Here is a 111,698-nt window from a genome sequence, read left to right on the forward strand (position 1 = left end):
TCCATATTTATACCAGTTGATTTTAATCCTGTCAATTTCTATTACAAAGGTTAGGGCGTTTCTTATCTCCATTCCAGGGAGTAAAGATTATGTAGCTTAAGCATGATTGTTTGTAGTTAAAGTGATTAACTACCCGCCTGGCACTTAGTTAAGGAGTTTCATCCCCTCCCTAACTTCAGGGAAAAATCCCTACCTGGGGAAACAACCTTTCTCGGAGAGGTGACCTTGGTTAAAACACACAGCGCTAAGGGGAGCAAACATATTAAGAACAGCATGCTATATACGCCAGGTCCCTTGAAACATATGCTGTGCAGATGTTTCTATCCTGCAGCGACTGTGTCAAGCAGCAAGGATGGACCGGCTTCCGGCACTCAGCAAGTAAGAAGGATATGAATTTGGGGGTGGGAGTGCAGACTCTAACAGTGGTTCTCAACCTTCCTAATGCCACGACCCTTTACTACAGATCCTCATGTTGTGGTGAACCCCCAAGCATAAAATTATTTTCGTTGCTACTTCATAACTGTAATTTTGCTACAGTTATAAATCATAATCTAAATATCTGATATGCGGGATGTATTTTCATTGTTTGCAACTCACAAGTGGAGAACCGCTGTGCTAGAATATTATAGATTGAATTGTGTCTCCCCCAATTCATGTGTTGAAGACCTAACTCCTAACGTGGCTATGTTTAGAAATCATGGCTTTACTTGGGTTATTAGGATTAAATGAAGTCAAAAGGTGGGGCCCTTATCTAATAGTACTTTAATCCATATTAGAAACAAAGAGACACCAGGGGTTCTGCACATGGAGCAAAGGTCATGTGAAGACACAGTGAGAAGATAGTTGTCTACAAGCCAAAGAGAGAGGCCTTAAGACAAACCAGCCCTGCCAACACCCGGAACTGTGAGAACATTAATATATTTATTTTTTTAGCATATTTTTATTGATTTCAGAGAGGAAGGGAAAGGGAGAGAGAGATAGAAACATCAGTGATGAGAGAGAATCACTGAGTGGCTGCCTCCTGCACGCCCCACACTGGGGATCCAGCCCACAACCCGGGCATGTGCCCTAACTGCAATTGAACCATGACCTCCTGGTTCATAGGTAGATGGGCAAACACTGAGCCATGCCGGCGGGGCAGAACATTAATTTCTGGTGATAAAATCACCCATTATTTGCTATTTTGTTTTGGCAGCCTTAGTAGATTAATATATTCACTAATGTTGGCTGACTGGGGCTACAGGTGTTCCCTTCACTAGTGAACAAAATAGACATTATTTTACTAATAAGAGATGGGAGGTGTGTGTGTGTGTGTGTGTGTGTGTGTGTATGGTCTAGATCCAGATAGTGTGAGGTCATCTAGGAGCAACATGAACCAACAGAAAAAAAATCATTACTGTTCAATTCAATAGTTCCATGATTGGAACTATTTACTCTTAGTCATTCAAAGAAAATAGAGTTGAACCAAAACATAATATTCCTGCATGTGCTCACTTCCTTTTCCCAGGAGAAATGGAATAACTCCTGCTAGACACACGATCAAAATGCAAATGTCACTGTGCACACAGGGGCATGACCACAGCAGGGACTGCATCAAAAACCGAAAACAAGAAGATAAGTAAGGAGCTGGAGTGTAAAGGCATCATCACATTAGTGAGGCAGAAGCAGACAGACAAATGGCTAGAGCTAGTGCAGCCAGATCTGGACCATGGATTTTAAAACTGTCACCAGAAGGCCTCACCTGCAGGGTGTTGAATGGAGTCTCTGCTGGATGCCAGGAAGGAAGGAGGCTGGTGGTTGGGGGTGGGCTGGTGCAGCAATTAGGAGATAAAAACCTAAATACATAGGGGAATTCCAACCTCTTGCCACTCACCCCAAATCAGCCTTATTCATCATTCATACAAGTTAGTGTCCAAGAATACTAATTTTTAATTGGAGAACTCGAAGCAGCCACCTAGGCTAATCTCACTAGATGTTTGGGAAGCAGGAAGCACAACATGGAGAAGGGACTGTCACACATTGCACCTCTGATAGATGACGGTGAGGGGACAGGGAAGGAACCCTTGTCTCCTGACTCTCAAACATCCCCTGTCCCCATCCCTCTCTCCAGATGATACTCACCCATGAAAATGCCACACACTCTGACCCACTGCTCAACTCCCTCTGGCTCATTGGAAACATCAGCTGTCCTTCCTGACTGCTCTGATTCTGCCAGGTCCACTCCTGTCATCCCAATGTTCAATGTGTCTCCAAATCTATCTCTAAAGTTAAATGTGAAGACAATACATCAGAGTTACTAAAAGCATTGGCTCTTAACTTTAAACTAGCCTCTTCTCTAAGCCACTGCTGCCTTTAAATAACAGAACAAACACCACCTCTATTTTATAAGATTATTGGAAGCCTTAAATGAGATCATGCACACAGCAGGTGTAGTAGAGATCTGCCCCAGAGTAAGTGCTTATTACATGGTTCATTTTCATATTGTTACTTTCATCACCTACAGCAGCCATTATTCTGTACTTGGATTACTGCCCAGCTGTGGTGCTGTTTTCCCTCCAGCTAAGTAACCCCAGAACTCTTCATTCAAGCCATGCTCCAATTAATTCTCTCACACGTGTCTAACCCTCTAATGGGCCACCTTTCTCTTCCCTGGGCACCCCAAGTGCACCTGGAAAGAAACGAAGGATTCAACACTCTCAAAATGTCTTCTTGTTTCATACCTTTATTTTTATTTTCATGTTTTTCATTCTGTCCTGCCTTCTCTAGAGTGGAAACACTGTTATAGTGGTCCTCTGACAAGGCCTCCAGTTTTGGCCCCTTGCAGGAATATGAGGAGGAATAAATAAACTTTCCTTGGCAAAAAATGGAGAGTGTTTGTTTGTTTGTTTTTCTTCACAGGCTTATCTTTCACTCCCAAAGGACCCTCTACACTTTGTGTCTCAATGTGCAGTTTGAAAATGTTCTCTCCCTGTGAATAGCTGCCAAACTACAAAGCAGCTCACACTTGATCATTTGACCTCACGTTCCCTCACCTTTTAAAACCCAAAGACCTTTATCTCCACCCATTCTTCATCTGATTTTTCTTGAGATACACCCTGAGGATCATTATCTTAGCCCCACCCCTGAGAAATTCATCTGAAAGTTGGCCTATTAGCCACTGCCTCCATACACAATTGTTCAAGTTCATATTGCCCACACCTACTTAAGTTCACACAAAGCCCAAACCTTGACCTCTCAACCCTTAACTGCTCACACCTTGCATAATCTATCAGGATCTTCTTGAACACTTAACTCTCTTCCAAGCCGACCACAGACTTTATGGCTCCCCCTCAAGTTTCTGATGTACACACTCTCTGTCCACAAAATCCCTTTTTTCCATTTCTGACTCAGTACCATACAGAAGTATTCAGCATGGTACTGCCAGGACCTGCTAATATCTAGTGCCGATTTTGTCTAGTGGCTGTTCATTTTTATAGCCCAGTTGACTCTCTGACAGCTCCCATTGATGTCTGTGCCAAGCCTTCTCCATCCTTCTCCAGCTTCCAGACCAACCCAAATCTTGCACTGACAGAGTCACCATCAGAACTTAAAAGCTGGACCCAACCTTACCATGGGTTTCCCCACATCCTTCTCCCTCAACCTTCCAAAATATCTTCTTTAGATTCATCTAGTCTTCTCTGTCCCTGTATCAGAGGGAATGGTGCTTCAATCCGTGCTGTTCATCTTATTTTCTGCTTTTCTAATTCCTCTAATTAACCACCCTCCAGCATGTATTTTAAAGTTCTTCCCTTTGGCTTTAAGGCATGCATAGTCTAGCTTAGACCTTTCTGAAGCATTTGCCTCTTCCATTCTCCTCCTCCCCTTTACTGTCAAATATCTAAAAAACAAACAAAAAAAACCAACAACATTGTAAGCTTATCTTTCCAGTTTACCCTGGACATCCATTGATTCCATTCCCATCCCTCTTTGTTAAAATTGCATTCTCAAACTGCAGTGAAGACTCCTCTTCTTGAGAAATAATGGCTTTTCTTCCAGTATTCATTCTCTTCACAAGTTCATAGAAATAATAAGACTTACGAAATCCCTTTATTAGGAAAATTTCTTTGCTTCTTTTCCATGACTGAACTCAAAACAGTCTTCTCCATTAATTCGTATCTTGGTCTTGGGTGAGATTACTTAAACCCTCTGAGCCTCAACTTACTCACTGATAAAATAAGGGTCATACAAATTCCTTCCTCATGAGTTATCATGAAGCTCACATTCCCTATAATTAAGTACCATATATCAAGCTCTAATTATGATCTTGGCACACGCTCACACACACACACACACACACACACACACACTTATTTATATATATAATCTCATTTAACTCTCAAACCACTCTGTGAGGTAAAACATTATTTCTCTGTCACAGATGAGAAACTAAAATATCCAGAGCTTAACCTATATACTCAATGTCACAGAGTCAACTTATATTTAGAATAAGATCACAAATAAAATCCACTGGGCTTCATGCCCACATTATCTTTTAAAATTATATGTTTTTTAATTGACTTCAGAGTGAGGGAGGGAGAGGGAGAGATAGTTAGAAACATGATTGATGGGAGAGAATCATAGATCAGCGGCTTCCTGCATGCCCCTTACTGGAGATTGAGCCTGCAACTCCGGCTGATGGATCCACACTCAACCACTGAGCCACACCAGCTGGGCCATGGCTATATTCTTACTGCTAGATTATATTGATCCCCAAACATATGTAAGATTCAAAAATTTATAGAGTCATTCAACTTAATTTATTAGCTTATAATCTTTTGCAGATATTGTGTTTCAGAATGTACTAAAATTAACCTACCCGGCAGAGCATTGCGGGAGAAGAGTAAACTGACTTCCCCAGGTTTTCATTCATTCATATTCACTTAAACTCAGTAGACGAACAAAGGCCTTTTGGCCCAATGCAGTTTATAAGCTAATGTCAGGAATCTGTAGCAGAAACTCTTGTCTCATCAGTAATCATCGTCATCATCACAATTACAATTACATGCACTGCACTTTGGATTGTCACGTACATGACACCAATTATGTGAACTCTACTGTGGCAAGTAATAGTTCCCAATTGAGATGAAATGCAGCTAAAGTTCTGGGATAGTTTCTGTGTCATTTGCAAATTATTTTCAGTTCTCCCCCATCTGGTTGTCCAAGGACAAGGTAATAACACACTCCACATCCTCTATGATTGGGGCAGCTCACAGAAAGGTGAGGGAAAGTGGCAGTGGTGTCACCTCTGGACTGAAATATTTAATTTCTGAAAAGGGAGAGCCTCAAGAACACATCTACACTTAACCTTGACAATGAACAACATTCCAAATAGTGATAACTCTGCCCACCTGGGACCCGTTGAAGATAATGCAGGACCATTAGCTGACCACCTTACATGTTCAGCTTAATTAAAAAATATAATTTGTTCTGAGCCACGTACACCTTGGGTTATATGTTACAACAACATAACCCGGTGTTCCTGGTAGCTTCATGAATGACATACCCAAGATCACACAGCTAGAAAATGTCAACACTCTTCTCCAAACTTCATAAATGCTAAAATCACTGTTCCTTCCACTAGGTCCCAGCTTGCTTCATAGGTTTATTGCCTCAAAAATAAAACTATAGTTTCCCAGAAGCCAAAATATAAACATAAGTATGATCTTTCAGATCTGGGTGTTTGTGAACTAAAGAAACTTTGATATTTGCACTGATTTCATAACTAGGCCAAGTCAAGTTCTTCTAATACAAGAGGTTTAGAATTCTACCAGTCCCCACCTTTAGGACAGACAGAAAAATAGTTCTCACCTCAAATAACTAATGTGTTGGTCAGATAGGAAGTAGCAATTAAGTGACATGGACTGCCACACCACCCAGGGTGTGACATTGTGCTTTGAGAGCCTCTCAAAGGCAGCATTGACTCTGGATCACCTCAGAGGGGAGGCGGGGAAGCCAGGCATTGCCATATAAATATGGCCCCTATCCTACCTCATCGCTGATACAGCAGCTGTGACAGCCTGAGCAGCCTTTGCATAGCAGCCACCTCCACCATGAAGATCATTGGGGGCCTCCTCCTGCTGTGCTCGGTGAACTACTTCTGCAGCAGCTCAGGTGAGGGAAGGGTAGAGAGTGAACAACCATTAAGCTTGTTTGTCCAAGGAGGTGAGCATCTGAGAGAAGTGTCTGGTTGTGTGGCTTTTAACTATATGGGTTTAGAATCAAAAGCATACTGGTTTAGAAAACAAACAGCCCTGGCCTGGGAAGGGAGAATCTCATGTCCCTAATAGAATTGGGAGGGCAGGAGAAGGTTAGGTCTAGTAGTGTCTTTGCATTCAAGGATTTTTGGGAAAAACTCCATGGAACAAAGAAATGAACTCTTTTCTTCATAAGAACATTGGAAGTTGTTATGCAATATGGATACTATTCCTGTTATTGGATACTATTCCTCTGAGCAAAGAACAATTTGGATGCCTCCCCAAATCAATTCGGAAGGTTTAAATAAAGTACAATTCTCCAGAGGCCAGGAGTCAACAATTAGACTTTCCATATGGTTAAAAAAATAAAATAAGATGTAAACACCTTAAAATGTTATTGCAACCCTTCATATCAATTAGAAGGGGAAGGATATCCAAGATGGTGCTTCAGTTCTTGGCAATGGTGGCTACAATACTGCCTGTTGCGACCTGACTTTAAACCACTACCAGTGTCACAATGAGCTCCAGAAGTGTCCCATGGTAAGGAAGGGAGGAGATTTGGGTAATTCCCTTGCCTGAACCAAGGGTTTACCTAATGACTGTTTGCAAACAGCCAAAATTTTTGCATAAGAATGGGATGTGTGCTGAGACTTATTGCCAGAGAAAACACAGAGTCTTAATCTCTGGGATCAAAATGACATTAATTAATGAGACTTCAAGACTTCGCTTTATTATTAACATTTCTATCTCTATTTCTCTTTCAGAAGCTGCTAGTCTGTCTTTAAGAACCATGAGTATATTGAATTACATTTTCATTACTGTTGACTCTCACTGAGTCAACAAATAATTACCAAATATATACGGAGCATTAAGTCAGTATGCTTAGGGTGGTAAAAAGTGGAGGCAGACACAGATAAAGAAATCTCCCCTGCTGTTTGAAGAAGGATGACATAAATAACCATAGAATTAAAATTATTCCCTAGTTTGAAAAGAGAGAGATAACTTCCAGTTGAGAGACTGGTGAAGTCTTGATGGAATGGACAACATTTCAGAGGCATGATCTTGCTTAATTGCACAGGCTCTGGATTCAGATCTCAACCTCACCACTTCCTAGCTTTTATGTGATACAAATTCTCTCTTCCAAGCCTTCATCTCCCCCAATCCTGTCAATAGGGGTAATAGTAGAACTTACTCTATTCAGTTGTTCTGAAGATTAAAGAAAATTCCTGTAAGATTTAAGTTTAATGCCTGGCCTGGAAATGCTCAGGAATTGCTAACTGCGTGCACAAGTCATAATAGAAGTGGTGCCAGTGTGACTGGTATTTGTCATAGTGACATTAGTGCCTAACATAGCGGCACCAGCATCAGAGTATCTGAGCTGGAAATTCTAGGTTGGTATTTTGCTTCCTGTACAATAGAGGCCAGGCTAGCCTAGCTTGGGATCCAGGAGCAACGCAGAACATTCCCCTTGTGTCTGTCACAGGTGGACTGCAGCATTTACAAGAAGTACCCAGTGGTGGCTATCCCTTGCCCCATCACATACCTGCCTGTTTGTGGTTCTGACTACATCACCTATGGGAATGAATGCCACTTGTGCATTGAGAACTTGTGAGTACCTCATGGGGCATGGAGGGGGAAGAACCTGGGGCCAGAGCCCTCCACTGCAAACCTCTCTTCTTTCCATGAGTCTGCTTAGCTCTCCGTGAGCTGTACTTAGTCCCAACTGGAAGCAGCAGGTGTGGATAGAAAACTGACCACCTCATAGTCAGGCCAAAATTGGGCCACCATTATTTGCTCAACCATTCATTACAGAATCTCCAACTCCTATCTCTTAGTTGAAGTCCAACAATAGCATGAGTTATCAAATTGCTGCCCCAGGGTCCAGAGAGGCAATCAGAAGTCACCTAAAGTGTTAAAGTGATAACTGGGGTGGTCTCCAACTCCAAGTTCAGCTTTTGACCATTTCCAGTTGTGGAGTTCCATAAAATATCTTGCTTGCAGAAAGGGTCCTAAGCCCAACACTAAAAATCAATTGTGCCTGGTTTGAGTGGCTCAGTTGGTTGAGCATTGTCCCATGCACCGAGATCACCAGTTCAATTCCCAGTCAGGGTACATGCCCAGGTTTTGGGCTCAATCCCCAGTAGGGGAGCATGCAGGAGGCAGCCAGTCAATCAATCTCTGTCACCATTGATGTTTCTATCTCTCTCTTTGTCTACCTTTTTCTCTCACTCAAATCAATAAAGACAGAAAAATTGAAAATTATTATCCTACATGACTTCTATAAGGCCATAACACAGCTTCTTCCTTAGACAAACTGTGGCTAGAGGGCCTTTATCCTCTTCAGTTTCCTAGTGGCTCTAAATATCTGTAGTCTTAAGAGGGATAGAGGGAATATGGCTACCACAAATATATTTTCTTTTATCTAAAATAGGGGGATGGGTCAGTGGGTAGAGTGTTTGCCTGCAGACTGAAGATTCCTGGGTTTGATTCCAGTCAAGGGCACATGCCAAGGTTGCCAACTCGATCCCCAGTAGGGGGCGTGTAGGAGGCAGCCAATCAATGATTCTCTGTCATTGTTGATGTTTCAATCTCTGGCTCCTTCTCCCTTCCTCTCTGGAATCAAAGTATATTTAAAATAGGGGGATGCAAGCTGTCAGCACTTGGACCTGCATCCCATGGGCATGATTTCCTTACATATTTTGTGTGGCCTGCACAGTGTTCTTGAAGGCAAACAACTGGAAAGATGTCCCTTCTTTGGTGTAGAACAGGCAACTTAGCATTTACTGTTTGTACAGCAAGTGCACTTTGCTCATTGACAATTCTCTTTTAGACCACTGTACTCTGGCCTCTTATTTTAGATCTTGTCTTTTTCATCTTTGTGATTATCTTAACAAGTTAAAATAGCAAGTTCAGCCCTAAGCCCCAAGCCCAGAAGGATATGTCTTCTTATTTACTCCTATGCAGGAAAGTTTGCTTCACCAAAGCGGCATCTCTCTAACCTGCACACATTGGGCCTTTGGCCTAGAGACTAGCTTGTATTCAAGGACACTGAGGGAACGTGTGGTGGAAGCTGTCCTCCTAAAGCAGGACCCAGCTCCATCGCAGGTCCTGCTGACCAGGAAAGGCTAAAGGGCAGGCACTTCAACTTCCTGTGGGAGAATCGCTCCTTGGATGTTTGAAGACATTGGGTGACCAGCCTGGGCCCTGGGATCAGTGGAAGCAGCAGGTGGGGTGGAGGATTCACCAGTCTGGGGAAATTCTGCTTCTGCCTCTGAAAAGGACAGTCCTTTTCAGAGACTCCATTGCCTCACCTGCAAAATGAGGTTCTGCCTCAAGGTCTCTTTGGTTCCTTTCAGCTCTATTATTATGCAAAATTTCCTGTTGTGCTAATGAATTGTTAACTGTGTCTTCCTGTAGGAAAAGTTCTGGGAAGGTTCAGTTTCTTCATGAAGGAAGATGTTAACTTCTCCATAGACGTGTGTGGGGAGCAATGATATCCTGTGTCATCGTCATCATCCTGGGTCTCTGATGACCATCTTCCTCACCATGGCAGAGGTTCTGGGGGATGGGCCGGGGAGGATGTGGGGCAGGGGCAGATGTGGAGTCATCTTTGTTGAGTGGGGAAAGTTGTTGTGCTTTCCTTCAAACTCATGCCCAACTGACTTACTGGCTTCTTTTTGTACCTCATTAAAAGAATCTCCCCAGAGAGTTTATCTTTACTTCTGTCTGTATTTGTGTCTTAGATCGGGGTATAATATCTCAGTTTTCAAAGAAAACTGAGGAACATATATATTTGATTGTTCAGGAGAAAGTTTTGTACAATGAACCCCAAGTGGCTGCCAAGAAATAAATGCGCACACACACAAACACACACACACACAAATATACACGTGATCACATACACACGGAATGAAATGGAGTTCAGTTCAATTAAAGCTCAAATTCTAGAGGGGGAGATAAACAAGAATTAAAAAATAATTATACACTCTTATAAATGCTGCGATATAAGTCATTACTAGGTACCATATTGGAATAATCTTTCTATAGTGTAAATCTGATGCTATTATTTCTCTGTTCAATACCCTTCATCTATTACCCATTGTCTATGGTATTGAATCCAGACTCCTAAGCATGGTGTTACCCACCCAGCTTCTTCTTCTCCCATTATCTCGGAAGAACACTGACTCTAACACTCCTCTTCCCTGGCGCTGTGTCTGTACATGCACAGTTTCCTTTGCTGGAAATGGCTGTTACTTTTCTGGTTTCAGCTCAAATGTAGCCCTCCTGTGAAACCTTCTCTGAAATTGGTTTGGCAGAGAAGTGGCTGAGGAGTCAGGAGTTAGTTTGTAAACTAGTTCTGTCACATGCAAGCTGTGTAACTTTGAGTGGGTACCTAAACCCTGTGCTTGGCATATGCAGTTATTGTTGTGATGATTAAGTGAAATAACATAAAGCATCCTACAAGATATACACAATAAATATTAGAGTCTTTCCCAGACTACTCATCATTCGCTCATCTGTTGTTTCCTTGCATCTTGTATTACATTGTATTTAAATTGTCCTGAATAGTTGGTGGTAGTGTTCTTCTATACTTATCAGATTGTAAACTCCTTGAGGGCAGGACTATATATGCATTTTTATACACCTAGTAATTAGTATAATGCTTGATTCATGGTTAGTATTTCATAAACATTACCAAACCGCTCTGGGAATATAGAGGAAGTTGAGTCTAATTCTGCCTAGGGTGTTGAAGTAGCCTCCCCTTTGAGTTGTAATTCAACTGAGTAAGTGTGGGTTGGGTAGGAGATAGGTAATTCCAGGGAAACAAAAAGCAAGTACAAAGTCACAGAACTTAAAAAATGCATACGAATTAGTTACTGAACACAATTTCTCAATTTGTAAAAATGAATATTGAACACCTACCATGCTCATATCTCTAATCAAACTCAATCTTACCTGCCTGACTTGTTCCCCCATCCGCTTTACCATCTCAGGAAACAGTAGTTGTACCAGATCCCCAAATGTGGGATACTTGGAAAAATTATCTCCCTGCTAAAGGGTATGAGTCATTGCTTGTTTATGCTTAATCAAGAATTGGCAGTTGATACCTTATCTCTGTGCCCATTCTGGTGTCTCAGTTGGCAACATCTTCCATTGACACTAGAGAGGAAAGAGGAGATCCTGGGAATATTTCAACACCTATAAACTGCTATGCTGATGACAGTTCTTGCAAAAGTAGTACAAGTACATGCAGTAAAACTAGTGAAATCACAATACCTCCTTGTAACTTCACTTCCTCATCTGTAGAACAAAAAACAATGGTAATAACTATGTGACAGATTTGTTATGAAGATCAAATTGTGTACCAGATGTGAAAGCACTCACACTTTTAAGGACATAAAGAGACAAGGAAATAATGCCAGCTTTATCAGGTCCTATTATCTATTAAATGGTCATGTAAATTCATCTGTCTTTCACAATAAAAGAACTTCCATACCCAGCAGATGTTTCTGACCTCCCAGGATTCTGGTCCTGCAAATAGGTGTTTCACAATCGAGGCAGGAACTCTTGACAATATAAAAGCAGCACGCAAGTGGCTGGGCAGACACCAGAAAGGCACTTCTTTTGCCTCCATCTGAATGCCCTTCACCTCTTCAGCAGCATGAGAGTGACAGCCTTTGTCCTGCTCTTGGCCCTGGCACTAATCTGTGAGTATCTCCCTCATAACACTGCCCCTCCCTTGATACCAATAGCTCCTGTCATCTTCTGCCCACATAATTCTGGGGTATACACTTCACATAGATAATAAGGGAAGTTTTTGAAATGGCACATTTTTTTGGTCTCTACCAATACATCACTAAATCATATCATCTCAGGCCCTGTATTGGACCTAACTGGTCAACTAAGACCAAGTCCATTTTGTGTCACCACTTTGGAAAGTGTTCATCCAGACTCTACTCTGACTTGATATCATTATTTATAGGGACTGATTTCTTCATGAAGCAGTCCAACCCATAGTTGGGCAGCATGAACTGTTACTTTCCTTCCACTATTGAGTTAAGGTCTGACTCCCTAGAATTCTCAATCCCTGCCATCTCTGCCTGCTAGGAAAGAGCAGACACTTCCTAAAAAAAGAAAACTCCATTGTTTTCTCTTACTATTTCCTAAACTCTGATTATGATAGGAAGAAATAAGACTCATTATTATAGCAGCTTTTCCATGCTTTTGACTGCACTCTAATTCTGCTCTAAAACAAAAATCTGTTTTGTGTTTCAACTTTTGATATGCTGATACGAAAGTTCTGAAGAGAATCTTATACTTTTCATGACAGGTTGAGAAAGCTGAAACATAAATCAAATATTATTTTTCTAATGAGATTAGATTCTTTCAGAGATTAATTTTTTCTTGTACTTGTTTTTCTTACAGATGTAGAATGTGCCCTACCTAGAAAACCGGTCAGTACATCCGTCTTGCTTTGAAAGTGCTACTTTTACGTAATTTTAATGCCTGTATCAGTAAGGAAAGATTGACATTGTACAGGATAACGTTGCTATCCATTTGAACAGTTATTTTTTAAAGTTTCAAAACTGCTTTTATTCAAAAACTGTACACAGACCTTTCTGAAATGGAGGTGATGGGGAAAAAAATGGTTAGATACCAGCATCTGGGTTTCAGTCCCAAGTCTTTGATCAGGTGACACTTAAAGCCCTAGTGCTTGGAAAGATTTAGCACAGTACCCAGGCATAGGAAAGCTCAGTAAGGACAAGTCCTGATTCTTACCATTTTTAAGTGGTCCACACGTTTCTTTGTTCTCTGACTTAGAAAATGAAGATTTTGGCTCATGTGAAGCTTTCCTTCATGGCTCATGTTAAATAATGACTGTTATTAAGAAAATGTAGGTGTGACTACAAAAACTTTAAACCAGCAGCCAGGCACTATGGGTTCTAGTCTAAGCTCTACAGCTTTTTAGCGGTGTGACCCTGTGGCCTAGGCAGCTCCTTTCACGTCTTTGAGTCTTTTTATTTAAGCAATTAAAAAAAAATAATGTTAAGAACATAAGTTTGGAGTCAGGCAGGCCTGAATTCAAGCCATCCTTCACGACTCAGTAGCTGTGTGAGAATGACAGGGATTAATGAGCATTAAGCCTTGGTCGTTTCCTGGTCACTTTTTGACCATCACACCATTCTGGCACTGGGAGTTGAGCAGGCAAGGAGAGGAAGTGAAATCATGCTTGTGTGTCCTCAGCATGGGGCGCTACACTTTCTGTTCTGCTCCACTACACTTGAGGTTCCTCTGCTGTCATGGCGTGCTTACTATTTGTATTTCCAGCACTCAGCTCAGCTCTAAGACTAGGGCTCAGTGACTAGAGGAATGACTAAGTTCACTCCTAGAACATATCTGAAGGGGAGGAGGAATTCAACTTTAACTTTGAGCATATTTCAGGTTATCCAAGTAAAAACATTAAACAATTAGTAAAATAACATATCTGGAACTCGTGGGCAGAAAGAGCTGGGAATGCAGTCTTCTATACAGAACTGGAGTTTGTGCAGACCTGGAAGGGACACCTAGGGAGAGAAATTATAGCTGTTATTTATTCAGTGTTTTCCATGTTGTGTATTGCTAAGCATTTGACACACATTTGCTCAGGTATGCATTTGATACTTTAATCTGAAAATGTGGGTATATCACCATCATTTTACAGATAAAGAAACTAAGGCTTACAGAGGCGAAATAATTGTCCCAGGTTCGGAGAGTCAGGATTTGAATTCCAATGTGTTTGATTTTTCTGTCCACACTTTTCAATTTGCTCATAGATGAAAAACCCAGGAAATTCTTGCTTAGTAATTGTGTACTTGCTCCTACAAGTGGCTCATCCCCTTGGCTTTGCTCCAGGAATTTCACAGTGGTTATCAACTACAATCTATAATAATAAAAGTGTAATATGCTAATTAGACTGGACAACCTTCTAGACGAAGCTGGGGCTGCGAGGGAAGCCCGGGTCTCAGGTGCCAGAGGGAAGCCGATGGCAGCAGCTGGGGGAAGGAAGACCTTCTCTTGCATGAATTTCGTGAATCGGGACTCTAGTGTTAACATAAATCTGTCTATGTGCTGATGATGTGTATAGCAAGTCATTTGTTACCAATAGTTAAAGTTGTCAATGGTGTACTAGTTGTTAAAATGTAAGTATTTCTATAATACATCTCACACTTGCATTCCTTTAGAACTTTTTAAGTGAAAGAGAGACAGCAGGAAACAAAACGTACCATAAGCATTAAGAGCTGACACATCAGCCAGTACTGACTACAGTGGGTGGATTCTACGTTTAAATAAATGGTGATTTATTTACCAGCTACCACTCATGATTTTATATCTTATATAAAACATCTCTGTACTTGATAGATTTCAAAGAAGTTAGATGAGGACAGACAACTAGAATACAAAATGAATGCATCCAGAGCCTTCTAAACTTACTTAGAAAATTCTAAATCCTGGGAATAAAAATTTGGTAGAAGGAATTGAAGATTTTTAATATCTATTTTCAGGTTGATTGTAGTAAGTTTAAAAAGTTACCACCAGGAGAAGAGAGACAGTGTTATGAATTATATGGACCAATTTGTGGATCTGATGGCAAAACTTATGCCAATGATTGCTTCTTTTGTGATGAAGTTCAGTAAGTATTGAAACATTTTTCTATTCCATATTTAAAGTATAATAATTGTGTTAAGACAAATGTATCACATTTCAAAGAAGTGGTTTAAGGCATAAGGAATATGTGGATCATCTCATATTGAGTGTGATGAATGGGATTCTCACAATTCATAGGATTTGGAGTCCCTGGTACCATTGTACCCCTACATATTCTGGTAGTAATAGTCAACCAGAGAAGCCTAGCATCTCTGAATTGGAAGGAAACTTAAGGGTAATCTAATTCCACTTCCAACTACTAATTTATTGCTTACACTCCCTCTACAAAAAACATCAGCAAGCCATCTCACAGTCTATGCTTGATTATTTCCAGGGACAAGGAACATTCCTCCTCCTAGGCATGCCAGTCTGCATCTGGTAGAATGTTTATTGTTCAGCTTCGACAGTTTAAATACATTAGAGTCCCCTAATGACTGATACAAAAGGGGGACAATACCTGCAAAACCTAAAGAACTTGCTCTGTTTCAGAGTATGATTTCTCCACAAAATGTGTATGTTGGAGTGCTAACAAAAATTAAATAGCCAACAGTACTTTAAAGGTTAAAGAGTAATTGTCTGCAAGATATAGTAGCATCAGCTCACAAAAAGTTAAATGATAAGTTATGTACTAGAATATATAGAAACATATAGTTCCTTTTAACTATTTGCAAAATGTACATGGATAAAAACAAACATCTAATATATATGGTATATTATATATGGAATTTTTTTATAAGCAACAAGTTACAATGTTATGACAGGAGGCATCTAAATATGCATCACCTTTAAATAAAATAATCCATTAAAATATGTTTTCAGGGACATAAACTGTGTTGTATTTGGAGCATTGTTCCTTATGTTAAATATTTCTAAATTGCAACCACTCCTCTTAAATATGTCAGTAAAGGAGGTAACCTGGTACAATTTGGGGGTTCATTAGTAAAGTTTGGTTGCTAATAAAATGCTTATGGCTTTAATATCTCATTTGTTACTCTTTTATCTCCACAGGAAAACTGATAACAAACTTCAATTTGTACGTTATGGGGAATGTTGAATCTATCCTGTGACTCCATTCACAAGAGGCACATGTCTTCTCCCATATGATCTTGCCACCATTGTCTTGATTTCTTTGTAGAATAAAGTAGACCTGAGTGAAATAAACATCCCTGACTTTTTTTATTTAAGAGCAAAATCTTCTAGATTTGTTTCACTTTGGGGTATTGTCTAAAGACCATCTTATGGTCACATTCTGTGGGGGAAAGCCAATTAAGACCGGTATGGGAATCAGAAAATCAAAGGACCTAAAGCTGATGCCTTCCTCTTTCTCAAGCTAGGAAAACACCGTCCGTGCATGACTTCGTTCTAAAAAACAATCGAACAGATAAAGAGGGTGTTCAACTAATGCCTTATAAATACACTAAATTAAGATGAAGTGGATTTTACTTCTGTCACAAGCAAGGAAATTATAGTGTTTTATCTCAGATAATCCTAAAAGCAGATATCAACTCCTGATCCAGCCACAGAATTTGTAAGTATAGTAGCATCCTAATGCATAGCATTCTGTTTGCTTTCAAACTCTGAATTCCTTCTTCTAGTTCCCATAAAAAAATCCACCCACAAAAAGAAATGCTTTTCTAGAGAGCGTGTGAGAGTGACTGAGACAGACGGGAGTTACCTTGCACAGCCACAGCCTAAAGCTCCGCATTATATTCCAACCTCTACTCTCAGCTCTTGCCACACCACTGTGCAAATCCTTGTCATTTGTAAGATGAAAAGAACATTGCCATAAAATTTTAAAGATGCAGGAATAAAATAACACAAAACACAATTAAATACATTGCCAAAATGTGTCTCTAGAAGTGAAGCCTACTCCAATGATAAGAAATCTCACTCTGTTTCCTTTGTATTTAGTTCTTCCTCATATGTAAGCATAGAGGCATTACTACATCCGATAAACAGGTCCTTCTGGAACAGGTAACTCCTGTTGGTCTCAGAACAAATGCTGAAACATTGGCTTTGGAATTTCCATGAACAATAAGAGTACAGATCAAGGAAATGAAAATCAGGTCTATAAATACATGTCTTAACAAAATGCATCCAGCTGGATGTACCCTGAACACTTTTCAGAATTGCTTAAGGAAAAAAAAGAAAACACTGAGTCAAAAAAAAAAAAAATTCGGTTTTTTTGAGTGCCTGCTTACAACTGGAAAAAGCTGCTGGAGTTCTGAAAGATGCTCTGGAGGGTGCAGGAAACTATCATTCCCAGTTGCTTCTTTCCTGGGACAGGAGGCATTTAGCGCTCAAAATAGGATTAGGGTGTGGAACTAAGGCCAGGCTCAGGGATGCCCCCTGTGACTCAACAAGAGGAAGCCTGGGTTGGGTGTTTCATTCACCAAGAGCCCAGCCCCCCCCCCCGCCCCCCCGCCCCCCCCCTCCGAATCTCCTTGCGCATGCGCAGCCCCTCTGTTCTGACCTTGGCCGGGGCTGCCTCTCTCTAACCTGCCCTGTACCCAGACCCTCTAGTTCTCTACACGTCTGGGTTGTGCTCCTAGCCTCCCTCCTCCTCTCCACTTCACCTCTCCTAGAAATGGAGCCCAGTGGCAGACACCCAAAAATACTGGCAAACTTCTGTTGGGGCGCTCACCTCCCTGGTCGCCCTGTCTCTGTCTCCGCTGCCTGTCTGTTTGAGTTCCAGTTTTCCTTCTTTCTTTTTGAGGCCAACAGGTTGTCTGAACCACCATCTGTTTGCTGCCACACCCTATAGATATTAAAGCGTTCAACCTGCCAGACTGAAATTATTTGGTTATAATAGAAATGATTAAAATGTATAACTATTGGTTAAGGTGGTGATCATTTTGCAATATATACAACTATCCAATCATTATGCTGCACATATGAATCTAATATAATGTTATATATTAATTACACTTGAATTTTTATAAAGTGCACTAAGAAATAAAACAACAACAACAAAAAACACACAAAAAACACAATGGGGCTTTGGAAACAGAGAACCCTGGGGTCAAATCTAGATTTGCTACTTCTGAGTAACCTTGAGTTAGTGATTTAACCTCTGAGTTTCAGTTCCTGCATTTCCCACTGGGGGCAATAGCAGTTCCTATGAAATGGCATGAACCTAGGTACATACAGTACATAATATTGGGCCTGGCACATAATTAGCAAATAATCAATGAGTGGTTTAAAAAAGAATCACAGCAAAATTCTGTGGTTGTCCAGTTTGTCCCTTAAGCACAATGATGGTTCTACTTTAGGTTCTGGCCCTTCTTGATCTCCTCCCCACCCCATCATGCCTGCCTGACCCCTGCCTGACCCTGTGCTGAGAGACAGCACCATGAGCCTTCTGTTACAGCACATGGGCACTGAAGTCTGCCATATGAAATTTCCCATGAAGAGTAAGGCAAAATAAAAATCAGGGGCATCTAGAATATTCATGGTAGGGTACATAAGAAGCACTCAATACATACTATTCTTGTTGTTTAAAAGTATAAAACACTGATGGCTACAATCCTCACACTCAGTGAGGGACTGCCTTTATGGGATTCCTAAAAGATAACATGCAGCTTCTGTTGGATTCCGAGTGAGAAGGAGCTCACTCCTTTCTGAGGCAGTCATTAATGGGAACTCTTACTGTCAAAACTTCCCATCAAGCTTAGATTTGCCCCATAGTATTTACTCCCTCATTTGTCCTATATATAGCTTTTGAGCCACAAACTTGAGGCTCCTCTGAGAAGCCTCTCTGATTACTCTATCTAATTTGTCCCCTATCTCCATGTCATTCTCTAGCCTCATACCATGATATATTTTCTTTTGAATACTTATCAACATATGAAATCATTTATTACATCTTTTAATTATGTTTTCTTTTCATTCTACAGGAAAGTAAGTTCCAAGAAGTAGAGTCCTTGTCTGTCTTGTTCACCTGTGAACCTGCAGTGAGGAAAACTGGGACAGAGAAGAGAAGTGATGAGCTTGATTGTTACTGTGTCTGACTGTCGCTAAGTAATGGTATGTTAATATGTCAGGGCAGGAGGACATACAGGGTTACATGCTATAAAGGAAATATTAAAGTGGCTGATTTGCTCACTCTGGAGAAAAAAGGCCTTTCTAGGCTCTCTAGAGCTGCCTTTACTTATCTGAAGGGATCTTCTTAGAAAGAGAGAGCAGATTCATTCTGTTGGGCTCCATTGTGGAGAACTAGAATGTCTGGAAGCCATATAGACATGGAGTTCTTTTGAATTTGAAAAATTTCTGAACAATCTAAGCAGACCAAAAATGCAGTCATCTTACTTGGTAACAAGTCTATATATTAGATATCATGACATTAGGGAAAATTGTAGTAAATCCTTTCTTAATGTCCAAGAAAACACTATCATCTCTTTAGATGTTATTAAATGTTCTGTAAAATAACAAACTGTGGCAAATTAAGTTTGGGGAAAATTGAGTTTTAAAAAAGTAGGGGGAAAAATCGGTATTGCAAAAAAAATAATAATAAAGGAGCCTTTAATAAGTAATTCCCCAAGTGAAATTGAGTATTCACGGTTTCCCAAATCTGGTTGACCAGAGAATCCTTTAGTCAGGAAATACTAGTTAACTTTTCATGGGATACCAGTGTCTTAAAGATTAAAGGTCTATGATTCTCCACAAGTAAGAAGGATATGAATTTGGGGGTGGGAGTGCAGACGCTAACAGTGGTTCTCAACCTTCCTAATGCCGTGACCCTTTAATACAGATCCTCATGTTGTGGTGACCCCCAACCATAAAATTATTTTCGTTGCTACTTCATAACTGTAATTTTGCTACTGTTATGAATCGTAATCTAAATATCTGATATGCAGGATGTATTTTCATTGTTTGCGACTCACAAGTGGAGAACCGCTGTGCTAGAATGTTATAGATTGAATTGTGTCTCCCCCAATTCATGTGTTGAAGACCTAACTCCTAGTGTGACTATGTTTAGAAAGCATGGCTTTACTTGGGTAATTAGGGTTAAATGAAGTCAAAAGGTGGGGCCCTTATCTAATAGTACTTTAATCCTTATTAGAAACAGAGAGACACCAGGGGTTCTGCACATGGAGCAAAGGTCATGTGAAGACACAGTGAGAAGATAGTTGTCTACAAGCCAAAGAGAGAGGCATTAAGACAAACCAGCCCTGCCAACACCCGGAACTGTGAGAACATTAATATATTTATTTTTTAACATATTTTTATTGATTTCAGAGAGGAAGGGAAAGGGAGAGAGAGATTGAAACATCAGTGATGAGAGAGAATCACTGAGTGGCTGCCTCCTGCACGCCCCACACTGGGGATCCAGCCCACAACCCGGGCATGTGCCCTAACTGCAATCAAACCATGACCTCCTGGTTCATAGGTATATGCACAAACACTGAGCCATGCCGGCGGGGCAGAACATTAATTTCTGGTGATAAAATCACCCATTATTTGGTATTTTGTTTTGGCGGCCTTAGCAGACTAATATATTCACTAATGTTGGCTGACTGGGGCTACAGGTGTTCCCTTCACTAGTGAACAAAATAGATATTATTTTACTAATAAGAGATGGGAGGTGTGTGTGTGTGTGTGTATGTGTGTGTGTATGTGTATTCAATTCAATAGTTCCATGATTGGAACTATTTACTCTTAATCATTCAAAGAAAATAGAGTTGAACCAAAACGTAATATTCCTGCATGTGCTCACTTCCTTTTCCCAGGAGAAATGGAATGACTCCTGCTAGACACACGATCAAAATGCAAATGTGACTGTGCCTCAGTGCACACAGAGGCATGACCACAGTAGGGACTGCATCAAAAACCGAAAACAAGAAGATAAGAAAGGAGCTGGAGTGTAAAGGCATCATCACATTAGTGAGGCGGAAGCGGACAGACAAATGGCTAGAGCTACTGCAGCCAAATCTGGACCATGGATTTTAAAACTGTCACCAGAAGGCCTCGCCTGCAGGGTGTTGAATGGAGTCTCTGCTGGATGCCAGGAAGGAAGGAGGCTGGTGGTTGGGGGTGGGCTGGTGCAGCAATTAGGAGATAAAAACCTGAATACATAGGGGAATTCCAACCTCTTGCCACTCACCCCAAATCAGCCTTATTCATCATTCGTACAAGTTAGTGTCCAAGAATACTAATTTTTAATTGGAAAACTCGAAGCAGCCACCTAGGCTAATCTCACTAGATGTTTGGGAAGCAGGAAGCACAACATGGAGAAGGGACTGTCACACATTGCACCTCTGATAGATGACGGTGAGGGGACAGGGAAGGAACCCTTGTCTCCTGACTCTCAATCATCCCCTGTCCCCATCCCTCTCTCCAGATGATACTCACCCATGAAAATGCCACACACTCTGACCCACTGCTCAACTCCCTCTGGCTCATTGGAAGCATCAGCTGTCCTTCCTGACTGCTCTGATTCTGCCAGGTCCACTCCTGTCATTCCAATGTTCAATGTGTCTCCAAATCTATCTCTAATGTTAAATGTGAAGACAATACATCAGAGTTACTAAAAGCATTGGCTCTTAACTTTAAACTAGCCACTTCTCTAAGCCACTGCTGCCTTTAAATAACAGGACAAACACCACCTCTATTTTATAAGATTATTGGAAGCCTTAAATGAGATCATGCACACAGCAGGTGTAGCAGAGCTCTGTCACATTGTAAGTGCTTGTCACATGGTTGATTTTCATATTATTACTTCCATTTCCTACAACAGCCATTATTCTGTACTTGGATTACTGCCCAGCTGTGGTGCTGTTTTCCCTCCAGCTAAGTAACCCCAGAACTCTTCATTCAAGCCATGCTCCAATTAATTCTCTCACACGTGTCTAACCCTCTAATGGGCCACCTTTCTCTTCCCTGTGGCACCCCAAGTCCACCTGGAAAGAAATGAAGGATTCAACACTCTCAAACTGTCTTCTTATTTGATACTTTTGTTTATATTTTTATGTTTTTCATTCTGTCCTGCCTTCTCTAGAGTGGAAACACTGTTGTAGTGGTCCTCTCTGACAAGGCCTCCAGTTTTGGCCCCTTGCAGGAATATGAGGAGAAATAAATAAACTTTCCTTGGCATAAAATGGAGAGTGTTTGTTTGTTTGTTTGTTTGTTTCTTTGTTTTTCTTCACAGACTTATCTTTCACTCCCAAAGGACCCTCTACACTTTGTGGCTCAATGTGCAGCTTGAAAATGTTCTCTCCCTGTGAATCGCTGCCAAACTACAAAGCAGTTCACACTTGATCATTTGACCTCACGTTCCCTCACCTTTTAAAACCCAAAGACCTTTATCTCCACCCATTCTTCATCTGTTTTGTCTTGAGATACACCCTGAGGATCATTATCTTAGCCCCGCCCCTGAGAAATTCATCAGAACTTGGCCTACTAGCCACTGCCTCCATACACAATTGTTCAAGTTCATATTTCCCACACCTACTTAAGTTCACACAAAGCCCAAACCTTACCTCTCAACCCTTAACTGCTCACACCTTGCATAATCCATCAGAATCTTCTTGAACACTTAACTCTCTTCCAAGCCGACCACAGTCTTTGTGGCTCCCCCTCAAGTCTCTGATGTACACACCCCCTGTCCACAAAATCCCTCTTTTCCATTTCTCGCTCAAAACCATACAGAAGTATTCAGCATGGTACTGCCAGGACCTGCTAATATCTAGTGCCGATTTTGTCTAGTGGCCGTTCATTTTTATAGCCCAGTTGACTCTCTGACAGCTCCCATTGATGTCTGTGCCAAGCCTTCTCCATCCTTCTCCAGCTTCCAGACCAACCCAAATCTTGCACTGACAGCGTCACCATCAGAACTTAAAAGCTGGACCCAACTTTACCATGGGTTTCCCCACATCCTTCTCCCTCAACCTTTCAAAGTATCTTCTTTAGATTCATCTAGTCTTCTCTGTCCCTGTATCAGAGGGAATGGTGCTTCAATCTGTGCTGTTCATCTTATTTCCTGCTTTTCTAATTCCTCTAATTAACCACCCTCCAGCATGTATTTTATAGTTCTTCTTCCCTTTGGCTTTAAGGCATGCACAGTCTAGCTTAGACCTTTCTGAAGCATTTGCTTCTTCCATTCTCCTCCTCCCCTTTACTATCACACATCTAAAAAAAAAATATTGTAGCCTTATCTTTCCACTTTACCCTGGTCATCCATTGATTCCATTCCCACCCCTCTTTGTTAAAATTGCATTTTCAAACTGCAGTGATGACTCCTCTTCTTGAAATATAATGGCTTTTTTTCAGTATTCATTCTCTTCACAAGTTCATAGAAATAATAAAACTTACAAAAATCTCTTTATTAGGATAATTTCTTTGCTTCTTTTCCATGACTGAACTCAAAGCAGTCTTCTCCATTAATTCATATCTTGGTCTTGGGTGAGATTACTTAAATCCTCTGAGCCTCAACTTACTCACTGATAAAATAAGGGTCACACAAATTCCTTCCTCATGAGTTATCATGAAGCTCACATTCCCTATAATTAAGTACCATATCTCAAGCTCTAATTATGATCTTAGCGCATGCTCACACACAGACACACACACAGACACACACACACATTATTTATATATATAATCTCATTTAACCCTCAAACCACTCTGTGAGGTAAAACATTATATCTCTGTCATAGATGAGAAACTAAAATATCCAGAGCTTAACCTATATACTCAAAGTCACAGAATCAACTTATATTTAGAATAAGATCACAAATAAAATCCACTGGACTTCATGCCCACATTATCTTTTAAAATTATATGTTTTTTAATTGACTTCAGAGTGAGGGAAGGAGAGGGAGAGATAGATAGAAACATCATTGATGGGAGAGAATCATATATCACCTGCCTCCTGCATGCCCCCTACTGGGGATTGAGCCTGCAACCTGGGCTTATGGATCGACACTCAACCACTGACCCACACCAGCTGGGCCATAGCTATATTCTTACTGCTAGATTATATTGATCCCCAAACAGATGTAAGATTCAAAAAATTATAGAGTCATTCAACGTAATTTATTAGCTTATAATCTTTTGCAGATATTGTGTTTCAGAATGTACTAAAATAAACCTTCCCGGCAGAGCACTGCGGGAGAAGAGTAAACTGACTTCCCCAGGTTTCATTCATTCATATGCCCTTAAACTCAGTAGACAAACAACAGCCATTTGGCCCAATGCTGTTTATAAGCTAATGTCAGGAATCTGTAGCAGAAACTCTTGTCTCATCAGTAATCATCGTCATCATCACAATTACAATTACATGCACTGCACTTTGGATTGTCACATACATGACACCAATTATGTGAACTCTACTGTGGCAAGTAATAGTTCCCAATAGAGATGGAATGCAGCTAAAGTTCTGGGATAGTTTCTGTGTCATTTGCAAACTATTTTCAGTTCTTCCCCATCTGGTTGTCCAAGGACAAGGTAACAACACACTCCACATCCTCTTTGATTGGGACAGCTCACCGGATGGTGAGGGAAAGTGGCAGTGGACTGAAATATTTAATTTCTGAAAAGGGAGAGCCTCAAGAACACATCTACACTTAACCTTGACAATGAACAACATTCCAAATAGTGATAACTCTGCCCACCTGGGACCAGTTGAAGATAATGCAGAACCATTAGCTGACCACCTTACATGTTCAGCTTAATTAAAAAATATAATTTGTTCTGAGCCACGTATACCTTGGGTTATATGTTACAACAACATAACCCGGTGTTCCTGGTAGCTTCATGAATGACTTATCCAAGATCACACAGCTAGAATATGTCAACACTCTTCTCCAAACTTCATAAATGCTAAAATCACTGTTCCTTCCACTAGGTCCCAGCTTGCTTCATAGGTTTATTGCCTCAAAAATAAAACTATAGTTTCCCAGAAGCCAAAATATAAACGTAAGTATGATCTTTCAGATCTGGGTGTTTGTGAACTAAAGAAACTTTGATATTTGCACTGATTTCATAACTAGGCCAAGTCAAGTTCTTCTAATACAAGAGGTTTAGAATTCTACCAGTCCCCACCTTTAGGACAGACAGAAAAATAGTTCTCACCTCAAATAACTAATGTGTTGGTCAGATAGGAAGTAGCAATTAAGTGACATGGACTGCCACACCACCCAGGGTGTGACATTGTGCTTTGAGAGCCTTTCAAAGGCAGCATTGACTCTGAATCACCTCAGAGCAGAGGCGGGGAAGCCAGGCATTGCCATATAAATATGGCCCCTATCCTACCTCATGGCTGATACAGCTGATGTAACAGCCTGAGCAGCCTTTGCATAGCAGCCACCTCCACCATGAAGATCATTGGGGGCCTCCTCCTGCTGTGCTTGGTGAACTACTTCTGCAGCAGCTCAGGTGAGGGAAGGGTAGAGAGTGAACAACCATTAAGCTTGTTTGTCCAAGGAGGTGAGCATCTGAGAGAAGTGTCTGGTTGTGTGGCTTTTAACTATATGGGTTTAGAATCAAAAGCATACTGGTTTAGACAAGAAACAGCCCTGTCCTGGGAAAGGAGAATCTTATGTCCCTAACAGAATAGGGAGGGCAGGAGGAGGTTAGGTCTAGTAGTGTCTTCGCATTCAAGGATTTTTGGAAAAAACTCCATGGAACAAAGGAATGAACTCTTTTCTTCATAAGAACATTGGATGTTGTTATGCAATATGGATACTATTCCTGTTATTGGATACTATTCCTCTGAGCAAAGATGCAGAACAACTTGGATGCCTCTCTAAATCAATTCAGAAGGTTTGAAATAAAGTACAATTCTCCGGAGGCCAGGAGTCAACAATTAGACTTTTTATATGGTTAAAGAAATAAAATAAGATGTAAACACCTTAAAATGTTATTGCAACCCTTCATATCAATTAGAAGGGGAAGAATATCCGAGATGGTGCTTCAGTTCATGGCAATGGTGGCTACAATACTGCCTGTTGCAACCTGACTTTAAACCACTACCAATGTCACAATGAGCTCCAGAAGTGTCCCATGGTAAGGAAGGGAGGAGATTGGGGTAATTCCCTTGCCTGAACCAAGGGTTTACCTAATGACTGTATGCAAACAGCCAAAATTGTTGCATAAGAATGGGGTGTGTGCTGAGACTTATTGCCAGAGAAAACACAGAGTCTTAATCTCTGGGATCAAAATGACATTAATTAATGAGACTTCAAGACTTCGCTTTATTATTAACATTTCTATCTCTATTTCTCTTTCAGAAGCTGCTAGTCTGTCTTTAAGAACCATGAGTATATTGAATTACATTTTCATTACTGTTGACTGTCACTGAGTCAACAAATAATGACCAAATATATACGGAGCATTAAGTCAGTATGCTTAGGGTGGTAAAAAGTGGAGGCAGACACAGATAAAGAAATCTCCCCTGCTGTTTGAAGAAGGATGACATGAATAACCATAGACTTAAAATTATTCCCGAGTTAGAAAGGAGAGAGATGACTTCCAGTTGAGAGACTGGTGAAGTCTTGATGGAAAGGACAACATTTCAGAGGCAGGATCTTGCTTAATTGCACAGGCTCTGGATTCAGATCTCAACCTCACCACTTCCTAGCTTTAATGTGATACAAATTCTCTCTTCCAAGCCTTCATCTCCCCCAATCCTGTCAATAGGGGTAATAGTAGAACCTACTCTATTCAGTTGTTCTGAAGATTAAACAAAATTCCTGTAAGATTTAAGTTTAATGCCTGGCCTGGAAATGCTCAGGAATTGCTAACTGTGTGCACAAGTCATAATAGAAGTTGTGCCAGTGAGACTGGTATTTGTCATTGTGACATTAGTGCTTAACGTAGCGGCACCAGCATCAGAATATCTGAGCTGGAACTTCTAGGTTGGTATTTTGCTTCCTGTACAATAGAGGCCAGGCTAGCCTAGCCTGGGATCCAGGAGCAATGCAGAACATTCCCCTTGTGTCTGTCACAGGTGGACTGCAGCATTTACAAGAAGTACCCAGTGGTGGCTATCCCTTGCCCCATCACATACCTGCCTGTTTGTGGTTCTGACTACATCACCTATTTGAATGAATGCCACTTGTGCATTGAGAACTTGTGAGTACTTCATGGGGGCAGGGCGGGGGAAGAACCTGGGGCCAGTGCCCTCAACTGCAAACCTCTCTTCTTCCCATGAGTCTGCTTAGCTCTCCTGAGCTGTACTTAGTCCCAACTGGAAGCAGCAGGTGTGGATAGAAAACTGAGCACCTCATAGTCAGGCCAAAATTGGGCCACCATTATTTGCTCAACCATTCATTACAGAATCTCCAACTCCTATCTCTTAGTTGAAGTCCAACAATAGCATGAGTTATCAAATTGCTGCCCCAGGGTCCAGAGAGGCAATCAGAAGTCACCTCAAGTGTTAAAGCGATAACTGGGGTGGTCTCCAACTCCAAGTTCAGCTTTTGACCATTTCCAGTTGTGGAGTTCCATATAATACCTTGCTTGCAGAAAGGGTCCTAAGCCCAACACTAAAAAACAATTGTGCCTGGTTTGAGTGGCTCAGTTGGTTGAGCATTGTCCCATGCACCGAGATCACCAGTTCAATTCCCAGTCAGGGTACATGCCCAGGTTTTGGGCTCAATCCCCAGTAGGGGAGCATGCAGGAGGCAGCCAGTCAATCAATCTCTGTCACCATTGATGTTTCTATCTTTCTCTTTGTCTACCTTTTTCTCTCACTCAATTCAATAAAGACAGAAAAATTGAAAATTATTATCCTACATGACTTCTAAAAGGCCATAACACAGCTTGTTCCTTAGACAAACTGTGGCTAGAGGGCCTTTATCCTCCTCAGTTTCCTAGTGGCTCTAAATATCTGTATTCTTAAGAGGGATAGAGGGAATATGGCTACCACAAATATATTTTCTTTTATCTAAAATAGGGGGATGGGTCAGTGGGTAGAGTGTTTGCCTGCAGACTGAAGATTCCTGGGTTTGATTCCAGTCACGGGCACATGCCAAGGTTGCCAACTCGATCCCCAGTAGGGGGCGTGTAGGAGGCAGCCAATCAATGATTCTTTGTCATTGTTGATGTTTCAAACTCTAGCTCCTTCTCCCTTCCTCTCTGGAATCAAAGTATATTTAAAATAGGGGGATGCAAGCTGTCAGCACTTGGACCTGCATCCCATGGGCATGATTTCTTTACATATTTTGTGTGACCTGCACAGTGTTCTTGAAGGCAAACAACTGGAAAGATGTCCCTTCTTTGCTGTAGAACAGGAAACTTAGCATTTACTGTTTGTACAGCAAGTGCACTTTGCTCATTGTTAATTCTCTTTTAGTCCACTGTACTCTGGCCACTTATTTTAGATCTTGTCTTTTTCATCTTTGTGATTATCTTAACAAGTTAAAAAAGCAAGTTAAGCCCTAAGCCCCAAGCCCAGAAGGATATGTGTTCTTATTTACTCCTATGCAGGAATGTTTGCTTCACCAAAGTGGCACCTCTCTAACCTGCACACACTGGGCCTTTGGCCTAGAGACTAGCTTGTATTCAAGGACACGGAGGGAACGTGTGGTGGAAGCTGTCCTCCTAAAGCAGGACCCAGCTCCATCACAGGTCCTGCTGACCAGGAAAGGCTAAAGGGCAGGGACTTAAACTTCCTATGGCAGAATTGCTTCTTGGATGTTTTAAGACATTGGGTGACCAGCCTGGGCCCTGGGATCAGTGGAAGCAGCAGGTGGGGTGGAGGATTCACCAGCCTGGGGAAATTCTGCTTCTGCCTCTGAAAAGGACAGTCCTTTTCAGAGAATCCATTGCCTCACCTGCAAAATGAGGTTCTGCCTCAAGATCTCTTTGGTTCCTTTCAGCTCTATTATTATGCAAAATTTCCTGTTGTGCTAATGTGTTGTTAACTGTGTCTTCCTGTAGGAAAAGTTCTGGGAAGGTTCAGTTTCTTCATGAAGGAAGATGTTAACTTCTCCATAGACGTGTGTGGGGAGCAATGATATCCTGTGTCATCCTCATCGACCCTGGGCTCCGATGACCTTCTTCCTCACCATGGCAGAGGTTCTGGGGGATGGGCCGGGGAGGATGTGGGGCAGGGGCAGATGTGGAGTCATTTTGTTGAGTGGGGAAAGTTGTTGTGCTTTCCTTCAAACTCATGCCCAACTGACATACTGGCTTCTTTTTGTACCTCATTAAAGAATCTCCCCAGAGAGTTTATCTTTACTTCTGTCTGTATTTGTGTCTTAGATCGGGGTATAATATCTCAGTTTTCAAAGAAAACTGAGGAACATATATATTTGATTGTTCAGGAGAAAGTTTTGTACAATGAACCCCAAGTGGCTGCCAAGAAATAAATGCGCGCACACACACACACACACACACAAATATACACGTGATCACATACACACGGAATGAAATGGAGTTCAGTTCAATTGAAGCTCAAACTCTAGAGGGGGAGATAAACAAGAATGAAAAAATAATTATACACTCTTATAAATGCTGGGATATAAGTCATTACTAGGTACCATATTGGAATAATCTCTCTATAGTGTAAATCTGATTCTATTATTTCTCTGTTCAATACCCTTCATCTGTTACCCATTGTCTATGGTCTAGAATTCAGACTCCTCAGCATGGTGTTACCCACCCAGATTCTTCTTCTCCCATTATCTCGGAAGGACACTGTCTCTAACACTCCTCTTCCCTGGCCCTGTGTCTGTACATGCACAGTTTCCTTTGCTGGAAATGGCTGTTACTTTTCTGGTTTCAGCTCAAATGTAGCCCTCCTGTGAAACCTTCTCTGAATTTGGTTTGGCAGAGAAGCGGCTGAAGAGTCAGGAGTTGTTTGTAAACTAGTTCTGTCACATGCAAGCTGTGTAACTTCCTTGTAACTTCACTTCCTCATCTGTAGAACAAAAAACAATGGTAATAACTATGTGACAGATTTGTTAGGAAAACATGTGAAAGCACTCAAACTTTTAAGGACATAAAGAGACAAGGAAATAATGCCAGCTTTATTGGTCCTATTTTCTATTCAACAGTCATGTAAATTCATCTGTCTTTCACAATAAAAGAACTTCCATACCCAGCAGATGTTTCTGACCTCCCAGGATTCTGATCCTGCAAATAGGTATTTCACAATCGAGGCAGGAACTCTTGACAATATAAAGCAGCACGCAAGTGGCTGGGCAGACACCAGAAAGGCACTTCTTTTGCCTCCATCTGACTGCCCTTCGCCTCTTCAGCAGCATGAGAGTGACAGCCTTTGTCCTGCTCTTGGCCCTGGCACTAATCTGTGAGTATCTCCCTCATAACACTGCCCCTCCCTTGATACCAATAGCTCCTGTCATCTTCTGCCCACATAATTCTGGGGTATACACTTCACATAGATAATAAGGGAAGTTTTTGAAATGGCACATTTTTTTGGTCTCTACCAATACATCACTAAATCATATCATCTCAGGCCCTGAGTTGGACCTAATTGGTCAACTAAGACCAAGTCCATTTTGTGTCACTTCTTTGGAAAGTGTTCATCCAGACTCTACTCTGACTTGATATATTTATAGGGACTGATTTCTTCATGAAGCAGTCCAACCCACTGTTGGGCCTCATGAACTGTTACTTCCCTTCCACTATTGAGTTAAGATCTGACTCCATAAAATTCTCAATCTCTGCCATCTCTGCCTGCTATGAAAGAGCAGACACTGCCTAAAAAGAAAACTCCATTGTTTTCTCTTACTATTTCCTAAACTCTGATTATGATAGGAAGAAATAAGACTCGTTATTATAGCAGCTTTTCCATGCTTTTGACTGCACTCTAATTCTGCTCTAAAACAAAAATCTGTTTTGTGCGTCAACTTTTGACATGCTGATACAAAAGTTCTGAAGAGAATCTTATACTTTTCATGACAGGTTGAGAATGCTGAAACATAAATCAAATATTTTTCTAATGAGATTAGATTCTTCCAGAGATTAATTTTTTCTTGTACTTGTTTTTCTTACAGATGTAGAATGTGCCCCACCTGGAAAACAGGTCAGTACATCCGTCTTGCTTTGAAAGTGCTACTTTTACGTAATTTTAATGCCTGTATCAGTAAGGAAAGATTGACATTGTATAGAATTACGTTGGTATTCATTTGAACAGTTATTTTTTAAAGTTTCAAAACTGCTTTTATTCAAAAACTGTACATAGACCTTTCTGAAATGGAGGTGATGGGGAAAAAAAATGGTTAGATACCAGCATCTGGGTTTCAGTCCCAAGTCTTTGATCAGGTGACACTTAAAGCCCTAGTGCTTGGAAAGATTTAGCACAGTACCCAGGCATAGGAAAGCTCAGTAAGGACAAGTCCTGATTCTTACCATTTTTAAGTGGCCCACACTTTTCTTTGTTCTCTGACTTAGAAAATGAAGATTTTGGCTCATGTGAAGCTTTCCTTCATGGCTCATGTTAAGTAATGACTGTTATTAAGAAGATGTAGGTGTGACTGCAAAAACTTTAAACCAGCAGCAAGGCACTATGGGTTCTAGTCCAAGCTCTACAGCTTTTTAGCGGTGTGACCTTGTGGCCTAGGCAGATCCTTTCACGTCTTTGAGTCTTTTTTTTAACCTATTAAAGAAAATAATGTTAAGAACATAAGTTTGGAGTCAGGCAGGCCTGAATTCAAGCCATCCTTCAGGACTTAGTAGCTGTGTGAGAATGACAGGGATTAATGAGCATTAAGCCTTGGTCTTGTCCTGGTCTCTTTTTGACCATCACACCATTCTGGCACTGGGAGTTGAGCAGGCAAGGAGAGGAAGTGAAATCATGCTTGTGTGTCCTCAGCATGGGGCGCTACACTTTCTGTTCTGCTCCACTACACTTGAGGTTCCTCTCCTATCATGGCATGCTTACTATTTGTATTTCCAGCACTCAGCTCAGCTCTAAGACTAGGGCTCAGTGACTAGAGGAATGACTAAGTTCACTCCTAGAACATATCTGAAGGGGAGGAGGAATTCAATTTTAACTTTGAGCATATTTCAGGTTATCCAAGTAGAAACATTAAACAATTAGTAAGATATCATGTCTGGAACTCTTGGGCAGAAAGAGCTGGGAATGCAGTCTTCTATATAGAACTAGAGTTTGTGCAGACCTGGAAGGGAAGCCTAGGGAGAGAAATTATAGCTATTATTTATTCGGTGTTTTCCATGTTGTGTATTGCTAAGCATTTGACACACATTTGCTCAGGTATGCATTTGGTACTTTAATCTGACAATGTGGGTATATCCCCTTCATTTTGCAGATAAAGAAACTAAGGCTCAGAGAGGCGAAATAATTGTCCCAAGTTTGGAGAGTCAGGATTTGAATTCCAATGTGTTTGATTTTTCTGTCCACACTTTTCAATTTGCTCATAGATGAAAAACCCAGGAAATTCTTGCTTAGTAATTGTGTACTTGCTCCTACAAGTGGCTCATCACCTTGGCTTTGCTCCAAAATTTCGAACAGTGGTTATCAACTACAGTCTATAATAATAAAAGCGTAATATGCTAATTAGACTGGACAACCTTCTGGACGAAGCTGGGGCTGCGTTGGAAGCCTGGGTCCTGGGTACCTGCCAGCAGGCAGAGGGAAGCCTGGGTCTCGGGTGCCAGAGGGAAGCTGATGCCAGCAGCTGGGGGGAGGAAGGCCTTCTCTTGCATGAATTTCGTGAATCGGGACTCTAGTGTTAACATAAATCTGTCTATGTGCTGATGATGTGTATAGCAAGTCATTTGTTACCAGTAATTATAGTTGTCAATGGTGTACTAGTTATTAAAACGACAGTATTTCTATAATACATCTCACACTTGCATTCCTTTAGAACTTTTTAAGTGAAAGAGAGAAAGCAGGCAACCAAATGTACCATGAGCATTAAGAACTGACACATCAGCCAGTACTGACTACAGTGGGTGGATTCTACATTTAATAAATGGTGATTTAATTACCAGCTACCACTTATGATTTTGTATCTTATAGAAAACATCTCTATACCTGATAGATTTCAAAGAAGTTAGTTGAGGACAGAAAACTAGAATAGAAAATGAATGCATCCAGAGGCTTCTAAACTTACTTAGAAAATTCTAAATCCTGGGAATAAAAATTTGGTAGAAGGAATTGAAGATTTTTAATATCTATTTTCAGGTTGATTGTAGTAAGTATAAAAAGTTACCAACAGGACAACCGAGACCGTGTGTTCTAAGATATGGACCAATTTGTGGATCTGATGGCAAAACTTATACCAATGATTGCTTCTTTTGTTATAAAGTTCAGTAAGTATTGAAACATTTTTCTTTTCTATATTTAAAGTATAATAATTGTGTTAAGACAAATGTATCACATTTCAAAGAAGTGGTTTAAGGCATAAGGAATATGTGGATCATCTCATATTGAATGTGATGAATGGGATTCTCACAATTCATAGGATTTGGAGTCCCTGGTACCATTGTACCCCTACATATTCTGGTAGTAATAGTCAACCAGAGAAGCCTAGCATCTCTGAATTGGAAGGAAACTTAAAGGTAATCTAATTCCACTTCCAACTACTAATTTATTGCTTACACTCCCTCTACAAAAAACATCACCAAGCCATCTCACAGTCTATGCTTGATTATTTCCAGGGACAAGGAACATTCCTCCTCTTAGGCATACCAGTCTGCATCTGGTAGAATGTTTATTGTTCAGCTCTAACAGTTTAAATACATTAGAGTCCCCTAATGACTGATACAAAAGGGGGACAATAGCTGCAAAACCTAAAGAACTTGCTCTGTTTCAGAGTATGATTTCTCCACAAAATGTGTATGTTGGAGTGCTAACAAAAATTAAATAGCCAACAGTACTTTAAAGGTTAAAGAGTAATTGTCGGCAAGATATAGTAGCATCAGCTCAAAACAAGTTAAATGATAAGTTATGTACTAGAGTATACAAAAACATACAGTTCCTTTAAACTATTTACAAAATGTACATGGATAAAAACAAACATCTAATATATATGGTATATTATATATGGAATTTTTTTATAAGCAAAAAGTTACAATGTTATGACACGAGGCGTCTAAATATGCATCGCCTTTAAATAAAATAATCCATTAAAATATGTTTTCAGGGACATAAACTGTGTTGTATTTGGAGCATTGTTCCTTATGCAATGAGCATTGTTCCTTATGTTAAATATTTCTAAATTGCAATCACTCCTCTTAAATATGTCAGTAAAGGGGGTAACCTGGTACATTTTGGGGTTCATTAGTAAAGTTTGGATGCTAATAAAATGCTTATGGCTTTAATATCTCATTTGTTACTCTTTTCTCTCCACAGGAAAACTGACAACAAACTTCAATTTGTACGTTATGGGGAATGTTGAATCTATCCTGTGACTCCATTCACAAGAGGCACATGTCTTCTCCCATATGATCTTGCTACCATTGTCTTGATTTCTTTGTAGAATAAGGTAGACCTGAGTGAAATAAACATCCCTGACTTTTTTAATTTAAGAGCAGAATCTTCTAGATTTGTTTCACTTTGGGGTATTGTCTAAAGACCATCTTATGGTCACATTCTGTGGGGGAAAGCCAATTAAGACCGGTATGGGAATCAGAAAATCAAAGGACCTAACGCTGATGCCTTCTTCTTTCTCAAGCTAGGAAAACACCGTCCGTGCATGACTTCGATCTAAAAAAAATCGAACAGATAAAGAGGGTGTTCAACTAATGCTTTATAAATAAACTAAATTAAGATGAACTGCATTTAACTTCTGTCACAAGTAAGCAAGGAAATTATAGTGTTTTATCCCAGATAATCCTAAAAGCAGATATCAACTCCTGATCCAGCCGCAGAATTTGTAAGTATAGTAGCATCCTAATGCATAGCATTCTGTTTGCTTTCAAACTCTGAATTCCTTCTTCTAGTTCCCATAAAAGGAATCCACACACAAAAGGAAATGCTTTTCAAGAGAGCGTGTGAGTGTGACTGAGACAGACGGGAGTTACCTTGCACAGCCACAGCCTAAAGCTCCTCATTATATTCCAACCTCTACTCTCAGCTCTTGCAACACCACTGTGCAAATCCTTGTCATTTGTAAGATGAAAAGAACATTGCCATAAAATTTTAAAGATGCAGGAATAAAATAACACAAAACACAATTGAATACATTGCCAAAATGTGTTACTAGAAGTGAAGCCTACTCCAATGATAAGAAATCTCACTCTGTTTCCTTTGTATTTAGTTCTTCCTCATATGTAAGCATAGAGGCATTACTACATCCGATAAACAGGTCCTTCTGGAACAGGTAACTCCTGTTGGTCTCAGAACAAATGCTGAAACATTGGCTTTGGAATTTCCATGAACAATAAGAGTACAGATCAAGGAAATGGAAGTCAGGTCTATAAATACATGTCTTAACAAAATGCATCCAGCTGGATGTACCCTGAACATTTTTCAGAATTTCTTTTTTTTTTAATTAAATCTTTATTGTTCAGATTATTACATTTGTTCCTCTTTCCCCCCCCATAACTCCCCTCCTCCCAGTTCCCGCCCCACCCTCGGCCCTCACTCCCCACCCACTGTCCTCATCCATAGGTGCATGATTTTTGTCCAGTCTCTTCCCGCATCTCCCACACCCTTTTCCCCTCCAAGAATAGTCAGTCCATTCCCTTTCTATGTCCCTGATTCTATTATAATCACCAGTTCATTCTGTTCATCAGATTATTTATTCACTTGATTCTTAGATTCACTTGTTGATAGATGCATTTTTGTTGTTCATAATTTGTATCTTTACCTTTTTCTTCCTCTTCCTCTTCTTAAAGGATACCTTTCAGCAATTCATATAATCCTGGTTTGGTGGTGACGAACTCCTTTAGCTTTTCCTTATCTGTGAAGCTCTTTATCTGACCTTCAATTCTGAATGACAGCTTTAATGGATAAAGTAATCTTGGTTGTAGGTTCTTGGTATTCATCACTTTGAATATTTCTTGCCACTCCCTTCTGGCCTGCAAAGTTTCTGTTGAGAAATCAGCTGACAGTCGTATGGGTATTCCCTTGTAGGTAACTGAGTTTCTTTTTCTTGCTGCTTTTAAGATTCTCTCTTTATCTTTTGCTCTTGGCATTTTAATTATGATGTGTCTTGGTGTGGTCCTCTTTGGATTCCTTTAGTTTGGGGTTCTCCGCGCTTCTTGGACCTGTAAGTCCATTTCTTTCACCAGGTGGGGGAAGTTTTCTGTCATTGTTTCTTCAAATAGGTTTTCAATATCTTGCTCTCTCTCATCTTCTGGCACCCCTATAATTCTGATGTTGGTACCCTTGAAGCTGTCCCAGAGGCTCCTTACACTATCCTCGCATTTTTGGATTCTTTTTTCATTTTGCTTTTCCGGTTGGGTGTTTTTTGCTTCCTCGCATTTCAAATCATTGACTTGATTCTTGCGCTCCTCTGGTCTGCTGTCGGGAGTCTGTATAATATTCGTTATTTCAGTCCATGTATGCTTAATTTCTAGTTGGTTCCCCAATATAACATCGAGGGTCTCATTAGTTTTCTTGTAGATCTCATTAAGTTTATTGGCGGCTTCTAAACAGTTCTTGAGAGACCTTAAAAGTGTGGTTCTGAACTCTATATCTTCCATTGACAATTTTGTCCTGTTTCTTTGTCTCCGCATTTTGTTATGCTTCCTTGGTGCACCCCCTAGTGGTCTTTGTGCGCAGTCTTATAGTTAAACCTTGATTGTTGTAGCTAATACCAGGGAGGGTTTGACCTCCAGGCCAAGTGGCTGTGAGAATCAACTGTGTCTGCAGTGAGAGAACTGCTGTCCTCTAATCTAGCCTTTGCCTGAGGCTATCCGGCAAATGCCTCTGTGCAGGGCTTGGGCGGGGCAGGTCGCACAGGATCAACAGGATGGGCCAGAGAGAGCAGTTATGGCGGCTCTCAGTCCTGTCCCCAGGGGCTCTGCCTCTCTGAGTCCCAGCACCCACTGCAAACCTCGGAGAGAAAGCTGCACTCGCTCTGACCGAAGCCAGACAGTCCTGCTTCTCCCGTTTGAGTCTGGGTCCCTAAAGACTCGCCTGTATCTGGAGCTCAGAGTCTGCGACTCCCTCCCGATTGAAAACACCAACCGCGCCCTCCGCCGCCAGCCTGCTCCCCACACTCCGCACCTCAGAATTTGACTTCAGCACTGCGCCTCCTCTGAGTGTCCGTATGCGTTTCTCTTTCCTCCTAGTTGTAGGACTTCCACTCAGCCAGCGTTCCTGTGGTTCTGGGTGATGTCCGTTCCGTCTTTTAGTTTCACTTTTGAAGTAGTTGTTCAAGGCAGCAAACTCCGGCGTTAACCTATGCCGCCATCTTGGTTCTCTCCAGAATTTCTTAAGGAAAAAAAAAGAAAACACTGAGTCAAAAAAAATTAGGTTTTTTAGAGTGCCTGCTTACAACTGGAAAAAGCTGCTGGAGTTCTGAAAGATGCTCTGGAGGGTGCAGGAAACTATCATTCCCAGTTGCTTCTTTCCTGGGACAGGAGGCATTTAGCGATCAAACATAGGATTAGGGTGTGGAACTAAGGCCAGGCTCAGGGATGCCCCCTGTGACTCAACAAGAGGAAGCCTGTGTTGGGTGTTTCATTCACTAAGAGCCCAGCACCCTCACCCCCCCAACCCCCCGCCCCGAATCTCCTTGCGCATGCGCAGCCCCTCTGTTCTGACCTTGGCCGGGGCTGCCTCTCTCTAACCTGCCCTGTACCCAGACCCTCTAGTTCTCTACATGTCTGGGTTGTGCTCCTAGCCTCCCTCCTCCTCTCCACTTCACCTCTCCTAGAAATGGAGCCCAGTGTCAGACACCCAAAAATACTGGCAAACTTCTGTTGGGGCGCTCACCTCCCTGGTCGCCCTGTCTCTGTCTCCGCTGCCTGTCTGTTTGAGTTCCAGTTTTCCTTCTTTCTTTTTGAGGCCAACAGGTTGTCTGAACCACCATCTGTTTGCTGCCACACCCTATAGATATTAAAGCGTTCAACCTGCCAGACTGAAATTATTTGGTTATAATAGAAATGATTAAAATGTATAACTATTGGTTAAGGTGGTGATCATTTTGCAATATATACAACTATCCAATCATTATGCTGCACATATGAATCTAATATAATGTTATATATTAATTACACTTGAATTTTTATAAAGTGCACTAAGAAATAAAACAACAACAACAAAAAACACACAAAAAACACAATGGGGCTTTGGAATCAGAGAACCCTGGGGTCAAATCTAGATTTGCTACTTCTGAGTAACCTTGAGTTAGTGATTTAACCTCTGAGTTTCAGTTCCTGCATTTCCCACTGGGAGCAATAGCAGTTCCTATGAAATGGCATGAACCTAGGTACATACAGTACATAATATTGGGCCTGGCACATAATTAGCAAATAATCAATGAATGGTTTAAAAAAGAATCACAGCAGAATTCTGTGGTTGTCCAGTTTGTCCCTTAAGCACAATGATGGTTCTACTTTAGGTTCTGGCCCTTCTTGATCTCCTCCCCACCCCATCATGCCTGCCTGACACCAGCCTGACCGTGTCCTGAGAGACAGCACCATGAACCTTCTGTTAGAGCTCATGGGCACTGAAGTCTGCCATATGAAATTTCCCACGAAGAGTAAGGCAAAAAAAATCAAGGGCATCTAGAATATTCATGGTAGGGTACATAACAAGCACTCAATACATACTATTCTTGTTGTTTAAAAGTATAAAACACTGATGGCTACAATCCTCACACTCAGTGAGGGACTGCCTTTATGGGATTCCTAAAAGATAACATGCAACTTCTGTTGGATTCTGAGTGAGAAGGAGCTCACTCCTCTCTAAGGCAGTCATTAATGGGAACTCTCAGTGTCAAAACTTCCCATCAAGCTTAGATTTGCCCCATAGTATTTACTCCCTCATTAGTCCTAAGTATAGCTGTTGAGCCACTAAGAAAAATCTAATTGAGAACCTTTTTTTCTTTTAACAAACATCTCTTTATTGCAGACATTTCAGGCACAGGTACCTGGAAGAAGCTGTATTGCAGATTTCATACAGGGTGGCTTAAGAGGCAGCAAGTACCTATCTCTCTTCCCTAACCCCCAAATACACAGCAGCCTAGATATCAGTATCAGTCCCACTGAAATCTCCCGAATATCCTCTCCTCCTACACAACATATCACCCAGTCTTGTGCCCAGGATAGACGGGCACCTCTGGGGTCTAAGGCAGTCCTTGGTCTCAATCCATAGTAGAGGGAAAGGGAGGTACAAGATGGTCAGGCATAGCTGTGATGCCCTCACCAATCCTAAAACTTTCAGTAATTTTTTAAGAGAGTTCTTATGTACCTCCTGAATGTTCTAATGTTAGTTGAAGAAAACCTTGGACCAGGTCCTATACTATATCATTATCTCATGTAATTCATAAAACAAATCCAGTAATAACTTTATCTAAATATAAAGGAGAGTGTTTTTATTATCCACCATGCTAAATCTAGCATCTAATTGGTAAACCTAGCATCTGGAACATGATAGGAACTCCAAAAACAGTGATAAGTTAATGAACGGATTTGCTTTTTTCTCACTCAAGAGAAATAAGGTTTAGTGATGACAGAGTTGCTGTCCAACATGAATAGGAAATGGTAGAGTTATGATTAATGAAGCTCTGATCCTAGAGCTCAAGCTCTGAAATACTGTGGCACTATGTTCCCTAGGCAACATCACAATCCCTATCCCCAGAGCAGCTCACCTGAACAGATTCTGGCTATCTTTATTCACTTACAGGGAGATCAATGTGGGTTCCCTATTGCACAGCCACTATGCCCACTAGTGTTAAAGAGAATGCCTTCTAGCCCATGAACACAACAGGTAAGAGGAGCTGCCAATTATTTTGTCACTGGAGGCCCAGTTCACGAAATTTGTGCACGAGTACGGTCCCTAGGCCTGGTCAGCGATCAGGGCCAATCTGTGAGGTGACCAGTAGGGCGATTTGGGGGGGGGGGCCTCTGGCATCCACCTTGGCCAGCCTGGTGCCACCCACTCGCTGGCCCCATCAGCCACCGGTCACCTCCCTCTGTAGGGTGACTGGAGGAGCGATCAGGGGGGCCCCTGCTGGCATCCACTTTGGCTGGCCTGGGGCCTGCGGGCTGGGGACAGCTCCTGCATTGAGCGCCTGCCTCCTGGTGGTCAGTGCATGTTGTAGTGATCGGTCTTTCTGCCATTTGGTCGATTTGCATACTAGGCTTTTATTATTAGGATAGTTCTATGGAATGGCTCTTTGAAATTGTCATTTTGCATAGTCAAGAGTCCTTGTAACATTTAGCAAACAACATACATGAAGAATTTTTTTAAAAAAATACTGATTCAAAATAACTTACTTCCTAATACGTGACATACTGAAAAGTGCCAACGGTGCCCTTGTTTTGAACAATGGCAGGGCAGTTGATGATATCACTAGTTAAGTATGCCCCTGGACACTAAATTCAATGGGGGTCTCTAGCTCTTGACCCATCAAACTGTACTTGGTTTCTTAAGGTTAGCTCTGTTTTGGAGACAAAGCAATCATGGCCCAAAGCATTGGAGGCAGCCCAGCTTCTGCACCACTGGTTCTTGAGATAGCCACATGCACCTCATTCTTGTGCTTGAGGATATCAGTGAACTTCCCCTTAGCAAACTTGAATAAGCAGCTTCCAGCAGAGAACTGGTGTCTTTCTAGTAGATAATCTGGCTATCTCACTAGCTCTACTTATACCACAAAATTTGGAGCTCTCCAGAAAGCCATGCTCTATTCTAGAGCATAGATTGCTGCTTAAACTTTGTAAACCAAATCAGTTCAATGGATTCTTGTTTTATTTCTAGTCTGGAACCAGATGAGGACTCCAAGTAAAGGACCAAGGTAGTTGCTACCGATAGCCATGCTGAGCACTGCAATGGACATAGGAAAATGGCACTATTGCAGAAAATGAGCACTAAGCCTAGGAACTTGTGCTTAAGCTTATTTCAAATAATTCCTAGTTGTGACATCTTAGACAACGTCTCTAAGACCCAGTTTCTTCCTCTGTAAACTGGAGGTAAAGGTAATACCCAACCCAGACTTATATGCCAATCAAATAACATAATTATGTGAAAGCACGAAGAACTGTTTATGCACCATCCAAATGTGAAGTAACATTAATATGGGTCATATTATGTAGTCATACAAGGAAACCTTTTTCGTGATTCATTGAGTCTTTTAAACCTGTTCTAGGGTCTTGTTTTGGGAAGTATGCATTCTTAATAGAGATGACACATCTGGCCAGGATATAATGCAAACCTCAAATGGGCTAGGCTGACAATAGGTCACTTCTCTTAACTCCACCTTACTGCCCTTGGCCACTTTCAGCATCATGGGAGCAACAGCTCCTCCAGGGGTCCTCAGACTTTTCTTAAACTTTAGAATCTCAAGGCAATCCTGAGATTCTTTCATCTCAGAGATGAGTAAGTCTGTTTAGTTTTGGGTTTTGGTGGTTGTTGTAGTTTTAATGCATTTTTCCCTTTCCATCAAGAAATCAATGAAATCACACGAACTCAGAGTTGGAATGGACCATAAAGCTCATCTAACCCAACTTCCCCATTCTACATAGAAAGCTTCCTGGGAGATCCCTGAGAAGTGATCATCATTTACGTTCTGCCCTGATACAGACTCTTTTCAAAAAGAGCAGCCCATTCTTGACCTGTTGGAGTCAATAAAATATTCTCTCTTTATTGAGTATAAATCAACATTGTGTCATCATGACTGACACAAGATTTTAAGCATTTAAAAATCTATTATTTATTTGTCTATTCTGTATTTATTGAGCACAGAATATGGCCTGGCATTATTCACTAACCTAACCCCTCAGTATGATGGTCACCTTCCAAGTCCAAGGTCCCTTTTTCTATACTCCATTCTTACTCCAAAGAGCAATCAGTATTCCCACCTTTGCTCTCAAACTTATTATTTTGATTCAAAGCCTTGAAGAGAACCCCATGTCAGCCAACACAGACTAAAAACTGATGATATTTTAAAAATAAGACTTCCTTAAGAGTTAGGTCAGATTGTCTCATGTCTTTGTTTTCATAACAATATGAACTAAGCCCATTGCACTTGTCCATCACACAATCTACAGTATAGAATTATTGCTCATTTCATGATCTCCAAGTCCCTGCTGTTTTGCAAGCCAGGTATTATAATAAATCACATATAATGAACTTGAGTTTCCACATATGCCTCCTGGTTATTTCATACTAGATGTCCAGTGCATGAAAATTCATGCACTGGAGGGGGGTCCCTCAGCCCGGCCTGCCCCTTCCCACAGTCTGGAGCCCTCAGGGTCAGGAGGCGACCTGGCGATCAGGGGAAGGCGGTGCCCCATCACACCTCTGCTGCTGCCACTGCCGGCAGCGCAAGCCTCAGCTGGCCCTGGTTACCTGAGCCTCAGGTGGCCCTGGGTGGCTTGGCAGCCACCATCCAAGGCTTTCCTACACTTCGGGCTGGCCCTGGGTGGCTGGGGGGCTGAGAGGACTGGGTGTGCCGGGTCAGCACAGTCAAGGGTTCGGTGAGCCTGGGGGGGGGGGGGGGGTGCAGCAAAGGATTTAGAAAAGACTGACAACGAGAATAAGCTGGGTCTAGTGGATCTCCTGTGCCTGGCTGAGGCCACACAGTGAGACCTAGATGGCAAGCTGAGCCTTTATTTTATAGTCAGAGATAAACAAGGTAGTGGTCACCATAGTTACAATGTTCTTGTGAGTTTCACTTGTTTTGGCAGCACTTGCTGAACCTCCCACAGCCCATTAGCTACCCAGATAAGATCTAGCGAGTGGTCACAAGGTCAAAATTATGCTAAGAGGGCTGTGCCCTCTAAGCTGGGACTTGTTTGTGGCTTTGCCAACAGGTCAGTCCAAGGCTTAACCCTATAGCTGCTCCCTACAACTGGGGGTCTCCGGAGGTAGGCACGCAGAGCGGCTGGGCCCACGTGGGGGCGAGCCTGGCCTGCCGCATGCCTGCTGCCCCAGCGGGGCTGAGGGGACTGGGCACCACCATCTTGTGGCTGTGGGCACCGCCATCTTTGAGGGCATAGCAGTCAATTAGCATTTTCCCTCCTTATTGGCTGTGGGCACCTACATCTTTTGCAATGGTGTGAGGGTCAATTAGCATATTCCCTCTTTATTAGATAGGATGTTTTATGTGAAATATGAGATAGTAGATACTATGACTAGGGAAGTAGGAATGGTTATGGCAATAATAAAAGATATAAAGGTCACTGTAACAAAACAGAACAATTGCCTTTAGGAAATAAGGGGGAAAGAACCCAGAAAATTAGACCATTATTACAATATTATGGTCTCCTAACCCATCGGTTCTCAATTAAAGAGGTGAATCAGACTGTAATTTAAATGTGTGTGTGTGTGTGTGTGTGTGTGTGTGTGTGTTTTGTCTAAGTCACACTCTGGACCTACTGAATCATAATTTTGGGGTTAAGGGGAGCAGGTGTTGAAGGCAGACATAAATTTTGAAAAGTTCCCAAGACTTACTCATTCTAAATCTGTTGTTTTTCCCCACATTTTCTGCTTCTTGCTAGTTGAAAAACCAACTTACTTCTATGAAACTGAATAATTTAACAATCAAACAAAATAATGTTAAATCATGCTGTCATGCTATAGCTCTACAGTCTATTAAGGAGGAAATATTTTCCCCTAGGAGTCTGCTTGGTTTTCGGTGACCTGGTGACTTAACTCCAGGTGTCACATGTAAAGGATTCTTTGCAAATGATTTCATAATGAGTTTGGAGGTTCTCAGAATGGATTGTCAAGAGAACTGAGCCTATGAGGATTTGCTAGGAAACTTGACTGAAAGAATGCTATTGGTATCACTTTATGGAAAAGATGAAAACTTTATTTATTGCTGTCTTGGCTATTGGCTATTTTTCATGTAAGTATTTATCAAAGAACCTTGGGGAGGTAGTAAACATTTGATCTTTTAAGTGAAGTAACAAGCCAATGATAACTTTTTTCTAAATGTAGGAATTTTTTGAAACTTTGAAGTTTTTCTCAGAGATAAAACATTCACTGCCTCAACTACAATGAATATCAGTGATTGAATTGATTTTTTAAATATTCCCAGAACTGCCATAGACAGATTTGAGATATTTTAAGGGATGACCTATGGGAGGTTTACTCAATATTTGACAAATAATTTGGTCTTTTGAATTGATAATCAATTTCATGTCTCCTCCCTCTTCTTCCTAATACTTTCCCACCATATTCCCACACACTGGTAGTTCATGTGTGGTAGTACACACACACACTGTGTGTGTACTGGTAGTACACACACACACACACACACACACACACACACTAGTGCCTTCTACACAAAACAGTGTCATTGGCTGGAATGGCTTACTGATAGAGCACAATCAATGCTATCAGCTATCCAAAGAGGACTCAGTGCTTCCTGATTAAGTCCAGCAAAGTGACACCAACAAGGGAAGCCCACGATATGAAACTAAATCTGCTGGCAGGTCAGCACAAGTCTATGGGGAGGCAAGGAGGCTCAGCTGCAGTAGTTAAAAAAAGTCGAGGCCAAAAAAGAGAACATAAAATATGAAGGTCATGGGAACTTTTCATAGTTTGGGTAAACAGTTGTTGACACAGAGGTCTTGAACAAAGGAAATGCATTCCTTAGAAGCAGAGAGAGTTTGGGAAAAGAGTATATTCAAGACAGGCAATCATCAAAAACAAAGGCAAGTATCTAAGATTTGTGTCAGAAGAGCTAGACATTTCTCTAAAATGGGTCTACACAATGAGCAGCCCAGCAGTAGATGGTTTGCTGAGTCCCAGATGATAAAGCTTGGGTTTAAACCTCCCCTGCCTAAGGTCAGATAACACCTAGGAATGGACAAAGGGTGAATTATCAGATGGGACAGTAAGTGTCCCAGGCATGAGGAGAGGAAGCAAACAGTGTTTGGGAACCAGGCATGGCCAGATAAACCTTGTGTGGAAGAGCCACATATTTTCTTATGACACTTATGGTTATTAATTTATGATATTACTTAGTGGACTAATTAACTCTTCACATCTCAACACTGTATTATTTTATTTGATCCTATTTGAACATTTTTGTTTCAGATATTTTTGGTGAAATTCCACAAAAGGTAAGTTTGCTACTTCTTGCATAAGAATGATTTTTTCCAGGCTTAGGCTTAGAGTATTTCTATTAGATTGAACCATATGAAACTGCTAACATTTGACCATTTTTTAAATCTCCATAATAGCAATCCATTATGACTCAATCCAAACATTTATGTCAAACACATTCTGGGGAAAACCAGGACTCATCCCTGTCTCTTATTGCCCTTCCATCTGCTTATATAACCACTGGCAATTAAAGCTCATCATTTTTGTTTTTAATTTTTTTCCTCTTTAAATTTTTCCCATATTCAAGTCCTCCTCACTTTTTGCCCATGGTATTGAAGCAGGCTTCTTATGGGGTGGGGTATGTGTGTGTGATTAACCGAAAGGATTCCAAAGGTACCTGGACAATGGTAGTAGTCATTTCTAGACAGTAGTTATAGTCATTTTTTAAAATTGATTTTTAGAAAGAAAGGAAGGGAGAGGGAGAGAGAAAGAGAAACATTATCTGAGAACATAACAACGATCAGCTGCCTCCTGCACGTCCCCTTCCAGGGATCGAGCCCATAACCCAGGATGTGCCCAGACCTAGAATTGAACCAAGAACCTTTTGGTGCTGCGACGATGCCCAACCAACCAAGCCACACTGGCCAAGGCAGTGATAGTCATTTTTTTCACTGCCCAGAATGGTATTCTGACAGGTTGTAGATATATATTGCACAGTAAAAGATCCGGTTTGCCTCAGATGCCTTGCAAAGTGGAAATTCCAAAGAATCTGGCTGCTGAATTTAAGATCAGGAAGTTTTTTGTTTCTTCTTAAATTTTTATTTTTGAAAGTATTACATATGTCCCCTTTTTGCCCACATTGACCTCTTCTGCCAGAGCCCGACCCCCTCCCCAGGCCTTCAAAGACAGGAAGTTTTAATGTTCAAAGTTTAAAAGGAGACATATTTTATCATTATCTTCCTTCTGCATAAAAAAAAATTCCCGGGGACTCTTCCCTCTCACTACATGGGAGTCAGTTCTGTGGGACTCTTTCCCTCTCCCCATGTAGGAATCTGTACTTGTTCTTCAATAAATTTCCACCTTTGCTATACAAAAAATAAAAATTCCCAAGCATTTATAATAGAAGCTATTAAGAGATCATTGCAGGATGGAGAGTTTGACCTGTGAGTTTTGTTTTAGGAAATTTTGTGCAGTTATTATCAACAGAAATCTGTACAACGGAAACAAATATGCTCCATTAGAACCAGCCCATTATGCGCCTCCAATAATGTTACATATCCGAATTCCTGTGTGTACTGCTTCGCTAACATGTAAGTGGAAACAGCAAACTCTAAACAGAACCCTCTTTTGAGAAAATATTGTGTAGGTGACTGATGACACTCCCACATTTTTTGGAGACGTGATTCTTAAAACTAAAAACAATGTCATTGCGGTTTCAGTTCCACTGGCTGAACCTGAGGCGGGGGAGGGTAGCAGGAACTAAACAATTGAGATTCTGAGTCCCCTCCTCAAGCTCCAGCAGAGAAGCCTCTCGTTACCTGTTTTGAACATGAGGTTTTAATATGAGATTTTATTTGAAAAGGAGTTTTGCTCCTAAAATGTTTGAAAATCATGGCTATAGGAAAAATCACCCTGTTCAAGATAAGATTAAAGCCTCAAGTCTCAGCAATCAGTCAGAAGACCTTGGGGTTAGCCCTACCTGCCCCTGTGCTAAAGTGACCTGGGAAAGTCTCAAAAGTCCTCCAAACCTCAGGTTCTTATCTACAAATCTGAGGTTATATTTACTGCTTCATTTGCTAAATATGCTCCAACCATACACACTCTTCTTTCCTAATATTTTCAGATATACTAGTACAAAGTTCCCTCCTGCTTCAGGGCCTTTGGGCTAACTGTCCTGTCCCACAAGAATGTTTTCTTCGTGCTGTTCACAGGTCTAGTTCCTCATCATTAGGGTTTCAGCCTAAATATTTCTCCCCTATAGATGCCTTTACTGACCATCCTCCCTAAAATAGATTTACCTCTGATATTTTCCATGTTAATATGCTTTTCTTTCCTTCTTGAGTCTCATAACTCCCAGATATTTTATTTCCTATTTCATTATTTTTGGCCTACCACTAAACATAAGTTCCATAACGTCAGCAGGCAGGTTTGTGACTTAGTCCTAGCACTTCACACAGTGTCTGGGCATCATAAATACTTGTTGAATTAAATAAGTAAGTAAGTAAGTAAGTAAGTAAGTAAATAAATAAATAAATAAATAAATAAATAAATAAATAGTTTTGGGGTGGGGCAATCCAGGACTGCTGGCTCCCAACTGCTTGCCTGCCTGCCTGATTGCCCTAACCGCTTCTGCCTGCCAGCCTGATCACCCCCTAACCACTCCCTTGCAGGCCTGGTCCCCCCAAACTGTGTTAGGTGCAGGGAAAGAAAAAAAATACTAATATTACCAGGCTATTACTATCCTATATAATAAAAGATTAATATGCTAAGTGTCCAATTGACCTGTTGGCCATTCAACCAATCAACACGTAATATACTAATGACATGCTAAGGTTGCTCAACTGCTGGCTATGATGTGCACTGACCACCAGGGGGCAGATGCTCTAACCAGTAGGTTAGCTTGCTGCTGGGGTCTGGCTGATCAGGACTGAGTGAGACAGGCTGGATATATCCTGGAGCCCTCCCGTGGCCCCTCCCCAGCTGGCCAACCTCCCACATCTCTCTGTGGCCCCAATTGTGCACTGATGGGGTCCTTTGGCCTGGCCTGCACCTTCTCATAATCCTAGATCCCTCAGGGGATATTGGAGAGCCAGTTTTGGCCCGATCCAGCAGGCCAGGCTGAGGGACCCCACTGGTGCATGAATTCGTGCACCGGGCCTCTAGTAAATAATATCTATATATCTATATATATCCATCTATATCTATCTATCTATCTATCTATCTATCTATCTATCTATTTAAAAGCCTAAGTGACCAGAACGACTAGTTGCTATGATGCACACTGAACACCAGAGGGCAGATACTCAACACAGGAGCTGTTCCTTGGTGGTCAGTGCGCTCCCACAGCCAACCTCCCGCGGTTCCTCCACCTGGCCAGCAGGCCCTGATTGCCTGATCAGGGTCGAGCCCTGGGCTGGGATGGGGAACTGGGGTGGGTGGCGGTGGTTGCGGCCCTCGGCCCCCTCCTCTGGGCCAGCGGCCAACCTCCTGTGCCCTGTCCCTCCCCCTGACCAGCAGGCTCCGATTGGCCTGCCACCCACCCGCCCAGGGGCGGTGCAACGGCAAGAGGAGGAGGAGGTAGGGAGGCAGGGAACCGCGCAGTGGCAGAGCGCCAATGATGGCAGCATCAGCATCCGGTGTCTGTTCCTTCTGCACTAGGCCCAGCAACCATTGCCTCCTCTTTGGCCTGGACCTGATCAACCTGGCCTGATCAGCCCTGATCGCAGGCCAGGCCTACGGACCTCACCTGTGCATGAATTTCATGCACCGGGCCTCTAGTATGATTATAAACTTTCTATAACTTAGAAAGTACTTTCCCAATCAGGGAAGTATGAGACCCATACCAATACTGCATGGTAGAAAGGATGAAATTATTTGCTTTTTACACATAAAAGGAAAAGACTTCAAATTGTTTTGCCAATGTCAGATAAGAAGTATTTACAGAAGATGAACAATGTTTTTTATCATTTCACAATAGCTCCTCTGTGGCTATTAATTGTTTTTTAATGGACCACTTTTATTTTTTGCATGAAAAATGCAATAGTGAAAGTCCATTGACTATAATTTAGCACAAAATGTAGCAACTGGCTTTCTGTTGTTATTAGATTTCTGCTGAAGAAGACAAATAAATGTATTCACTTACGTTTTCCAGTCCTTCTTGTTTGCAACTCTTAGAGCACTTTCACAGTGAGCCTCAAAGACCCTATCTCCTTTTTCCTACAAACTGGTAGTTACAGACTAGTCAAAGGGATGTACATTATAGCATAGGGAACAGTCAATAACATTATAATAACCGTGTATGGTGCCAAGTGAGTACTTGAAACATTGCGGAGACCACTCTGTAAAGTACATGATTTTCTAACCACTATCTGTACATGGGAAACTAATACAGAACAATATTGGATGTAAACTATAATTGAAAAAGTATATGTATATATATCTTTATATATAAATATATATCTTTATATATAATATATTATACATAATAAGTAATATATATATGTATATATATAAATATAAATATATTAGGCACCCATTAGGCACCCATCATTATGGTGATTTTATAGGTAATGTCTATTTTAAGGTAACGTCTGGTTCAGGAAAGTGAGCTTTTTCCGGGGTTCCTCAGTGATTCATTGTTTTTCCCTCCTCCTATTCTTAACATACAAGTTCACACATTTGCTAAAAGCTCTAATGATGTCTCACCATGATTATAAAGCAGAAGTATGTCAGGGGTGTTGTAAGGGGAGAGGCAAATCTCTACCTATGGGCTATTTATAAGTCAGGAGATTACAAATCAAGGTCTCTCTTCCCTTAAAATACTTACTGTAGTATAACTAAGTGAGGAAGAAGAAAGGTTATATTTCTACCAATGGTATCTAACTATTTATGTCAATTTCTCTTAGAGCTTTGAACTTCACTCTTCAAATTCAATACAGTGGAAAATGCCAAAAACCCTTGAATCTGCTCGCTTGAATTGAGCATTGTCTTTCCTTCAAACAGTGGAATTCATATTACCTTATTTTTTAAAATTAATAAATCTTACCTTATGGAAAGCTCCTCTTTAACTCAAGATATATTTAATGAGCTGCACCAGAACTGTTTGTTTCTAGAAATACAGAGCTGAATAGGAAGTGACTCCTAACTTCAAGCCACTCAGTCTGATAGGCTAATTGGACAATTCATTCATTTATTCAGTAACTAGTCTTTCAGTTTTCATGAGACTGGGAGACTTAGCTGGACTCTGGGTCTTCAGTGGTAATCAAAGCAGGTCCAGGCCCTTGTGCAGTTTACAGTCCAGTGAGGGATCAAGAAAATGAATGACCATTAAACACAATGACAAAATGCGAAAAAGAGAAAATCCATGACACACCGGAGCTGACCTTGACATTGCTACAGGTTGGCCTCCTGCTCACAGATGGGCCTTGATGTTCTCCTGTTTAACATAATTGCAAAGAACATTAGCATCTGAAAAAGCCACTCTGCAACCAAAGATCATGCCACTCCAAAAGCACGTCTGAAGACAGGGAAAACATGAACATTATCCCACCTACAAAATACCCACATCCCCCGTCTACTCTAATATGAGTGACTGCTTCTTTACCAATTTCAACTCTAGCCTTGGCTGTTGTTCCCTGCTTAAGGTTCTACCTGACTCCCTATCCCCATAGGCATCTTCTCCCTATCGCTGGAAAGTCTTCACTTTCTCAATCCCTACTCCTTTCTGAGGGCAAGCTCAGTCTGGACTCTGGATCTAAAAAACAAAATTTAAAAATCCCAATTATTTTTCCCTTTAGTCTTAAAGAATTTTAGGAGCTCTAGTTCAATCCTCAGGTGATTCAATCCAAGTCAAGTCACTCTTGGTTAAACTTAATGATTTTCAAATAGAGCACTACTCTTCTCATAAGAGGCACCTAAAGTATGTGGGGACTTGATTTTTGCTCATCACAGTGACTGGAGTGGTACTACTAGCATTCAGTGGTCTAAGGCCCTGCAATGAACTGGACAGTGTCACACAGTGAAGACTGAACCATTGAAATGCCAGTAGTAGTCCTGCTGAGAAACCCATAGATTGGCAGTATCGATTATATCCCATCCTCCTGCTTCTATCCATGCCATACCAGATACCAGTAACCAATGATAGTATGTACCAGTACACTCTGCTGAGCTAGATGTGGCCTCCAAATCTTAACATAGAAATCCAGGCATGCCTTGGCAATCAGATTTGATAGGGGTGACAAAACCTATTTGCCATTCCTGCCTTTACCTTTTTTTCTTTTTAAGACTAAGGAGGTTTCATGGTTCTTGAGATCAAGTCTTCAACCTGACACTTTAGTCCTCTTCCAGTTTCTATCCCTGTAGCCATGCCTTGTTTGTTATCTGACTGCTGTCCCAGTCCTCCTAAGACAAGGGTACTATCAGGAAGTGAACTCTGTGGCTGGGACCCTGCACTAGTCCAGCAGGTGGCAGTAAATGCCTGTCTGCCAGCATTACCTCTCTGAGCAAACGCAGTGAGTGAGCTACACCCTCTAGTGGGGAAACCGCACGCACTGACATCTAAAAGAAAATCCAACTCAAAGTAAATGAAGTTAAAAAAAAAAAAATAAGAAAGAAAAAAGAATAAAAGGTGGGGGTGGGAGGAAACTGGTTCCATGGCACCTGTTCCTGAAAAGTCCACAAGATCTCTGAATTTAGGCATGGCTAGATTCAGTTTTAAAAAATGTTTCCAGAAATTTTTCTCCCCCTCCCTTTTTTTTTTTATCCATCCATGTCTTCCTTGATGTTGTCTTCCTTTTCAGATAGACTTTGACCAACCCATCCAACCCCCATCCTTAGGATAAAATTCCTGAATCAGTTGTTATGGCTACAAGCATACTCAACTCTCATTAAAATGAACTGAATTACAAGGCACTGCAGGGGCTAGGGGGCAGTCCCCAATATATGGATTAGATGAGGGTAAAGAATTGTTCTCCAAAAAATATGCAGGCACTACTGCCAGGAGAAATGAATGCAAGTCAAACAAAAACAACAGATGCTGTGGCACTATTTTTTCTAGATGCCATGCTTCCCTCCTCTGGGTTGTACATACAATGGAGTATTACTCAGCCTTAAAAAGAGAGGAAATTCTTCCACATGGTACAATATGAATGAACCTTGAAGACATGATGTTAAGTGAAAGAAGCAAAACAGCAAAGGCAGATATTGTATGATTCCACTTACATGAGATACCTACAGACATAAAGTAGCATGGGAGTAGGGGGTGGAGGTGGGGAGTAGAATGGGAGTTGCCCTTTAGTGGGTACAGAATTTCAATTTGGGAAGATGAAAAAGTTCTGGAAGTGGCCGGTGATGTGGTCGTACAACAACGTAAGTAATACAGGTGGGGCAAGGTAGGTTTACAGTTGCATGGAAAATACTATAATAACAAATAATAACACAAGAATAACCTGTGTGTTTCACATCCTCACAACTGTTATCCTACGTTTGCCCCACCCTGTATACTTAATGCTACTCTTGAGAATGATTAAAGTGGTAAATTTCATGTTTGTTACATTTTTTACCACAATTGGAAAAAAATCATGTAAAGCATCATTCATGTGCACTCAAGACTTTTTACGGGTGGAGCGCCCCGCCTTCCTTTTTGATACCTGTGCTAATAAAATCTACATATGTCTAAAAAGAATTAAAAAATAAACAAACGAGGTGCTTTGGTAAATTAAAGATGGCTACACATTCTTTGCCACTCCGTCAGTAAGAGGTGAAGCCCTTCCTTCTCCCGTGGCTCCAGGCGGGCTCGGTGGCTTCCCTGCCCGGAGGTGGGACAGAGCAGGCTCGGGGGCTTCCAGGCTGGACCTCAGCCTGTCCTGTAGCGGCCCCGCTCCCGAGGGCTTCCTCTAACCCGGGCGCTGGGCTGTGACAAACCCACGCGGAGGGCGAGGGCGCCTGCAGGCACCTGGATCCACAGCTGCAGCTGAGCTCCTCCACGCTGCCGGCCTGAGCAGCCAGCACGCAGCACCCCCTCCGCCGGCAGTCAGCTGCGGGCTCCGCGGACCTCTGCCCGCCGCGCAGGGATGAGGCTCGGACTGAAACTGCCCAGCGGAGCCCAGTCCACCCGCAGAAGCTCGGCAGAACCATGATCCACTGTGTGAAGCCATTACGTTCTGCAGAGGTTGATTAAGTAGGGACCATAACGATGTCCATGTTCACACAGTGGTTCTCAACCTTCTGGCCCTTTCAATACTGTTCCTCATGTTGTGACCCCACCATAAAATTATTTTCGTTGCTACTTCCTAACTGTAATGTTGCTACTGTTATGAATCGTAAATATCTGATATGCAGGATGGTCTTAGGCGACCCCTGTGAAAGGGTCGTTCCACCGCCAAAGGGGTCGCGACCCACAGGTTGAGAACCGCTGACTGAGGCTTACAGGTCAAGTGCTTGATGTGGTCTCTCTGCAGGGAGGGGAGGAACTCTCCCTTGACCCACCTCCGTCCTGCCCTAAATCCTGCGGTGCATGGCCCATTACGGGCTTCCGGTTCTCAGTCCAAACGGCTGGCTGCAACCGCCAGAGCCCTGGATATGTGCCCAGCGTGGGACTGCAGCCACGGCGACGCTGTCACGTGACAGAAGTGTGTGTCACGTGACAGGTGTGTGTGTGTGTGTGTGTGTGTGTGTGTGTGTGTGTGGGTGGGTGTGGGTGTGTGTGTGTGGGGGGGGGGTGTCCCCACGCTGGGAGGCCACTCTCAACATGGCTCCGGCGCACTGACGCCTGTGTCCCACACCCAATATGGACGCCGGTGCGCGCCCAGCCCTGGATGACCACATTCCGGAAGTGCCCGAGCGGCGGCGGAAGCGGAAGTACCACGGCGGTGGGGGCCGCGGGAAGCATCGGTCGCAATTTTCCCTCCCTCTCGACCACAATAACAGACGGAGGGCCGGCGTAGGTAGGCGGTGGCCGGGGCCTGCGGGCGGGAGGCGGGCCGCGGAGCCGGGCGCGACCGGCTGCATGGGGGCGGCGGGACGGCGGCTCCCGGGCTCCCGACCTCCTGGCTGTAGGTCTCGGGCCCCTTTCGGGCCTATCGCTCCCGGGAGGGCAGGGGTTGGGCTTGTGGTTCTCGGCCTCCTAGGCCCTGGTTGTGGGGTTTGCCTCCTTGCTTGAACCTGGCCCAAGAACACGCCCTTTCTTGAACAAAACAGGGGTTGTGGGCCTAGACAAGTAGGGGCACCCCATTTCATTCCGGGCATCACGGATTCCAGGATGTTAATGTTTAGTCGGTGGTTCAGCCGGGACTAGAAGAAGGCCTGTAGTCGGCGTACGGAGGGGATGCCCCACGAATGAATACATCCTGGCGTGGCGGCCAGCTCGGGGTCCGGAGCCCCGAGGTCTAGTCTTACTTCGTCCACCGACTCACTGTGTGACTTTGCCCAGGCCCATGAGCCTTTCTGTGGCACAGGTTGCTCATCTGTGAAATGAATGTGTTGGGTGCCTCTGTTGGCCCTCCTCGCTCAGGAAATCGGATTCCCAGCTCCCTTTCAGAGTCTTCCCTTGAAGACAGACCTGAAAAGCATGTCTTTCCTGCATCCTGCGTAGCCCGGAGGTCACTGAGACGAGATGTCTACCGAGTTTCTTTTCAGACTCCAACCGGCCAAGGGCACCTGGGCTCTTAGGAAGGGCCCTGTGCTTCCTTCGCCTTGGGGCTCTCTGCCCTGAAGACTGTGTTTTATAAACCAGTACCAGCAGCGTAAAACACACCGGTGTGAAACCGAGGAGACCTTGTTTATGTGTCGTAAAACTCGCTTAACTTAACCGGTTCACTTTGGGCAAATCTCTTCCACTCTATGGACTTGAGATTTCTCATCTGGCAAAGGAAACTCGCTGGTTCTTAATCCCCTTTCCCATAGTCCCAGCACAACTGAAGAATGAATAATGGTTCCATAAGGCCATGATTTTCTGGGGGGAGGGAAAGGTGGGGTTTGGAGGGTACACATGGAGGCATATAGATTGAAAAATCTGTGCTTGTGATTTTAAACTTCATTTTTGACAGTTACTGGTTTAGGTGATTCGTAAAGCTCTTTCCCTCTCTTTACAATATACAGTGCTGTGAATCATCTGTCCGCTTTAGGTGAAAAATAGAGACTTTCGTGTGTGTTTGTTTAAATTACTGTGTGCCTGGAGGTGCACACTTTAGTAAAAAAAAAAAAAAAAGATTCTAAGGCACAGAATAGGAGAAAAAGGAAAACCATATTTCGGTAAGGTAAAAGACCTGGATCCTCGATTCATTTAGCAGTGATATTTTCTGACCTTGATGACTTAGGGCAACCCAACTTACCTCTTTGGGCCTCACTTTCTTCATCTGGAAAACGAAGAGTTGGACTGGATGATTCTTGACGCTTTTCTTTACTGTAATCCTGGTTTTTTGTTTGTGCTTTGTTTTTTATCTAAGCAGCTTGGGGGATGTGGTGTGGCATTTCTTTATGAAAGAGAGGCTGTCCTCGGTAGGAGACATTCGAAATCTTTACTGTGAGAAATGGGGCCAAATTAAGTGACATGTAAGATTACTTTGACAGGAGTAAGCTGAAGCCCAGAGGAACTAAAGGAAGGCATTAGAAGCCTGAAGGGCAGAGAAGTCTTTGACCAGATAGATTAGAATAATGAGGACACTGGGAAGTTTTAAATGGGAGAAGGCATTTTTTAAAAAAATATATTTTTATTGATTTCAGAGAGGAAGGGAGAAAGAGAGAAACATCAGTGATGAGAGAGAATCATTGATTGGCTGCCTCCTGCACGCCCCACACTGGGGATCGAACCTGTGTCCCCGGCATGTGCCCTTGGCCAGAATCGAACCCGTGACCCTTCAGTCTGCAGGTCAACGCTGCATCCACTGAGCCAAACCAGCTAGGGCTGGGAGAAGGTATTTTTGATGAGAGTAATGAAAAGTAATTTAAGATATAATAATTGAAATGACTGAGTTGTACAACACTGGTGGTAAAATCTATCTCCACTCTGAGCTTCATGGGGAGAAAGTCTGTCACCCCCTAGCACAGTGATGGCGAACCTTTTGAGCTCAGCGTGTCAGCATTTTGAAAAACCCTAACTTAACTCTGGTGCCGTGTCACATATAGAAATTTTTTGATATTTGCAACCATAGTAAAAGACTTATATTTTTGATATTTATTTTATATATTTAAATGCCATTTAACAAAGAAAAATCAACCAAAAAATTGAGTTCGCATGTCACCTCTGACACGCGTGTCATAGGTTCACCATCACTGCCCTAGCACTTAGTTGGCAGTAAATAAATAATTGAGTTAAGGGATGGGTCACTTAAGTGATGGATGGATGGATGGATAGATAGTAGCAATCATGAAAAGAAGTTTCTCCAGAGGATTGTTATTAATTAGATATGGGATGAGAAATTAATACAGAACTGTGAACGTTTTGTAAAAGAAGTCCCTTAGTTTTCTGGTTAGTTGTAAGGTGTTTAGTCTCTGCCCTATAAAGTGTGTAGTAAGAGACAAACACATGTCCTGGAGGGCCTGGTGTGATCTGAGGAAGGGAGTAATTAGAATAATTTAGGGATGGAAGAAGATGTTGACAAGATGGAACAGGTATAGGAAGGTTTTTAGTTGTAACATTTAGAGAGTAAAGGAGTAAATTTACGTAGGTCTTTATAGGCATTAGCAGTTGTGGGAATTGTGAAAAAGTGTGTTAAAACCCCTATTATGGAAATAGAGGGTTAAAAGGAAAATAACTTGATTTTGTAAGCAAGGAAATGTTGGTGCAAGAAGTGGAGAAAGCCTTGAGGGCTGAGGATTAAAAGACTGGGATAAATTTGGGAGCAATCAAAAGGAATTGAATTAGTAGAGAATAGTGTAGTTTTGCTTGGGATGGGGGGAGCTTTGAACTGGCAGGTTGGGAGAAGAACATGCATGTCTAAGAGAAATTGTGTTATGGAAGGACCCTAGTTTAAAGAACACTCACAAATAACACTGGCTTACTACTTAGAGTGTACTTGGGCCTCCAAGACAAAAATGGTACTTCCTGTGACTCAGGTCTGCTAAACAGACAGCTACAGAATGACTGTAGGATACCCAGGGCTATTGTAGACTACTGTGTGGGAGCCTAAATTAGATGGAAGGAGAGATGCAGTTCTATCACAGCATCCAGAAGCCCATCTCCAAGCACGGGGGCATATCTCTAGAGCGCAGGGAGGCAGCCAAGGTGCAGAGGACTGACTTGATGATAGGGTATATAGTGTGGGTTGGGGAGTCTGAATCGCAGCCTGAGCTCTGATACTTAATATATGCCCTTGGGCAAGTGACTTATCCTCTCTGGTACTATTTATCCATCTGAAAATTGAGGATGCCAGTCTCGGGTAGGGACCTCTGGGTGAGCTTTGATGTGTCCCTGAAATTGTATGTATGTGAGTCAGCATACATGAGTCTGGGTATGATTTGTTTACTTCTTGGGGAGAAGATGTGCATCTTCATCAGTCTCAGATGTGTTTGTGGCCCAGAAAAAATGAACAACTCTGTGACTAGGTAGTCTCTGAAGGCCCCTTCCACTTTTAACATTCTGGGATTCTATAAAATTGTCAGAATGACATTTCTTTGAGATTTAGACTCTAAGCCCCCAGAGCTTGCTAACCCTGGAAATAAGCCCTAGTGCTGCAAACTATAGTCCACATATTTGTACTCACGTCTCCTTAACCCTCCCTGACTCCTCTGCAGGCCACCTCCAATGCATCATCTCTATCTATTGCTGATAACTGGAATTTCTCCCCTTCCCTCTTTCCCTTTTAACCTACTGCTGCTTTAGACTTTTCCTACTTCGCTGAGTTTCTCAAGTGGCAAATGGTGATATTTTGGAGATAAGGGTAGGAAGAAACCAAGATATAGAAGGGTAGTCATGGCAATTTTCTCTTCTCACTTGCTTTTATTCCTCATTCCACTGAAATAAGAGTATGTAAGAGAGACTGTGCACCGACAGGAGAGACAACATCGTCACTCGGGAATTGCATGTCTTGCATGGTATTTTCTTCTCATACAGGGCTATCAGGCCTCTATTACTCATTGCCTGGGATGAAATGCTTAGCATGGCCTAGCTGTATTTCACGTAAATGAAGATGAATCAACTTTAATTAAAACAATTTTGGTGTCCATTATAGAGTGAGTGGCGGCAAGGGGAGATCAATGAGTCCTTTAAGGGAAGATAAATTAGTCTTTAATGGGGAAGCTTTTTATGTCCTGAACATTTCCAGGGGCACCTACTTAGACTGGAGAGGACTGATGGACTTCCTATCTATAGGTCCTGACCTGTTAATCCCCTCTACAAGTCCTTTCCTCACCAAAGGCTTAGAGTAAGGGGGGCAGACACTATTCTACCCACTGCCAGGTAGGTAGCTTACATGACCAAGTCTTTAATTCTAGGCACGATATGGGAAATATACATATAATCTCACCTAAAGTTTTGTTAATCTTGCTAATTTAGGCCCTTTAGTGTAGAGTTAATGCTTACAGTTGGTTTAAGAGATTTTTGTGGGCTTTCTAGAAGACCTAACATCTGTATGATGTGCATAATGTTATATCTAGTGAGTAAATGTTTCTCTGAGTTCCAAACAAGTGAACTTATATAAACTCAATGATATTTAAGATGCATTCAGTTTGGTTTAAAAAATTCAAATGTAGGTTGTACACTGGGGCTACTAAATCTGACTCACACAAAACCACAGAATTGTCAAATATAAAGGGACAATAAAAGGTGGGATTGTAGATAAGGGGGTAAGTTATGAATTGGTGTGGATTTGGCTAAGAAGGATTTTTACTTAAAGGATGAAGAGTCAGTATGGTATGAATGAATAGAATTGTGAAAATTTCTTTAAAAAAAATTTATTGAGTTTTGAGAGAGAGAGAGAAAACACAGATGTTGCTTACTTATTTATGCATTCATTGGTTGCTTCTTTTATGTACTCTGACCCAGAATCTCCACAACCTGGCTTGTAGGGATGATGCTCTAACCCCGCGGTCGCCAACCTTTCGGACCTCACACACCACCAGTGGCCCACGGACCACTGCTTGGCGACCGCTGCTCTAACCAACTGAGCTCCCTGGCCAGAGCAGAGTTGTGAAGATTCTTTTAAAGGTGAAACGTTAAAATATGATAGCTAGAGAATTAACCCATGGTTGGATTACTCTGTATGCGTTAATAGTCTTGTCGAGTCATTTACGTGCTGCAGGGTAGCTGTGATGTGTCCTTATTAGAGTAACATCTGATTACATTTTTGCAGGGTTATAGGCTTGCTGCTGAGGTCATTGAGTGCCATGGTAGCAAATAGGAACATGAAACGGTTCTTAGCAGCCTTGAAGCTGCTGGATGCATATGAGTAATGGAAGGACTGATGGATATTCATACATCAGACATTTGAAGGTTTATTATGAGCCAAGGACTTGTTATCACTTAGAGGCAGGAGGTTGAGTTTCTTTTCCTGGCAGAGACATGATGAATAAAATATTACAAGTTGCTATGGTAGAAGCTCCCAGGGAGGAGTTTTCACAGAGGACTTAACATTTAAACTAGATTCTGAAGGCAGATTAAAGAAAACACAAAAATTAGTGGTTTCTTAGGCCAAAAAATAAGGAAGGGAAGGACTTCCTAGTCGGGAGTCAATAGGTTATTAGGGATGAAAGATCAATGATGGTTTAAGGGAAATGAGGATGTTGGTGTGGCTGGAGTGAGTGTCCTGAGGAGCAAGTGGTAGGACTGAAAAGTGAGATAGGAAAGGTGACTTGAGACCACATTGGAAAGATTTTATCCTAGAAACTAGGATTTCTTGCAGGCTGATTCGGTCATTGTGTGTTTTTTAAGAGCTACACATGACCAATCTAAAATTTTCAAACAGTGGAGAAGAATATGAAAAGTAAAAGTCCCTTTTCTACTTTCCTAAATCTCTGTTCTTACTCCCCAGAGGTAACCACTGTTAATATTTTATCATGCATCCTGCCAAAAATGCCCCATGCCAACACAAACATATCTGTCCTTTTTCTTTTATGCAAATTCAACATCTTGCTCTTTTCACTTCGGAGGCAATCAGAGGAATGTTGTACAATGATAACTCTAGCTTCAGTGTGGAGTATGGTATGGTAAGCATTTATTCAGCAAATTATATATTATAGGCCTACTGTGTGGCAGGCTTTATTCCGGGCCCTGGCATTATAGTGGTGGATATCATTTAGGAAGCCATTGCTATAGCCCAGGTGAGGGCTGATAGAGGCCTGAAAGCCAGTGGGATTGGATACAAGAGCAATATTATGGTACAGTTGATGAGAGTGGCAATCAAGTGGCTGGGAAGTGCAAGCTCTTGCCTTATATTTGAAGAAATTGATGCTTGGTGAAATTGAGTAAGTTAGCTAAGAAGCAACATAATACAAATTAGAATCCAAGACTCCTGGTTCCTGGGATTTTTGCTCATTCTAAATAATTGTTGTATATTCTGTACTATTCTTCAGAAAACTATGTTCTGCGCCTTATGTGTAATAGTTTTATTAATTTGAATGGGATCTGTACCATTGTAATTATCTTTGTCTGTATTTTAAAGTAAATGTTGTTTTACTAGTATCTAGGTTTTATAGGGATAATTTCTGCATCTGATTTGCTACTTTAATCTCCTTTGTTCTCTGCTTGCTTTCAGGTACTTTGAATTCAAATAACCAAGAGGGGAGATTTGCTCTTCTATATTGGAGATAACGCAGCAGCGATGGGTCCACGAAAGAAAAGTGTTAAAAGATGTCTCATGAATAATGAGATCCCTGAGGAAACAGTATCAGAGGAAACAAAAGATTATATGAATCAGCTTTCACATGAAGTGCTTTGCCATATTTTTAGGTAAGATTATTTCTTTTGTTGCAGAAAGTTCTATTGGACAGATATTTTCTAGACTCTGTTAACATTCCAGGCTTCTTGGAATTCTTTTTGACTAAAAGACTTGTTGACTTTTGTTATTATATCACTGTGTATGTAAGGCAGCATTTCTGACTTTTTTTTTTACTACAACCCACATTGAGAAACACATTTTTGCTCAGTATGCAGATATATGTAAGTGGTTGAGTCAAAAGTTTTGTGAAATAATACCTATCATTACCATATGCAGTGCACACATGAAAGTTATTTTGTGATGAACTTTTTTTCAGAATCTTTTTTTGAATTATATTTTATCCAAATTGCATTATAATAGTAGTTAAAGAAACCAAAACAAACAAACAAAAAACTCACAACATCAACAAAAATAACCTGTCTTTCTAGTTTCCCCTGCTCTCTTACTTCAGTCATGATCCATTCAATGAATAAATCCTAATATGCTTTGTTTCTGGAATTGGAGACCTGAGTTTGAATCCTGAGTCTCTCATTTACTAGCTGTGGACCAATGAGTAAGGATTCAATGAGATAATGCTTTTAAAGCACCTCACACACTGCATGGCTTAAATGCTTCATATTGCTACATGGTCTTCATAATTATCATTTTAGTCACTGTGTTCTATTCCTATGACATGATAATTACCTTACCCCTTGTGTTCTGACATCTGGATTGTTTCCAGTTTTTCTCTTACACAATTACAGTGAACTTTTCTAACCATCTGAATTTTCAATTATTTTAGATTATTTTCTAGAGTAAATTTCCATATGAAGTTCTTGGAGATGATTTGAATTTTTAAAAATTATTAAATATTTGTAAATTTAGATGTTTTTAAGAAGTAGAGTTACTTTAGGGAACCATGGATACTTTATTTTTATTTTCTAATATAAATTTGTATTAGTCTTTATCATCTTCAGTTTGTTACTTTGTGACATAGTGCAGTTTTTGTTAGTTTAGTTCTGGGAATAGGGGCCCAATTAAAATAACCAATTTTTTTTTAACATAATGAAAAACTGCTAAAGTTCATCCTACAGAAGAATGTCTACTAGAATAGCCAAAATTTTTTGAAAAAAGAGTGTAACCTTATCAGATATTCAAATACATTTAAAAATATACAATAATTAAAGATTGGAATTGGAGAAGATATCCTGGCAGTAGGGTAAAATAGATGGAACTCCATATCTGCCATATGTAGATTCAAATATATGTGGGGAATCTTGTTTATAATAAGCTTGGTATTCATCACTGAGGAAAAGCTATGTGGGTTATTATTCATTGATGATGTCACAACCTGAAAGCCATTTGGAGAAAATAATAAAAGCATGTTCTTATCTCATAGCTGACAACTAAATTCTAAGTGCATCAATGAAATAAACAATAAAGCTATTAAAATTCCAGAAGAAATCATAGATAAAGTTGTTTCCAGGCATGTGTGTTAGACGTTTGTGAATGATGGAAGGACATACTATGAACAAAATTGGATCGTATTTTAGGTTGAGAGTGGATCAAATAACATTATACAGTTCAAACAGAATACTAAAATGGAAGGGTTGGAGTCAAGCACAAGGATGTTATTCTGGTTCTAATGCAAAAAACATGCAGCAAATTGGCAGAATGTAAAGAACTGTGAACTAAGCTGAATACTTAAATTGGGTATGAGCTGTTTATTCTAAAAAAGATTTATTTTTAAGCTTCTGATGTTTTTATCTGAGGACCAGTGTTTTAGTTTTTGATAATTGCTTAGCATGTTTTCATGAAATAAGTAAAACTATGGCTTCCTTAAAAGAAACCTAATCTTTGTTGTGTGTGCCATGTTAAACACATCTTTTCTAAAATGTATTTGATCTGCCTTTTGAACTCCAGCCCATTGACTATGCATCTGTGAAGAAAAAATAACATTTCTTTTTCTGAGGGCAAATGTGATATAAGATAAACTTCGTGTGATTACTGATCTATTTGTATTTAAAGGGAGTATAATATTAACTGAGGCAAATACTTTGCATAACAGTGATTTGGGGGAAAATGTTTTAGTGGCAAAACTAAACTCAATATTTTTCATTGTTTGTAAAATGTGTAGTTATATAGTTTCTGAAAATTTTGCGTACCTTTAAGTTATGGAGGCTGTAAATTAAGTTAGCAGTAATACTTTTTTTTTTTTTGGTAGAGAAAATGATTTGATTTGATTCTCTTTATTTAAATAGTTTTAAAGGGGAAGGGAGAGGAGCCAGAGGTAGGAAAAAAATGGAGTAGAGAAATATTCATCAGGCATACTTGGACTTTTCTTTTAGAATTAGCTTAATTTTTAGGATTTAGACTCAGACCCAGCTGTGTTGACATCTTCTCTTCCTCCCTCTTACCTGGCTGTTGACTTTTTGCAGGTTTTTTCTGAGCCAATTCACCACTTGCAAAGTGGAATAATTATAGCACCTACTTTATCAGTGAGGATTCTAGCAGGAAACAAGATACACTCAGCTGGAATTTGAAGATAATTTAATGAAGGGACTATTTTGAGAGTGTGGGTAGGGGTAGGGTTAAAGGAATCAATGAGGGATGTTGAAGAATTCAGGTAGGGGACTAGCAATGCAGAAAGCCTTTACCTGGACTTGACATTGGCCAAAGTCAACTGACATTGGCCAAGAGGTAGGGAACACAGCAGAGCAGAGAAGGAAAGAAAAGATGGGGGAGGGCTGTGTGGCAAACATTGAACAGCCTACCTTGCAAAGTTGTGAAACAATGATTTCCGTCTGTGACATGATACCATCTCCATAAAGGGCAGCTTGTATGTTTTTTAAAAAATTAATCTAAGTGTGCATGGAAGGGTGTTGAAAAAGAATATTTTCTGATCTTTCAAAACATGTTGGTATTACTGGAAACAGCAAAATAAAGGTTAATTGAACAGTTTCAAGAAGGAAAATATAACGAGGTTGGAAAAGAGGAAATTGCAATTCAGATAAAGTGTTCTCACTTAATGTTTATGAAATACTTTTATCAAAGTGTGTGATCTAAAAGGTAGAAGATCTAGGGAAAATTATATACTATAAACTTACTGTACCTATCTGAGAAAATAGAGTTTCTTGGGGTGTTGAGGGAGCAGAGAGGAATTTTTTAGACGCTACAGAAAATGGATCTAGAAAAGCTATAAAATAATATTGGGCATGCTCAAAATGATCAGTGCTCTCATCTTCCTTGCATTCTCTTAACACCATGTTTTGAAATGCGTTGAGGTTTTTTTCTTCCTACTTTTTTTTTGGAGATTCTTTTGTCCTTAAAAACTTAAAAGAAGAAAGGCAGGTTCTATTAAATACCCTTTGGAGGAAGCTCAATACCTTTTTATTTGGATACTTGAGTATTTGCTGACTTACCTGTTTTTAGTAAAAAGCCATATATGTCTATTAATCTTAAAACCCTATGAATATTCCGAAGGTCTTATTTCATTTGAGGGGTAGGAGAATGGAAGAAGGAAAAAATCACCCATCAGGGAGAGGAAGTCCTTATACACTTGATAAATATGAGTTTCTTTTTCTCACAAAGGTACCTCCCTCTGCAGGATATCATGTGTATGGAATGTCTTTCCCGGAAGCTAAAGGAAGCAGTGACCCTGTACCTGAGAGTTGTGAGGGTTGTGGATCTCTGTGCTGGGCGCTGGTGGGAATACATGCCAAGTGGTAAGTGGATTTAACCTGAAAACTAGCATTAATTATGTTTCCATCAAAGGTAACTTGTCATCAAATCTTGTTGTCTTGAGATAGGCAATTGGAATCATCTTGTAAGTAGGGAGGCAGGGTTTTAGCTAAATTATTAAGGTTAGGTTAGTTTGATAAAATACATTTTGCCTGGCCCTGGCTGGTTTGTGTCAATGGACAGAGCCTCGGCCTGTGGACTGAGGGGTCCTGGGTTTGATTCCAGTCAAGGGCACATGCCTGGGTTGAGGCTCGATCCCTAGTAGGCAGCTGATCAATGATTCTCTCTCATCATTGATGTTTCTCTCTCTCTCTCTCTCTCTCTCTCTCTCTCTCTCTCTCTCTCCCCCCTCCCTTCCTCTCTGAAATCAATAAAAATCTATTTAAAAAGAGTACATTTTGCCTGATGCTTTCCTGTTCTAATGGTCTGTTGTTTTCATTTCCTATTCTTTAAAGGAACTATATCAGCCTAATCCACAAATACATGATTAGAAAATACTTACTGAGCCCTTTATTACCTAATTATATGCCTATCACATTAGATAAAGTGTCCTTTATTTTACAATGCAGTTTTTCATGTTTTCCTATACTCCTTCATGGTGCCCTGTGGTTAAAAAAATATTTACAAATATTTGTAAAGCTGCTCTAGTAGGCCACAGAGATTGCACTTCTGGAACTTGAATTTCTTTAGCACTTTTAAAAGGCCTATGCTAGGTCTTGGGTATTTTCAAATAAGGCATTGGCCTTGCAGGTAAAGAACTCAAAGTTAGTAGCCTAACCACAACAAACGGACCTCAGATAAAGAGACCCTGAGAAAAGAAAGTTGAGCCTGGCCAGTGTGGCTCAGTGGTTGACCATGGACCTTTGAACCAGAAGGTCATTCCTGGTTGGGGCACATACCCAGTTGTGGGCTTGATCCCCAGTGTGGGGCATGCAGGAGGCAGTCGATCAATGAGTCTCATCATTGGTGTCTCTCTCTCTCTCTCTCTCTCTCTCTCTCTCTCTCTCTCTCTCTCTCTCTCCCTTCCTCTTTGAAATCAATAAAAATATATTTTTTTTAAAAAGTTGATGACTTTATTTAAGCAGAACATATCTGAAAGGGAAGAATTAAAATTAAGGGCCAATCAGGATTTTTCCCCCCCCAGTTAACATCAATCCATGAATTAGTGCCCTTTGGTTACTGTGTTTAGCAATTTAAAATTTTTAACCACCTTTCATCAAAGTATCCAGATCCTGATATTTTGAAAATGTGATGGGGCTGGGTATAGGGGAGCCTTTAAGGGTATGTGAAGAGCTGAGAAGATAATTGTCTTATTCTGTTCTATTATGTGGCATGGGACAGATTACCTCTGGATCACTGGAATATTATACAGCTTGGGCAACCATATCCTTTCCAGAGGGTCTTCAGTCACCTGGTAACTCTTACGGGTTGGCCAGAGTTAGTTAACAATAGTATATACCTTTTTGCTAAGCAAAGACTGAGGCTAGAACAGTTGTCTTTAAATACTTGAAAGAAACCAAAGCATTCATCTTACTTGAAGAGTGATCATTTGTAACAGGAAAGAAATTAGGGCAATGTGAAAATGACTGCCATTCCTTATATTAGATTTACTTTAATGGAGGTTAGGCCAGCAGGAATTCTGGAGATGAGATCAATACACTATATAAAAAGCAGCATAGGAGAACTCCCATTTTAAACAGTTTAGAAGAATTTGTATGTACATTGCTGGCTTCTTTCAGACTGGGGTAAAACCTGTGAACACAAGGCTTCCATCGCTGCAAAAAATATAAAAAGAGAGTCAAAGCAGCAAACAGTCTCTAGTCTAGAATAAGATCTCACTAATTCTTGTTAATGCCACCCTGGCCTGTCTCTGAGTTTGAGCCCTGATTCTCTCTATAATAATGCTAACTAAGGTTTTTATATAGTACTCATGATTTACATATGCAAGCTCTTTGAATTCTCACACCATCTCTAAAGAAGGTGGAACTTTACCCACATTTTAGTGAGAGGCAGCATGTACTGTACCATTAAAGAGAATGGACATTGCCAGTGGTCAGATTTAGTTTTGAATTTGGGCTCTGCCACATGGTAGCTTTTAAATTCAAGCTAATTTTTTACATTTGTAAATGGGGTGATAACCTTTTTCATTGGGTTGTGAGAATAGATGAGAAAACATGTAAACTGGTGAGCACATTGAATGTCAATAAAGGTTACTATCTATAATAATAAAAGCATAATATGCTAATTAGGCTGGACATCCTTCTGGACAAAGCTGGGGCTGCTAGGGAAGCCCGGGTCCCGGTTGCCAGAGGGAAGCTGGTGCCAGCAGCCAGAGGAAGGAAGGCCTACTCTTGCACGAATTTTGTGCATCAGTCCTCTAGTACGGGATAATAATGTGAATTGTTATAATTAGAAAGACCAAGACATTTCTTAGATCCTTTCTTACTCTAGTTTTGTGATGCTAAAGTTACCATATCATTCGAACTAGCCCTGTACAAATAGCACAACTTTTGAAAACTTTAGTATGTAAGACATAGTGATTTGGGGTTTCATTTTTTTTAAAAAATATATTTTTTTATTGATTTCAGAGAGGAAGGGAGAGGGAAAGAGAGATAGAAACATCAATGATGAGAGAGAATCATTGATTGGCTGCCTCCTGCTTGCCCCCCTATTGGGGATTGAGCCTGCAACCCGGGCATGTGCCCTTGACTGGAATCGAACCTGGGACCCTTCAGTCTGCATGCCGATGCTCTATCCACTAAGCCAAATTGGCCAGGGCCATTTTTATTCTTGAGAGTTACTATTTTTATCATTAGTGAGCAGACAGTTGGCTCTCTGACAGCCTACATTAAAAATAAAAGCCCCAGGTTGTCAAATAAAAAAAATGACAACAACCAGCACAATAGCTGTCTGGTATGAATGCCCTGTCTTGAACCATAATAGAGTTGCATTTTTTAAAAATATATTTTTATTGATTTCAGAGAGGAAGGGAGAAGGAGAGAGATAAAAACATCAATGATGAGAAAGAATCATTGATTGGCTGCCTCCTACATGCCCCCTACTGGGGATCAAGCCCACAACCTGGGTATGTGCCCTGACCAGGAATTGAACCATGACCTTCTGGTTCATAGGTCAATGCTCAACCACTGAGCCACACCAGCCAGGCAAGAGTTGCATCTTACTGGTCATGTCACATAATAAAGTTGCATCTGATTGGTTATTTATTGGTAGCAAAAATCCTTATATACATTATAGGCACCTTATCTTTTTAAAAATTTTTGTCTTTATCGTTGATAGTATTACATATTATAGATGTTCTTCCTTTGCTCCTCCATTGCCCCCCTCCACCAGGTATCCAGTTCCCCTGCCCTTGCCCCAGGCCTTCACCACCCTATTACATATAAGTTCTTTGGTTAATCTCTTTCTGCCACCCTCACCCCTTCCATCTGAGATTTCTTAGTTTGTTCCATGTTCCCATGCCTCTGTTTCTATTTTATTTATCAATTTATATTCTTCATTATGGTGTATAAAAATGCCATCGATTTCTGGATGTTGATTTTATAGCCTGTTCCATTGCCGAATTCATTTGTTAAATCCAGTAGTTTTTTGGTGGAGTCTTTAGGGTTTTCTGTATACAATAGCATGTTATCTGCAAAAAGGATAGGTAATTAGGCCCTGGCTGGATGGCTCGGTTGGAACATCTTTCTGATACACCAAGTTTATAGGTTCAATCCCTGATCAGGGCACACATAAGAATCATCCAATGAATGCATAAAAAAGTAGAATAAAAAATTGATTTCTCTCCTCCCTCTCCCCCCCCCCCTAAATTCAATAAAAAAATTTTAAGGGTAGGTGATTACTATTATTATTATTATTTTTGTAAGTCAATCAAATCATATCTTTTGTTTTGGTCAGATCTGCAAAAAAATATTTTTTTTGGTGTGCTGCAGAATTTTAGGAATTACTTTATATGTGTCATGAAATGAGAAAGGTTGAAAATTGCTGGTGTAAAATGTCTAGGGAGTGCCCCAGCCAGTGTGGGTCAGTTGGTTGGGCATCATCCCTTGCACCTGTCAGTTTGATTTGGTTTGATTTGGGATCAGAGAGATTCCAGGTCAGGACACATGCCCAGGTTGTGTACTGGATCCCAGTAGGGAGCATTGCAGGAGGCAGGCCATCGATGTTTCGCTCTCACATTGGTGTTCTCTCTCTCTCTCTCTCTCTCTCTCTCTCTCTCCATTTCTCTCTCTAAAAATCAATAATAAAAATAAAATCTTTATTAAAAATAAATAAAATGTCTAAGGAGTGATAGATAAACACTAGACAGAGTAGTTATTAGGACTAAAAGAACCTAGGTTGGGATGGGATTTAGGTGAGAACCGAGCTTTCTGAAGATGAAGATCTTTCTTACCTTACTCATTTTTTTTGGTTGCAGGGTCTGTGGACCCCTTGAGGTTTTATGTACCAGAGAGTACTTTTTGGGGAGGAGGAAAGTGCCTAGTAAATGCTGACAGACAGAAAAATGAACTAGGCTCTAAATATCTTTGAACTTCTCAGGCTTCACAGATTCCAGTTTTCTGACACTATTGAAGAAGATGCCAGACGTCGAACAGCTATATGGCCTTCACCCTAGATACCTTGAGAGGCGGAGGGTGCGTGGCCATGAAGCTTTTAGCATTCCAGGTGTTCTGGAAGCTTTGCAGGCATGCCCAAACTTAGTGGTAAGTGCCTCTAGTTGAACATTTAACATCAACTAATTGATGAAATAAATAAAAATAATGATAACCCATGTTCACTCACATGTAAATTTCATCCATAGCAAACTTTTTAAGTTCCATTGCATGCTTAACATCTTATAATACAGAAATAGAAGCTTTGGGTGCTAAATTAAAAGCTTTCTTATGCTTGCTTTGGCATTATTTTCTAGGGTGTGGAGACTTCTCATTTGGAATTGGTAGAATCCATTTGGACGTATATGCCTCATGTTCATATTTTGGGGAAGTTTCGGAATCGTAATGGAGCATTTCCAATTCCTCCTGAAAATAAACTGAAAATTCCTATAGGAGCAAAAATTCAAACTTTGCATTTAGTTGGTGAGTACATGTTTCTCGGGTCACTTGTGACTCCTTGAAATGCCACGTTAGTTGAATATTCATTGAAAGGAAATAGGCAGAATTTTAGAAATGTCTTTGTTGATTGATGGTAGCAAAGATATGCTTATGAGATTCGTATAAAAATTTCCCACTAAAAAGCCTGGGATGGGGGACGAGAGAAATACTGCTTCACAACCACTCTATTTCCTTTTTGAAGATAGTTTGAGTAGTTTTGAAAGTTGTTGGTTTTTTTGTTTGTTTGTTTGTTTGTTTCAATGAACCAGAATCCTGCCATTGTTATCTAACATCTACCTCTTGATTCTAGCTCAACCCTCTAGAGCAGAGTCCTCCAGTGTAACTTACTGTGATGATGGAAATGTCCTATACTTGTACTATCCCATATGGTACCCACTGTGGCTAGTGAGACAGGAACTGATTGTTTTTTAATGGTAATTTATCAAATAGCCACATGTAGCTATTTTTATATAATAAAAATCTTCATTATAGCTCTTAGGTTACTCGTATCTTCTCCAAGCAGAAAGTGCCCCTGTATTCTTCAACCCAGAGTCATTGGAAAACTCTACCACTTCTCTGTTTCCCTGAGAAATGGGGAAGAGATGGTCTTTTCCAGAGTCATCTTATTTGTAATGATCACAGTGTGTAGCCTCTGTCTAAATATTCCCTGGTACTATATCCCAATAATTTCAACCTAAGTAAATGAATTGGTAGAATCCATTTGGATGTATTTTCTCTAATTTGTTGTCTTTGGCTTAGATTGCTGAAGGGGATTTTTATTACTCCTGCTACTATAGTCTGACATTTAAAATTCATTTATTAAATATTTTACCTAAAATATACATATTGAGTATCTGCTGTATTTCAAGCATTATTCTAGGTATTTTGGGATGGTCCTGAACTAGAAATTTCTGAAACTGGGTCAGGTGGGGAAGGGAGAGCAGCAGGGATGATAAGAGTAAGTCTTAAGCCGAAACCGGTTTGGCTCAGTGGATGGAGCGTCGGCCTGCGGACTGAAAGGTCCCAGGTTCGATTCCGGTCAAGGGCATGTACCTGGGTTGCGGGCACATCCCCAGTGGGGGATGTGCAGGAGGCAGCTGATCGATGTTTCTCTCTCATCGATGTTTCTAACTCTCTATCTCTCTCCCTTCCTCTCTGTAAAAAATCAATAAAATATATTAAAAAAAAAAAAAAAAAGAGTAAATCTTAAATAAGACTTATGTGCACAATTATGGAGGAGGAGCAAAGCTCTCCAGCATCCCTTCATTGACAAGATCCAAGGAGTGGTTCTGTTTAAGGACTTGAATATCTAGTTTGAAATTGGGTTTTTAGATAGCATTATAATATCTGAAGTTAAAATATAGGCCCTGCACATAGACTGTATTTTTATATCTTTATGTTTTCTATGATTCCTGTCACCGTTCATTGCAAAAAAAATATGTACTTGGTAAGTTGAAATGCATTAAATAACTTGATTAATTCAGCAGCTTAACACTGTAATGGTGATACAAATGTGGGTAGTAAATTAATGAACGTGCTGGGGAAGACAGGTAATAGTCTTTGTGTATAGAATGGATTTGGGGCAAATGTAGATTGGGCATATGATGTCTCATCTGCATCTGTCTCACCCTTGGTACCTTGGGTTTCCTAATCAGAACTACCATCATCATGGTAGATATATTTTTGAATTTTGCATCTTGAGTCTCAATCTGTACTTTACTTCCTCTGTTTTTTTTTTTTCCTTTGGTCTCATCCTCAATTTTACTTCCCATCTGTTGCCATCCAATGTGTATGCATCATTCAAAGTTAAGTTAACCATGCTTATTTGGAAGTACCAGGTTAAGAAGTTATCAATACAGTAGAATTTAGCTTTCTGTAGAATTTAGCTTTTAAAGAACCAGTCATTCAAATACTCTAATATTGCTTTCTCTAGTTACCATTGCTAGCAGGGCTTCTACTGACTCAAATTTAAAAGTTGCATTAAGCTGGTTTAGCCAGCTGCTGCTTATGAAATACCGTAACCCTGGACCCTTGGATATCTCTCAGAACCTGTGTCACTTCCTTGGCTATTCTGTAGCCTGCAGTGTTTAGACCAGGGGTGGGCAAACTTTTTGATTCGAGGGCCACAGTGGGTTCTTAAACTGGACCGGAGGGCCGGAACAAAAGCACAGATGGAGTGTTTGTGTGAACTAATATAAATTCAAAGTAAACATCATTGCATAAAAGGGTACAGTCTTTTTTTTTTATTTTTTATTTTTTTAGTTTTATTCATTTCAAATGGGCCGTAGTTTGCCCATGGCTGGTTTAGACTCTCAAGCAAGTTCTGGATCTGCTTCCTTCCATTTAGAATGTACAAGTTACCTGTCTTCTTTCTTCCATATTTCCTGACTTTTCCTCCCACCATAAATCCCCACCCCTTTCTTCCAGACATGGTCCTCTGTGATTTCTAGCTTTAAGCCACTCATGGATCAGAAGGGCAAAGTAACTTTATCAATTTGAAATACTATATAATAAAAGCCTAATATGCTAAATGTCCAACTGGTTGTTGGACCAGTTGCTATGACGCGCACTGACCACCAGGGGGCAGACGCTCTGACTGGTTGGTTAGCTTGATGCTGGGGTCCGGCTGAACTGGACTGAGCTAGATGATTGGGACTGACAGGCTGGACATGCCCTGGAGCCCTCCTGCGGGCCCTTCCCGGCCCCAATTGTGCACCGCTGGGGTCCCTCCCTCGGCCTGGCCTGCTCCCTCTCGCAATCCAGGACCCCCCCAGGGCATGTCCACAGGACAGGCCAAGGGACCCCCACTGGTGCACGAATCCATGTACCAGGCCTCTAGTATTAAAATAAATGACTGATAGGTCTCTCACTTTCTTAGCATCATGCTGACTGGCTCCTACCACACATCTACAGATCCTTAAGATTCATACATTTGTAAGAAGAGCTTTAATCTCCGTGTCTGATATCAGTCAGAAACCAGGATTTTTAAAGCCAGCTAGCCTGCATTTGTGCTGAGAAATTTAGTTTGCCCACTGGCAGGATAGTGGACACTGGTAGTGAAATAGTAATTTTGTATATTGTTTCTGTATCTTCTTACTTTTGCTATCAGTAACCTATATTTATATTATATCCACTGGGCAAATGTATCCTGGAAGGGTTGTGGTGTTATGAGAAAGACTTATGTGTATAACATAAAATCCTATCTTCCCATGTGCTTTTACTCAAGAAATAACAAAGTACCTTGTCTATTTATGGTTTGTTTACATTGTTCTTTACAAGACTGTTTTAAGTGAGCCAAAGTTGATAGATTTTAATGGGGTAATTTGTTCTGAATAAAATATCCATGAAGTATATGTTATCAACTTGAAAATAGACTCGAACTTAGATACAGAATACAGAGTTTCTTGGTGATTTTCTTGTTTGTTCTTTTTTTACATATATGTTTTAGGGGTGAATGTTCCTGAAATTCCTTGTATCCCAATGTTAAGGCACCTTTATATGAAGTGGGTAAGACTCACTAAGCCACAGCCATTCAAAGACTTTCTTTGCATCAGCTTGCGAACTTTCGTCATGAGGAACTGTGCAGGTAATGGGACATAGTCATGGTGGAGTTACTAGTACACATATGCTATTCTAAAAATAACCTAAAGCAAACTCCATAGCTACATTCATAAACAAAATTATATTTTGCTACTACTATAGTATGTGTTTTGTAACTTACCTTGTGAAGATAAATACACTTTTTGTTTGAAGACAGTAGATACATGATTTGTGTCTGACCCTTAGCAAAAAAAAGGTGTCACTATGTCTCTAAGTATTTCTTATAGGCACTTTCACACTTTTTTATAGGATTGTTCTAATAGATATCTGTTTGCTTTCTTTGTCTTTGGTCACTTTTTTTGGATTGTTTTAACAGATTTCTGTTTGCTTTCTTTGTCTTTGGTCACCTAATCATTCTGCATGTAAATAGTTGATCTAATGTACTTTAAAGCATAAAACACTGCTTTTATGATACTGCTTTTAGTTCAGAAACCTTCAGTGTCTCTGTTTCCCGAGCGTGTCAAGTGCAAACTATTGTGCTTTAAATTTTACAATAACCAGGGCCCTTCTTGATATCCTTGATTTTTGATTCCTTCCCAAGATACACATTCTTTTATAGTCAGGTCTGCCTACATACTGTCTACAACAATACCACCTTCACCTCAGTGTCTTTCCTTATGCTGTATATCCTGAGTTACAAACTTCCTTCCTCCTCTTTACTTGTATACATCCTTCAAGTTCTGCCTCTTTCTGCTTCCCTTTCTATTCTATTTCTTTCTTTTTTTAAATATAGTATAGAAGATCTTATTTTTGTACTTGATATGTCCTGCCTTTTTATATTTTTATAATTTTTCATGTTAGTTTTATCTCCATGCTAGTTGCAAGCTCTTCGATAGGACCATATCTTTTATGATCTTCCATAACACTTAATACAACAATCATTACCTAGAGATATGTTTAAGTGATTGTGCTATTTACTTGAGTGAAGGATCAAATTTTCAAATTGGCTTTCCCCCCCCTTAGTTATTTTGAGCTCAAAACTATTAAGACTTCACGGAATTTATTTTTAAAAAAACCCAAAACCTATGCAATATTCTTGACAAATCCTAAGTATATGGTTAACAGGCCAATACTTACATTCTAATAAGTTTAAATGGCAAAGAGCCAACTACTTGGATCTCATTTTCCAACATAGAATTTATGTTATTTCAACTGCTGACTTGAAAATTTGTCTTTAGGGCTGTTTATATAATTCATTAAATTTTGTTTTTCTTTTTCCCAGGTCCTACAAACTCCTTGAAATATGTCCCTTTAGTAACAGGCCTGGCCTCTGCCCGAAACTTGGAACACTTAGAAATGGTTCGAGTTCCTTTCCTTGGAGGTCTTATCCAACATGTAGTTGAAGACAGTTGGAGATCAGGTATTTGTTTTTCTTTAGTTACTAAATATTTTAAAAATCAATTTTTAAAGATCATTAAGATATTACTTACTTCTCTTTTGAGTCTTTTCAAAAGAAAATGCTTGTCAGTAATGGCACTTTCTGTCTGGTGTATTTCATAGAGACTAAGTAACCATGAGCACAAGCTAGTATTCATTTCCATTTTATGCAATGTTAAACCTTCTTAAATAGAGTGATAAGGCATGTTTTCTGGCTTGTTAATACTTATATTTAGTTAATACATCTGTTATATTCAGATTGTTTCTGAGAAATGTTAACAAGGATGTCTAATGCTCTTTGGTTTTAAGAGATGTTTTTTGACTTGGATACCAGAACAACTCAGGTATTAATAACATAACTATATTTAATAGTATATAAAATGTTTTCATGTTTATGACTTGGATATAGACCCATCCATTAGATTATGGCTTTTAAAAAAATGAACATTTTATTCTTTAGGTCACATTAATTATATTTTAAATCATGATATGTAATAGAACCCTCTCCATTTTAATCACATCTAATTGAAACAGAAATACCAAAAAGTTTAGCTAGCTAGATAATACTTGAGAACTGAAAATCTAACTTTGGATATTCAAAGTATAAATCAGGTAGGGAATCTTGTTTCTGCCAAGGGCCATTTAGATATTTATAACATCATTTGAGAGCCATACAAAATTATCAACTTAAAGATTATCCTTCTATATTTGGTCAAACATTTAATTAACTCACCCCTAATGCCTTGGCAGGGCCAGACCAGATGTTCCCCACCTTTGGTATAAATGGAAAATCATCAAGTATCATTGGTTACAAATAAACATTATCACTAATAGTAATGACAATAATACTTCAAATCCAACAGAAATGCATACAGTATTCACCAAGAGAGTGTTTAAAATTGTTTATAGTAACATTCATAAAAGCTCCAACATGGAAGCAACCCAAATCCCTATTTAGCAATAGCATGGAAAATTAAAATGTAACATATTCTTGCAATGGAATACTGTGCAACAATGAGAATGAACAAAGTAATGCTACAGGCAACAATATGGATGAATCTCATAAACAAAATGTTTAATAAAAAAAGCCAGACACAAAAGTATGCATACTGTGTAGCCTTATTTATAAGAAGTTCAAAACAAATCAGTCTTTTGTGAAATTCATTTAGCTATGTACATTAATAATTTGTATATTTTTCCCCTCTGTATTTACAAGTCAGAAACATAGCCAAAACCAGTTAAAGATAAAGTAGTGTTGATCTTATTTCTTATAAATATATTGGAGGTTCAAACTTTAGCCCGAAAATGCTAGGATTCCTTACTTACAATTCCCTCATGAGCTTCTGGCTTTCTGAAAATTCTTACTTAAAATTTAAATAATTTGGACTAATTTTCAGACGCCATCAGAATGTCTTTTCAGAGTGACAGTATCAGTTTTCACCTTAGGAGATAACTAATAGTCCTAATTGATCTTGAGATACTCATTTGAATAGAAAAACAAACTTAGATTTTAAAAAAGTTATCATTTAAAGTGAGAATAAATGCTTTACTAAAAGTACTGTGGTCAAATGAAATGTCTTATGTCTTGTTCCTTTTCTTTGTTAACCAGGTGGTTTTAGAAATTTGCACACCATTGTTTTGGGAGCTTGCAAAAATGCTCTTGAAGTAGACCTTGGTTACCTCATTATCACTGCTGCTCGTAGGTATGTTTCCTCTTCACTTGTGTCTTGTCTTATAAGTATATGTATTTTCCTGTTTTACAAAAATTTGGGGGAATATGTGTGAAAAGTTTGATCATGCCTTGTTCAGAGTTCAAATACACTGGAGTTGTTTAAATAGCAGCAGGGTTATCATGTAGTGGCAGTCCTATGTTATAATTGATGACCAGTTGAGCTGCTCTTTCAGATCCAGCAAGGTCTGAATGGATGTGGTCTTATCAGCGAAAAATTGTCAGCTCTCTGGAAGTGCCTGAGAGTGTAACAGACATCGGCATTGATTCTCTGGCACCTGTAGCCCTCTCAGGAAGCATGTCTCAACTTCAACAATTTTCTGAATCAGTTTAGTTAGTTGGAGATATTATTTGCTGTTGAGAAATCTGTTTAAAATCAGCCTTTTCAAGTTCCTGACCTTATAACACATTTCATATCACTGTGCCACATTTACTATTTCCTATGTTATCAAGAAGTCTACCTCTACTTCTACTTTAATATTTGATTTAAGTTGAATTAACTATTTTTTTCAATTTACTTGTAAATAAAAGTCTTTTTATCAGTAGGATATTAAGAAAATAAATAAAGCAAAACTGTTTCTAAGTTTAAGTAAATAGGTATTGTTACCTACTGTAGAACTGTACTCTTTGTTAAAATGGGACATAATGGTTAGCATAGAAAAGATGTTAAAAAAAATACCAGCACCAGATTCTTATTTGACTTAATCAGGTTTAAGAAAGCACTGGGAAGGATATAGGATTCTTCCTGTGTAATTCATTGTTATTTAATAGGAACTTCCCTGTGCCACCTAAGGTGTGCCCACACCTTGCACTATGTATATTTAAAGGAAACATCTCTAACATCTTTTAATGGAGAGGAGAAAAGTTGTTTGCATTTGACACTTCAGCAAGATAAACTACTTTCAGAACCTTATATTAGGAAGAGCCTTTGATTCTGGTTGCTTGTATTTCACTGTGATTGTGTATTTTACTGGTTGCTTGTATTTTACTGTGATTTATCTTTATTCATAGGTTACATGAAGTTCGGATCCAGCCTTCCCTAACCAAAGATGGCGTCTTTTCTGCCCTAAAAATGGCAGAGTTGGAGTTCCCCCAGTTTGAAACCCTTCATCTGGGATATGTAGATGAGTTTTTGCTGCAGAGTAAGACTTATCCCATTTTTTTATTCTTTAGAATTACTGGAGGGAACTTACTTGACTGAAACCTGAATTGGGGTGTTTGATATTTTCCTGAATATAAGACAACTTAAACTCTTAGGTGCTCTCACTTCTTGAAAAAGAAATTTTTAATTTAAGCTTGAAGTGTCAGTGATTATTTTTTTCATTATTGCCTCTGAATTTAGCATATTATAGAAAATGTAGTGATTATCAGTATACTAAAAAAAAAAATCCTTATCTACATTTGATATTGTCTCCACTTTGCTGCCCAAGTTTCTTTCCCATTCTGCTTCATTTTTTTCACAGAATGTCATCCTTGGTTCCATTTGTTGAATTTGATCTGCCACACTTCTTGAAGCTTTTGATGGTCCTCTCAGATGAGGTCCCATTCCCTGCCCATGCTCTTCATTTCCATAATTAGCCCGCTGGGCTACTGGATTTCCCAGATAGTGTGAGCACATAATGGTCAGTATTCATTTAATGATGATTGCTGTTGGAAGGCTTGTTCACAGCATTTTCTGGAATGTATTTACAATGGGGAACTTAGCCTTTGGGTTTGAATGCATGTCAATTCGTTATTCAAACTTTTCTCCCACATGACGTTAGTCATACATGCAAGAACACCAGCATGTTTTTATTTTTGCAAGAATTAGTTTATTCCCCATGTAATTTGCAACAAGTCTTTCTTACACTGTTCACTGTCATTCCAGATGGCATTTTTTTCTTTGGATCTAATTTGTGTTGTAGAAAACCATAGAAGGCTTAATTCCTCTGGTCAGGATAGTCCAGGTCAAACAGCGTGACTGTTGTCCTTTTTCATTTCTAATAATTGTCATAGTAATAGGGTTTTTTTTCCTACTTTTTCTTTGTTGCAGTTCTCATTAATACAGGTGAAGGATTAAAACAATGAAATCAGCCAGTTTAACACAGGAATCACTTAATCTTTATAGCTTTGAAAAAGATCAGCTTTTCACCAACATAGCTTTAAAATGCTAAATTAGTATAGTAAGTTCATATAAAATCAGTGTACAGTAAGTCCCTCCATAATGTTTTTGGTAAGTTCTTTGAACTGTGGCAAAACAATGTTTGTATAATAAAACTAATTTAACCATAGGCTAATTGATATAAACAAGAGTAAAGTTCTTGTGGTATCTGATCAACATTGTAATGAAGGACATTTTAGGATCTGCTTTATTTGATATCAAACTTTTCTGGTTTTGAATGAGGTTGTAATATTATCTATGTAGTAACTTAACAAAATTATTAGTTTGGTAATTAGTGTTCTTTCTATAAGCTTGCATTTTGTTCTTCCCCAAAGCTCAAAACATCGATTTGTTGTTTCACTTACTTATTCATTCATTGGTTGCCTTTTGTATGTGCCCTGACTGGAGATCGAACCCACAACTTTGCTGTATTGGGATGGTGCTCCAACCAACTGAGCTACCCGACCAGGGCATATTTCTCTATTGTGTTTCTGTCCCCTCCCTACATATTTTCAAAGAAAAACACTTTACCTTTGACTACTATTACCTTATACTTTTCAAAATAACTTGTTTCAGTCTTTTTCATATTTAATAGTCCCTTAGCACTGACCTTTTTTTATAAGCTATCCTCTTCATATTTGCTGCAGTTCATCCATTTCTCTAGTATAATTGTTCTTCTCTGCTTCTCCAAAGGCAGCCTAGAATTCTCTGCATCAGAATAGGATCCAGGTGCCTCTATTTAGAGAGGAACGAGAGGTCACTGGTCATACTCTGTCACTAAATCTCAGCCTCAGTGATTTAGATTTTAAAGCATCTGTCTAGGAGCTGGGGGTGGCCCCTGGTAAAACTTGAGTCACTTTTTTTGTTACAGAGGGTCTGGCAAAATATAAAAAGAGACAAAAATCCTTGTCTCAGACATTTATGGTAGAAGTGACAGTGCCAGATTGAGGAAATGGACATGCTGAAAAGCAGATGGCTGTGTATTAGGAATATAAGTGACCCAAGGATGAATATTTATATAGATTTATGATCTCAGAGCTTCCTGTAAATGTGATAGGGATGTAACACTCATTGAAAACCAGAAGCAGTACAGAGTAGTCTTTAGTGCTGAAGCTTTAGAGAGAGGGAGGGAGATGGACTTGAGGACTGCCTGCTATTAATCGCGGGGCTTTGAGCAAGTTACTTTAGTCCATGTTTTCTTATTTGTTGTGGTTTTATCTTCATTTAACAAATGAGAAAACATGGGCTTTTATTATTATAATCTCTGACATTTAGAAAGCATTCAGTAATGGTAACTTTTAGCAGAACTGTGAGCTGAACCAAAAAACAAAAATGAGTCTTTGGTGATGTCCTCAGGGTTTTGAGGGAGTGTTACAGTCAGGAGACCCTAAGAGCAGGAACACGCTAGTAGTCTCGAAGGAGTGAATGTAGGACATGGATTTCTCACATCAGGCTGTTTATTCAGACAGCACCCAAGGAACAGGGTCAGTTCAAGATTTACCTGATCAGAGGAGAGAAAAGGCAAGTTTCAAGTCCAAAGGGCAAGATAAAGCTTTTTATCAGGAGACTGAAGAAAACTGCTCAGCTTAATGGTAAAGGATGGGTTCAGGTGTAATCTGCAAATGCCAGTAAATGCCCAAAAAGGGGACTATCAGAGAGAGACTGAACTATATGGAAAGCGAAATTGGAAGGGTTTTGGAGTAGATTGCTTGTTTTAAGCATGTTCCGAACTGAAGGTATAAATCCCTCTAGTATGCAGGGCAGTTTCACCAGAGCAACTGTTTTCTTTGTGCTTTGTGTCACTTGATTACAAGGACTGGGAAGATGTTTGAATTCCTATATCCCCAGCCTTGTGCTGGACAATGAAAGTGGAAATGTGAACTAGATAAGTTCCGTTTTTACTTCAAAGTGTTCATAGTCAACTGGACCATCCTGGAGAGTAGAGGGAAGACAGATGAGAGAAACACTGATAGGGGACAAGGGATGAGGTGTGATTTCCAATGGCATAAACCAGAATGGAGGGGCCGCTTCTACTTATATACACCTTGTCTGTGACAAGACAGTAGGAGCTCAGTGGCAGAGAGGGTGGGTGTGTTTGAGTTAGAAGTCCATGTCCTGGAGACAGATACAGATTTACCAACCAATAACATGGGCTCTTAAAATGAATCTCAATTCCCCAAGTTTATTCTTCTCTACATATGGCTACACCCAACTCCATAAACATGTGAGTTATATTTTTAAGGTATTATTTTTCTTTTAAAAGATAAAACTAAAACTTCACCGTAAACTTGAACTAATGCAATATATCTGTCCGTTTTGCTTTAAGAACTTTTGCTTTTTGCCTTTTCTAAATAATTGGAAATAATTTTTCCTATTAGCTGCCTCCCCTTAACTTTTAATATAAATTCTTACTTTAATGCCCATTTGTACAATACACCTAATTAAAAACTATACCTGAACCTGAATCTGATGATGGACAGATGACACAGAATGATCATAGAGAGTGATTGTACTGGATGTTAAGATAAAGAATTGGTAATGCTCCTGGACACTTAACCTTTTTTAAAAAACAGTCTATTTCTCTTTTTAGGCAGAATGGCTAATGCAGATCTGGTGAAGTACGGTCTGGCCGATGTGGTAGAAAATCCTGGTATTATCACCGATATAGGGATGAAGGCAGTCAACGAAGTTTTTTCCTGTATCAAATATCTGGCAATTTATAATTGCCCCCATCTACATAATCCATACAATTGGATCTCAGGTACTGTAGGCTTAAATCTGCCTGTATTTTATGTCGAGATAATATGTATCTTTGTTTTCTATGTGTACTATGGATTGCATTCGTAATATAAAATGTAGGTATTTTATATGAATTATTCATACAAGTTCTGGGAACCTTTGATAACCGAGTAGGAAGTATATTCAGTGCCTCTGAACTCCTGACATTTTCTGCCCAGAAGTTTGCACTGTCCAGGTTATGGATTCAAGTGCCCTGATCTTAATATATACCTCTTTGGGCCAGGCACATACAATGAAGGTTAGAAATTGTTGCTTGGGATACTATGGTTGTTTCTTCTGAATTACCTTCAAATGGCACATTATCTGAAAGGGCAAAGTGGGTATATATCTAACTTTAGTTAGGTGACATATTACACATTAACTTAGAGACATTTTTTGTCACCTTAAAATCCTAGGCTATTTCAGATCTCTCCACACCGCCCTCCTCCCCCCCCCACCCCCCCACCCCCCCATGACTTTTGCACTTGGCATTTTTCCTTATGAGGGAATTGATTTTTCTCCCTAAGAGTGTAATACTATTTATTTCTTTAAAGGTCCTTAAATACCTAAATTCTCAACCTTTAAATAAATTCAGAACTACAGAATTTTCATTGTGACATCCTCTTTAATCAAACCATGCCCCCTCACAAACAACCTACAGAACTGCCTCCTCTGCTGTCTGAGCCACCGCCCAGGGATATTGTAGCTCCTCACAAAGCCTGTCTTCAGGCCTGTTTTTGGGCTCTGGGGCCTCTGTTGAGATCAGTCACTCATTAGAATGACCATGTCTCACCCACCAGAAATGAAATCCTTGGCCCAGCTGCACCAAGAAGTTATTGGGAAATCCAAACTTTAAGTTTAGGAAGTGTACACCACTTTTAAAAAATAACATTTATTGGGTTTTTGATTTGTTTGTTTTCTTAAATACAGAAGAGTATAAAGAAGAAAAAAAAATGGCCTATAATCCCATCACTCAGAACTCCTGTTAACACTTAAAAACTAAAATAATACATGCACTTGATAAAACAATATCAATCAGTACAGAAAGGTACAAAATGAAAAGTCTCCTCTTCTCAAAGGTAACCACCATCAACGGTTTCTTGTATATTCTATGGGCAGACTATTTTGGGCATGTTGCACCCTATACATGTCTAGCATTGAAAATGATTTATATATACAAAAGGATCCTGCTATGTATGCAGTCCGGTAGCTTGTCTTCTGTACTAAGAATGTTTTGAGAGCTTTCCAAATCAAGCATATTCAGTTCTTCATTCTTTTAAAAGCTGCATAATGTTCTATTAAATTAATGCACCAATATTTCTTTAACTAGTGTCCCATTGTTGAATAGGTATGTAGGTTGTTGAGTGGATAACGTTTAAATCCAGGCTAACTTGGTTACATGTTAATGATTCCCACAGTGAAATTAGGTAACAAACATCATAGTTAACAGTTATCAAGTTGTAGAGATAAGAGAAAAATTGCTTAAAGAAACCAGATTTGAAAGTTTTTGTGACCTAAAGCAAAATTCATCAGTAATGGAGAAAGTGTTGCTTAAATTCTCTGTGGCCATTTCATCAACAGATCACTCAAGATGGACACGATTGGTTGATATCAACTTAGTGCGGTGCCATGCTTTGAAGCTGGACTCCTTCGGCCAGTTTATTGAATTATTGCCCAGCCTGGAGTTTATTTCACTGGACCAGATGTTTCGTGAACCACCCAAAGTAAATCATATTTAAGAGAATTTTTGTTCATTTATTTTGGTACCCAAGGAAGAAAACAAAACAAGTGTTTTCTTCCTAATAATATGCCTTTACAGTCTTATAATTGGACTTTTTACTGCCAGTGGAGGCATAAAGGTCAGAATAATGCACGGCCTCTTTCTTGTAAATGAGTATTAAGGGGTCTCTAGAAAAGGGAAAGAAAAAAGTAAGTGGAAAAGCTGTCTTCATCAGTTTTATAAACTGAAGATACAGTAAGAGTAAAGACAGAAATTTGGGCTAATACAAATTATTACTCATACTAATTGGAACCCAAAATATAAATGAGGATTATGGATTTATTTGGAAATGTCTTACTTTGCTGCTGTCTTTTTTAGTTGGTTGTGTATCCTGGGAAATTTGAGATTGCCCAGTTGAACAAAATGTTATTTTAAAACTGCTTAACAAATAAAATTTCTTATACTCTCATTGTAAAAAAAAATTAATGCTTCAACTAAGAATGTTCTCTCTTATCAGTTCTTAATGGTTACATTCCCACTGTTGAGTCAGTGGAATTTGAGGTCAGAACACTGGGTTTCAAGTCCCAGCTGTACCTCTTACTGGTCATGTGCTGTTGGGTGGCTCTCTTCCCATCCTGCATCTCATCTGAAAATCAAGCATAATAACAATTTGTCTTGCTTGAAGTGTTGTGAGCCTTAAATGAATTCTTGTATGTGTATGTAAAAGCATTTCATAAATAAAGTTCTATTTAAATATTCTTATGTAGAGATGAAATAAGGGATATAAGTGTGTGGTTTTGTCTTAACCTTAGGGCTGTGCTCGAGTTGGTCTAAGTGCAGGCACTGGAATTGGGGTGTCCTCAGCCCTTGTCAGCAACCAGAACTCTAACAACGACAATGATAACAATGCCCAGAATAATGCCAACATCCATGACAACAATCATCCAGATGACTCAGATGAGGAGAATGACTTCCGGCAGGATCTACAACCAGGAGAGCAGCAGTTTGCAGCCGACGGTAACCCAGATCTTTTGTGAGCTCCAGATAGAGATGATTTTTACTTTGGATCTATTCTATTCAGAGATCTAGTCTGTCTCTGACTCTGTTCTTTCCTTCCCTCCATTTCACTTTGTCACTTTACACATTAGGGTCCAAGTTGACAAGGTTAATGAAGGGGTGGATGAAATTTGCCTGTCTGCTTGCTTGTTTCAAATTCTCCATATAACGCCTTTGTCCACAGAATCTGTAAGGCTACTTACAAAATAGGAAGGACTTGTAGATGCCATGGGAAATAGGGTTCAATGCTCCTTTGAGGCCTGGCTTAACTGAGATTTAACTTTCAGGATTTGGGCGAAAGAGCAATTCTTAATGTGTTCTGACCAATAGATGTGGAGTATTCAGCTTGCACGTCCCCAGAGCTAAAAAAAAGAAATACCAGTGATGTAGTTGACATTGTGTTGGGCATCTTTCACATACCTTTCATCTTTCAGTCTTCACAGCCATCCAGCAAATGAAGTGCATGAACTAATAAAGACCTATTGGGTTTGCTTATGTTCTTTAATCTTGACTAAACATTTGCTGTGTGCCATCCCATGTGTGAGTAGGCTTCATCTGCCCTCTGTTGGTGAGTGAGGATAGAGTGGAATTATTTTTTCCACTTCCCCGGTTGACCGTTAAGAACTAGAGAAAAGCCCTAGCTGGTTTGGCTCGATTCAGCTTAAGGGCATATGCCACGTTTGCGGGCTCAATCCCCAGTAGGGGGCACCCAGGACGCAGCCAGTCAATGATTCTCTCTCATCATTGATATTTTTTCCTATCTCTCCCTCGCCCTTCCTCTCTGAAATCAATAAAAAATATATAAGAAAAAAGAACTAGGGAATCTCTTCTAGCCATCTAACTGCTGCCCCTCACCCATTCTTGTGGGCACAGCAATTAATGAGAACAAAGCCCTGCTGGTATGTAACTGCTTTGATAATGAAAGCACACTGTGTATAGAGCATGAGCTCCTTTAAGGTCACTGTAGTATGCAGCCCCTCATCTAGGAACCATCTGTAGACATTGTCTTCCCTTTCCCACTTCACAGAAACCTCTATTTTGATTCTTGAAAGTCATCAGTGACTCTTAACAAAAGCTAGTAGTCATTTCTCCACTTTCATCTTAGTTGACATCTCAGCAGCATTTGTCTTTGTTGCCCACTTCTACCTTCCTGGGATATTTTCTTCTCTTGTCATCTCTGAAACCATTTTCCTGGTTTTCCTCCTATTTCATTGGACATGCCTGCTCAGTTTCCTTTCCTTGCACCATTTGCTCTATTCCACATTTCTTCTTGATCTCACTAAACATTTTTTTCTATATGAGCTCATTCAGTCTCATGGCTTCTATACCAACTAATGAATTCTAAACGTTTTGTGCCAGCTTTGATCTTTCTACTTTTTTTAAAAAACATGTTTTATTAATTTTTTACAGAGAGGAAGGGAGAGGGATAGAGAGTTAGAAACATCAATGAGAGAGAAACATCGATCAGCTGCCTCTTGCACACCCCCTACTGGGGATGTGCCCGCAACCAAGGTACATGCCCTTGACTGGAATCGAACTTGGAACCCTTGAGTCCGCAGGCTGACGCTCTATCCACTGAGCCAAACCGGTTAGGGCATCTTTGTACTTTTTTAAATATTGCAGTTATATCTGGCTTTATCCGTTATATTTTCTCTTGAGTACTCTTAGACATTTCAAATCTACAGCTAAATATCTGCCACCACTCCCCCTAACCACCCCCCCCCCCAAAATAAAAGTACAGAGCAGAAGGTGCTAGGGGGCTAAGGAGAGGGAGTGAGGTGAGGTTAGGTATTATCTCTTTTGCCTTTTCCTTGAGTGTCATCATACTGGTCACTGGCACCATAAGGATCTGGACTTAAGAGAACATAGACCATCCATGGGAAACTGACAGCAGCTGCAGTACAGAACCACCCAAACCCTCTGAACCAGTGGTTCTCAACCTTCCTAAAGCCGCGACCCTTTAATACAGTTCCTCATGTTGTGGTGACCTCCAATTTCATTGTTACAAATTGACCATAATTAAAGCATAGTGATTAATCACAAAAACAATATGTAATTACTAGGGGCCCGGTGCACGAAATTCGTGCACTGGGTGTGTGTGTGGGGGGGGAGTGGGGGAGAGTGTCCCTCAGCCCAGCCTGCCCCCTCTCACATACTGGGAGCCCTCAGGCGTTGACCCCCATCACCCTCCGATCGCCTGATCGGCCCCTTGCCCAGGCCTGACGCCTCCGCCAGAGGTGTCAGGCTTGGACAGGGGACTCCCATTTCCCCCCGATCACTGGCTCTGGCCCCCGCCCAGGCCTGAGGCCTCTGGCCCAGGAATCATGCCTGGGCAGGGGACCCCCATCTCCCTCTGATCGCTTGCTCCACCCCCCGCCCAAGCCTGACGCCTCTGACCAAGGCTTCAGGCCTGGGCAAGGGGACCATCATAGCCCCCCAATCCCCGGCTCCGCCCCCCACCCAGGCCTGATGCCTCAGCCAGAGGAGTTGACCCTCATCACCCTCCGATCACCAATCACCGGATCGGCCCCTTGACCAGGCCTGTGGCCTCCGGCAGAGGTGTCAGGCCTGGGCAGGGGACCCCCAGCTCCCCGCGGTTGCAGGCTCCGCCCCTGCCCAGGCCTGACACCTCTGGCCTAGGCGTCCGGCCCGGGCAGCGGGGACCTGCAGTGGCAGTGGGGTGCGCTGCGATCGTGGGCTTCGCTTTAGGCCCAGGCAAGGGACCCCTAGCTCCTGGGACTGCCAGCTTCGACCGTGCCCAGCTCCCATCGCTGGCTCCACCCCTACTCCCTGCTATCACTGGCCAGGGTGGCAAAGGTGCCTGATTCCCCGATCATGGCTGGGGGGCAGGGCAAAGGCGGCTCCAGGGCCGCCTTTGCCCTGCCCCCCAGCTCTTAGCTCCCCCCTGGGTTTCCGATCACTGTCAGTGGCAGGGGGCTTCTTCCTGCTTTCCCTTTCGCCTCCCTGCATTGTGCCTACATATGCAAATTAGCCGCCATCTTGTTGGCAGTTAACTGCCAATCTTAGTTGGCAGTTAACTGCCAATCTTAGTTGGCAGTTAATTTGCATATAGCCCTGATTAGCCAATGAAAAAGGTATCGCTGTACGCCAATTACCATTTTTCTCTTTTATTAGTGTAGATATATGTGTTTTCTGGTGGTCTTAGGCGACCCCTGTGAAAGGGTCGTTCGACCCCCAAATGGGTCGTGACCCACAGGTTGAGAACCACTGCTCTGAACCCTGTTGTGGTTGGAGTTAATTTACTGGACAGATTCTAGACTCCACTGGAAAGTTACTTGGCCGTATGTTTCTCAGTGCATAATGGAGAATGCCTTCCATTGTGAATCACTTATTGGTGTAGCAGGGATCAAAATGTGCAAGAACACTGTGTTTGATTTAAGAGAGAACAATGGAACTCAAATCTACTAACATATAAATTTAAGCTTTTAGTTTGTGTGGGACTTACACACAAACCAAATACTTGAGGTACAGTCTTGTTAAACCAGAGATCTTGTGATCTTGTGCTGTGAAAGGCCGAGCAATTAAAAAAAAAAGTGCCACAAAGATTCAAAATTAAAAGGGATCAGTGAGAATTAGTTGACATGACTAATATTGATGTTTCCACTCTAGGTGCAAATTTAGCGTTATTTGTAAAGTTAGATTAAAATTTGGATTAACATGTTTACTTTCCTTAATGTAGAATTTTTTATATATATTTTTTTATTGATTTCAGAGAGGAAGGGAGAGGGAGAGAGAGATAGAAACCTCAATGATGAGAGAGAATCATTGATGGGCTGCCTCCTGCACGCCCCCCCACTGGGGATCGAGCCCACAACCTGCCATGCGCCCTTGACTGGAATCAAACCTGGGACCCTTCAGTCTGCAACACTCTATCCGCTGAGCCAAACCAGCTAGGGCTTACTGTAGAATTTTAAAACTTTTTACACATGGGCCTCTAATGAGTTTTGGACCAACCCCAGAATTAAGCAAAGCCATCCACTCTCTATTACCCTGTTGTATTTAGCTTCATCAGCTTGCATTAAGTTGGCTTGTCTCTTTAAGGAGATTCTTTCAGGAACTGGATTCTCTCTCGGTTTTTTTTCATCTAACTCAAATGGTTGGGTGGTTGATTTCTCAGCAGTAGTTATTGAACATCCTTAAGCATTGAGGATATAGTGGTGAACAAGGTGGACGTCTGCTGTCCTCTGAGTTGAGCCTGAGCTGTAAAGGTGTAGGATAGTGTTGGTATTATCTTGACTCAAACTGAGATAAGGCACAGGCTTATCAGGGGATACTGGATTGAGTGCCCTGAATACTGAATTGAGGGATTTGGATTTAATTTTAAAAAGCTAGCAAGGCCAGCAATTTTTACTTATGGTCCTCTTGGAAAAGTGACCATTTTATCTTAAGACTGGTAAACTGACTTAAACTTTAGTACTTATAGTAAACTGATTGAAGCTTAGCAATCAAATTGTTCACTGTGCTTATCCTCTGGAAAAAATATAAAAGTACACATTTTTTTTTTTTATTGACTAGAGGCCCGGTGCACGAAATCCTGCACCAGTGGGGTCCCTCGACCTGGCCTGCACCCTCTTGCAATCGGGGAATGTCAGATAGCCAATTTTGGACCAATCCCTGCAGGCCTGATCCAGATAGGAGGGGGCCCGATCCTGTGCGTTGAGCGTCTGTCCCCTGGTGGTCAGTGAGCATCATAGCAACCAGTCGACCGGTTGTTCAGTTGCTTAGGCTTTTTTATATATAGATAGGCACTAGTAACTAGTGAAGACTTCGTTGTAAATTAAACATTTGAATACTATTAAAATGTCAATAATGTACTTAGTGTATTTGTTAGTAATCCTTGCCACACATTAGCCAAAAATGATACCAGAGCCTCTAGGGAGTAGGAAAGGAAAAAGAATTTGAGCTTGCCTACCCAGAACATCCTGGATTAGCTGGCAGGTACTATGAAACTAATTGCTTATAAGATGATCCTAAGGTCTTCCAGTAGGTGGCTCTTCCTATCTTAAAGCAAATAGCTTAAAGGGAGACAAACAGTTGTCTGGTACAGCCATCTCTGATAGCATCTTCAGGAATGAAAATGGTGTTTTCTCTCAGCTGTGTGCCTTTGTCCTTGCTTTCATCTTACAGTGATGGGCTTTCTCCACAAAGTGATCCCTCCTCTCCTACAGAACAGTTGGCCACCTCTGTTAATGTTAATATAGTGAAGCACAATTTTATAATATTTTTCCAAAGTGGGCCTAATAATCAGGGGGGGGTGTTCATTTCTCAGGGGTGCCCTGTTTGGGCTGCCTTTGTGGTTTTCTTAGACCTTTTCCTGGTTTGACTTTGTTTATTTTTATTTAAGCATTGAATGAGATGGAAGACATGGTGCAAGAAGATGGAGAGGTGATGGCTGAGAGTGGACATGAGACTCCAGCTCACAGTCAGGCAGTTCTTCCTGTGGATGTTGATGAGGAACAAGCAGGTAACCATGTGACTTCCCACAGTCATGGTTGTGAAAACTAGGGCCTGACTAATGAAGTAAAACACTAAGAATGGTTAATTTTTTTTTATTTTTTTACATTACAGCTAATGATATGTTATATGCTATTTATTATTGAGGACTATATTATATTTGTGTCCTCCTCACTATTTTTATATATATTTTACTAAAGTTTGCTCTTAATTTTTTGTGACTGTGACGATAACTTTATTGGCACATACCGTGTGTGTGTGTGTGTGTGTGTGTGTGTGTGTGTGTGCACGCGCACACAGAGAAAGAAAGCACTCAAATTGTTAATGGGAAAATAAATGACCTGACTAAATATTTTGCTTCTCCTCTCCCTTCATTTTGGTGTTGAGGGGAAGCAGTGGAGAGTTGACCTGGTTTAGTAAATAGATACTTTTGCTCTGGTTGACTTATGGCAGGCCATAGTCAAAGGCCCCTAAAGATGATTTAATACCACCCTTTATTATGCAGTAGGGAAACTAATATTCTTTCACAAGTTTGAAAGTTTTTGTCCGTGACCACTGAGCCAGTGAGCAGAGTCCCATAGATGTCTGAGGTTCATCTTCATTTCCTTTGCCTTTGTACATTTGCAAAATTGGAAAAACAGCCTAGTTGAAAGATGATTATCATGACTCTTATTTTGATTATGTTAGCATGATTTTTGTGACTTTTCCTTTTCTTTCTTTTCTTTTTTTTGTTAATTCTTACTGAGGATATTTTTTTCCATTGCTTTTCATAGAGATAGGGAGAGAGGGGAGGAGGGAGGGAGGGGGAGAAAGAGAGAGAAACATCAATGCTGAAGAGACACATTGACTGGTTAACTCCCGCATGCACCCCAGTTGGGAGTTGGAGTGAACCTGAAACCCAGGTAAGTGCCCTTGACCAGGAATCGAATCCAAAACCCTTTGGTATATGGGCCAATATTGTAACCATTGAGAAACACTAGCCAGGGCGACTTATGTGACATTTTCAAATAGTGAAGATCCTGTAGGGAGAGGCCATATAATCTGTTTTAATTTGTCTTTAGAAATGTATAAAGTTTGTTGACATGTTAATCATACTTAATGTTTATATAATGCTTTAGAGTTAAAGTGCTTTCACAGTATCTCATCCAAGTGTATATTCCATTAAAATGAGTGATAAGGAAGGCTCCATAGAACCAAAGCATGTGTGTGAGCCCAGGTTCCTGGAAACAGTACTTAGAATGAGAGCTTTTCTTGGGCAAAAAAAATAACTTACTCCTGTGCTTTTGTTTTAGGACCCAGTGGGCTTCAGCGTGTAGTAAAACCAACCCCAATTACTGTTCATGATTCAGAGAGTGATGATGAGGAAGATAGTCTAGAGCTCCAAGAAGTCTGGATTCCTAAGAATGGTACTCGGCGTTACTCTGAGCGGGAAGAAAAAAAGAGAGAGTCAGAGCAGTCCAGGGAATTGTCAGGTGAGAGATTTTGTTGTGCCCCGACCTACTAGGTGAGAGTCATGAGAACCGACACACATGACCTTTATTTATATCAGATGTCCCACCGTGGCTTGTGGTGCAGTTCACATCTCCTTAACGAAATGTGACAGGAGCAGGAAAGGCAGTAGCCCAAGTGAGAGTGGAATCAGGGTGTGCTATCTAGGGCGAGTGGAGCACAACAAAAATATTGTGGAGTTGGGGCTCCGGGAAGAGAAGACGTGAGGACTGTGACTCCTAAGGCTTTTAGGAAGTGGAGATGTCAGGGGGTTAGGGGTTAGAGAGGGCTTAGTCAATGAGCCATCCAGAGGAATGAGCACACAGACATTCCCCAGCTCATAACCTGTCCAGTTGTGCTTACTGAATGTTGGTGGCTGGTTTGGTGCTTGGGGAGTCCTTTTGGGTATGTTCCTATAATCCCCTACCTCTTTTCAAATCTGGTCCATAGCCTTCTGCCATTTGCTTCATCAGAAAACTATAATTCTCTTAACTTTTAGGTTCGTACTTCCTTGTCTTTCCTTTCCTCTTGTTTCTCAGAACCATATACTTACCACTTTCAGCAAAGATGAGGTTTTAAAAATTCTCCACTCATTTTTTTCTTGGGTACTCTCTCCTGTATATGTTTGAATGCTTAGTTCATTATACATTTAACACAAAACCTGAAATATATATATACACTTCTGTGTATGGAAAGCTCAGTTCTTGAGACTGGGGAAATTTACTCACCATTGACTAATCACACAATTCTTATTTTATGCCTTTTAAGAAATTCGATATCTTTACACTGGTTGAAAGGAGCTTTAATGGAAACTGAAATTAGGAGTAGTGTGACCAGCTGGTTAACTTACATCTCCTAGAAAGTTCAGTTTCTGAATGTAGAAACTAGATCTTCTGCCAGCCTGATAAAACATGATTTGTTTACATATCCTTTATATATTCATTGAGCCTTACCATGCCCCAGGAACTGTGTTAGATGCCATGAGAGATAGAGATGAGTAAGGCATAATCTCTCTGGGGAACCTCTAGTCTGGTTGAAGTGTCAGGTCAGAAACATGTATAATAATACCACAGGGAAGGTATTACAGTGGTTTTGGGGGTGGGGGTGCAGAACAGATTGAACAGAGGTCCAAGGCTGAAGAATTGGTGAGAACAAAGGCCCCGAGGGAGTAAGGCAGGGGTATAGTTGGGGAAAAGTTTGGGCTGGGGTATAGGATGTATGCAGAGGGGAGAAGAATAGAATGTAAGTATGAAATCAGATCATACTGAGCCTTGAAGGCTGAGCTGAGGAGTATAAACCTAGAAAGCACTCGGAAGCCATAGAGAATTTTTGAGTAACTGAGTGATGTGGTCACCATTATACTTTAGGAAAATTAGTGTGCATTGTTTCCTGTTCCAAATTTATTCTTGCCTTTTGTCCAGAATTTGTACTGAAATCTTTTCTTTTCCTTGGGCCATTCTTCTTTTTCTATAAGCAGTAAGTGGAAAAGGCAAGACTCCACTTCGAAAGAGGTACAACTCCCATCAGATGGGCCAATCGAAGCAGTTTCCCCTCGAGGAAAGCAGCTGTGAGAAAGGCTGTCAGGTCACCAGTGAGCAGATCAAAGCCGATATGAAAGCAGCTAGGGATATTCCTGAAAAGAAAAAAAACAAGGATGTGTATCCCAGCTGCAGCAGCACCACCGCCAGCACAGTGGGAAACTCCAGCTCACTCAGCACTGCTTCTCAAAGCCCTGACTGTGTAAGGACGGTGAACAGCAGCGGCTCTTCCGAGCCTAGCTCTACAGAAGTGGATGTGTCCAGGCAGTGTGTCTGCTCCCCCGCTGGGTCAGAGGACTCTGAGGCCATGGAGGAGGGAGATGCAGAGAGTTCTGTCTGCCCCAGATGCTGCTGTCACAGGCCCCAGGAATCCCAAAGGAGAACTAGCAGGTGTTCTGATGAGGAACGTCCTTCAACCAGCCGAGCCTGTGTTGTGAATGGCCCGGATGGTACGAGATCCGCCTTTTCCTTTAGGACTCTGCCACAAGGGGGGTCTTCAGGCCCAGCACATGATGAGAGGACTAATGGGAGTGGCTCTGGGGCTACAGGTGAGGACAGGAGGGGGAGCTCCCAGCCTGAGAGCTGTGACGTGCAGTCTAATGAAGACTACCCTCGGAGGCCCCTAACAAGGGCCAGGAGCAGACTCTCCCATGTACCGCTGGTATCTGAGTCAGGTATGACAATGCTGCCAGGACTAGCAACTGCAGGTTAGGACTGGAGAAGGGCATTAGCTCATTCCATACGTTTTCCTACATAAATCCAGTGAGGCAAACTGAATTCTATGTTGGTGTTCTGTGATTCTACAGATTTTGAGCTAATTTTCAGCAGTGATTGGGGGAGGGAAGGGTGTGTAAAACAGCTTGTAAAGCATCCAACACAGGAAAACTCAGGAAGTTGTTTCTAAGAAAAAAGTATTACTGTGTATATTGACCCTAAACACAACACTGATTCTGATGTGTAAGCCCCAATGGATAAACTCTACTGCCACCCCACACACTAGGGAAGTCTCACTGTGGGTGACGTTTTGAACCTTAGCCAGAAGGTAAGGACCTGAAGTGGCTGGGGCTGTGGGAACATATATGGTTATACCCCTACATCTGCCTCTGTAGTTACCCAGTAATGTTTTCTGAAGTGTAGTTTTGTTTCTAGTTACATTTGCCAGGATATAAGCAGGTAAGTAGTTTAGCTGAGGATTATTTTGGTAAAGTTATACTCAAACATAAATGTATATAATTGCATTAATATTTATAATGTGAATACTAAGGAATTGAGTTGGGTGGGGTGAGCACATTGCTTAGTCATAATTCTATTTATATCAGACTTTATCTTTAAGTTATCTCTGTCTTTATTAAGTCATGTGTACCTATCAATAAATAATAATATATTTTCATTTTATCCAAGTTTCCCTCAATTTCAAAATCTTACAATCCCCCCAAGACATAGAGTTGATGTTTTTTATATACTAAGTAGACCTGATTGCATCATGTGGAATTAAACTAACAAAAATAAGCTTTTATAAGATAAATATGAGAACTTAATTATGGGCTAATTCTCATAGTAGCATAAACTCATATTAAAACATATATATGAATTTTGTTTGAAGATTTCATTATGCTTTGCAAAAACTAGTTCTGTCATGACTGGCTTGAATTTTAAATGCTTTTATGATATTTTTTATGCATAATGGAATTTACCATTTTAACCTTTTTGAAGTATGCAGTTCATTGGCATTAAGCACGTTCATATTGTTGTGCAACCATCACCAGCATCCATCTGAACTTTTCATCATCCCAAATGGAAATTCTGTGCTCATATACAGAAACTCCCCATACACTGCAACTCCCCATTAAACAGAAACTCCCTATTAGGACACTTTTGTTGATAGCTTTTTTTCATTTGTAAAGTCAGATCTATGTGTTTACTTTTATGGTTTTTTCCCTTTGTTTTTATGCAATGGAAGGCCTTTCCTACAACTGTTTCAAATAATTGTTCACATCTCTGTATTTGTTTATTCATTTATTTGTTTATTATTTTAATTCTTTATTTTAATCTGTGGGAACTAACTTGATATTTTATTTCAAATTGTCACCAAGTTGTGTCAGTACTATTTATTGACATCCATTCTCATGTCATTATTTTGAAATGCTCTTTTATCTTGTACTTTTGATACACTTAAGTTTATCTCTGGGCATTCGATTCTATTCCACTGCTCTCTCCTCTTTCATTATTCTTTGTCAAAATTTCTTTGACTGGTCATATTTATCATTTACTTTTTAGAGTTGTATTTTAAAATAACTTTGTCAAGCTCTAAAAGCAAATCTTGTTTTTGTTTGGAATTCTATTACATTGATTGAAAAGATTATTGTAATTTTTGCAGCACTGAGCCTTCCTATTTGGAAACTATTACTTTGTCTCCTATTTTGTCTTATGTCTCCTGGTAAAATTTTATAGTTGTTACTGTTTTGGGAGTTTTGGTTTGTTTTATTTTTGTTTTTAACATAGATCATTTATATTAACCGTAGGGAGATAGGGGGCTTTGCTTCTTTTTGTGTGTGTGTGTGTGTGTGTTCTGCTATCCCTCTTACTATTTCCTTCTGACTTGTTTTGTAACTAGAACCTTTTCTTAGGTTAAATAATTCCCAAGAATTTTTTTAAAAAAGGTTTCTTATAGCGCTTTTTACTTTTTTAAGTAAATTACATTTGTTACCGTGTTGTTGTTTTTTATTTGAGATAACTTCTCATGTATGTAGCTGGTGTGTAAATAGTAGGTTAGTTATTTTCTTTTTCTTTTTTTTTTCTAAATATAATTTATTGATTTTTACAGAGAGGAAGGGAGAGGGATAGAGAGTTAAGAGAGAAACATCGATTAGCTGCCTCCTGCACAACCCCTACTGGGGATTGAGCCTGCAACCAAGGTACATGCCCTTGATCAGAATCGAACCTGGGACCCTTCAGTCCGCAGGCCGATGCTCTATCCACTGAGCCAAACCAGTTAGGGGTAGGTTAATTATTTTCTAATATTTTTTACACACAATACAAATGTCCATTTACTTTCATTTTTTTTAAATTTAAGTTCTTTATTGTTGAAAGTATTATATATGCCTCCTTTGATCTCTCCCCAGATGCTCCTACCCCCCAGCGTATGCCCTCACACCCCTACTGTCTGTGTCCATTGGTTATGCTTATATGCATGCATACAAGTCCTTTGGTTGATTATTTACTTTCAATAACAATTTTCTGGAGATATGTCAGAGTGCTGCTTTTAATACTATCCAGATCTTTTGGAAAGAAGAACAAATTATTTGGATGGCTTTCATCTTATTTTTACTCTAGTATGTTTTTTATATCTATCAGCCATCATGCTTTAAAAGTTTTAAGGAGAAAAATCCAACTCATAAAGGAACAAACTTGATTGAGTGTTTTGGATTTTTAAAAAATTACTTTAAAGAAAACATTTGAGTTTTTTACTTAAGTTTTCAATTTATGGCCTTATGTAGTGTTAAAACCATGTTAGAAGCTAATATAGTTATTTGTCTTGTGAATTCCTATTTTGATAATAAATGCCTGTAAGTTTTTTTTAATCCTCATTGTATAATACTTTGTAAAATAAATATCACAAAAATAACTAATTGGATTGTTAAAGAATAACATTTAGGATTGATATGGTATGATTCTCATAAAATACTAACTTTTTTCCTTGACACCTAACATTGGATTGGTTTGCTTTAGCTTTAGCAAACCAGTTGTGTTTCTGTAGCACCTTCTAACCTAATGTTAACTACACTATGTTGTAATTCGTGTTTTACTGTCTTTCCAATAGACTATGAGCTCTATGAAGGCAGGGACAATGTCTGCTTGTTCACTATCATATGCCCAGCTTCTAGAATAATGGGGCTCAGTGAATAATTGTGAACTTAATCAGTGGTAGGAAGCATCATTTGAGGTATGTTGGTGCTGGTGGATCAGCGATTTTTAACCGGTGTGCTGCAAGAATTTTTAAAATAAGCAATACCTATTTAAATAGGGACACTGACCTCTTTTCCTAAGATTGTCAAATTAAAAATGACAACGACCAACACAGTAGCCATCTAGTGTGAATGAATCAGAATTATACCCATTTTTTTTTTGTCAGGTCAGAAAAAAATATATTTTTGGTGTGCTGCAGAATTTTAGATATTAGTTTGTGTGTGTCATAAGATGAGTAAGGTTGAAAATCGCTGTGATGTATGTATGAAATCACTAACAGTTGTCCCTACACAAAGAAGGTGGTGTAAGAAAATAACAGGGTGAACTCTGTTTTCCTTTTACATTGGGAAGCCTTTGTTTTTCAAGGTTATCGATATATAAAGTGTGATTTCGTCTTATAACTTTTCTTAGAAAACATAAACAGCCAATGTGGGCACTCTGGAGAGCAGGAAATTTAACTTTGAACCACATATTCTGATGAATTTAAGGGGAGGGGAGAGAGCGATCGAGGAACGTGAGAGTTGAAAATTGGATTGTGAAAGGAGAATGCTAATAGAAAATTCTGTTCTGAACACTGTCACAAAGGAATGGAAACAGACGTGCTTTTGTGTGTTTGTTCCCTTTCATTTTTGTGGTTTGGGGAGAGGGAACCAGGACCTATTATTGGTTGTAACAAGTGTGTGAATTTTGTCTGTTACGTGAATTATGCTGCCGTTAGAAGATGCCTTGTTAATGAAGATAATTAGATTTTGCACAAAGTTCCTGCAGGAATACTGTGGAAAGCGGCCTTCACTGGGTTGCCTAGATCAAGAGTTTTTATGTTTTTCCAGAACCCCTGGGCTTTCTTGGTTCAGGGTCATTTTAGGAAGTTTGATGGGTAGAAAGAACTCTTGGGTTCCCTTTTAAGCTTCATCCAAAGCAGCTGATTTCAGTTGTTTTGCATGGTAAAATTTCACAAAGTTTTCAGATGGTGGAGTAAAGGTTCTGGTATGTCAAAAACACACACTTGAACTAACTCTTTAGAGTTCCCATCTAACCCCACGCCTTTGGGAATTGGCACCTTGTTTGCCTGTCTTTCTTAGTAATCTTTCATGTCTGAAGTTGAAGAATTACCACGTGGAGTGTTGTAGTCTAGAAGTGGTGTGTGAAAGCAATATGATAGGATTTCATTTGTGAAGCTCAATCTTACTTGTCTCCTTTGCTACAGAATGAATATCAAAAACAAGGGCTGACTTTCCATGTCTTGTTTAGAATATATATGTGCTTGTTAAGTTTGAGAGATGAATTTAGAACTTATATTTAAGATCATATTTACTTTGCAAATTAAGCAAAATGTTTTATAACAATACTAGCAAATGAGTTAGGGCCGTGGTCAGCAAACCGTGGCTCGCGAGCCACATGCGGCTCTTTGGCCCCTTGAGTGTGGCTCTTCCACAAAATATCACGTGCGGGCACGCAACGTACAGTGCAATTGAAACTTCGTGGCCCATGCGCAGAAGTCGGTATTTTGTGGAAGAGCCACACTCAAGGGGCCAAAGAGCCGCATGTGGCTCATGAGCCGCGGTTTGCCGAGCTGCAATTTGCCGACCACTGAGTTAGTGCCTTACCAACTAGGGTTTGGGAGATAAAGGATTACAAGTTTTCTAACATAGTGATTGCCTGAGTTTTGCTCCTGGTTCTACCAGTTACACCTTCACAAGCTTCCCATGCCTCAGTTTCTTGATTTGTAAAATAAGAATAATAAATCTCTCTCAAAGGGCTGTTGTAAGAAACCCTTAGAAAAGTGCCTGACACAGAGTAGGTGCTCAGTAAATATTTGCTATTATTATTATTATCATCTCACTTAGCGTATCTCTAATGCAGCGGTTGCTAATTTTTCGGACCTCTCGGACCACCGGTGGTCTGCGGACCACTGGTTGGCGACTGCTCCTCTAATGCATTCATTCATTCAGTGAATGCTGAGTGCCATTCATTCAATAAATGTTCATTTTAGCCCATTGCTAATAGCTGACATTGATACAAAAATGAAATAAGACAGTAATGTTGCCTTTAAAGAGCTTTTAGTTTAAATGGAGAAACAAAACAGGTATACAGGGAATTACAGAACCCTATATAATGTTTGGGAATCCAGGTGATTTGAAAGAGCAGGTAGCATTCGAGATGGTCTTTTCAGGGATGGGTAGTATTTTCAAAAGTGAAGTCTGGAAAGTTGTTCTGGGAGAAGGAGCTAGAATGATTAATGGTGTCAGATGCATTGGCAATGGGAGGTGATTGGAATAATAGTATGGAATAAAACTGAACAGGTGGAGACAAAGCATCACTCTAAATGTCAGGCATTGAAATGCATGTATTAATCAGTAGTCAAGAACTTACAGTTGTTTAGCAGGAAACTGGTGAGTTTAATTCACCAATAATATTTCAGATGGCTTGAGTGACTAGCGATGGGAGTGTTCCTTAGATTGTCAGAATGCCCCAGGGATGAAAAGGATCCTGTGTTGGAGGTAATGGAGGGCGATCTTGTTTGGGAACAGTCGGTGGAAGTAGTGGTCTGACTGTATTCCATTGGGGACCGTGTTCCTCTTGCTTTTTCTAGAGGTTGCTAAAACAAAGCCACGGCATACTATGAAGCGGAAGCGGACAGCAGATAAGTCCACCAGTACCAGTGACCCTGTGATTGAGGATGACCATGTGCAGGTGAAGAAAAAACCCTCCCTTTCCTTTCAGGCCAGCCAGGGTCCTGAATAATGTAAAGGAACTGAAGTTTCCATCTTTATATACTTTTTTTTACTCTAAGTAGAAGAAATTGGTAACAACGGCTTCTCACTTGTGCCAGTGAAAACATTTAAGTTTTCCAAAGAAAGTACAGAAAAAGACATCTGACTTAAAAAATTTTCTCCTCTATAGGTCCTTGTGTTAAAGTCCAAAAATCTTGTTGGAGTCACTATGACCAACTGTGGAATCACAGATCTGGTGCTAAAAGACTGTCCCAAGATGATGTTCATCCATGGTATGTATTTGGGCCCATGTCATACAAGAGCATCATGAAGGAGTTTAAAGAATTAAGGACTCATAAAGGAATCATTATGTTGGATTATATCTAATTCTGTCCTCGTTCTGTAGTTCTCAGATAATTACTCAGTAGTACTTGTGAGGGGCCTGTCTCTGCCATTTGCTATCTTTGTGATGTTGGACATGTTTTGCGAGCAGATGTTTTGGGGGAAGCGGTAACTGGGCCGTTAAGTCCCTCACTGCTCTGGAGTTGGTTGACATGATTAAACCTAACCTCAGTTCATGGCCTATTATCATTATTCCAAGCCCCGCTTTTCTTTGTAGTTCCATGTGCCCTGCCCCTCTTTGCCAATCCCATCGGCTCCCTCCATCTATGCCTGTGTATTTAATATATAGCCTTCCATGTATTTGCTTGTATACATGTTTATCTCTGAACAAATAGTAGGGTATTATTTTGTGTGAGCTTTTAAAATTCTAGGTACATAATATGTCCTTTACATGATCTGTTTACTTTTTCATTCCACTCAAAATTATATTTTTGATAGCTATCCATGTAAAATTGTGAGGATCTGACTCGTATCTTGCCGTGGGATAGTTATATATTCTCTGTGGGTTTTTTTTTTCCCCCAGTCTGTAAAGTATGCATGATTATGCTTACCTTATAAAGCACTTATGAAGGTTAAATGTAGTAATTGATATGTGGGTATGTATATGTACATAACATATGCACATACAGTAGAGGGTCTGACCTCTAGTAAAAGCCTAATAAATGTTAATTTCTATTATATTAGTATTGCAAAGAAAATAATTAGGGGCTTTCTTTTTTTTGCACTTCTTCTGTAATACTGGTAGTAAACAGAACAAGAAAATCATTTCTTGTTACCAAACATTTTGTCATAAACTAGGAGAATCTTAGAAAGGAGAAATAAAACATTTAAACACTTAACCACTCTCTTGAATTCTAGAAAACACCAGACCTGGGAACCCTAGGTTCATTTCACCCTTAAGAGGTGGTACTTTTCTCTGTTCCAACCAATAAGGTCCTGAAACATCTAATCCTATATAATAAAAGGCTAATATGCTAAGTGTCCTGTCGTCTGGTCAGCCGTTCAACCAATCAAAGCGTAATATGCTAATGATATGCTAAGGTTGCTCACTTGCTCACTCTGACATGCACTGACCACCAGGGGGCAGACGGATGACCAGTTGCTATGATGTGCACTGACTACCAGGGAGCAGATGCTCTGACCAGTAGGTGAGGTTGCTGCTGGGGCCCAGCCGATCAGGACTGACTGAGTGAGATGGGCCAGACACACCCTTAGCCCTCCCGAGGTCCCTCCCTGGCTGGCCAACCTCCCACGTCCCTCCCCAGCCCTGATCGTGCACCAGTGGGGTCCCTCGGCCTGGCCTGCACCCTCTCGCAATCCAGAACCCTTCAGGGGATGTCGGAGAGCCAGTTTTGGCCCGATGGCTGAACAACCGGTCGCTATGATGCGCACTGACCACCAAGGGGCAGGTGCTCAATGCAGGAGCTGCCCCCTGACGGTCAGTGCGCCCCCACATGGGGAGTGCTGCTCAGCCAGAAGCCAAGCTCACAGCTGATGGCAGTCAGATATCCCCCGAGGGCTCCTGGACTGCAAGAGGGCCAGGCTGAGGGACACCCCCCTCCCCCATCCCGAGCGCATGGATTTCGTGCACTGGGCCTCTAGTAAATTATAATCTACTAGGGGCCCGGTGCACGAAATTCGTGCACTGGGTGTGTGTGTGTGTGTGTGTGTGTGTGTGTGTGTGTGTGTCCCTCAGCCCAGCCTGCCCCCTCTCACATACTGGGAGCCCTCAGGCGTTGACCACCATCACCCTCCAATCGCAGGATCGGCCCCTTGCCCAGGCCTGACGCCTCCGCCAGAGGTGTCAGGCTTGGACAGAGGACCCCCATCTCCCCCCATGATCACTGGCTCTGACCCCTGCCCAGGCCTGAGGCCTCTGGTCCAGGAATCATGCCTGGGCAGGGGATCCCCATCTCCCTCTGATCGCTTGCTCCACCCCCCGCCCAAGCCTGATGCCTCTGACCCAGGCTTCAGGCCTGGGCAAGGGGACCATCATATCCCCCCAATCCCCGGCTCTGCCCCCCACCCAGGCCTGATGCCTCTGCCAGAGGAGTTGATCCTCATCACCCTCCGATCACCAATCACCGGATCGGCCCCTTGACCAGGCCTGAGGCCTCCAGCAGAGGTGTCAGGCCTGGGCTGGGGACCCCCAGCTCCCCACGGTTGCAGGCTCCGCCCCTGCCCAGGCCCAACGCCTCTGGCCTAGGCGTCCAGCCCGGGCAGCAGGGACCCGCAGCTGCAGCGGCCCCGCGATCGTGGGCCCAGCTTTAGGCCCAGGCAAGGGACCCCTAGCTCCGGGGACTGCCAGCTTAGACCGTGCCCAGCTCCCATCGCTGGCTCCACCCCTACTTCCTGCTATCACTGGCCAGGGCGGCAAAGGTGCCTGATTCTCTGATCATGGCTGGGGGGCAGGGCAAAGGCGGCCCCAGGGCCGCCTTTGCCCTGCCCCCCAGCTCTTAGCTCCCCCCTGGGTTTCAGATCACTGTCAGTGGCAGGGGGCTTCTTCCTGCTTTCCCTTTCGCCTCCCTGCATTGTGCCTACATATGCAAATTAGCCGCCATCTTGTTGGCAGTTAACTGCCAATCTTAGTTGGCAGTTAATTTGCATATAGCCCTGATTAGCCAATGAAAAGGGTAGTGTCGTACGCCAATTACCATTTTTCTCTTTTATTAGTGTAGATTGTAGTGTCCTCCTAAAGTAGAACAGGAGCTCTTTAAAAGCTCAGAAGATCATCACAGCAGGGGAACCCAGCCTAGTGTAAGACAGCAGTGCTTGCAACTTTGCCCTCTGAGGTCTGAGAATCTACCTCTCAACCCTTCTCTGGGGTTGACTTCTCATTCCTTTTTCTACTGTGAGTGCTCTGAGAATCTGACTGGTTTTCTCTGCACTTGACTTTCCCTGTATCTTTTGTGAACTTAATGATGGATCACATGACTTTCAGACTCAGCTTTTTGCCCTTAAACCAAATAGTTCTTCAGCTCCTGGGACAGAGGACCTTAGATAAGTAGCTCAGTCCCTAGATACCAGCTAAGTTATCGGGGGCTGAGATGACTAAGTGAGATCAGAACCAACCTAGCCCTCTGGGTTTACAGCAGAGGACCATTGAACCCTTATCACCATCTAGTCCTCTTTCTGTCTTTCCTCCTTTCCTGTCTCCTGCCATGTCACAGAAGGAGGAAACAAGTCTGAAAGGCTGGAGACTTGCTCATTGTTCAAACATCAAGTTCATTACAGGGCCAGATTGCTCGGGACAATGATGGCATTTTGGTCAAAGGCGATACAGACGATGCCCTTAACGAGTTAAGATCAGGCATATCAGCCTTACAGTTTTATAGTATTTTCTCTTGAGTTGGACCAGGTTTAAATCTGGGATAAAATGGAACAGATTGAAATTTAAGATTGGAAAAAGGAAAGAGATTTGTTTTTCAATGTGGCATACTATTTTATTCCTGTACTGTTGGATACGGTAGCCACCAGCCACAAGTGACTGTTGAACACTTGAACTGTGGCTAGTGCTGGAGGAACTGAGTTGTTCATTTTAATTCATTTAAATTTAAATAGCTGCCGGTGGCTAGTGGCAACTACATTGGCCTGTCCAGCTTCAGACCAACATATACAAATATTGCTGGGTCTTTTAAGGTTCTGCTTTTATACCTGCGGTGGGAGGTAAAATCAACTCTTCTCATTTTCTGTGGGTGACTGTAAGGTAATATATGTCAATTATTCCAGGTTTATTTGATCATTACCCATAATATTTTAGAATTTAATATCCCATCATTCTTTTCTGTAAATGTTTCTTGAATAATTCCTATGTTTAGGCAACTCATTCTATGGGTCTTAAGATTCCTTGCCAGTAAACTCTTGGATAGGAAAAGGTACCTTAACATCCCTAGCATATTTATGGGTGACCACCTTCTTTTAAACAGGATGGAATCACATTTTCAGATTATTGTGATAACTGTCAGTTGTACTTTGTGACATTACGTGACCATTGTTAAAGATGTTTATTACATCTTTGGTATTTTATGCTAAGGAACTTGGCCAATCCTCCAAAGATGATTCCAAGTAGGCTATACATTGCTCTATTACTTTGCATAAATTATTTGTAGAACTTACCATTGTTTTCATTTTGTAGCTACCAGGTGCAGGGTACTGAAGCATTTAAAAGTAGAAAATGCACCACTTGTAAACCGATTTGACTATGCACAATGCAAGAAACTGAACATGGATCAGGTACTAGACCAGATACTACGGATTCCTCCTGAGAGAAACCGCATCATATACCTACGCCCAATGCAGCAGGTACCAAGCTCAGCCCCTTTTTGATGACACATGTATTGCAGTGATATTTTTTCTTCGTCTTCAACCTTTGTGGATTTGGCATGTTCATATGCTTAACCCACAGTGATGCTTCTTTAGATTCTACCGAATTATTTTAACCTAAGAGACTTTGCCGATCTTCATTCATGCTTCTCTGCTAGAGTTTTGTGGATTTTTAGCAAGTTCTGTGATGAGGGCAGTTATTACTCAACAAGACTGTTTTCAGACTGAGTCAAATCCTGGTTTACTGACTTGTAGCTGATTACTTAACTTCTGTCTTAGTTCCATCTGTAAAAGTAGAATAAAAACCTAATTCTTGTGATGGTTAATTTAGACGTGAAGTGCTGAGCAGTTGCTGGCATGTAGTAGCAATCATTATTTTCCTTATTATGAAGAGTAAACTTTTTGTATCTATATGAAATTATGGATGTTAGCTGAACCTATTGGGGTAATCATTTCATAATATTCGTAAACCAAGCCAACATGCTGTGTGCCTGAAATTTATACAGTGATGTGTGTCAATTATCTCTCAATAAAACAAAAAATAAAGTGAGCATTATATGTAAGACTGTGCTCAATGCGTAAAGAAAGCTGAAAGGAATCATTAAACAGTCTTTACAGTCAGTGTCAGAGTCTGGCCCCAGAAGAGAGATTTGAACAAACAAACCGCTTGTTGAGTGTCTCTAATATTCTGGGCCTGAAAAAGACACTTCCCTGAAGTCTTTCTGAGAAGGAGGTAGGCGTGAACGTCACTGAGATGGCAGAGTGGGCTTTCATAAGGAGAGGTGAGGAAGAGGCATTCCATGAGAAGAAAGCAGTGTGAGCACAGGCTGCGAGGGGGCAGGCAGCTGGAATAGGCCACAGCCAGTGTGAATAGGGCATCTGGTACTGCACACTCAGTCTATGATGCAATCAATACTTGAGCCTGTGGAGGACATACTCAGATGTGGGTTCCTGGGATCAGTTGCCTAATACTGGATGCTCTGTTTAATAGGCATTTATTTAACAGAGAAATGTAAGTCGCTGAGCTTGCAAGACAGAAGAATTTGCTAAGCCTCACCCCCAGCATGGCAAGCTATGTTCAGGGCTGAATGTGATATTTGATTTTCAAATCAGCCAAAGATTTTAAAATGTAGGTCCCAGGAAAGATTGTCCAAGCTCTAGGAGGAGGGTTCTCAGGAATTCTGTTCCTGGGCCCACAGTGCACTCTGCTCCTTACATAGGTGGACACGCTGACGTTGGAGCAGAAGCTGTTCAGTGGCCCCTACCCCTACCACATCTGTATCATCCATGAGTTCAGTAACCCTCCCAATGTGCGGAACAAGGTGCGCATTCGCAGCTGGATGGACACCATAGCAAACATCAATCAGTAAGTAACCCGTGGCCCCCAGCCTCTTCAGTCGTTCCTCTTGTGAGCGAGGGCCATGGAAACAAGTCCTACTTATTCTTTATTTTAAATGATCTCATGGGGCTTTTAAGGCGCCGAAGCATGAAATGTAATGTGAGAAACTGAGGGAATGAGGACTTACACTAAAAAGCATACATGTGTATCTGCAGTTTTTTATTTTCAAATGTAAAGAAAAATTCCAAGAACAGACTGTACATGAACGTTTGACCGCATTTCTTTAACCCTAGGGCATGGAAAAAAAGGTCAGATTAAAAATCTTAAAACTAATGTTTTACATCATCAGAAAATTAGACTTTTTGATAAACATTAAGCACCACACACAAGATATTTGATTGGAGAATGGTTTCTTTACCTGATAGGATTTTGAAGATAGTGAAGAAAGTTCTTCTGACCTGACTAGATATGTATTCTCTAGTTTGAGTGTGTCCTTCTTCCGTTAGGTATTTAATATTTAATTTCTGAGATATTCATTAGAGTCTGGGCCTGGCACAATTTTGACAGTTCCTTTGTACCCCACACCTCAACATTATTTCCAGTTTTATAATTTTTGTTTGATTTTTCTTGTTGCCTCTAGAGAGCTCATTAAGTATGAATTCTTCCCTGAAGCCACACGAACTGAAGATGACTTGAAGAAGTACCCCAAGTACCCCTGGGGCCGAGACATCTATACTTTAGAAGGTGAGCAGTTAAATGGCTGGGAAGCTAAAGAGCTGTTAACTAACTGGATGGAGAGACATGCCTTAGCGAAGATAGGAATGGGATCCTTACAGTGAGGCAGAGTGATGGAGGCTTTGAATGTCTGCAGGTAGCAGGAACCAGGTAAAAGCTCTCTCCCAGACTGAGTCTTTACCATCCCTAAAGTAATCAGAAACTGTGTCCAAACGAAGAGTAGAAGAAAATGGAAACTTGCTATAGTTTGAGAGTTGGAAGTGACTTGAGGGCACTTGTTTCAACTTCTTTATTTTATACATATAGAGAGAAAAATACTGAGGCTTAATGAAAGCAAAGGGTGAGCAAGATCCCATGACCAAGTAGGAGCAAACCAGAACCGGTCCAGTGCTTTTTCAGCCATGAAAAAGGGACAAAAGCACATTGACGTTCTGCCTACAGAATGCTGCGTGTTGCCCTGTCGTTGCCTCCGCAGCAGTAGCTCTGTTCATCTGTCTCCTTCCAGGGGTTGTGGATGGCGCTCCGTATTCCATGATTTCTGACTTCCCCTGGTTGAGATCACTACGGGCAGCAGAACCCAACAGCTTCGCCAGATATGATTTCGAAGATGATGAAGAAAGTAATTATGACCTGACTTGATTTGTGTTCGCTGGTTTGAGCGTGTCCTGCTGTGTTAGATACTTACATATCGTTTGAGAGTTGGGAGCCGTGTGGCTGTTAACTCACTTCCTATGTGAATGGTTTAATTTGTGTTGTGTTATTGCTTGGTTCTCTCCCAGCAATAAATAATCTTACGAGGGATCTCTGAAGGTTGGTGGGAAGGATTCCTTCAGACAGATTTTTCTATCTAGATTTTTTAAATTTCCTGTTTATAATGTTGTTACTCCTTATTGTCACTTATATTATTTCAAATGTGTTCCAGTCACACTGACTATTCTTTTGCTACTTATGAGCAGCTCCTTGTTAGGTAGCATGTAGGAACTTAGGATTTAGATGGAGATGTTCAGGAGGGGGAAGAGGAGCTTGAAGGACATTTTGAATGAAGTTGTGGTTGTTAGCACAGTAGAATATCTACTTGCAGGATGTTTTAAAAAACTAATTTATGAGTAAATGGGTTTTAAAAGCTCCATGTATGTCTGTGACTGACTTAGTTTCTCTGGGGCATTTCCACCCCGGCCTTTAATCATGTGTGCTGCCTTAGCATCAAATGGGGCATGTAACTAAGCTGACAGGGACCCAGTCCAGGAGCGGTACCTTTCTCAATGGCAGTGCATGACTGTATAGAGGCACATCTCATGGACCAGCTTAATCAAGCGACTTTCCAAATGCATCTGATAATAATACGTTTCCCCTTTTCTTTCTAATTTCCAAGGCACCATCTATGCTCCTCGAAGGAAAGGGCAGCTGTCAGCAGACATCTGTATGGAGACAATCGGAGAAGAAATTTCAGAGATGCGTCAGATGAAGAAGGGGGTGTTTCAGCGAGTGGTGGCAATTTTTATCCACTACTGTGATGTCAATGGAGAGCCGGTCGAAGATGACTACATTTGACTGGTCCCTCCTATTTCCCTGCTGTTTTGGCAGAGCCAGGGGCCGTACAGCTGCCAGAGAGGCCCCGGGGACTCGGGACTGCGGCTCAGTGTGTTACAGGAAATGTATAAGGAACACTGAAGTTGTATACAAAGATTTGTACATAAGGAGCTATACAAAGACACTTCCCGAGTACCAACTGTATATCATATGTTTATACAGTTTAATTTAAAAGTTCATTTTAATGAAGGCAGATCATTGGAAGGAGTTCATTTTCTTGACTTAGTTTATAAAGTCACTGGCTGAGCCTCCATTTACTATATTCTTCATAATCATTGTCACCCCCTTAAATCTGTGCCTTTTCTTCTCGAGCGAAGCAGTTTGAGTAAATCTGTTGAAGAGTCTTTGTGTCTTGTGTGCTTTTTTTGTGCTACTATTAAGCTGAAACCCTATAGTCAGAGGTGGCTACATGTTTCTGTACAAAATTGTGGTGTTTTTTCTTTCTTGGTATTATAGTTGCCATATTTCTTAAAATCAAGTAAAAAGACTCATGAGTTTATAAAACAACTCAGTTTTGAGAGAGAAATGGGAAAGTTTCCAAAGCATTTCTAGTTATTTATTTCCACATTCAATTGTGTATATGCTTTATCTTGAATATAAAAATAAAAGTTTGCTAAAAACTTTTCTCTTGCCTTGGACCTGACTCCCTCTTTGTCAAGAAGAATAGCAAATACCATGCAGAGAAGGAATGTGCTTTAAACTGGAGGTGTGGGGGAGAAATCTTGGAAACTTTTCACGGAATCATGTACTGTATAATGATGTTCCAGTCCCAGCGAGCCACCTGTGCACTGGTGGTCCCGTAAGGTTATAATGGAGCTAAAACATTCCTGTCCCCTGGTGATGTCAGCCATCTGGTAAAATCTTAGCCCAACACGTTACTGCAGTGTAAGCCCTGACTACAGAGACATCCATCTCAAAGATGGCTGAACGGGATGAGGTCTAGGAGCCAGGCCGCATCCTCCCTCTGAAGTGCCTTTGTTTTTTGAGATCTTGGTTGACCAGTAACTGACCATTTGGGCTACTTGATTTTTGTCTTCCCACACTGTATATTCCTGCTCTTACAGTTTAAATTCACCATAAAGAATGAGCCCTTGAAACCCTGGGCCCCCACCCTCCAGCCCAATTAAAGCAGAACCCCAGCCCCTTGCTCTTTCCACCCTTGGACTTGCCATGTGGCCCCAAGTGTGCTGTGTGATTTCCAGCACACTTGTGATAAACCTCATCTCCAAGTTCACCTGATGGTTATTGCTGAGGGCCCTCTTGCAATCAGAAGAACCACAAGGGCCGGTCCAACCACAACACTGGTTACTGATAGGCTGAAACCTGCACAAAACAATTGTGTGGTGATGCTGGTGTAAACAACCCTGGGATGCCAGTCTAGGAAAATCTAGTCCGTACAGTTGCAGTACTAGGGCTGTACCACCTGGATTTGTGTACGTGCACTCTGACATTTGCACGGTGACAATTGCCAGAAAATAAGCCCCTCGTTAAGTGGTGCGTGACTAGAAATGTAATTATGGTCTATACTAGAGGCCCAGTATTCATGCACTCAGGAGTGGGCCTAAGCCGTCAGTCGGACATCCTTAGCGCTGCCCTGGAGGCGGGAGAGGCTCCTGCCACCTCTGCTGCACTCACTAGCCATGAGCCCGGCTTCTGGCTAAGCGCACTGACCAACTGACCACCAGGGGGCAGCTTCTGCATTGAGCGGGATCTGGCCAAACCGGGCTCTCTGACATCCCCCGAGGGGTCCCAGATTGTGAGAGGGCACAGGCCAGGCCGAGGGACCCCACCGGTGCATGCTCACCAGGCCAGGGAGGGTAGGAGATTGGCCAGCTGGGGAGGGACCGCAAGAGGGCTCCAGGGCATGTCCGGCCCATCTCGCTCAGTGGCTGGACCCCAGCAGCAAGCTAACCTACCAGAGTTCCCCCTGGTGGTCAGTGCATGTCACAGCAAGTGGTTGAGTGGCCTTAGAATATCATTAGCATATTGCACTTTGGTTGATTGAATGGCCGACCAGACGACCGGACACTTAACATATTAGGCTTTTGTTATATAGGATGAGGGGTAAGGGCCCTGAGAGCTTATGTAGTCCAACCCCCTCATTTACAGGCGATAACTGAAGGCCAAGGAGGGGAAAGCTCACCGATGGTCAGGAGCTGGGTAAGGCCAGGTAGCACAACAACCTAAGTACCTGACTCCCAGGGGCTGCCTTTATCTCATGTCCACAGAAATGAAGGGTGCCAGCAAGTTTTCCTGACACTAAATAGTGTGAATGATAATCAGTGTCTTTCTGTAAAAGTCTTTTCCAAGGCTTTTAAAATTCTTCCTATTACATTAGGAAGGATGTTAGGCACTGCATTCAGTCATCTCTTTAGTACCTTGCTTTTAACTCAGCTAACCTTCTTTTTAACTGTGTTCCATTCTCCAGGTTAGAACGGTGATCATTAAAAGACTGGAAAAAATATAGAACATTCTAGATGCTTCAAGATAATACAAACCCCCAACCTTCATTTTAAGATTAAATCCAAACCTCATTTTTCACTGTCCCCAAATAATCTAACTCAGCAATTTTCAACCTTTTTCCTCTCATGGAACACATATACTACTAAATTCTGTGGCATACCAAAAAAATATATTTTTGCAGATCTGACCCCAAAAAAGGTATACTTTGGGTTCATTCATACGGGACAGCTATTGTTGTGTTGGCTCTTGTCATTTTTTTTAACTTGACAATTTAAGGGAAAAGAGGTCCGAGACCCTGACTAAATAGTCAGATATTGCATGTTTTTAAAAAATATTTTTATGTTTTTATTTCAGAGAGAAGAAGGGAGAGGGAGAGAGAGATAGAAAGATCAATGATAAGAGAATCATTGGTCAGCTGCCTCCTGCACGCCACGAGGGATCGAGCCTGCAACCTGGGCATGTGCCCTGACAGGGAATCAAGCATGACCTCTTTCCTGTTTCTTGGGTCAGTGCCCAACCACTGTGTGAAAATCGCGGATCTAACTAATGCTTAGAGGAGCCACTAGAGGTCGCTGCTTTCTAACTTTTGTTGATCTGTCTCACTTAATGCACTGCTAGAAAAAGTACAGCAGGGGGCGCTGAAGTCATTCTACAGCTGCCCAGACTGGACCAACTAAAAACACCGAATTTGGAAGATACATACTATAGAAGGCTTTTGGTAGATGTCTATGGAATGAATGGCTAGATAGTGATTGCCTAACAGCAGGATCAGCACACTTTTTCTGTAGAGAGCCAGATAGTAAATATTTTTTATCTCAGTTGTGACAACTGCTCAACTCAGCTCTTGTGTGAAAGCAGCCATAGAGGATCCATCAACAAATGGGTGTGGTTGTGTTACAACAAAACTTTATTTATGGACACAAATTTGAACTGCACATAATTTTCACACATCACAAAATACTTTTTGATTTGTTTCCAACCACTTAAAAAAAGTAAAAGCCATCTTTCGTTTACAGACTGGAGGATTTGCCGACATCAGAGAACCAAGTCATCCTGCATCCTTTAAGGATGTGGAGCTGGCACATTTTTAAAAGGCCTTAGGGCAGTGGTTCCCAACCTTCTGGCCCTTTAAATACAGTTCCTCATGTTGTGACCCAACCATAGAATTATTTTCGTTGCTACTTCATAACCGTAATGTTGCTACTGTTATGAATCGTAATGTAAATATCTGATATGCAGGATGGTCTTAGGCGACCCCTGTGAAAGGATCGTTTGACCGCCAAAGGGGTCGCGACCCACAGGTTGAGAACCGCTGCCTTAGGGAATGTATCATGGATGGATTCGTGAATTAATGTGAATGTTAGAGAAAGAATCAGGTTTCTCTCACAGTGTGGCCAGGTGTGTGAGTCGTAATAATTTCTCTAATTAAGAGCAGGTACCACAGTTCTTACAGGGACTCCGCCTTTGGATTCAGAAGGCCTGGGTTCAGATTCTGATACCCTCAGCTGACTGCTGGGTGACTTGGAGATGGTCACAAGCCTGCCTCTGGAGCCTCAGTGTCCTCATCTGTAAAACGGTGAACGGTGAATAGGTAATATGCCCACTGCACAGGGCTGTCACGAAGGCCCGAGGGCTGTCAGCACACTGGAAAGTGTGACAGGTGAAGGTGGTATCACTCCATGGTCACCCCCTTTATTAGAAAGGCTTTCTGTTTTTCTTGTCTTTCCATAACCTTCGGTTCCTTTGACCATATACGAGGATGGTAGGAAGCAGAGAGAACTAACTGGTGAGGACATTGAGAGGAAATGATGACACTACGAAAGCAT

General features: G+C 41.0%; 5 protein-coding genes across 6 annotated transcripts; all 5 read left to right on the forward strand.

Annotated features, from left to right (window-relative positions):
* Positions 1 to 6,089: 6,089 nt before the first annotated feature.
* On the forward strand, positions 6,090 to 9,696 carry LOC308520147 (serine protease inhibitor Kazal-type 7; the record flags this gene model as incomplete). The annotated part of the gene is made up of 4 exons (XM_081092690.1): positions 6,090 to 6,150; positions 6,998 to 7,023; positions 7,717 to 7,841; positions 9,651 to 9,696. 4 exons carry the CDS (start codon positions 6,090 to 6,092, stop codon positions 9,694 to 9,696), a joined length of 258 nt encoding a protein of 85 aa, XP_080948816.1.
* Positions 9,697 to 11,843: 2,147 nt separating this feature from the next.
* On the forward strand, positions 11,844 to 16,072 carry SPINK9 (serine peptidase inhibitor Kazal type 9). Its single transcript, XM_081092845.1, has 4 exons — positions 11,844 to 11,941; positions 12,660 to 12,688; positions 14,777 to 14,904; positions 15,927 to 16,072. The coding sequence occupies exons 1-4, from the start codon at positions 11,896 to 11,898 to the stop codon at positions 15,970 to 15,972; spliced, it is 249 nt and encodes an 82-aa protein (XP_080948971.1). The 5' UTR covers positions 11,844 to 11,895; the 3' UTR covers positions 15,973 to 16,072.
* A 9,159-nt stretch (positions 16,073 to 25,231) lies between these two features.
* On the forward strand, positions 25,232 to 29,098 carry LOC308520529 (serine protease inhibitor Kazal-type 7-like; the record flags this gene model as incomplete). The annotated part of the gene is made up of 3 exons (XM_081093093.1): positions 25,232 to 25,303; positions 26,851 to 26,990; positions 28,800 to 29,098. The coding sequence occupies 3 exons, from the start codon at positions 25,232 to 25,234 to the stop codon at positions 28,843 to 28,845; spliced, it is 258 nt and encodes an 85-aa protein (XP_080949219.1). The 3' UTR covers positions 28,846 to 29,098.
* A 974-nt stretch (positions 29,099 to 30,072) lies between these two features.
* LOC308520621 (serine protease inhibitor Kazal-type 9-like) lies at positions 30,073 to 35,005 on the forward strand. The gene is made up of 4 exons (XM_081093227.1): positions 30,073 to 30,171; positions 30,881 to 30,909; positions 33,034 to 33,161; positions 34,204 to 35,005. Exons 1-4 carry the CDS (start codon positions 30,126 to 30,128, stop codon positions 34,247 to 34,249), a joined length of 249 nt encoding a protein of 82 aa, XP_080949353.1. The 5' UTR covers positions 30,073 to 30,125; the 3' UTR covers positions 34,250 to 35,005.
* Positions 35,006 to 53,578: 18,573 nt separating this feature from the next.
* Positions 53,579 to 107,753, forward strand: FBXO38 (F-box protein 38). Of its 2 annotated transcripts, none has more exons than XM_081091841.1 (22): positions 53,579 to 53,684; positions 60,429 to 60,622; positions 64,182 to 64,315; positions 68,889 to 69,052; positions 69,259 to 69,424; positions 72,888 to 73,025; positions 74,262 to 74,399; positions 76,026 to 76,119; positions 77,157 to 77,287; positions 80,876 to 81,046; positions 82,645 to 82,787; positions 83,596 to 83,800; positions 89,205 to 89,324; positions 90,607 to 90,786; positions 92,280 to 93,014; positions 98,900 to 99,000; positions 99,211 to 99,313; positions 103,558 to 103,724; positions 104,966 to 105,111; positions 105,725 to 105,828; positions 106,325 to 106,438; positions 107,192 to 107,753. In XM_081091841.1, the coding sequence occupies exons 2-22, from the start codon at positions 60,495 to 60,497 to the stop codon at positions 107,368 to 107,370; spliced, it is 3,561 nt and encodes a 1,186-aa protein (XP_080947967.1). In that variant the 5' UTR covers positions 53,579 to 53,684; positions 60,429 to 60,494; the 3' UTR covers positions 107,371 to 107,753. The 2 variants fall into 2 exon arrangements, with proteins under 2 accessions (XP_080947967.1, XP_080947968.1); XM_081091842.1 differs by having other exon boundaries at positions 92,280 to 92,789.
* Positions 107,754 to 111,698: the final 3,945 nt, after the last annotated feature.

The sequence above is a fragment of the Myotis nattereri genome, assembly GCF_964212035.1.
Source record: "Myotis nattereri genome assembly, chromosome: 5".
Lineage (NCBI taxonomy): Eukaryota > Metazoa > Chordata > Mammalia > Chiroptera > Vespertilionidae > Myotis > Myotis nattereri.

What these genes read in the sequence shown, in the direction of transcription:
- SPINK9 (XM_081092845.1), top strand. Translation starts at nt 11,896, where the DNA reads ATGAGAGTGACAGCCTTTGTCCTGCTCTTGGCCCTGGCACTAATCT. An exon ending in GTGCCCTACCTAGAAAACCG is followed by an intron (nt 12,689 to 14,776) that starts GTCAGTACATCC and finishes ATCTATTTTCAG; the next exon opens with GTTGATTGTAGTAAGTTTAA. An exon ending in TTCTTTTGTGATGAAGTTCA is followed by an intron (nt 14,905 to 15,926) that starts GTAAGTATTGAA and finishes TTATCTCCACAG; the next exon opens with GAAAACTGATAACAAACTTC.
- LOC308520621 (XM_081093227.1), top strand. Translation starts at nt 30,126, where the DNA reads ATGAGAGTGACAGCCTTTGTCCTGCTCTTGGCCCTGGCACTAATCT. An exon ending in CTTGGCCCTGGCACTAATCT is followed by an intron (nt 30,172 to 30,880) that starts GTGAGTATCTCC and finishes TTTTTCTTACAG; the next exon opens with ATGTAGAATGTGCCCCACCT. An exon ending in GTGCCCCACCTGGAAAACAG is followed by an intron (nt 30,910 to 33,033) that starts GTCAGTACATCC and finishes ATCTATTTTCAG; the next exon opens with GTTGATTGTAGTAAGTATAA.
- FBXO38 (XM_081091841.1), top strand. Translation starts at nt 60,495, where the DNA reads ATGGGTCCACGAAAGAAAAGTGTTAAAAGATGTCTCATGAATAATGAG. An exon ending in GTGGGAATACATGCCAAGTG is followed by an intron (nt 64,316 to 68,888) that starts GTAAGTGGATTT and finishes TGAACTTCTCAG; the next exon opens with GCTTCACAGATTCCAGTTTT. An exon ending in TTTCGAAGATGATGAAGAAA is followed by an intron (nt 106,439 to 107,191) that starts GTAATTATGACC and finishes CTAATTTCCAAG; the next exon opens with GCACCATCTATGCTCCTCGA.